This window comes from Pieris rapae, chromosome 11, assembly GCF_905147795.1.
Source record: "Pieris rapae chromosome 11, ilPieRapa1.1, whole genome shotgun sequence".
Taxonomy (NCBI): Eukaryota; Metazoa; Arthropoda; class Insecta; order Lepidoptera; family Pieridae; genus Pieris; species Pieris rapae.
In genome coordinates this window covers 6,149,817-6,293,995 of record NC_059519.1, presented here as the reverse complement: position 1 = coordinate 6,293,995, position 144,179 = coordinate 6,149,817, and the positions used below count along the sequence as shown (strand labels likewise).

General features: G+C 31.3%; 2 protein-coding genes across 3 annotated transcripts; one reads left to right on the top strand and one right to left on the bottom strand.

Moving 5' to 3' along the window:
• Window positions 1-32,632: 32,632 nt before the first annotated feature.
• On the bottom strand, window positions 32,633-130,519 carry LOC110994151 (octopamine receptor beta-2R). Of its 2 annotated transcripts, XM_022260661.2 has the most exons (7): window positions 130,394-130,519; window positions 90,471-90,512; window positions 58,158-58,176; window positions 37,720-37,900; window positions 36,053-36,232; window positions 35,277-35,535; window positions 32,633-33,928 (listed from the first exon to the last, which is right to left on the bottom strand). In XM_022260661.2, exons 5-7 carry the CDS (start codon window positions 36,220-36,222, stop codon window positions 33,194-33,196), a joined length of 1,164 nt encoding a protein of 387 aa, XP_022116353.1. In that variant the 5' UTR covers window positions 36,223-36,232; window positions 37,720-37,900; window positions 58,158-58,176; window positions 90,471-90,512; window positions 130,394-130,519; the 3' UTR covers window positions 32,633-33,193. The 2 variants fall into 2 exon arrangements, with proteins under 2 accessions (XP_022116353.1, XP_022116354.1); XM_022260662.2 differs by lacking the exon at window positions 58,158-58,176 and having other exon boundaries at window positions 130,394-130,513.
• Window positions 121,159-122,118, top strand: LOC123689540. Its single transcript, XM_045629970.1, has one exon. It carries the CDS (start codon window positions 121,159-121,161, stop codon window positions 122,116-122,118), a length of 960 nt encoding a protein of 319 aa, XP_045485926.1.
• Window positions 130,520-144,179: the final 13,660 nt, after the last annotated feature.

Sequence of the window (144,179 nt, the reverse complement as noted above, 5' to 3'; positions counted from 1 at the left end):
CTTATATCATTTTAAGTGTTTAAATGTACTTGTTTACAAAGTCGAAGCGAATGAAACGTTGAGAAATTCCAAAATAACGATATTTACAAGTTTTCCCCTGATGGAAAAGTTTTTCCGTCTGTCGCATACGAATACATAACAGTTCTGAAGCTTACAGAGTTTTTCATAACTTTTACTCATTCAAAACATGACTTCGTAAAAGTTATTTAGATACACTTTAGAACTTATAAACTTATTAAGGGAATTTCTTTTCTTTTTAATAATAAAAAAATGTAATTTTGGAACAACACAATAGCGCCCGATACATGAACAATTTCCCAATAATTGAAAAGCAGATTCCGCCGACTTCACCCAAACTTAATTTTTTCACACTTTTACTTTTGGATTGGTAGACTGCTATCCCATGGGTATTCGAACATGTATAGGTCATCTCTCACACACTGATGTCCTATTCTCTGAAGTCCGGCAATCTTCAACTTTGGCTTCACACATACAGACATACTGCAATGAAGATACTTTTTATAAAAAAAAATTAAAACTTATGTGAGATTATAATTAAACTTACAATCTATTTATATTTTTATGTGCATTATCTGTTCATTAAAAATGATACAATATATTTTTGTTTCTTTTAATAACATGACGAAAGCATACAGACCGCATATAATGATTTCAGGGCGCCAAAAGTCTTTACATAATTAATAGAAACTGTCTTATTCATAGACATGATCAAAGCCTAACAAAATATAATTCTCCCAAAGAAGGAAATGCTGAAACTACTATTAAAATATAGCCTATGCACGTTTTTGCAAGGTCATTATAGATTAATTCTAATATGGAAAGTCCTTTGCGACTTTGTAAGATAAATATCAGTGCCTGAAAAATCGTTCCATTTCACGTCCAATCCACTCAAATACAGTTACAAAACAGCGTTACAAAAACTCAGACGATTTTATATATTAAAGTTATTTTAAAACTTTCCGTACAGCGCTTTGCAACTTTAAATTGAGCATGACTTGTTTGAATAAAATATTACTGTTCTGCGATACAAGACATTTTAAACAAGTAATCCTTTTCATACGTCTCTTGGGGCTTATAGTCGAAATATTTAAAGAAACAGTATTTCATTAAAATCCGTAACGAAACTAAAAAAAAGTTTTTATAAAAATTAATCCTCGTAATGCTTCGGCTGCAAGTCGCAAGAAAGAAATGATAAAAAAGTAAGAAAATATACTTCCAGTAGAGGTTTCTTTTCTTCATGTTACTTATGCTTTTCGTTGATGTAGTCAGGACCAGAAGTTTCTATAAATATTATATATAACCAAGTATTAAACCAAAATATTAAAATAAGCGCGTTAAAGTTACATTACTTAATACGCTTGTGTACGCTTTATGCGTATTCTTTACGTTTTACGTCTGGAAGAAACTGCTTTTAGCATTAAGACCGCTAATTCATCCTTTGTTCTCAGCTAAGTGTTTTTTTATAATTAAATAAAATAAATCAGTGGCGCTACAACCTCTTTAGGTCTTTGCCTCAGATTTGTTTTTCTGTTTCATAATCATTTATAAATCTAATAGGCAAGTAGGTGATCAGCCTCCAGTGCCTGACACACGTCGTCGACTTTTTGGGTCTAAGACATGTTGGTTTCCTCACGATTTTTTTCTTCACCGTTCGAGCAAATGTTTAATCAACATAACATAAAAATAAATGATTTTTATAATTACCAAATGTTTACATATTTTCATTGTCTAATAGTTTTATATGACTTTTCTTAATAATATAAGTACAATAATTAGTTAATTACATGACTGTACTTCACAATCTACCGGGCATTGTACCATGAAACATCGTTTAGTCCCCAAACTTCATATTTACTTACGCGTTGCCGCGCTCCACACACCATTGTCACGGAATTATCACCATTTGGTAGAAATAATAAGGCTCAATCTTCCCTGAATTAATGATAACATTGAATTGTAGCAACAGTCAATACTGAAGGGTTGAGTTATCTTGACCCTTTTAACCGCGGGATTTTATTTAATTAATCAAATTATTATGTTTACAAAGAAGATCTTTAATTGCAATCCCCACTTGTAAATACAACATTTTTATTTATTTTCGTAGCGATTTAAAGCAGAAATTAATAAAGGGTTTAATTACATAAATCTAAATGTACTTACGATTTATTTTTCCGTTCAAAGCTTTTGTTTAAGCATACTTGTTTATATACTCGTGCCGATGTGTTTTAACGGATTTGATTCCTCAATTTGCTTTATGTATTACATAAAGTTTTATTTACCGTGTAATTCATTCATTTCGTGCTATATCAAACATAGGGGTAGAAGAGTCTTTGGGGCATCGTGTAGAGTTCAGATATATACTTATTAGTAAGACATTCTATCAGCTAGTTATAAAAGCTATTATTATTCTATCTTTGTGTAGTTTTTTTATTAAAATTTCAACGGCTGCAATTGTCTTATAGTTAATATCGACTTAAGGACATGATTGTGTCATTTTAACAAAGAACTTCACAGTTCAGAAGGGCATTTATACATTGCGCGTTGTGTTGGGCCAATGTTGTACATTTTCACGATAGTGTTGTTTAAATTTATGAGAAGTTGAACGCTTAATGAGTTTGCTTTAACCATTACATCCTTTGATCCTCAAAGTATTTGCTTGTAATCAATGTTTAGTTTTGGGGTTCTTTGAAACGGTTTCATGTATACATATGCGATGCTCGAAAGGGTGTCACTTTATATGCGCAGTTTTATTTATTATTTATTAACGAATTTGCAAAGGAAGACGTGGTCTGCTATCTGTACCTTTGGGTAACAGATAATACTATATCCAAAATTAATATAAATAGAAAAATAAGTATTACATTTCTAAAAAAGTATGTACTGGAAAATTTTTATAGATGTAGAACACAAGTACAAGCAACAAAAATGTATATACATAAATACACATTTTTGTTACTAATAACATAATACATAAAAATATATGTAATAACTAACCTTAAAATTAATAATTAATTGAAACATATTATTAAAAGGAGTCCCTTTAGGCAAGGTTCCGAAGATACTGACAGCGTTCCCCCTTTGAATAGCTACTTGTACTTGTATATCTATATGTATGTAGTAGCTATCTACTAGAACTAGCTGTGATAAGTAACTGTTCAGAAATCTATTAACTACGTTTATCATGTTTGTAGGGATTACTTATTCATTACTTACAACTTTCTTAAACTCTGTACTAACATCAGAAGCAATATAATTACAACATACCAAAAATTTATAACAGTCAACAATTCATGTAGCATGGTTGAAATATTCAGGGTACAGATAAAGTTACGTGACCCCGATTAAGATGTCTTCTATCGAAAGAAAACTTTGTGCTAACTTCTTTGTGACTCGTGTAAGATTTATGTCCGATCTCTCTAGAGGTGTGAGTTGGCGTTGTAAGTTTGTGTAGCAAGTGTTAAAAACAAAAATTTTGTGTAATATAATTGAAGGACTTGTATCTAGTACTATTGAAAAAAGAACATGTCGGGGTGCATTGTCAGTGCGAGTGCCAGTTATATTCATACATCTTTGCAATATAATTACATAGGTAACAATGCCTACAGGTAATAAAAGCTACCTAAAAATTTAAATAAAGAAATACAGTTTCCAAACAAAAAAAATCCAAACAAAATTCCATAATTCAACGAGAGCTTGAAAATTTAAGTGTGGTCTTGTGATAAGGAAGGCACTATTTATATGAATATTTTTTTTTAAATTTTTTTAAACAATTTGAGGGTTGTTTGTGTGGCGGAGAACTAATTGAACTGATGGTTTGTCTCTGAGTTATAAAAATGTTCCAACACAATATACTATTACAAATCAATGTGAGCCCTCAATGAAGAATCATACCGTAAAGATATAAAATAAAATCTTTAACTAGAGAAACAAAGGTTTACACAGACAAAGTCACGGGTACCAGCCCGTATATAGCAAATTGGAAAGTACCAGGTCGAAAATATAAAAACTAAGAACTAACTAAACATCTGTTTCAGACTTCAATTAATCATTTTACGAAGTTTTTCAACTCATACCAAACTTAAGTGCAGTTTTATTATAATTTCCACCGCATAGTCGGTACGAGTTTTAGTTTCTTATTTAACTAGAAACGTACATAATTATGTATAAAGTTTGTATTTTCAACTTATAACGATGTAATATTTTACAACTGAAAATCGAACGTTCATTTTAATTGGAATGAAAATTTTCGCTAAATTAACCTCACATTTTGCAAAGTACATAGTCGGTAAGCCCCTTAAATACATTATAATTTCATGTATTATGTTCATACATTGAAGTATTTAATTTAACTTTTCAAATAATACCTTGATTTCACCAGAAAAATAACTCTATTCAATACGTAAAAATATTCACGAATTCAAGTTATGTCTTCTCGTGATTTATAAAATACTGCTATACAATGAGGTGCCAATTAACAGGTCTATAGAGTGGAAATGGCTTGGCTATACGCCTCGGAAGGATCCAAGTCCATTTCCAAGCAAGCCCTCGACTGGAATCCTCAAGGTAAGAGGGAAACGTGACCCAAAATAGACCTGGCAACGAAGCCTCTAAGGTGGAGTGAAATTAAGACAGCTGCCTAGCACCAGACTGATGCCCTACGCCCCACTGGGGGGATATAAAATATTAAGTCCTAATGTGCCAATTAATTAGATATGAAATTGTAATAAAATTTTATTTCTTTAAAGCTATAATAATTTTTTTTTATTAATAACAAATATAATGTAATATAAACTTAATCAGTAGGCTCAATTTCAGTAATTAGAGACCTAAAATTATTCTTTTGTATTAATTTAATGTATTTCATTTTGACTACAAATCTGAAGATAGAGATATCTATTGACAACTATGTACATTTTTTACGAAAAAGTTCCGTTCAATCATAGAGATATCGCTAACTTCGTCGTTACATGTTTTTGTCTTAATTTTTTCCGTCTAGCCCTCTTTTGCAACGCGCGATAAGGAACTTCGTTCCAATAATATATATAACAATAACATCTTTAAATATATTTCAAGCCTATTTTACTTATAAGGGATGGTCCTTCCATGTGTGCTCATCATCTCCTTGCGAAGGTTGGCAATCATCTTAGCTAGTTTAATTTTGGAAGCCGCTCTTCTAAGCAATGATTTGGTGCTTTGTCCAAACGATTGTCTTAGGTTTTTCAAAACGTGCGTCTGCGGCCAGGTCTTCTGCCACATAGCACAAATAAGTGGTCATAGTAGTTATAAATTGATTAATCTTGTAATCTAATACAACCCAATTAGTCTAATTACTATTAGATAATGTGTACATTGAATACGGCTTATACAACAAATGAGCTTAATTTGTTTATCTAATACCTACGTAAAATCAATGTTAGGCATCGAAAATCTCAGTTCTCTATAAGTCCGTAGCGGATTATAATAAACATATTATTGTATTGTTAAACATTTCTGAGGCAATTTTGATCCGGTAGGCATCATAAGCTTGCCCATTTCTGTAAAGTACAAAGCCTTTACACAAAGTGGTGCTACGCGGCAAGGGAGCCGTTCAGGTATTGCGTAAGCAATACTGCAATTTATCCCCCCTTCCTCTTGTCAGCAAAAGTAAGCAAAGCTCTCAAAAATAACAGTACATAATCGTATAATTTTTTTAAGGAATCCTAGCAAATGCATTTCTGAAGGCTCAGCTCAAAGGGTAGGTACTTTTTTTCGTTTAGTAATGATTCTAAATTATGATACAATAAAATAATAACAAAAGAAATCAAATCAACCGATTCTAGAAGGAATATCAATAATAATACCAAAAAAAACAACATAAATCAAGGGTCAATTGAATCAATTAGAACATTCCCTGATAATCGGAGTATTTCTGATATAAATATAGATATAGATATATTTTATTAACTTAATCATATATAGTTTTCTACTTGTTTCTATATTTTATTAACTAGCCTCAACATATTATAAAATTATATATAATGTGAGCATAGTATGAATTCTCATATGATACAGATCTGTTGGCTTCAGCGAAGTTTCGATCCCCAGACCTATAGACTATGTAATAATAGGCATATTTTCGGCATAGAAAATTAAAATGTTTTAAAATGACATTTTATTTCCTGTCTACACAAATTAGCTACGTAGCCCTTTGCGATAAAACAATTTATTAAAGTATATTTTTATTGACACTTCACGCAAACTATTAAAATTAACTCATCCTTATGTATGGAAATAGTTTAAAACTTAAATATCAATGTTTAAAACTACTCCGTGTAAATGACAACGTCAACTGTCAAGTTTGGGGAATTTAGAAAATGCGCAGCACAGTAAGCTGCCTGTGTTAGTGAGATGACATTAGGCAAAGCCCAAAGATACTGACGCGGAGTGCAATACAAAGTCACTACGCATTAATAATTCTCAGATGTCTACATCTTAATCTAAATATTGATAAAAGTGTGCCAATAACCAATCGACGGATTGTAATAGCCATCTGTCGATACAAGCTACCCACCGTAGGTCAGATCGTATTGTTGTATGAAAATGTAACGAATATATATATACTGTTTAAACGGAAACGGCACAGTTCAACTGTGCCGTTTCCGTTTATATTCGTTTATTTCCATTTATTTCCGTGCGTTTTCGTTGATTTCCGTTTATTTTCGTTTATTTTCGTCGCCTAAAATGGTCGGTCTTCGTAGCGTTTGGTTATTGGGTTGCAGATAGGAGATCGATCGACTGTCACGGTCTGATCTCAGATTGTTTTCAATCTGAGTTTGTGGATTAATTATTGGGTTCGGGCGTTAGGTAATGCGCAGCACAGTAAGCTGCTTGTGTTAGTGAGATCACATTAGGCAAAGCCCAAAGATACGCTCGCGGAGTGCAATACAAAGTCCCTTAAACACAAAAATTATCATTAAGATGATGATGATACATAAGTGTGCGTTATATTTTTAAAGCCAGAAAATATGTCTGTATCAACGAATAGATTTAAGTTATTTACATAAAATGCAGATCTTCCCAGTTTTGCTAAACTTGATCATGAAATATCTTATAAATGTTTCAATCTTAAGTCCTCCGTTACTTACCTATTCATAAAGTTTAATCACAGTTCAAGCGGGAATTAAATATTCAGATTCTCTTTATTTCTGTTTCTTTTATTATTTTAAATCCAAAGGTATTTTTGTTTCTCCTTAAATTGAGTATATCATATACGTTGCCCTTTCAATTAGGGTAAAAACCTAATGAACCTGGTTAATATTTTCTTAATTAACTTTATTATATTAGCACTTTAGTGTAGATGACATTGTAACAATTTATTAAAGCCTTTGTTACAAGACACCTTAACATTTTGAGAAAGATAAGATTGAGTATTTAGTAAGTGTAATCTTTTTAATAAAAAAATCTCACTTTACTCATCCATTAGTGTGTTAAATACACCCATACCTAGTACATGTAAAGGAGGTTTCGTAAAAACAATTATCCTCGCACGGTTACAACAACTTAGGTAAAGTAAATAAATTAATTTTCCACACGAATGTATTTTGCGGTGAGTTTTATTCACACAACTAAATAATTCATAAGATAAGGCCACTCGTTGGGACCGACATTTCCATTTTTACACCCGAAGGTGTCTGAATTCGTCCCGAGTAGTGCCTCGAATATGGATTTTCACCTGAATAATAAATAATAATATGGAGAGCTAAAGCAAAAATATAGGTTAAAAGTTTTTCGTTTGGCACGACTGGAAAGATAAAAACGCTTTTGAAACCTACTCATATTGACTTCAGTAACTTATAAAAATAGAAAGTTTTTTAAGAGTCAGCAAAACTTGATATCAATGAAAGCTATACTGAATCTTAAGCATCTCTTCGCAGTCTGACCTCTCAAGTGTACTATTCAGACATCTTAATTTAACATTGATTTTCAGACTTAAGGTCAATTGCACCGTTTATGAAATATTGAATGTTATACGGTTTATGTAAGATTCTTTCGGATATTTTAAACTTAAAGAAAACACTTTTTCAACGGATTGAAGAATAATTTGAAATGGTCACGGTGACCACGCACGCTGTAAAGCACGCGACACGTCGGAAAAAATATGTTAAATTATTATAAATTTATAATAATAGAGGAGAGTAACCGAATATGGGCTACCATTATGCTTTCGTCTCAAAAATAAAAAAAATATTAAAATATAAGCCATTTATTGACAAAATAATCACACATACATTTTAAAAGAGTAACAATCATATGTTCTTAATATAATCATAACTTATTAAATTGAGCATTAAACAAAATATCAAAATAGATGTAATACACATAGCATCAATCCGTTGAAAAAATGTTTTCTTTCAATGTGTAAAGGTTATGTTAATACAATACTCTTTTGAACTTATTAAACGATTCCGTTATTTTATCGGACTTCTAAACAATCAAACATATAATGACCATAAATGTATATTGTTTTATGTTTATCTATCGTCTATATACGTAATATTTATACCAATGGCACTGAAACCTTTAAGATCTGGGTGTTTGATTTCTATATCTGCTCCGGGATCATTTCTAATAAGGAAGTAAGTATTCAACCTTATGAGCCTTTTTCTTACGATAATTTTCTTTACAGTACAAGCGAGCGTTAAATGCACACATAGGAAATAAAATGTCATTTTATAACATTTTAATCTTCTTTGCCAAAAATATACCACCAACCAAAATATATTTTTATATGTTAGTTCGACCAAACAAACAAAGTATGTATGTGGTAGAAACGTTGAGGTCGTCGTAATTGGTGTGTGCTTCTAACCTTAGCTTAATGATGCGGTGGCTCAAGGTTGCTGTCGAGACCTCTATAGTTTTAATAGTGAAAAAAATTCAGTCGTCTTTTGTTTTACCTGAACTGTTTTAAGAGTATCGCATGATAAATCGTTTAATAATTGTTTGATATATGGCTTCATGACAATTACTATAACACGTAAACAAAAAATCATTTTAGTAACGAAGTATGATTGTTTCATCACTAAGCAGGTTCTAAACTTGGCATGATTCCAATTCCATATCATATTACACAGCAGATTAATTTTATTGATTGAAGAGAAATAAATTTTTTTATATGATTTGAAACAATGTGTATTAATATTTATGTATCTATAGCGAGCGTGCAATAATAGTAAAATGCAAATCAAGCTACGAGATATCGCGAGTAAAGTTGAGAGTACAATAAGTTATTAAGTTAATAAACCAAAAACTCCATCCAATTACATCATAACGTCATGGTGTGGATAAAAGAGCGCTTTACGTAAAACTGTCCAAAAATTACAAGTCCGACTGACTGACTAAACGACGACTGAAAACAGACTATAAGGGCGATAATACATAAAATATATATATAATAATTGTTTGGAAATGAAACATATCTAACCTACGTAATTTATGAGTAGTTAGATATTTACTCTACTCTAATATTAAATATTCATAATATAATAGGTGGGCAAACGAGTGGGCTTTTAGTGGGTGCTTTGCCGGCTTTTAAGGGAGGACTACACTCGAATTTTGAATTGTCGAAGGTCGTATCTTTCAGTGAAGATCCCCGCGAGTAGTCCATTCCACAGTTCGCTTGTTCGCAAAAGAAAATGCCTTTAGAAACGGACTGTGGAAGTTTTCCAGCCATCACGGTAATTTTGATGAAATTTAGTATTCTCGGCTCGTACGATGCTGAATTTTTTACTGGCACATTACAGGCAAGCGTCAAACATTAACAATCATGTTTCTTTGATATCTCGGTGGTCCTGGGGTGGTTTAAGTTGTATTATACACGAACATTTAAAGTAAATTTGTATTAATCTTGCTTTTTAAGTCTTGCTTCGGAACAATGAAATAATTTGCGTAATAGCATATAAATATGTATTAAATGGCGCGTATACCCACAGCTTGAATAGGAGCCAAAAATCAATAATGCACCTATCTGCCTTTACATAACAATGCCTAGAGTATAAAAAACGTGGCATACTCCGATAATATTGAAAATTCCTCAGTAATACGGAGTTTAAATTGGTTTTTAAATTTTTATTTTCATCTTTCGAGCGTTCGCTTGAATTCTATGAAAAATAAAATGTAAGTAAAAATTATAAATAATTTGCAAGAATATGGTACGGTGGTTCAATCTAAAGTTCGCATTTTCTGGAAGCGAACTTTGGACTTCGCGTCGTCTTGCCAAAATGTCATCTCACTAACTCAAACAGACAACCAATTTATATTAAAAGGTATACTTACAATTTCATTATGAGTCATCTCATTATATTCAATTCTTATATTTTTTCATCGCAAAATTATTAAAATAATTTTGCGATGATGTTGAACGTTATTAAATAAATAGTCATTAAATTAATCATTAATACAATAATATTTTTTTACGTCGATTTTGAAATACTCTATAGGAAGATCTTTGTATGTTTACATAGTGAGAAGAATTTTAAGTTCCTATATATTTTCTGATCCATATGATTGTATAATTAATTTTATAATAATGGGTATTACCATTAAAATATTTATTACAATATCCATGAATATCTAGTATTATATTATATCACAATAATCAAATAAATTTCATAACTCACAAATAGAGAGAATTTCAATATTCTTACCGTACTTATTGTAATAGTAATTATAAATAAAAAAATAAAACAAATTTAAAAAGTACCTTTGCTGTTAGCGTAATTATAATCTAATATAGCATTTGTAAGGTCGCTGATTTCCTTATGTGAGTTAATAGTTGATAATAGGCTTTCAAGATTGTAGCTTGTGTAATATTACCGTTGTAAATATGATGTGATGTATTAAACCTTAGGTTCGTTCCCAATATTAATCCCAAAACAGAGAAGACTTAAAAACTGATTTCTAATTAGATTAAATTCACATAGTAATATAACAATATAGTTACCATAAATTATAAGCTATCCGGGAATAGGATTTAGTTACTCCAGAATATCACGTCATATGTGTTAATTGCTAAGAATAATAATGAAGCAATTAAAACGGTAAACAGTCGTTACATCGGGCAAAGTTCTGTTTAATCAATACTAGTGCCACCTGCTACCGTGCCGTAGAAAATAACCGTGGTTAGGAAAGAAGCGGAAAATAATACGAAAAAGGAGGCCTGTTAAAGATTTAGTTTATTGTAAGTTTAACGGATGAATTCTGTTAACATAACATGACTGACATTATAACATTATGTAGTTAGAATGTTTAGGGGTCCGACGCGAATATGCTTTCCTTGAGAAGATAATGATTTTAATTATAAATAAAGGAATATATATTGGTATATAAGGGTCTATCTCGTACTGGTTCGTTTAGTTTTAATTTGGAAGGTATATAAGGTAAGTTTAGTCAATATTCAGTAGAATACATAAATAAGTAAATATATAAATTAATACAGTAATTGCTTTTAATTGGTGTAATATAATATTTGAGTAATTAAAAGGCAACGTACTCGCGAGCCCTCTATCATCGAGAGTGTCCATGGGCGGCGGTATCACTTAACATCAGGTGAGCCGTCTGCCCGTTTGCCTTCTATTCTATAAAAAAAAAACATGACAATACCCATTATTATAAAATTAATTATATAACAGAAAGTATATGGAAAAGGTTTATTATTATTACAACCATTCTTAGGGTCCTTCAAAAAAGAGCGCACCAATTCTTAAAAAGCCACCATGGTATTGCACTCGCGAGCTGGCATTGAGTGCTCATGGGCGGCGGTATCACTTAACTCTTGTTCTATAACAAAAGTGCGTGCGTACAAAATACACACGTCAGAAGTAAAGATTATTTGTAAGCAATACTAAGGTAAAAGCCCCAATAGATGTTCATGTACCAGTACATAATGATCACTCGATCTATTTGTATATACTTATTTATATTCCCACTGTTTACACACAATTTAATTTGTATTTTTTGACGTTCTCAAGTGTAGGTACATGTTTACCTATTTGAATAAAGATATTTTGAGTTTGAGTTTGATACGATGAATAAATAAAAATCTAAAGTTCTAATATTATGTTACTATTAAACGAATATATCCACCATTAGCGTGTATTTTTTCTCGATATCCCTTTCTCACTCTCTTTCAATCGATCTCAATCACTCTCTCTCCCTTTTCTTCTTCTTCTGTCCGTAAAACACACGTGCGCCGAAAGAAGTTTCACTTAAAAAAAAGTTACCTCCAATCCTTAGCGTTGGCAATCTGTGCTTGTCACCTGAATATTTGTCTAAGTCAAGTCAGTTCCCTCGTAATTTTTCACCGTTCGATAAAATGTAAATGGAAACATTTGAAAATATATACATTAAGATATGTTCCGCAATTATCGGTTTAATGGCCACGGCCACAGCGTTAAAACACTATACGGTTTAATATTATTGAAACATAATCAATGCATTCAATGTTACCACTTAAAATATTTTATTACAATTTATCGGAATTTCATTGTGTTTATATTGTTTGGGTAATACCAAATACGTAGAGGTTAATGACCCCTTTATTTCAATTTACTTTTATAAGTTTATAACGTTTTCTTTTTATCCAATAATTTGTCACATAATATTCATACACGTAGAAGTAACTAACCTTGCTACGACGGTATTTATATGTTACTACTTGCCGCGCATCACCACATTATGAAACTATTTTAGATTTTTCGGCTGCGACAATTCTTTAAATATATCCCATATTTATCCCATAAAAATTATTATTGTGAATACGGTGAAGTAGTCATTCGTTTACCATTTTAGCGTAAAAGCTTCTTTGGAAGTTACTATATCGTCTTTGTATGTAAGCAATGTTCAGGGTTAGATTTTATTAGTAGAGCAGCTGACATATCTATATACATATACTTAAGTGATTTTGTAAATACTTAATATTATTGTTTTTACGTAAACACGATATATTCTTTGCACTTGAAAGTGTCTATCACAGTTATTTAAAGTTACTAGTGACAGAATTTAAGTTAGAGAGTCTTGTTTTGTATTATAATTTTTCGTTGATCGTGACGGCTATGACCATGAAAGTCTATTTTGCCTACATGTTTTCTTCTAATCATATATCAAGTAAGGAAATACACGATATTCGAAAATGCCTTAATTTTGTATGCCTGTTTGAACTATTATAGAAATGTACAGTAATTGCAGGAAATCGCAATCAATTGATTTTCAATTATTTGCGGTACACATGCATTTGAATATTGTATATCCGATTATATCACGCTAATTAAATATGCGCATTTTTATGAATCATTCATTTTAACTGCTATTACTATTCTAATGACCTGTGCATCGACACTAAAAATTATGATAAAAATAACCAGAGAAGCCATTTAAACTAAAAAAGATGACCTTTTTTATGAATCATTCACTACTAATCAAACTCATCAGACTTGACACTTAGTGCTAAGTGTGACTCCCGTTTGTTAAGTTTGTTTTGGATTTTAAATTGACTTTCATAGTTCAATAAATTTAAGCACATATCACCAAATGGGCGTCTCAGTGCGGAATCTGGGTCCACACTACGTACAATAAAATTAATCTTAGACAAACTCCAGTGTCTACGGCTACCATAGACATAGACAATTATGACTTGCAAGTATATTTCTTTTGTCTTTTAAATATGAATATATATTTTAAACGATTTAATAACTCTCTTTAATCCAACTAAATGATAAATTTAAGATTAGATTCACTAATTGAATGGAAAAGCATGTACCAGCCACTGATAAAAATACTTTATAGCTGGTAATTGGTATGGCAATCGATATTTTTGTCTGTAACTACTAGCTTTATAATATTCATGGTAGAGTTGAACGGTGGGAAGAACGGTGAGAAGCCAATACTGACAAAGCATTCGATACGTAGATTACAGATGTTATTAAAAAAACAAAAAAAATATAACTACCATAATATATGCGTAATTTCGGCAGAAACTAAATTTATAAAACCACTACACAATATTCGCGGTTAAACTGATAAAATAATAGCATTATAAGTTAATCTCAGTAACAATTTCAAGTTTATTATTTTAATTATTGGGTTTAATTCGAACCTTTACATAAAAATTGCGCAATACGAATCCACAGCTGTACAAAACCCCTTTTTTGATTTTTCTACTTTGGGGTTGCTATTTATCAAATTCAGACAGCAAAAGATATGTTCCAGTTAGTCTCGTAAACACAAATTAACAAAATATAACAGTGACTACCAATTTTCAAACTGATTTGACACTAATTTACCTAGGAAAATCTATCTATCAGAATTGAGCGTTTTTTAAGGCAGTTTTTGTCGCGCAGCAATACTATGTGGAACCGTTGCCCACTGAAGTATTTCCGAGCCAATTCGAATTATTAAGATAAGAAGTGACACTCGCAGTAGCATCGTGCCCGTTTGTCCCCCATTTAATAAAAGAAGTTTATGTGAGTAAAAATTGATATCACATAGGTATATAACATTTAATTTTATTAACGCATTTGTGAAATGTTCTGCGAATTTCTTGTCACAATCCGAGTTCAACAATAAGCTGTTTTATAAAATTAATATCTTACGTTTATTTATTGGGAAATGACGTCGAGAACGTGCAATTAAGTTGGGTAACGATACAGAAAATTCATTTTAACGGCGTCCTTCGGTAAAATAGGCTGATTGCAGATGTGATGACTTTTCAATACATTTATATTTTTATTAGTATTATTGATGTTTTTTGTAATAAAGTTTATTACTACACAAACATAAATTGTTTTGATACTAAATCAATCTAGAATAAATGTGAAAATGTTACAATACACATTTAAACGTAGAATGTCATATAAAAATTCTATAAATAACTACATAAAATTACAGTTGTGCTTAAACAAAGTTTATACAGTTCCATCGGTGTTGATTAACGTAATTGATTAACGGTGTGCCACCGTGAGATATATTATAAGTAGTCGGGACATTGGGTTGTAGACAATTTGTCTGATAGCGCTGATTTGAAGCGATAAAGAATCAAAGAAGGTATATATATCGCCAGAAGTCAAGTCATCGTGTTAAGCATATGACCAATGGTATCGTAAATGTGTTAATCACAAAAACACGCATATCTTGGCATGTTGGTAGGCTGTTTATTAAACAAAACTAACAAATATACTTATTTCGAATTAATTTAACAGTTTTTCTGTTGACATAAATGTACTTGTTTACCTATATGAATAAAATTTTAAGTTTAATTAAGCAACTAAACCCGAATTCTTACTAACTTTAACTAAATTTCTGTAATACTGAAATAAATAATTTATTATTATAATAATCACTTTTAATAATAAAGTAGTGTAACTCCAACGTAGTTTTAAGTATGTACTAAATAGTAGGAAGTAAAAAAAATAAAACACAAGCGTCAGTCACATTTATATGTTAAATTAGATTATACTTAAAATATTTATTACTCCTTAAAATTATATGTTTAAAGGTATTACGAGTATGTAATTTAAAAATTAAGGTAACAATTGCCTAGTGATTAAACAGCCTAAACCCTTCAACGATCCCTTTATTACATTATGGTATATTTTAATTTTAATTAACAAGTTGCCTCCTGATAATGACAGACAGTACCACATGAGAATCACTTTATTAAATAGGACTCTTGTGGATATTATACATTTCACCGATTTAATAATTAAAATACTCGCAGGACTGTCTTTTGAATATTACATGTCTGTTACCTGCAGCGCTAAGGCCAATATTCGTATGGATGTTTTTGAGTAGATTTAGATATAAAATAACGAGTTCAAAATGTTTAAAAAATATTGTTTTTACCCGTTTTGATAGACTTTCGAGTATTCCCTACTTATATGCTCAGAAACGTTTTAAGGTGCTGGTTATATAGTTATAGGTTAAATGAAACCGCTGAACTGATGCTACGTATAAAAGTATTTCTTTATGACTGGAGTATGATGTGTGAGAGTTTTATGCCCTCACCCGAGACACGAATTGTTTTTTAAAAAACGCAATGTCGTATGTATTACTTTCGTGTTTTCGTATTATTTGCGTACTGATATTTTTATATTTCTCTCAACATAGTAACATATTCACCTGAATCTTCCTCAGTTATCACACTATCTAGCTCAGTAAAAAACTTCACGCTAAATTTATCGCGTTCAAAGACTGACGCGGCAAGGGAATTTAGTTTATAACGACTTTCATTTAAAAGTCTATATTGAAGCACCATACGAATTATATTGAGAGAAAAATATAACACAAACTCATAACTAAATAGGATACGTGAAATTCTAAACTTTGAGTGTCAATTAAGTTACCTCTACTTGAGAGCTACTTAAGACTTGTACCCCACTTAAATGTGTTTTATGAGCTTATGAGCTCCGTGTAATGTCGCCAGTGTTGTCATTTTAAGTCTGTCGTTTATAATTAGTATTATGTACATTTTCTTTGATAGCAGAAAAATTCTACAACAGTTCTGAGTAATTAGGAGTATATAGTATGTAGTAGTGATGGTATTCGCGTATCAATTCCGCATCTTAGATGGAATGCCTCGTGCGTTACAAACTTATTTTTTAAATCATATCCAATCTAATTAATGAAACCTAGTTCAACCATAAGTTAAATATTATCCCCAAATTAAAGTCATGGCAACACTTTATTAAAATTAAAAATTCACAAGACGCTTTCAGAGCTTGAAGTTTCATCTAAACGAAAAATGAGGGCTTGACTATAATTACCTTTTGATTTACCGTTTTTCAGGGATAAATGTAATTTACCCAAATTTTGAGGGATTTTCGGGTTCATTATAACAGTTATTGGTATAGAATTTTTTGTTCAAGCTGCAATGATTTAAAAAAAAAATGTGTGCGTGTACTAGTGTACACACGTAAGAATTGAAACTAGTGGATTGTCAGTGTGTATATTATTTAATAAATAAATAATCTTTCAACAATTACATTGAGTTTTTACAGAATTTCATTAATTGTAATAGAGTTATTACTTTCATTGTTATCGTTATTATATATTTTTGTTATTAATGGCTTCGAATCTCTTCGAATCGACCGTGATAGGGACATGAAAAATTTGGCGCGTAATTTCTTTTCCAACGCCGATAAAGAAGTTTCACTTCAATAAAACATATTATTTTGATATAACAAAAAATCAAACGGTTTGATGTTAAGTGAACACTCAATTCCAGAGGGCTCGAGAGTGCGTTGCCGGCCCATTAGGAATTGGCACGCTTCATGAAGGAACCTTAGTCGAGTCGACTGGCTCTTGATATAATACTTAATTATTTCCAAGTTGTAAACTGTGTACTACATGAATTTAAGAATTAATTGTAATATTAAGCATTATTTCTTAAACGGATGGCCAAGTAATTTAGCCAATAGGTTAACTCACTCAGGTCTTGCGTTCAATTCCTGGCATTTGACCAAATATTTTTTTATTATTTGTGCGCTATACTATATGCTGACAGTAAGACAGAATGTTATACTTACTTGTATAAGTAAAAAATGAGGGATAGAACTGATAGTAAGTGATATGATCTTGTGGCGCCACTGAATTTCTATTAGCTAACTTACGGAACTAAAATATATGTACATTGATGCAAAACAATGCAAAGGATGTAAATTAACCTTTTCAATTTTCTTTCCAAATAATTAGTTTTAGTAATATTTTAGCTAGGAACGCTAAAAGTTACTAAATCACAATTGAAGTATGAAAATCTGTACGATCTTTGGGTCAGCCAAATCTAAAGGCATAAGTAAATTTTTTCGTAAGGCGTTATATTTTATTACTATTCCCAGGGGAAATCTGCGCGGATAGTAAGTTTCCAAGCATTTACGATTCGTACGAATGTCGTTCTGATCATAGAAAATGTTTATTCTTGTATATTTATTTTCCCTTACCATTTGATAGAGACATAATCTTATCGATTGGGTATCCCACAAAAGTTATAAAGAGTAGGATTGAATATATAAAATCTCCTGAATAATTGTAAAAATAACACAAAATATATGTTTTAAGTGCTTTTTAGGAATCGAGCCACAGTCCTTCACTGACCATGCAAATATCCGTTGAGGATAAAAATTGTATTATTAAAAATACTATAGTAGTGAATACTGTAATTTTCGCGTAAATTAAATATAAAATTAGCAAGATCATCAGATAACATTTCAAATTCTTAATTTAATTATATTTTTTGAAGTAATATCATATTTCTTTTTATTGTATTTTTTTCTGAATTTTGTAGGCTTTATAAGCCGCGCGCTTTATAATGCGGTTTCAATTTATATTTCTGTATGTTATTTATATATGAAGAATTAAAATTAGATAAGAGAATTGGACATATATCTTATCCTAATGGCTCACATGCCATCTTTGTCTGACAGATGTCCTAGGGTTAAAAACCCCGTTTTCCTTACAATAAATATCGTTCCTTCTTCATCCTTCACTGTACAAGTGTTGATTGGGCATTTAGAAGAGAAATGATGAAGCCGGGATATGAACGCGGACCGTCAGGGTTGCCAGTCGCACACCGCAAGTCACTAAGCTGCTCTCACTAGTGATAGAATGATAAAAAAATTTATTTAAATATATTCACGAATGGGTCTGCTATGTAACACTAATAATACATGAAGACTAAGTCTCACTTACACAGACCTTTACATATTATATTTATTTACTTTCTTAGTACAAGTAGTATTTGTTATACAAACATTTTATCAATCTACTCCCGATGCTTTGGCTTTGAGAAACACGTTTAAATACCTAACATTGATGAGATAACGAATTATACATAATGTGTGTTTTATATATTTAACTCTAATATTATTCATTATTGAAAAAAATACACATTGCGTAAATTAAATAATTTAGAAAAATACGAACGAATATATCAATGTAAAATGGCGTGACCCTAGTATAGCCAAGAATAGTTTGCGACTGATGTATCCTGCTATTATAATATTATATTGTATTGAAATGATCTCATGTTTAGTCACGTGGTCATTTCTATACAAATTCTATTAGCCAGTGGGGTCACGCCTCACGCAAAGTATTATTAGCTAAAGCGCTCATTGAAGTCCCATCATTTAACGAACGTTTTATTTACTTACACATTAATCTTATTTCGAAAGCGAATATAAAACGAATTTTATTATTATTGCCTTATTGTTAAGCGGTCTTAATAAAACAATTATAAAACTGTAATGGAAATGAAAAAAAAATTAGTACAAACTCAATACCAATAAAGACTATGAAATCGTAATACCATAGCCAGAACTTTTTTCCTAAAATGAAAAATTTAAAAAATCGAAGGTAAAAAGAATATAAAATATTGTGGGATGTCTTTCGTAAAAACTATAGTAAAAATCTATATATCTATTAAAGTAATTAATTAGTAAATTTAAATTTATTTTCAAATCTGTATTTCTTACTACAATGAAATTACAATGACATTTTTCAATGTCAAATCTTTTTTGTATTATCATTTGTTTTGTCAGTGGTCGGATTCGTCCAAATATATAAATACTGAATTATAACCTTAAATTTTATCAAATTACGACTAATTATTACAAGTTTTAAGTATTAATGTTAGTTTAGGTATTAAATTAAATAATTATACGTCCTTTAGAGTCTCCAAAATGTATCTGTCAAAATATTAAACAGACGCATTGTCCAGAAACGTGAACCATACAGCTCTCACAGTTCTCAAAGTAAAGATTATCTATACGTACATTTGTGGAATCGGATCTCGAATGTTCGAAATGGAGATGGCATTCAGCTTATCTCACAGTAATTTACAGGCAAGCGCGTCTTATCTTATTGAATGGTTTGTGGGACTTAGCGGCTTGTACGTGAGGTGTGGTACACATAAGGGTTTCTATTGATTCCACATTTGTTTTTTAGAAGGTTGATGTTAAAACTAAACCACTGTCGATTTATTAACATCTTTAAACTGTAACAGAAATATATAATTAATTAGGTTTTAGGAGACCGAAGATATTACGACGAAAGTTTTACGTAACTATAGTTTTTTTATTTATTCCTTACAAATGAAAGCGAGAATCTTATTACATCTTATCTTCATTATATTCATGTCATTAATTTTTGATTTATTGTTAAATTATTGATATAATATCTAATTTTAATATTAAAGTTAAATTCTTGCTTTTTATCGCAAATGTGCAGTTAGAAAATTAATTATAAAATACTAGCGGACCTGACAGACATTGTCCTGTCTACACGTCTTTAATTTGAAAATTTCAAACTTTTTTTAATAAGCTAAAACATTCTGGACCATTTTGATGAAAATTATAATTCAAATGTTATGACAATATCTAACGATCCAGCCCATGGTCTACAATAACACAATGATAACAAAACTTTTTTTTAATTTGATCGCAGCGCTAACTGTCGGGACAGACTAAAATTCGAATATTATTTAAAATTTGACACTGCGATGGTAGCGCCGTCTGTCGGATCCAATGTAAAACATTCCAAAATCAACAACTACTAATAAATTAAAAATTAATTAAAAAACCATTGTCCAGCGGACAAAATTGTGAATCTAAACCATTCCCAGATCCCCTTGAACACACACAAAAAATTTCGTCAAAATCGGTCCAGTCGTTTAGGAGGAGTTCAGTCACATACACACGCACACAAGAAATATATATATTAAGATAGTTCTTTCAAAATCACCATAAAGTCATTACAGATATGTATCAAGTTGAATAATAGAAATCACAAAGGCAAAATTAATTAATAATGCGATTCAAGGGATTCTTCCCAACCTTTAATAAGATTATGAAGGAATAGTTCAGCAGTTGGGTATTAACAGGCTTTTAAATCCTCTTTACATACGGCAGATAAGTCAAAATAAGGATGGTACTTCTCTTCATCTGACCTAATGCAGCATTCTTGATCAGTCTTATCACTGACTGGACAACCCAAAGGCTCCTGTTTAAGGTCGAGAAGTTATATATATGTAGGAATAAAATTAGATGAAATTTAATTAAATATGAAATTGACATTTTATCTTACTGGCCACTTTGACTTCAGCGTAGACACGGTTCGAAAGAGATGGTCATGGTGGCGGTGCCGCAAAAGAAAACAGAATATGATTGGTTCCAACAAAATCCTTTTCTGCCGGAATAACTTCTTGCGCGTTTCAGAGTGTGTTGTCATCACAGTGATTGATGCCATAATAAAAAATCCTACTACTACAGAAATTTTGTAATTTCTAGCATAGCAATGACCCAAGCCCGCGTCTGCATGAGTAACTTTGAAAAATTATTTGAGAAATTATTTGATCCCAAAATTAAATTCTTATCTTATATAAATAGTATCTTTTGAAATATTCAGTAGCTCCTAGGCTATAATAGCACATTAGACATTAAATCTATTCCCACAGGTGTACTTATTCTACCATAGAGGTTTCCTCAGAAATATGAAATCTTACTTGGCAGGGCTGTTCCAAATATATTGAAAAAAAGGCACGTCATTGAAAATCTTTCGATTTCATGATAAGTATACGCAAGTGATTACGTCATAACTAAAGATTTATGCAAACCATTACATTTACCTTCATTACGAACATTCTAGAAAATTGATTCGGTTACTAATATTTATGTGACGGTTAATGTGTCATAAGTTAGTGTAACACGTACTTAATTAAACTTGTGTGTGTAAACGAAAACAGTCATTTGTTTTCTATTTAATTTTAATTAGATTTTTAGCAATTCAATGTGGACAACTCCTCTTGACCGCATTCGGCTATCAAATAAGACCAAATCCCACCGCTCTGTTTAAGCAATAATATTATGCATAAGGTCCACAAAAAGGCTTCATCGGACTTAAGGGACATTCTGATTTTCATTTCAAAACATTTTAACATAAATGACCGTACTCCGAAACGAAATTACTTGGACTTTTGTTAACCAAGTTTAATTGGCTCATTTAGCGTTTCATATTATGTACGTGTTGGGTTTAATAATAAATATTGTTTAAATATATATAATACTAGCAGACTCGGCCAAGCGTTTCTGTGGATAAGGTTTTTTGTAATATAACATAGTAGTAAACTATTAAAGGGAAACGGTAGGAGAACTCATGTGAAAGGTTAGTACTTTTAATACAGCGGCATCTGTAAGAATTGTATCAAATAATAAACAAATATTTGCAATAAAATAATAAGTATTTCGTGTATAAATTGTGACACGCTATGCTATCTTTTAAGTTAGATCCTATAGATAGTTTATTTCCTTCTACAATAGTATTTCATTTGTAAAAATCGCTATTAACGCAAAAAAGGTAAATATTAAGTTTTAATGTACACGTTTATTTTAGAATGCAATAAATGAGCATAAAGTATTTCCATATCAATTCGGCTTATGGTCTTTCTAGAAAAGAGCGTAACTATTCTTAAAAGGCCGGCAACACACTCGCGAGCCCTCTGGCATTGAGAGTATCCATGGGCGGCGGTATCACTTAGCATCAGGTGAGCCTCTTGCCCGTTTGCCCCCTGTTATATAAAAAAAGCATGCAAGAACATGAAACAGTAATATATTAAATATATATTTTATGGATGAAGAAACATGATCGAGAAATAGAATCGCTTAGTAATTTGTTATCAAGGCAAATTAGTAATGAATTTCTTGGACAATGTCCAATGTCTACATGACTAGGTATGTAAATATTATATATGGAATATAATCGTCATATACCTTGTTCGATAAATCGGGTACGAGATGTTTGCTTCACAGGTTTAGATGTTCTAAGAATTTAATTTGCTCATAGTGCTAAGAAACATATGCTTTTATACCTTCGGATCTCATGCGGATCGGTGTTTCCTATTTATGTTAGTATAATTTATGTAGATAGATCGTCATCGATTGTAGAAGATTGTTCTTGTCTAGAAAAAATTCCATATGAAACTACCTTTTGGAAGGGGCAACTAGAGTATTTTTTTAAATATCTTAACATTAAATTTTGACTTTTAATAGGGTTTTAAAAGGCCTAATTGAAATAAATAATTTGACTTGACTTGTGACTTACAACCATTATCTACCGAAATCAAATCATAAACGTAATACGTATTGAAAACCAAAAAGTAGTGCTAGGAGGCAGATCGGTTTGTATTGATAGTTAAGTTTCAGCACTAGTAGAACCGCCCGCCACTCGCCTCTTCCAGGGTTTCGTGGGAGACGTAAAATAGTGAGTGGTGGAGACTTGATCTTATTTAAATTTTACGATTATTTTTAGATGTTATTTTTGAATTAAGAATATAATAAGCTATTCTTATATTGTAGATATGTTAATTAAGGGGCAGTGTTCAAGTTTCCTCAGCCAAGAGTAAAAATTTAAAAAAATATTTTCTTAATTTACTTGTTACTAATAATGTAAATTTGTCAGATAAATAGTGTTTATTGTAGTTAATGCAAAATCTATCCTGTTTAATATTAGAAACACATTTTATCCCATAAATACTAGACTAATATACATAGGCATTTAAACTATAATTTAACACGAAAGTTTAACTCAGAAGGGACTTCTTGACCTGCCATAATCCTATTTTCCGAGATGATTTGCGATACTAACTTAAATTGTTTCATGACCCAAAGGAATAAAGTCAACGCCTTGATAATTGTAGTTACTGCAGCTCTAACATTACTTTTACAAATACATAACACTGGATATAATAAAACATAATAATGATTTACTTGAATTGTGCTAAGTATATCACTTTTGCAATCTTTGTAGTAAATCTATTTCAAAGGAGCGAAGAAAAAACATAATAGAAATAAATGTATATTAAAAATAGAAATTGCACTTGAAAGACATTAGGATCCCCTTTGTAGTGCAGGGCAGGTATTTTCTTCTATCTACATATTGATGATATATAATTAAATTTTGAACTTGCTGAGTTTCTTGCCCGTTCTTCTCAGAACAAGGCCGAGTAGACTTATGAACAGTTAGCGTAAACTTGATTTACATCAGTGTACATACACAAATGTACCTAATTACCTAAATGAATACATAACTTTTGAATTTTTAAATATTTTAGGTACTTGATTTAATGTGAATGTATGAAGTTTTGAATATTTTATCAATGGAAATTGAGAGACTAATTTATCGTTACCCTCATTTGGTAATAAGAACAATTAATGTTTTCCACGTTCGTATTTTTTTATAGAACAAGAGACTCACCCGATGTTAGTGATACCGCTGTGATACTTTTCATAAGAGGCAAGCACAAAGGCTGGCGCCGAGAAGGCGGAAAAAAACAAACGGCTCAAATATATGAGTCTTTCCTCCTACTTTCTTAGTTTCCCTTGGAGTTGAGACTCAGTAGTGGGGTTCAACTGCACAGGCGTTTATTAAAGATTTAAGTTAGCTCCTGGTAGGTATCGGTGATACCAAAGATTTGTTCAACAAATAAGTATCGCAATACAGCCAATGATGCAAGCAATAAAGGTAGTGCAACTTTTATTGCCACAGGGGTCAAACTTGTAAAATTTGTTTTAGTATTTGATTTATCAATTTTTTATTATTATTATTACTATACAGGGTAAGAATATTGTAAATACATATCTTTAACTAATGTATTGTCTCTCCAAAAATGTCTGTTTGAAAAAATGAGAGTGAGTGAAGCAGAGACAGAAAGTTACTCTTAGATTTATGAAAATATATGTTTTATATTATAAGACTTTCAGCTGAAGAATTTAGAGTGAAATTCAAAAATATTTTAATGGCTGAAAACACATTAGGAGCATATATTACTCAAGCTACATAAAACAAAGTGAATTTTTATATCATTAATCACTTGTCATGTGAGAAAACATAAATTTAAAGGGTTTTACGGTGACAATAGACTGAAAATATCTTGAATTTCTAAATAAAAATAAGAGTTATACAATAATGGTATATTAACACGATAAAAAAATATTGTATTAAAAGGTATTGTTATATCCCTTAAAAATATATGAAAATGTTTATAACCTTTATATACATATCAATGACTATAATTTTACGTGGGTAACTCTGAAAATGATTACAACTGGCCAGTTAGAAACATTGCTAATGAAAACTTTTTTAATTTAATTTGTTTTTGTGAATTGGCGGCAAATCTAAAACTCTTATTACACGTGAAATTTTCGGTCAATGATTTATTATGACTTTCGTTGCGGGCTTACTCAACGACAAAGCTATGACAGACTGCGGTTAGCGTTTCTTAATGAAGCCCCATCCACCTGCCACTATTAACAATAGGTTTCGCATTGACTGGTGTCGCCAACTGTTATCTAAGTTCAACGGCCGTAACTCAAATGCTGTATTTCACATCATCACAGGTGATGAAAGCTGGATATATTGCTACGAACCCGAAACCAAAAGACAATCAGCTCAGTGGGTGTTTCAAGGAAAAGAAAGGACGAAGTCAAAAAAAAAGATGATGCCTCATTCTTTGGTCGGAAAAGTCATTTCGAGACAGTTGTGCGAGAAGATGGAAGGACAGTTACTGTAGGCTGGTATATCAATCGCTGTTTGCCTGTTGTCTAGGAAAACATTCGACAGCGGCACCCTCGAAGCAAAAGTATTGGAAACTTTCTACATTAAGCCGTATTTTTATTTTCAGTGTTACCTAGGTGTCATTGTCCTATCATATTGTTATTTCGGGAATTATTAAAGGTTTTTGGTACAGTTAAAAAATATAATTGTAGAATGCTCTATGATTTTATATTTTTCATAAAAGTACACCCTCATTGGCTCAAATAGGCCTTCGGTAGATCAGAGACAGCTTTTATCTTGACACATTTAACAACTAACTCTGAGCTTCTGTAAGTGATTCGCACGTAATTAAATAGATAAAATTAATTTACTTCAGATGAAACTTTCCGTTTTATTAAGCAAAATGTTCAACCACAATCTGTAACTAGGGTGAAGTAAGGCACAAGTTAGCTCTTTGTTTTAATACCATAAAGCGCTCGCAATTAATTTAACTAAGAGATTTGATAACTAAGTTAAATATGATGAAGTGGCTAACACAAATGAGTCTTCACGTTGCACAAAAATATGTATATATATAGAATATTAGACCAGTGTTAACGTAGGATGAAGCGCGTTATTTGAACCGTGACGTCGAAGGTTCTAAAGACGAGCAATAAAAGGCTTTTTGGTATCCTTTAAAATTTAAAACAATGTAAGGAATCGAAACAAATACCAAAAATCGTGTATCAAAGCACATTTGCTTGAATATCTTGAATATCTTAATAGTTTATTTGCAAAATATATGGGGTTCTTAAAGTTAATAAAAAAGAACCATTTATGACACACACACTTTCTTTAGTTTATAGACAAGTCCGCGATTCCACATTTTATCAAATGCCGGAAGACTATGGATCTTCTCCTTTTGTAATTCTATGAACATGTTCTATAGTTGAATGATTTCTCTAAAACGGTCATTGGTAATTCGGTATGAGCTGCTTTTGGTCGATAATCGACTTGAGACGTTTGTGAAACAGATTCTCATTTAATTTTGCCCTAATCGGTAACAGTGAAATCGGCCTGTAAGGCGTATTGAACTGGAGTATTGAAACAATCGGTCGATTTATAATAACAATCTAAGTTTTCTTTTAAATGGTGGATGTAGCTTACAGTATGGATTCAAGGGTAGGTAATGAGGATTTATTTTTAAGGATGATCTTATATATGATCTTATATATGAATATGACCGCTCACTTTGTGATAAAAAGCCTTTCTGTTTTAACATACATGTGTGTATAATTATAATTAATAAAACAACGCCTTATTTACGAAACAATGTTTATTCTGCAAAAAGCATTTTGTATACACGCACATTATATACTAAAATTGAGTTTACATAAACCTATTACATGATAATGTCATAATTTTTTATGTAACAGCTGGCTATAAAAATAATTTAAAAGGTATGGACTATGTTTAAGAAACAAAATTCAGAAGCTGAGAAGGAAAATAGATTTTGATAAGGTGAAATGAAAAAAAAAATCACTTTATTTGTTTTAATTTATTTGTTTTAAATTATTAAATCGATTCAATGTGTGATACGAGTTCTTTAATACAAAATTAAATATTTGTTTTACGTTCTAATCCACGTTTATTGCATGATACAATTATAAAACAATGTTTCAAATATAGTAAATAAAATGTTCAAGAACTTACAGGTAGACTAGTTATCTACTTAAGTCAGTTTGAAGGTCAGAGAGCGTTAACGATGTTTTTTGTAAAGAAACTAATAACCTTATAAATACATACATAATAGATCAATAATCACGGAATAGATAAATAAAATCAGGTAGTTCGCGGTAGTTCTTGCGACATTATTTGGATAGAAAATTTATAATTTGAAGTTTTTCTTTATTTTTTTTGTAATTTTATGAAATTAAATGTAAAAGGCCTCGAGCCACTTCATGGAAAGAAGTGAATTAAATAAATAATGTTTGCTACTGCAATAGACCTGACACTTTAGGTATTTCATAATAATGCAAAATTAATCTAAACTATTACCATAAAAATATATGACATATATAAACTTCTTGTAAAGATTAAATAAATTTTACAGCTTTGAAAACGAACAATTAATAAAATTTACCAAAACGTAACGTTTCATTACGCCAAAAGAATTAAAAATTAATAATACTACAAATAAGTTTATTGGTAATATTAATATTACAAATAAACTCTCGAGAAAACACAATTAAATATTAGTTTGTTAATTAAGTTAGAAATAATGTTTCAAGTATCACAGTCAAGGTAAGGTGAACATATATTTACAAATTATAATGGCGCAAGTGAGTTAATGATAATTTTGATGCACAAATTTTCAATATTGCTTTAATATTCGTTATGTCTCTTTTCAACACAGCGTAATCGCAATTTGAGAGAAAGAATGAAAATACTCAATCAGATAAAAGAGTGCGACATAGCTGTATAAATGTTAGAATACTTCAAAGTGGCACTCAGATTTAAATATAGCAACTAACGAAAAAAGTAACTAGGTTTTTCTGTTGGTGTTTTAATGTGTCAACAAATCAATTTAATTTGCTGGTCCAATATTAACGTTGACGTAGAAAACATAAGTTTTATACAAATTACTTTGTAATCAAGCATACATATTTTCCTGAATGTCCAATCATAGTTTATATATTTAATAATAATCTATAAATGCATCAAAATTATCGCATCCACTTTTCAACTTGCACCGAAAAGTTGAAAGTTTCATTCGAGAACTTTTAACTGCAGTGTTTACATACGCCCAAGAAAATTTATTTTCAGTATTACCTACAACAATTCAAAATCTATATATTGAAATAAAAGCTTTATCACTATAAGATGTAGAAATAATTATGAGATTGCAAATTACTTGACACAGGAGTGTGTCGTTATTTCAGACGGCTATATGTAATAAATGGCTTCCTACAAAGCCCTGGCAAGATGCCTAACATCGTGAATCCTGTTAAGATCCTAGACATTGTATGTGTACCTCTATCGCCAATAGTTTTAATTCCGGGAAATATTAGAAATTAATTAAAGTTGTCTGGGTTGGAATCAGTTTTGTTAATTATGTGGTTATTCTTTGTGTAATTCATAGTATTTTGAGGTAAAATTGAGGATGTCTCTCGTTTGTTAACTACTCGTACATACGGAAGATTTTCTATATATAAGTTGACAAATTATAAGTGTAAATTACATAATACTGCTTTTTAGATTACTTTTGTTTAGTTAAAAACTGTAGCACGAAATATAGAACGCCAAATATAATCAAATTGACATTTGATTATGTATTGTTGAACTAAGCTTATTTCTTATGAAAAAGTTTATATTCTGTATGTTTGAAATACGTCAACCACTATGTATGGGTTTCTTATTTTTTTCAACAGCACCGCAAGTACTTAATATGGATATCAAAAGCTCTCGAATCAAACTTGGATAATGTACTTAAAACCATATTTAACGGCAAAGCTCACTACATGCTATACATCATACTACTTACACCGACCTATTAAAAATTACATATTGCTGTGATTTTATTACTAGTACATAATAGATTTAAAATCTTAATCCAATTCTAAATTTGAATATTTACAAGGAAATGTATTGCAAATGACGCTGTTTTAGCTTTTATTATTTGGTAATTTTTAGGCCCACGTTCACAAAGGATATGATTCAGATAATGATACGCTCCTATGCCCTCTGTTCTATAAATTTCAAGGATATCTAATTCAACATTTAGCGATGCTATATGTTAATTAAACATGTTATTTGGCTTATGTCTTATTACATTACATTACATATATTTCACAAATTGTTTCGCGATTAAAACATAATGTCTTGAGAATCTCATCTATAAAACAACGTCTTTGCGTCGGCAGATATTTTTTTGGCATATCTTTGATTACGTAGATTAATTAATAAATAATTTATTAAGTTCTATATCTTCAATTATTTTTATGAATGTTAATCAAAAATGAAATCAGCACTTTAATATTCCCGACTTGATTAGTGAAATTAAACTAAACACAATTAATTGGACGGACTCAAACGAAAATTACATAATTTACACATTAATTATACATCAGTTTATGTATCAACGTAAATTATTAAAATATTGGGGAAAAATTTTTAATAGCTAAATAAAGTTTCGTTCTAATTTAGGATTTCTCTATATCGTCATTGTTCTCAAAAATCTGTCGATTGAGGCAAGATTTGTGTGTGATAAATTCTATACTAGTTCTTATCTACGATTACTCACTTTCGGACATGATTGTCTATAACTATTCTAACATTATTTTATGATTATTTATGTCCTGAGAATGGGAAACATCTATGTCTAATATTGAAATAGATTTATGTACAAATGAAATAAAAAATGTCAGTGTTTCAACTTTAAAATAAGCCAGATCAAAATTTAACTTTATCAGTTAGTTTTAACACCATAGCAACATAATAACATAGTTAAAAGAGGAAATTCAACGATAAAGTATATAATGACTTAGTATAGAAGTCACAACCATTTATTATTACTATTAATACATTGACTATAGTTTAAAATATAGCTCAATTTTTTTCTCTGTGAGTTTATCTCGCCTAACAGTTTCCGGTGTATTGACTGTTCATTAAAAGTCAGCTATATTTTAAAGTTTTTGGCTACAATATAGACACATAGGATACCAATTCGTTACATCATTTATAATCTTTTTTTGCTAGTAATTTGAGCCTTAATTACAAAGGAAGACATTGAATTTACAAAAATTAGTTAAACTATGACTGCTACCAAAATGGTTAATGAAATCGTTTAGTTTGGTTTGATTTCCTAAGTCGAGAAGGCGAATACTATAATATAATAAAATTTTAAGTTTAGTTAAGAATACTTTCCCTTATTTGTTAGTATTCCCCTTGATTTTATATACATTTTTATTCATTTTATAGCAGTCACAGGCTCACCCATTTTGAAAAGGTAAAGCGAAGTATGTACGGACATTGACAGACAGATTTTATGAGATTTACAAGACGGTTATTATTTATCGATAGTGATCTTATTTGATATGAAAACTTCGTCAACCTTTTTATTTTTGAAAATTAATTGTAACATATATTTACTTTCTTATATGTTTATGAAATTCATAGCTTTTCTTTCCAATACGAAGGCTTCACGGGTTATCATGCTATAAATATGATGTATTGTAATTAGTCCCGCCTTTCCTGCGGTCTGAGGTCTGCTTCTTAAGGACTCTCAGGCATGTTAGAAGACTTTGGCAGAGATACGTGAAACTGCCAATGCTGAGCCTACTGCCTCATGTTATATATCTGCCTAGCCTAGGATTAAATAGAGAACTGTTTATACACCTTTTATAATGACGTTTATTGCTTAGCAGAATGCGTCAAAAGTTAGATTGATAGTTCAGACTATATCAAGCTTTCAGTAAGTTCACTATCGATAAACATTGTTAGCAAGAATAATAATTACTTGACACAACACCAAACATCAATCTAATGAATTGTTAGTTATAGGGTCTTTTATATATAATACTTTTTCTCACCTCAACAATGCAATAACGTCTACCAAACGATGCATTTTATCAGGTGAAAATAGTATTTTATGTAAGTGACCGCATTAATAAATGACAATACTTATTAGCACATCAATTATCAAAAACCTTTTCTATTGAAGCGTTATTTGTCCCCATTATAGTATCTTCCTTAAATAAATTATAAGTTTTTTATTCATGGTCAACTCCCTTACAATGAATACTGGAATTACGTCAGACGTGTCTCATTTATAAAACGAACTATAAACGCAAACTGTTACTGGTACGTTTTTGTGATTTCAATAAACAATAACGAGTAATTATTTATATGAGATTTATAGTAAGAATATTCCACTACCAATACGATATATTTTTTTTATGTAACAGGAGGCAGATGAGCAGGAGGCTCACCTGATGTTAAGTGACACCGCCGCCCATGGACACTTGCACTACCAGAAGGCTCGCAAGCGCGCTGCCGGCCTTTTAAGAATCGGTACGCTCTGTTCTTGAAGGACCCTAAATTGAATTGGTTCGGAAATACTTCAGTGGGCAGCTGAATAAGATATTTTATCGACTAATTTGTCCTTGACATCCGATGCTTGCATCTATTTTATTAGTATTTTCTCTTTATAAGTTCGTAGATAATTAGTAAAATTGCCTCCAAGACTTGCCTTTTTCTCGCGATATTTCATCACCGCATGTAAAAGACAGCTAAAGCAGCATCTCAAAGACAAGCTGTCTCTGTAACTTTCAATAGCGTAAGAAATATGTTTTTATGAAATTTGTAGCTGTTAATGCCATCTTGCATGGTACTTATTGTTCAACATTGGAGAACCTAATCGCAATCAGATTTTAAAAATCATACCTTTTCAGCAGTGCAAGATCAATTAGGCTAGTGTACCTACTACTATACGGATGCCGTGATTAGGGGCAAAAAAATTTACGATTAGCTGTTAATACCGTCCATTTTTTGGTTTGTAGATTTGAATTTTTTATATATACACACACAGGCTATATCAGGACACAAATTATTGATGTAACCAATATAATATTTTCATGTTTTTATATTAGTTTAGCTCAGAATCGGCGCACTGTTACACATGGGCTTATACCTAGTAAGAGACGAGTTTAAGCTAATTTATTTATGCATTAATTTGCATTGGTGCTGTATATATTACAGGTTTGGAATTGTAATGGTAATTTCGGAAAAACCTATTACATTAAAAATACCCTATAGTTCGTTTAGGAACCGTATAAAATATATTGTAAAGAGCGATTGACCACGAATAAAAATCTTTTTCTTAAAATATTTACAATATAATATTTACAAAGCATTTCTAAAGACTAGCTGGTTTAATGTTTTACAACTTGTCGAACAAAACATTACGCTAATATTGAGAAATAAAGGATTCATTCTATTACGAACAAATGTTATTTTCGCTTGAATTAAAATAAAAACGATACTTTCTTTTTTAACCCGTTTTGGGATTGAAACTCGTTTAGATTAAGAATTTAATTTTTTATGAGTCTAAGTATTTAAAAATCCATATTTATATTCAGTTTTTTTAATGTTTTAAACTCATCAGTTTTCTGATTCGTATTTTTAAACGAACTAAAAGTATTCATATTAAAATCGCAAGTAAATTCTGCCTAAATCTCCTCAATTAGTTTAGTCTCGAACGTTCTGTACACAATCGCCTAATTAACAGAAAATTTCAAGTCTTTCAACAGTAATTAGATCTATTACGATAACTAGATTTTAGCTACTTATTGCTTATTTTCTTTTCTAAATTAAATTACAGCTATAAAATTTATATTACTAATAATACAAATCTCAATTTGGCAATCGCCCTTACTAACTTTTATTACGTATTTACAGACACTAAAATAAACTCGCATACTTACATCTAACAACTTATCTACCACAAAATAAATTATCTTTAAACAAAGGAACTTGTATTTCACTAAAATTTACACTAAGTACAGTAATATTCGTTGATTCACTAGGCCCGTCAAACGGTAGTCACTTCAAAATTGGGTGACACTCAAAGGGATGCTAGATCCGATTGTCTTCTTGAGGAGATTGGCACTCTTAGTTGTTGAGTCGAACTACGCCTGTCAAGCCTCTCTAACGCATCAGAGTCCATCGAATTACGACGACAGTAACTACAGAACGCACAAGCTAAGGTATTCTTGAATGCATTTCGGAAATCCCTATTGAAATAAGCGTAGATTATGGGATTCAACGCGGAGTTGAAGTAACCAGTCCAAAACATGATTACAGTCAAAACTTCTGGATATTCACAAGTATCACATAACGAGGTGGACAAGTAAAATAGGAAGAAAGGCAGCCAGCATAGAATAAAAGCTCCCATGATGATGCCCAAGGTCCTGGCTGCTTTATGCTCCCTTTTCATTTTAAGGATATTTCTATCTTTGGTTGGAGTGGTGGCATTGATGTGAAGTGCACCATTCTTATCACCAACTTCTCTTGAATGTCGATGCATTAGCATGGCATTGCCTGCCCGTGCATGTAAAGCTTTTTCTTGGCGGTTTGCTTCTTTGAATATCGCCAAGTAGGTGAATATCATGATAGTACAAGGAATCCAGAAAGAAATGGAGCTTGATATGACTGCATATGGCTTGTTAACTTTAAACTCGCATTGGTTTTGCTCTCTTGTTCTGATGTATTCACTGGTGGTGTACCAACCCATGAAGATAGGAGCATATGATATTGTTATAGGACTCAGCCATGTTGCAGCTAACATAACGAACGCCATCTGAAAAATGTTTACGTGTTATAAAGTTGTTTATTATTAAAACTTGTATGGGTTTTGGCAATATGAAATAAGATATTTATTATATTCATATTTCTTCAATTAATTTATAATTTCATAGCCATAAGTTATTAGTTTTCTACCTAACACATGTCGTCGATATTTTGTGTATGGGACATGCAGGTTTCCTCACGATGTTATCCTTCACCGTACGGGCGAGGGTTAGATGAGAGCTAGACTATTTATGAACGACCGGGGATCGAACCTTCGACCTTGAGTCATGAGAGACGCTGAAACCACGACGATAACACTGCTGACGCTTATTATAAAGTACATGAATAAAATTTCTATGTTTAAAAATTTAATACAAATCAGTACTCCAGCATTAATATACTAGTATTATTATTAAGAATAATTATAAGTACATAGCAACCACTCATTCATTATCCTACTCTCTTTGTAAAGAAAACTTAAGATTGTTTTTATGTAATACTTTTTAAGAAGGTTCTATTTGAAGGGTTTACACAGTTTATAGAAGCCACTGAAGTACAAGATAATAAGTGTTAAACTTTGTCCGTTTTGCGGCTTAAATGTATTAATTATCATGACTTAAAAGCTTAATACTGTTTTCTTTACCCGACTTAGATTTCTTTGACAGTGTTTACAGTACGATGAAAATTAACTTTGGAATTAAATTTATGTAAATATTAAAGCAAGCTACTGAGATAATATTATGGTTATAACGAGTGGTAAGAAGCTTTTGAAAAGATATAAGCTTTGATACATAAGCTATCCTTTTTTAACATTTTGTGTCAAATGTCTAAGACTCTCACTTTAGATGGATATATCACAGGTTTCTAGCTATGATATGAAATAAAACAGGAAAAAAGAAGCTTGCCATGTACTTGTTGTTTTTATATAATACTAGCAGACTCGGCCAAGCGTTGCTGTGGCTAAGGTTTTTGTTATATTACATAATAGTAAACTATTCAAGGGAAACGGTAGGATAACTTATATGAAATGTTGGTACTTTTAACACAGCGCCATCTGTTGGAGTTGTGTCAAATTATAAACAAATAATTTGCAATAAAATAAAATTGCGATTATAATTAAAGATCTAAGTTATGTTATGCTCACGGTGTGCCAATTTAATTTTAAATCGGTTAAGTAGTTTAGGAGTCCATCGCGGACAAACATCGTGACAGGAGATTTATATATATTAAGATTATTATAAAATATAAATTTCTTAAATGTTTAGATATATTCAAGGTGTGAAGGATATTTTAAAGTCTTTTAATTATCTACCCATCGTTATTAAGAAAATGAAAAAGAAAATATTAAGAAAACCAACCTTTTTAGTCATCTTGATGGGATACTTCAAAGGTTTCACGATTGCGTAATATCTATCCACCGATATGCAGCACAGATGCAATATAGACGTAGACGTGAAGTAGACGTCTGATGAATTCCACAGGTCGCAAATTACAGTGCCGAAGATCCATTCGTTGTAGAATTGCACGCTGAAGTTGAATGGCATCACGACCATTGCTACCAGAATATCAGCGAATGCAAGGGATACCACGAAATAGTTGGTGATTACGCGCAGTTTTCTATAAATAAAGTGATTAGTTTTAGTTCTACGACAAAAAAAATGACTTCGTATCTAAGTGGTTTTGTATGCGGAGAAGTTGGATTTGATAGCATGCTTGTTTCTGGCCAGACGTAAAAAATGTCTATACAAAGCTCTTTAACCAACCCCATTACGAGACTTGAAACTGATGCATGTAGTGATACTAATGGCACATAACTATAACTAATTAATCACGTAGTTCTTGATAATAATAGCTAAAAGAGTAAATAATATTTTTTTACATATATGTAGCTCTAGGTACTACACTTTTAGTTTATGCCCACGCTTAGGGTAAGAAACCGTTTGAGTTCTCCAATAGTATCAAAGCATCTGTTTCCTATAGATGTGATCAAATAATTCCTCTTGCATATACTCGTATTATTACATTATAAGGACTAATAATAGCAACCACTCATTCATTATTCTGCTCTGTTTGTAAAGAAAACTTAGGTTTGTTTAAATGTAATACTTTTTAAGAAGGTTCTATTAACTAATACCTGTGTCTCATAACACTGACGATGACCAGCATGTTGCCAAGCACAGCCATGATGACAATCAGCAGTAGTATGGCGGTCCGAATCTTGAATGCCACCGAGTCCGTCCATTCTTCATCTTTGCCGCCTGTCGCGTTGTTTGTTGCGTTCACTGTCACGTTTACTTGATCCATAAGGCCTAGCCTAGAATGGAAATATTTTAATATAAATATTTAACTCCCTCCACCACTAGTAAACTGGTGCCCAAGGTGCAGCAAATGGAAAAGAGGGAGACCACTTAGAAGGTGGATAGAACACAGAAAGAAATAGCAGATGGTACAAGGCAGATAGTGGCACAGTGTAGAGAGAAATGGAGGGATTTGGAGGAGGTCTTTGCCGAAAAAGGGCACTCAAATACACAAGGAGAAGTCTAAATTGGAAATAGGTTTAAATGTAAATGACAAATGTGTCTGAATAAAGGCTATTATTATTATTTAACTCCCAGATAAACTGTTCTAGTTGCCTTTCTTACTTGTTCTGTTTTGCTTCGGAAACAAAAGGTAATCACTAATACGGTATTGTACTATAGTGACTTTATTTTTTGGTTAAAATCTACCTACATAACAAGCAAGGCTGAATTTATAAGAAATAATAAACTTTGAAAACAAATTATTGTACTGACTTGTACTGTGTCAACAAACCGGATTAACATTTGCGAAATATTTACTGGAAACTATTGCTTTTAGAACATTAATATATTGAAAGTATTCAATTTCGCCAACATGTAAATGCATAAGCTTATTTGTACATCACTATAATTATTTGATAATTAACTCGTAACATATTAAATAAGTTAAACGCTGTAGGCATATTCAAACGAACGCGTTACACATATAATCTGAAAATTAGCGTGGTAAACTGTGTCTATGCATGCATATTGTTCTAAATTTAAATTTGAATAAAACCAATGAAATTGCGATTTTTTACATTTACTCATATACTCTGTAGCATCCTTTATTTTTGCCTTTTTCATGTTTTTGAAAATATTTGGGCTTTGATTGTTGCAGTGCAACCACGCCTTGGTTAAGACTTAAGTTTGATTCTTTTATTTTATATAAGTAAGAAAAAAAAATATTAGTTCTAAAACAGGTTCTAAAACAGATTCTAAACGAATACGTCAATCTCAACTGACACATATTAACTTTTAAGATTTTTAAAAAGTAATGTAGTGTATTTTTCTAAATGTAAGATTGAATAACTAGTCTTGTTATTCATAATTATTACTTGTCTACGGCATCTCTTACATAATTTATAAGTGTGTCATAATGAATAAAACCAACGAATAAACAAAGGTAGACAATAAGAACATGAACAGAAGTACATACATGTCTGAAAGGATAATAAATGTATTTATGTAAATAAATTAATAAATAAATAAAGAGAATATGTTCTATTATGTCTATGACTATCTTTAATTTTTCATCCCCACTATAGTCATACCTCCTTCCATTCCCGGAAAAGTTGCACGGAATAAAGCCTTTTTATTATAATTTTTTTTATTATTATCATACACACTATATAATACGAAACTTGACAATTGAATTTTGTTCGTCTATCAGCAAAAAAGTGAATTAAACCGACCCTAGCAGGATAGGGATGTTCAAAGCGTCGCTTAAATGTAATTATAGTACCTTTATCTTTCCCACTTCACTTTCACGGTGACCTCAACACCACAGATTTTGTCTATTGGCACCATTGTTGCTCTCTCATTCGGTCATCCTTTTCTTTTTCACTCTTTCGGTTTTTGTTTCAACAAGTGTAGTACACATTGTTTTCTATGTCCTCTTCATTCTTACACTTCGCTTACGTTATCTGAAACAATTGATTGTAAGGATTACCAAGTACAACAAAGTTTTTCGTTAATACATTATATGTGACAGTTTGACAGAATAAAGTATATACTCATTACTCATAAACGTAAAGAAAAATAAACGTTAGTAAATATAAAAGGATATATTTTAGTCCTAACCAAATAAACGCATTTTAAAAATGGAACGTTTACTCCGAGAAGGGCCCATTTTGCATTTTAAGCCATGGATTAATTTTTTATTCGGTTAGCGAAAATTTTATTTCGTATTTTTAAGTAAATTACCTCATAAGCGCGGTTTATTTAGGTTTAGGCTAAAATTGCATTTACATAATGTGGTCCTTACACCGTGTTTTCAATACAAAAATATTTTCTCCGGTATGAAACATATTGCAGGAAATTTAAATAGATTTCTGTAAAGACTGAAGCCTGTGATGAATAACGCATATTATTACATAGTTATTATGGCTGATTTACGGATTTATGGTTAAATCTTTATATATACGTATTTCTTAATTTAGTTTTTTTTTTAATAATATGTATTGACACTGTTGGAAGTTTCCATATTTACTTTAGTAAGGCAACGGTTTCGGTTGCTGTGCTTATATATAATAAATTATAGTAATAAGACGTACTCTGGAGTGGGAAGTGGAATAGGGCAGGGAGCGCAGGAAGATTCTACTTTCGGAGGTAAGATACAATGTAGGTTGCACAGCGTAATGAGTAAGAAATATACTGTTAAAAAAAGGGTATATAAAATATATATAGAGTTTTAGTAAAATTTTAGTACCTAGTCAATGTTGGGTGTGGGAAAGTATAATAAATGCCGATGAAATAAGAGCGTTTAGAAGTAACTTTGCGAGATAAGAACAATAGTGAGGTATCACATACGAGGTGTATTAAAGAGGAAGTAGTGAGAAGGGTACTTAGGTGGTATAGAAGATGTAGTGTAGTAAATGTAGAATGAGAAGCGGCTAACGAGTATGATATACGAGTATAAGGCAATCGTGGACGTGGACGGAACAAAACAGACGGAACCTGGAACAAATTCCAGAAGTACCCGTAACCGACGATACATAGTCAAATGAAAGTGAATTAAGAGAGAGAGAGATATATAATTTTATATGCATTGTGATTTTTATTCCAACGATTTTCTGCTGCACCATAGACTAAGCAATAATAACAATAAAAACGAATGTCTGTGTACGCTTAGACATTTTATCTCGTTTTAAAACAAACCGGGACGTTGCGGACAGGAAAATCCTATTTAAACTTATACAACTGTCCTCCGGTGTTTACAGATACAAAGATTATATACTAGATGATCCACGTGGCTTAGTTAGCGCTGGGAAACAAGGAATTACTGAGAGGGACACGTGATAAATCTTATTATTATGAACTATCCGGCTTTGTACATTGTTGTGAAAATGACAAATGTTTTGAAGTTACCTTAGTCATTTAACTGTACCAACACACAATATTGATAGCATTAAACTTTATTTTTAACTATTATTTTTAAAATTACGTACACAAGTTTATGCGTTGTTCTTCATAGTAAGCATACCAGGCTAGGGCCTCCTATATATATAGGAGAATACCGATATAGGCGCAGCAGTTTTACTTGGAATGCAAATGATGAGTATAATAAAACAAACTAATCTCGATAGTATGTTTAGTTAAATTTTGCATTTATTGTTACAAACAGATCGAAAATATTACAATGTGGGATTTTGACAACAAAATGAACGTTTTATTAAAATTAATCCTGAACATTTCCTTTCAAAAATAATGTTATTGATGCCTTTGCATTTGTCGTTGTTTCTTCGTAATTGCAAATGATAATATTAAATAGGTCAGTGACAATGTAATAAGAGAACGTGATGTCATTTGTTTTATTATAACGACGATTGCATAATATTTCGTTACTTCTACGAGTATAAAAAGGTTGTGGCGCATCCAGCATCGCTAATTCTCACCCAGTACCCAGTACCCAGCTGCCGGATGCAGCCTAATATGCAATTTCCTCTCAAAATTGCGTCCAATCAAAACTTTTCGAATCAAAACAATTGATTTTTGATAGCCACTAGAGTTCTAGCTAATGAGCACGAAAATGACGCAATTCCTTTTATTTAGTACAGCGTAGATTTTTATAAAAATACTAGCTGACCCGGCAGACTTCGTACTGCCTCATCGATAAATAAAAGACCTAATCTTTTGTATAAAATGATTTTAAAACAAACAAAATAATTATTAATGAAAAAGCATTTATTGAATAAAGCATGAAGTTTTATTATTATTTTCGATACATCATGTTGCTTACTTAGAAATCAGAGTTTTCCTGAAATACTGGCTATTTATAAGGTTTAAATTTGATATTCACAGACACACACTGTGAAAATACAGTCTGTTAATTAATTTAAAGCTTTCTCATAAACTATATTTTTTGTTTTGTTTTGTGGTGCGTAAATAAACAAAGAAGACGGTTTTCCGACGCGCGAACACGCGACGTATAATTGTCCATGCGCGAAACAGGGAAACTCCAAGTTGATTCCACAAACTTCTAAAGACTGTCCTTGCGATTTATTTATGGTCATCGCAAAGGCCAGACGTACTGGAAATTGTAAGCGTTTAAAATCGAATGGTAAGTCCGTTGGAATCATCGGTATCCGCGGGATCAAGACATCCTCTCCTTTGTATTTTCCTTTTATGATTGTCGCCTCAATGACGTTATTCATCAGTCTTTTCACAGCCAGTCTTGTTCCATTGCATAGTCGAGGTTGATTAATGTTACGCAGCATGCTGACAACTGATCCTACTTTTAACTGCAAATTGTGAGGTGGTAATCCAGGCAATTCCAGTGAATTTAAAAACTCAGTGGGATAGTTGATTACGTCATCCTGGTTCATTACGGTGTCGACTGATTTGAAGGAAACCATAATTTAATTTATCTTTATTATTATTGATTTATCTTTAGATTTCTATATAGTCTTATTAAAAAATAATCGGACAGAGTTACAACTGAAGTTAGCTAAAATTGTGTTTATTTATGTACTATGTATTTTGAGACTATGCAATTTTGTCGCGTTCGCGATTCACTTTCACTTTTGTTGAGTTTCAGAACGCGATATTAGGTCCTCCAACGCGCACGCGAATTTGAACTTTATGCAGCGGTAATAAATTACAAATTGACTCTCCATTTTATTTAGAAAACGTTTGTATGGGAAATAGAAAAATGCTGTTTTGAGGATTTTCCCGGCAATTATTCGAATTTTTCTCACTTTTTAAACCTTCCCTAGACCTCCACGAATAATTCAAGACCAAGATAAGATAAATCCGTTCAGCCGTTCTCGAGTTTTAGCGAGACTAACGAACAGCAATTGATTTTTATATATATAGATTGACGTCAGATTTGAGTTCTCGTAACGCGTGGCATAATTCGGTATTTAAATTTATTGACAATTTTCAAACGTATATTAATTCTGTTCATCAATACAATTTAATTTAGGACATACAAATTCTTTTAGCATTTACAAGTCATTATGTAATACCTGATTACAAAATCTGATTTAAACCACTTCAATAGTCGTTATCTAAAAAAAAAATTTTCTATATGCTTAAGCTGGTGTATCATATTCACGAGTAAAACAGTAAATATAGCCGAAATGCAATAAAGAAACTCTGCTAAATCCACTGAGAGGAAATGGAGAGAATAACTAAAATAGAAGTCCGTAATACTAAGTCTATTAAGATCACATATTTTCCAAGTTTTCATGAACGAACTCTACGTAATAAATATAATAATTTATCGCTACCATAAATTGGCTAAATTGTTCGGTATTTCTGTAACTGATCCAACTTGTTAATGGCAATCGTGTCTTATACGTTTCATATATTATTTCATTGTTTACATTGTTTTCGTGTTCTGCTAACGTCTAAGCTCTACTAGATTTTAATGATTAATCGTAGTTTATAAATATAAATTTAGTGCGGAAAAAAACTACAAATGTCCATTTTTTTTATTTTCTCTGCGGTAATTTGCAATCAGCCAGCTATGAGCGAATTTGTTATGTGGTGCTGTCATTTGGAGTGACTTCCCATTGGAAGCATCTACTCATCTACTGCTTAGAGCTACTGCCGGTCTTATAGCTCTAGAATATGGTGACGTTTTTAGTCGACTCACATACTGTCTAATAGTGAATTGGCGAGCAAGTTCGTTCGGATGAAAGCTTATTTTTAAGAAAAGTAACTGATCAGCGTGTGCTGTGAACTAAAGGAACCATTCAATGGCAAAAAAGGCAACAATATTAATTAATAGTCCTTTGGCGCTCAGTAACTGTCAGCCCAAATAGTATACGAGATACAAGTATGCTTTTAGTAATAAAATTTAATATTATTACACATATTTACACATAATTTAATGCTTAAATACTAGAATAGTCACAATAATTATAAAACTAAGAGAGCTTATCTAAGTAATAATTTAATTAGGCTACATGTTGAAAATATATGTTTTTAATAAGCAAAAATATACCGTACTATCATAAGTATCTTTTTATAGTAACTTAAACAATATGAAATAAATATTCTTTATTGTATTGACCATTAAAAGACTGATGAAGTGTTGACATATACCTTAATATATATGTTAAATAAACGTTTTATTCCAGACTGTACTGCCATAACCGGCATAGCTAGCAAATTGTGTCGCGCGCCGAGCATAGCAATGAAGGAAATTCCGTCAATAAGTCTCCATCCAGGAGTTAGACCATGATATATAGATGCTATGTATTATGTCACTTGGCATATAATATATCAAACCAAGTTTAGGTAATATCTTCTGTATATTTTCGTAGTTGATAAAAGTTATCGAGTATTGAGAATGTTTCTGAAGTTGTATTTATTTTTGCTCGCTTAGCCAGAATTGAATTCTATAATAAAATAACTTAATTACTATATTTATTAGCAATTAGAATATTATTTATTTGATTAAATATTAACGGTATTTTTTAGGAATCTAAATATATAAAGCGAATATAATGAGAGCCATATGAAAATTTGTGATTAGGTGATGCAAAACACGAAATCGTAATAATGACATACACTTAGATTGGCCAATCTGTGTACACTAAAAATTTCAGGAAAAATGTAACTTTACGTTAAAAACTGTATAACATTAGCAACGTGGATCTAAAAGCTTTAACTTAAAGATTTAACGGCCAAGGTTGTTAATCTTTTTCGTTTACGTTCCTAAGAACGTACCACTATACCAACGGGCCACTATAATTTTTTTCTATGTAAAATTATTTCTAACAGCGTCAAATCATATGTTTTTCAACATTATTTATGTCAACGTCCTAAGAATCAAACGTCTGAATGTCATATTACAAGTTCACAGATCAAGATAACTTTGTATGCATAAATATTAAATTTATGACCTCTAGTCAATTAGCTAATGTATATGAAAACAGCAGTGTTGGTCTAGTGGCTTCAGCAAGTGATTCTCATATCTGAGGTCGTAGGTACGATCCCCGCCTGTGTACCAATGGACTTTTGCTCGAACGGTGAAGGAAAACATGGTGAGGTAACCGACATGTCTTCACAAACACAAAATGTCGACGACGTGTGTCAGGCACTAGAGGCTTATCACCTACTTGCTTATTAGATTTAAAAATGATCATGAGACAGATTCAGAAATCTGAGGTCAAGACCTAAAGAGGTTGTAGCGATTTAAAAAAAATAATTTATAAACTTTCAACCACCGTATTGTTTATTTCTTTATTAATACAATGCCTATATTCCATTCTATATTGGCTTAAAGTAATGTAAGTACTGTTTTCATAGTAAATAAGGATTTTATTTAGTACTAAGCTTTTGTTTGATAATGAATTTATTTGATTGTTATATTTAGACAATATTGCGTATACGTACTGTTGGACTGCCCTGAAACATCTCAAATGTACCTCGTTTTCTTCCATAAAACGTATTATTATATTATTTTGACGTAAAACATAACATTAACATGATATTAATATCCTAAAATTATGCTCAGCAGATGTTTGCCCTCAATTATTCTGGAATACATCCAAATTGTTTAAACTGCAGACAGGATAATTTTTAAGGACCCATTATTTAATTAAAATAATGTCTTTGATAGTAACTTTATGAAGTAACTATATAAAAAGAATTGAACAAAAAATACCATCATAATTACATTATATTAAAACATCTAAATGAGTCGCACTTTTGTTAACTACTTACACTTTACAAAATAAAATCATGCAAAGACTATATTATGTAGTTAAAATTGATTGAAGTATTTGTAACAATTTTAGTGTACAGATAATAAAATACGCATTATGTTTTACGCAGGTAATAAAAAATAAATTATGTTCAATAAAAAACAATTTTTTTAATTTTAATATACACCCGAAAGTACCTACAAAAAAAATACGCAAGATTCAAATTAACAAAAAGGACCCCATTACTTTAAGGCGCAATAATTTAAAAATAAGTAGCTTCTAACCTGACGAATTTTAAAAGGTACGAAGGACCATTATGAGAAGCCCATAACTTAGGGAGGAAGAGAGTAATTAAAACGAGAGGTGTTCAATTCAACAAAAATATATATTTTAATCATTGTCTATGTTATAACTAAGAAAAGTCTATTTTACCTTTAATACTTTACAAACCAAAACGACTAAAGATTTCTTTAAAGGTTAACTATAATATGATATGAATATTTACGCCGTCATTATTTTGCTACCAATTGTTCTTCTTTTTCTCGTCAATCCTTGAACTTAACAATTGAAACACGATATATGGTGTAATTTAGGATAGTATTTATTTATTAAGCTATTGCATAGATTTTATCGCAGGCTTTGAGTGCGAAGACTGAATCAAGAAATTCCGTAACAAAAAAACCTAACACGATGACGTAATACAGGTGCAGCCGGTACGCGTTAGAGTGAGACAGACTATATAGGCGTGTTAGTCTGATAGAGTGGTAGATTGAATTAATATCAAAGAAAAAATACTGCATAAATAAAAAGTAAATAAATGATTATAATTGCATAAGTTGATTGAAAATGCTATGCCGCGGCAGTCTCCGAGTGCCACACGTGTTTTATTTACTAACTTGTAATACAGTATTCATAACTTTGTTACATTACAATATAAAAATTGAACATAATTAAATGAAAAGGAGAGCAACTGACGGCCTTATCGCTTTCAAGCGATTTCTTCCAGGCAACTAGTTTTTTACTTTTCTATTTAATTTTGTGTAGCATACCGTATATTTAACGTTACACATTAAAGTAAGAAACCGCGTGTTGGTAGTAGGAATAAATCATGGCTTCGTAGCGTTATGCTATGGACAGATGCAACTACGGAAGTGTTGGGCATCTATATATACTTATTCTAAAAGATACAGTTCTATCCAAATAGATGACGTCGTTTACTCAGCCTCTAGTTAGGTATTATATTATACTAATTTCAAAAGGAGATAAGAATAATATGTCACCTCAGTATTGTTTTGGAAGTGTAGTGCAGTCTAAATAGTCTTGCATTCCATTGACGAATACTGTATTAACAATAAAGATATCGCCATATCTCAAACGGAGCATTTTTACAGAAGACATGAGTATGCACTAGAGTGTGACACCTACTCCAACTCCGACTGAATATATGTATGACCATGATGCTGATATGTACGAGTATATAAAATATGTTGTATTTTCAATAAATATTAATTATAATAAATAAAAAATAATAATTAAAAAGTCTTTATTTACTTTAAGTAGGTACATACATTTTCTTTTCTAGGTGTAAGATTTGGAAACCCTTTTAAGTAAAAAATACCTGTGTCAGGGTTCCCAGCTCTTCCATAAACAAACTTAATTCTTAATTAGGCTTAAAATAATTACATTATTTAACCTATTATTTGGACAATACTGTTGTCCTTGAAATTACTAAAAGACCTAAAACATAAAATGTAATGTGTAAAATCAGCTAGAACTGAGTTTACATACCAGGCTAACTTAGTTCTCAGAATCAAGTGAAGTAATTTGCGATCTCTGGGTAGAGTTACTCTACAAAGGAAATTTCGTAGACGTTCCTCGGATTTTGAATGCGAAGCGCGTAGAATTTTTGAATAAATGAAAACGTAAAACTTGATTAAATGCAATTCAACTGCTGAAGTTCATATCAGTTTGTAAAGCTACCTTATCTAATAAAAGACTCTTAACAATAGAGGGTTTCGAATCCCCGCTGTGCATCAAATAGTGATGATTCACTACATAGTGTAAAACAATGTTGCTTTCTCTATCTGTATATCCCTATGTATGCTTAAATATTTAAAACTGCACAACGGATTTTGATGCGATTTTAATAGATAGTGCGATTAAAGAGGAAGGTTTATATTATGCATAAAACATCCATTAAGTAATGAAAAGATACTGTTATGTTTCTAATGTGATGTCGTAAATAATTACAGTTTTTACTCTTATTACACACGCAGGCTGAACCCTATGAAATTTATCGAATTAATTTACTTAGTATTGTACACATTAAAAAGGTCTACAGAAAACTCCGTGATGGTATATGTCTATCCTTATATTTTTTGTCTTTTACGTTTTACGGCAAATAATGGCTATTTTTCGAAGCGATTTTAACAGCACTAATCCTTATCCAATGAAATACCTTAAATACATGGTTGATTTAATATAGATTTAAATAAATATTTTCGAAGATATTACAGATTTTGAAATTGCCGGACGTAGGTAGCGTTTGCGGCGGGAGCCTATAAATAACGAACCGGAAGCTGCGGTCCTCCCTCCTTTCAGGCCGAGCTACGCTAGCCAAATCAGCCCGAGACGAGAGCTGTAAAGGCCCTTAAGGCCAACGGCGAGATTCCATTAAAAAAGCGGTTCTCCCTAAAGCAGTTTGAATTTAGAGATCGGACGCGTTTATTATCGGAGCTCTCTGGCGAGGAAAATAATAATACTTAATAAAAATGTGCTTTTCATCAGCATTGCACCCGTGCGAAGCCGGGGCGGGTCGCTAGTATCATATAAAAAAACTGTTTATAATAATTCTATAGGTACTTAGTTAATTTCTGAAACAAAACATGGTTATCATTTACCTTAACAATATAAAGGAACCATAATTTTGCGTGACTCGAATTTATTACTCTCACAATTATTACTATCATAACAATTGATTGGATTTTACTTGGATACCGGAAGTTTAATTAGAGAACCAACGAAACGGGAACGGAATAATAAGATGATTAGTACATTTTTGTCACACCGCAACGAATGTCGTGACAAACAACCATATAGGACTTGTAAATCCGGTGTCGCGTGTCCTGGCTTAAACTGCAGAATACAACAAAAACTTATACCATTATTTTCGTAGCTAATGCTAAATTAATGTCTTGGAAATGGACGTCAGTTACACCGTTTTAAGCTATACTTTAATAAATTTTTATGACTTTTAAGTACTAGAGTTGCTGGTTAACATTTACATCAATACATCAATCATGTTTTAAATCAGGCATAATTGAGTAATAAATATCGATTCGAGGTTTTGGAATTCATTGATTGTACTTATGAGCTTTCTTCTATTGTCTTATTGAAGGAACTATCAAAATTGAGAAATGGAGCAAATACAGAAAATATTATATTCCTAATTTAATATTGAATAAACTTATTGTATAATACTATCTAAACAACAGCTAAAAAGCCTGTCATATATATTTTATTTACATTAGTATAACATAAACCTATTGGAGTAAAAGTAAATGTACGGCTTTAAACGTGTATTTTTTTATAGTGAAAGGACTCTAATACATAATTTCCGAATAATCCGATCATATTTTGTAATAATATGAAAAAAGATTTCTTTGTAGAGAATGTCTCTGTCGACTTAATGCTTTCTTAATATAAAAGTAGGCTGGAGCAGAAAAATATACGTAGGCTTAATGAAAATATCTTGTATCTCGATTGCCTTTTATAATTACACAAGGTAGTCTGTCCTAATTTGTCCTAATCACAAATAATTCATGAATGTGTAATCATTTATTAAATTTTCTTTTACGAAGACAGTCTTTTTTATATAATAGGGAGGCAAACGAGCCTGCTGGACGCCCAAAAAGGGCATTCATCGCAGCCCATAGGTACTCATTGTTAGTGGGTGCGTTGCCAGCCTTTAAGGGAGGAGTACACTCGAATTTTGAATAGTTGGAGATCGTATCTCTCAGGGAAGACCCCCACAGTTCGCTTGTTTACAAAAGAAAATGCCTTGTGAAACGGATTGTGGAATATTTCCAGCCATGAAGGTCTTGATATGTTTATTATTAATTTAATTTTTGTTCTTGGAGTTATTCTTCAATCTATCGTCTATTTATATTTTTATATAATTTTAATGTCCTTCTGTAGAAATAACAATTTAAAACGAAAATTCGTAAATTTAATATATTTTCTATACTCGTACAAAAGCCTTCTTGTTACATTTCCATGTAAATGCAATCCAGCAACGATTGTAGTGCGTGACTTAGAGTAAATGGGAATCACGCTATCGCCGCAAAACAGATTATTTGCTCTGCCATTCAACGGTTTAATACTATTGGTTAGTAATTTACTCAGAAGGCAAAAAATACACTGTAATTTTCTTCCTCAACTTAACCCTCGGAGGGAAACGTTCCAACAAAAATGTAGCGAAGTAAATGCAATAATAGAACATATATAAGAAGATCTATGCTATGGGAAAGAATTAGTAAAGTCCTATTTTTATACCAAAACACTTATACTACGTTTGTAGTGGTGAATTAAAAAAGTTGGTGCTACGAAGAGCTAGATGATTAATTTAAATGTCTCTGTGACTCAGAGGGAAGATAAAAGAGAGCGAGAAAAGCTTAGAAAATATAATCTAGCGAAGGTGAGAGAAAAATTAAATAATTTGGAGAAAGCCATCACACCGTCGTGGTGCACTAATATAAAATACTAGCTGAGCTGGCGAACGTCGTTTTGCCATGTATATAATTTATAATAAAATAATAAGGGTTGATGGTATAGGGTTGAAAATTATATTGGGTTGTATGTATTTTTTAATGCTGTTGCTACAGTTGATAAAATAATTAAAAATTATCTAAAAATTAAAAAAAGTATTTAGGGGACTACCCTTAACATTTAGGGGTATGAGAGATGTTGTCCGATTCTCAGATATACCCAATATGCTGACAAAATTTAATGAGAATCGGTCAAGCCGTTTCGGAGGAGTTTAACCACAAACACCGCGACACGAGAATTTTATATATAAGATAATAAACTAAATGTATATTACTCGAATACAGGCTACTTTATTTGTAATTATTTATAAAAAAACACTATTGAGCTGATTAAGATTTCTAAATTCATATTATGTTTTAAATATTGAAAGCAATAAAAAATGGAACAATCTCAAATATTTTGTGTCACGAAAAGCTGATGGATGGCTGAGGGATACATTGATTTGTATTAGTGATTTTTTTCTACAATCAAAAGTGACAAATATAAATGAAATAAATATGAGAAGTGTTTTGTATTTAAAATATTAAAATCAGGTATATAATCGAATAGACACGTTTCGGTGCCTACTCATTGTCTTTTGTGCCTTTTATGTCGTAATTGTTTTTCGTTCCAGGTATTACTAGGAATGTTGGGTTAAATTGCATATAGCCTTGAAGGAGAAAAATATTTCGTATAATAATCGCAATGTTTATCCACAAATGTACCGTTACGAAAATAAACTCGAAATGGAATCAGCAAAAATACATTTTCATACGTAAATAAGGCAATAACGCGAGTCATAAAGATGATTATATGCGCAGAAATGAGAATAAATCGTCCCATAATATATTGTACACACAAATAGTGTTTTATAGATTTATATATTTTCTTTAAGTACAAAGCTTTTTAAATTAAAAGGTTACTCAAGGAATGATGGTGATAGTTTAATTTGAATAAAGGATCTTGAATTAATGTATAAGCCAACATTTCTAATTATTTCATTCTAGTTTACAATTTAATATAACTTTGAAATTAATATACATTTTTTTATTTGTGTCACAAAATCCGTAATTTCATTAGAAAAAATACTCAGACGAAGTGGTTAGATGGATTTTGATGCTTTTATAAATAAAGTAAGTCTAAAAAAGCGCTCCAAAGCCATATCTTCTTCTTATAGTGCCATCTCTTTGCAAATGTCAAAAGTCAAAAATAATTTATTCATATAGGTAACATAATGTACACTTATGAACGTCTGAAAAAGAAAAGAAATATAAAATGATTCTAATTTTACATTTACTGCCAGTTCTCAAATCAAGGGCGTAGAACGGAAGAGATGTTGGCGATCATCATCGGCTAGTTTAATTATGGATGCCGCGACAATGACTTGGTGCTTTGACCAAATCACTGTCTAAGGATTTTCAACCAAGACGTGCGTCTGCTTTCGTTTCTATTAAAATTATATTAATTTTATATCAAGAAAAACCTTTCGCTGATCTGAAGTTCTATCAACATGTCACCCGTTTATTGATTCAAAGTATAGTCATAAATTTCTCTTACATAGCAATCACCTAACGAGAGATGAAAAACAAAGCATTTTCCAGCCGAATTCGCCCAAAGAGAAGTAAATCCAGCACCTAAAATATGGAGTCACCTTGATACTTAAACTACGAACATGGCATAGAGCGAAGCGATTATTTAAATTATATTTAATATTGAGTTAATACATAATTAGCCGACGAAACACGGTAGTTATAAATTAACAAGTCCCTTCACATTGAAATTAAAATTAAGGTAATTTAGTCAAAGCCATCATTTCTCAACAATTTGTATGTCCTAGAAAAAGAAAAAAGTTAAGTGAAACAGTCTTGCGACCACGTCACTATAAACTTATAATAATATATACATAGCTATTTTTAACGAATCTCTGAACTTATATGTAGTTTGTATTTTTGTTTAACAGACTGCGACTCCCTTTTAAACAAACTCGACCCCCCAAGGGTTGCGCCCCCCGCTTGAGAAACGACGATCTAAGCTATTTTGTATACGCAAAACATACCTCTGGCTACGAATGTATTATTCGCGACAAAATTCCAAACAGCACAGTCATTCATTAAAATATGACATTTACAGTTTTCTAATATGACTGCTTACCTCCTAGAGCTTCTATAAAAGGACATTAGATTTTGACCTTATTAAAACTTAAGGTAGACAAGTTTCTTTGTCTTTTGGTTGAAAAAAGGATGCGTAACTGAACTAACAAACTCGCTCTCCGCTCATCGCTACCTCTAACCCTTAGCAAACTAGAATGGACATGTATACACACGCCCTGTAGTCATTGACCTAGAAAGCGTTATTGCATAGCAAGCGAGGCTTTTAAATCTTTTGCAATTTTCGCATCACTATTTCTTGCTCAGCCATCCCGAGTTATGTATTATGAATCGTGTTATATTAAGGCCGATATTCAACAACTTGTCAGCGGTGCATAAATATTACTTAGGGTATCTAAATCTTATTGATGCTATACGTTTATTTTAACGCTTTCGCTATTAAATTAAAAAAAAAAAAACAAATTTCGAATCATTTTTTTATTAAAAATTTTAGATTCATAATAACATAGAAACACAAAGTGTAAACACCAAATATCACTTGTAGCCGTTAATTATCATCGTGATCGGCGAGCAATTAATGTCAAGTTACAGCTTGACCTAGCTGAGTGCCAAGCACTACACTTAATGGCCTAACCTTCAGTGCATTTTCTGAAATTTTGGAACTATTTTAAACCCGCATTATATTTAGTATCTGTTTACTGTAAGTTTTTGTGTCTGTCCAGATATCTTGCTTCCAACTATGTATTTCCATACAAATCTTACTTTAGTAAATAAGTAGAATATCTAAGCAGTGTTGGCGTACATATGGCTTTGCTATATTTTGTGTGTAGTGCAATTAATATTATTCCAACGGTGGAGGCAAACATCGTGAGGATACCGGCATGGCTCAAAACCAAAAATTGACATATGTCAGGTACAGAACGCAATACAAAATAAAAATGTACAAGGTATGTTACAATTTGACGCCATATAGGGTTGTAGCACTGGATTATGTTTATATACGTACTTTAAAATATAGTTTAAACTGAAACTTGACTTGAAAAACTTATGCAACGTATACGTTTTTGTATTTACAATGATCGTTAAATATTTTATTACCAATAAACGTCTAGTCTATACATAGTCTATATAATAACGATAAAATGAAGTTTATTTCGCAAATCTTTTAAGCATTTTCGTGCTTTTTCTTTCTTGACGTTATAACTTAAGTCTTTTATATGTAATGAAGTGAACGACTTAATTAATATAAACTCATTACTGAAGATGTGGATGCTCTGTGGTTTTCAAAGCTTTTATGTTTTGTATTTTGGGACAATAATAATAATATAATTATAATATACGCACATCGTTCGAAAATTCTATGGCACATACTTTGTTATGAATAAATAGTTACATACGTAAGAACTGATAGGCGTAATATTTGGCATTAAATAAAATTATTCAAACCTTATTCCGTGAATCTTAAATATAATATATTATATTTAAAAACAAAAAATAATATTGAGAAGAGAGCTAGTTGGTAGGGACGTTGTCCCTAAAAAAAATATTTGACTCTCACATAGGTCAGATTTTTTTTTTAGAACAGAGGGAAAACGGGCAAGAGGCTCACCTGTTGTTAAGTGATACCCGCCGCCCATGAACACTCTCAATGCCAGAGGGCTCGCAAGTGGGTTGCCGGCCTTTTAAGAATTGGTACGCTCTTTTCGTGACTGTAAACTCCCGCATACACAGGTAATATACATTCTTCTTATCTAAAATTAAAAATTCTATTTTACATTGTGAGAGCGCTAAGCAAAAAAATTAAAAAGCAAAATTACAGTGGTTGTAACATTCTATAGAAATGCAAACACTGCTACGTTTTAACCTGATTTAAGTCTATCTAGTGCAGGTCGAGATTTTTTCGTATTCACTGGTGTATTAGTGTTTAACGAATTTCTATGAATAGAAGAACGACGTACGTTTTTGCAAAAGAACAGCAATGGCTTGTAGTACTAAGGGTAAAATGGAGTACAAAATATTTCTATTTTACAAAAAGATTTGATGCTTTCTTCAAAGCTAACAAATTGGGCTTGCCAAAATACAATCCCAGTTTTAATTTACATATTTCATTGAATATCAGCATTTCTTCATCGGACTTCGATGTTATAGAGATGAAAACGTGTGTATCTAACAAGAAATTAATAACAACAAGAAAATATCCGTTCAACAGTAAACTTTTTTTTTCAAGGTCTGGAGACTTCCGTTAAAGGTACACTGCCATAGGGACCAATTTTTCCAAATTTTCAATTTCTCTTATTATAACTATGTAGGAAACAAAAATTGTAAATACACGGTTATGTTTAGGTTTTATTTCATTAAAAAAAGTAAGATTTTTTTTGTGATGGGATTTGTAATATAATGTTGTCATTTAGCCATAAAGGTTTCAATGAGCAATTCTATTAATAATTTAAGGTCATATTGTGTCTCTAATACTATAACCATTATTAGCAATCCATAACATTATACACTTTACCATTAATATTAAAGCAAAATAAGAAATATTATTATATAAAAACGTATGTAGATACACATGAGAGCGTATAAGCTTCATAATTTTATGAAACTATGATAATAATTTAATAATCATTGATTTGTTGCAGTAACATATTTGTCTTTAATCAGACCTAATTAACGATTGGTATGACGATAACACGTCGGCGATTTCCCGTCGCAATAATAACCTGAGATGCGGGTAAGTTTTTGACAGTTGTTTAATTAACTTTTGTTCTAATTAGAGTGTCAGAAACAGGAATTGGTCCTTTATGTTACCTTGCATGTTTAATATACGCAATCAAAATTTTCTTTCTTACATATTCTTACATCGGAACATTACCTATGACAATAGTTTGTTTTTAGTAACCAAATTATTTCTATAAAATTATTTGTTATCGAATGTATCAACATTTAATTTCAGTGAATTGGGTAAAATAGGAGAAACCATATCGTTAAGCAACTTGGAACGTTGGCGTACGAATAGATCTTAAATAAACGCGGGTGAAACTAAAGGGAACCTAGTTATTATGTAAGCAAGTTACAGTAGTCACACTTTGATCGAAGAATGTTAACTGCTAGATATTTCATTGATTAATTTTGCTTTAATCAGCGCTTTCGAAACAGGAGTTCATTGTTCAGTCTAGTTTAAATTGCTTCTCAATAACCATGTTCCCGGGTATCGGTCAAAACTTTTTTAATCTACCCTTCGCTTATTGACCTGAAATTTTCTCTTTAATCTCCACTAGGCTCTGTTATAAATCTTGCTTGTTTTTATATCCTAAGTTAATCACAATAGGTGAATCGATTTTGATAGTTTTAGATCCTAAATGCATGAAAATTTAAATATACTATAAAAATGTATATAAATGTCACAGTTCATTTTAATTTCACTGTTTAGTTTTAGTTAGGTTAGTAAATATGTAATACATACTTATAAACAATAAAAAAATCGAGCGTATTTGTCGTCGTGTAATATTATACAATAGTTTTCAAATGTAATTCGAAAAAAAATGAAATTTCAAATCATTATTCTATGAAAAAAAAATCTACTAATTCCAGATCCCAACACCAATAAAAAAAATTCTTACAAATTATTTTTCTTGATAACTTCAATTTGATTAACGTTCATAAAATGGCTGTTAAAGTTGATGGATCGTAAATTCCTAAGTGAAGTAATAAACTGGACAAGCGCCAAGTGTGTTTATGCCCTAAGGGTTTTAATAAATAATTATGTCTCTTTATGACGATAAAATTATAGCTGAAACGTTTTAGAAACTTTTAAAGTTTTATCTTTTAACGTTTGGTTGTTTTGGCTAGCTCAAAAGGCGTTTAATTTTGAAGAGGCGATTGGATAATAATAATGCCTTGGATAAGCGCTGAACTGGTGTTTGTCTGATTGCAGTCACTGGTAGAAGAGGTATTCTAAGGTTAGGACATATTATTGTCAGTTACAAAGTATAATTATTAAATGACAATTATTATCGGACAGTGGTTTTCTCACAAGAACTACTTATCCAATTTTGTTGAAACTCAGACTGGTTTCAACTGATTTTTATCAAAGAATCTTCCCGATATAAAATATTAAATTTGGTGTTAAATATTTATTTAAACTAATTGACATATAGACTACATCTAAACCTCCTTTTGTCACCTTCCACTACTTACACAATAAGTACTGTATTTAAACAGTGCTAGAATGATTGTATTGGTGGGACAGTAAAAACGCGATTTCTCTAAAAACACTTTCGTAAGAAAATAATCGTTAACGACACTTTTTACTGTTTTTAATTAATCTATAATAGTTTTCGTCGTTATATGTTTGTATCGATAAAAGTTGGGACGAAATAATAAGACATTAAGTCCACGACATCCGTAGAAATTGGTTTCACCTTGCGGTTCGCAAATCGATATTGATTTTTAAAGTATAACTTTACCGAGAATTTTCAGTTACAGAGTACAGATAAAAATTAAATATTTAATTAAATAATTTAATAAGGACTAGTATCAGTGAGCCCAGAAAAAAAAACAATGGCCTTTCTGTATTTGTTTTGTTATGTTTTTTTTTAATAGATGACTATATAGACTTCTGTGCCTGATGCCCTATCCTTTTGAGTCTGAGGCATGCCTGCTTCCTATCCTTGACCGTAAGAGCGACTGTTAAATGCGCAGATATTCCATTGGTCCCAAGGTGAGGTTCGAACCTCTTTGAGAGTCGCACGCTGATGGCACGAGGCCAACACTGCCACATATCCAACGTCTGTTCAGAGAATGCTTTTATTGCAGAGTGATTCTTATCATCGGTCTCAGCGAGTGAATACTGTAAGCAAAATGGATTCACAAATTCAAATAACAGGTCACGAAAGGTAAAGTTTTTTTATGGCAATAGTTTTAACTTTATGCCAGGTTCAAGTAAAATTAGGTGAGGTTTAGTGCAGTGTTAAATTTTTTTTTATTGTATAGTACATCAACAGTAGTAGAGGCAGTAGAATAAATTAAAATTCCAACTAGTAAAAAACTTTTCTTTTGATATATGTATTATTTATTATATGTTTGTTAAACACTAAAATAATCTACTTGGTTTCACTACAAAATTTGAATAACTCCACTGAATATTTTTTAAATTTTTATTTAGAAAATAATTTGCGGCCACCACTCCTTTTCTTGCAATCTTATATTTGTCTTTAAGTAATAATAAAAATGAAATATTAACATTATTATTTGTATACAATTGATTGGCTATCAAATCGAGGAATTCCACTCAAAACATTGTGTGTACAGTAATGTTATGATGGATCCGATAAACCAGACATCCAATTTTGTTTCAAATTGCTAAGATATAAGGAAAATGAAAATTTTATGGTTTACACAAAAAGTCAGCAATTGTTACAACACACTGTAATCAAGAGTTTGAACTCATGTTTCGATAAAAATATAAGCTTTTTATTCTGATTTAGATTAATCTTCATACCACGAAATTGCTTTGTGTATTTTCCTATTTGCGTTGTTTAATGATTGTTTATGATTGAAATTTAAACAACGGATGGTATTTATTTTATAGCGATAAATTTAAGCTCCCAAAGATGATACCAGTTCTAAAGGGAGAATATTAAACAATATCTATGTAAATAAGTCGTTTTTCGCATACATTTATCATCAAGCTCGTATCGGTGTGACAAGCAGCCCCAAACGCTGTTCACAGGCGATAAAGGGCATTATGACTAATAAACCCAAACGGTTGACGTTATATCGTAAACAAGTAGTTAAAATCGGATACCGAAATATCGGTACGACCTATGAATCGCTGTCATTAATAAAAGTCTCAATTAGAATTATTGTCTGACCGGTATTTTAAAATGACAGTTAAACATATTATGTTAAAAAAATGACAAGACCATATGAACTAGTAAATTAGGGTTAGTATAAAGTGCTACACAGTGTGTAAAAAAAATAGAACACAAGAACAGAGTGTCTTCCTCTTAATAAAAACTGTAAGTAATATTACTGGACACTTTATTTTGTTAAAATCCTTTTTAGTAAACTAGGTTAGACTTTAATTATGATGTCTAATGTTCCATCATGTTTCTGTATGACAAAAACAAGTATATGTTAATGTTAATTTTATATAAGTAACCGTATACGTAGACGTAACCATGGTAACAAACGCGGTATATGTAGTCCACGATTTACAACACAGCTGAAATAGTTTGAGACGATAGAAATAGTTGTTATTCATTGTACTTGTAACTAGGTTCGAATGTAGATTTTACGCTAATTTAGGAGATATTAAAACTATGGCTTATCATTCATGGGAAAACCTCTTTTTTATAGAACATATATATATATATATATATATAGGGGGCAAACGGGCAGGAGGCTGACCTGATGTTAAGTGATACAGCCGCCCATGTACACTCTCAAAACCAGAGGGCTTGCGAGTGCGTTGCCGGCTTTATTATTTTGTACTTGTAATGAGAGGATTACTGGTAATAAATAATTGAAATGCAAATTCTATTACCGTGATATCAAACGCGGTTTTCACATTTTACGATACGGCTGGGATAGCTTTAGATTGTCGATATGCTGTCAAAACGTTGTTTAAATTTACACATTCATTTACACATGTTCAAGGTTTGATTTTAGATCATTAAACTATAAACCATTATTGAATACCAGATCATATCAGCTTACAGCAAAATACGTCACTCACTGCAACAAAAGCGTAGGGGCGGAATCGAGATACGGCGGGGTGGGTAGGCGAGTGGGGGGGGGCTGTGTTTTATTTATATATATATATATATATTTAATATTATTGGAGGAGTGGCTACGCCAGTCTTCTCGGGGCTTTTCTTTACAATAGATAACTAGATAAGTAGCCAAAATGCGGTATATATAACTGGTAGTTGAAATTCAAAATAATGTATTTTTTATTTGATTATTTTGTTTATTTACACATTATTGCTTATAAGTAAACATTCCAACACACACAGGTATAGTAAAATCTGATTTTATTATATAGATCGCAGAGTGGCAACACTGAGAAGTGCAAAAACGGAATTATTCTACCTTTTAATACTTACCATTCGTATCTCCGAATACCTGCAAAGAAATGTTTCAAATTTAATACATGTCTAATCGTCATTTTTTAAAATATATTGAAACATATAGTTATAATGAAAATAACACAATACATAATAGGTAACCTCCTTTTTAAACGCAAACATCAAACGAATTTTTTATTAAAAATATCATTTTATTGAAATATAGTCAAACACAGTTGCATTACAACCTATGAGGCTAGGGCCTTAGATATCTGAATTAGTTGCGTGATTATTTATTTTTCCAAATAGGCAACTAGGTGATACCATCTTCATGACATACGTCAACATTTTGGGTCTAAGATATGCAAGTTTATAGGTGATATTTTCCTACATCGTAGGATTGAGTGTTAATACGGACATAGACATATCATTGGTGCAAAGAAGCCGATCAAACCTCTCCAAGCTACTAGTCTATTACTGCCCAGACAAAGAAACAATTTAATTATAAACTGTTAAAGTATAAAAGACAATGCTTTGTTGATTATAAATGAGCATGTTTTGGTCTCAGACGAGCAATGAAAAATAGATGAGTACTGTCTGAGATCAAACTAACCAAAGACAATGGCACGCTTAACCACTACTGTCTTTAACAATATTTAATTTTTATAAGAATCTCTTGGGTTAATATTTTTTCCTTAATTAATAATTATTTTATGATTAAAAATTTATATTTTATTAAGTATTTGTTAAAAAAAGTGTGGCTCATTCCTGAGGTCATGCGTTAAAATCGGCTGTGGCCAATGGAATTTTCTAAGAACGCTATTACGGTGAAGCCAAACATAGAGGCAAACTTTCAGGAGGCTTCCCTGATGTGAATTGACACTGCCGCCCATGTACATTCATATTTCCAGGAGGCTCGCTATTGCGTTGCCAGCCTTTTAAGAACTGGTACACTTTTTTCTGAAAGGACCCTAAGTCGTCGAACATAAGTCTTAAACACAAAAATCGACGACGTGTCTCACAGTAGGCTAATCAGCAACTTGTCTATAAAATAAAAGTAATGGAAGAAACGATGCTATCCAATGTCAAGCCCGTAGATTATTAATATACTACTAAGGCTACATTATATGAACTTGCCCTTTTCTCATCAAAAAACATTGCAATTCTACAAAGTCACTTATACGCAACATAGGAACAAAAGCTTTCAAAGCAAAATTTAAAAATTTTAAACTCTGAAACAGTTTTCACAGCTTTCATATATCGTTACATACTTCGTTAAGTTTCACATTTTAACTGGAATAGGGTTCTCTTTGGAATTTAGTGTTGCCATAAATATCGATTGCGATATTTCTATCATAGATAAAAATATGTAGACAATAAGTTAACACTATCTTTGTTTGCGATAAATCTTACTGCTTTTTATTGTATAAGAAATTTAATAAAACTGTTATTGAATTAATACATTATAGTAATGTTAGTATATTTTGTTCAACACAAAGTTTCCTATAGAAAATATTTTTCTGAGAACAAAGCCTCTAATATTGCAACGTAAAGCGATTTATAAGTGCATTTCTCCTGTGTATTAAATCATCTTTACAGTTTCCGATTTAGGCCTGATCCGATTTACGCGTTTTTTTATAATATTCTTATTAATACAGTGATATGATTTCATAAATGTATATATTTAAATGCTGCTATTTGTGTAGACCTCAGCTTTTAAAGCTCAGTCTTTAAAGTCATTAATATTAATAATAATAATAATGGAGTAGCTATACGGAACTATTGTTTAAAAGTTACGGAATAACAACTAGTCAACGAGATATGGAACGCAGTGTACTTTTAAAAGTAAAGGACGAGATGAGAAGTTCAGAAATAAGAGACAAAACAAAAATTATTGACATTCTCTCTAATAACAATTAATGAAAATGGTAAAAAATATAGCAAACTTTGTATGAAAGTAGGTATGTGTGTAAGGTAAATAGTATATTATCAATTAATTCTTATTATTCTTCTGTATATAACAGTATTACAAAACAAAACCTCAGTACAATGCCACCGTTACCTTGTTTAACACATCGTGTCGTATAGCATAAAAGTACATTTTAGCTTCCAGTTTTTCCATTAACACAGTTATGGAGCTGTCGTTTGTGGATTATAAGTGAGAGCAGTTTCATTTAACGTTCACTCTAAAATAATGGTTTACTATAAGTTTTAATTAAACAATTTGTCCAGTAAATTAAAAATGTCGTGTTATATAAACGGTAGTGTAATAACGCAACGCTCAATTCTATGAAATTGATAGTGTAGTAATTGAAAGATTATTAAGATAAAAATATGATAAGGACATATAAGTTTTGCTAACGGATTTATTACGATATACAAAATATATATTTGAAAAAAAAACCATGATTTTTTAAACGATCTCTCGTATATGCCAGTTTTATAATCAATCACTTGTTATGATTAATTGTCTATGACTTCCAAGCAATATAATATAAGTATAATCCATAATAAAATTAAAACCTATAACCACAAATAGATGTGTTTTTTTATGCAACATGAGGCAAACGAGCTAGAACGCCTACCTGATGATACCACCGCCCATAGACACTCATATAACCAGAAGGCACTCAAGTGCGTTGCCGTCCTTTCAAGAGTTGGTACGCTCTTATACAGAAGTACCTACCCCAAGTCAAATTGGTGCGGAAATACTTCAGTGGGCAGCTTAATCCACATAGCAGTTCCACAAAACTGCCTTGAAAAACGCAGAGTTGTGGAATGACGGACGTCGTGATGATACGGATGGTATTTTCTTTTCTGCTTTGACGTCCGACAATGAAACTCAGCTGCAGGCATTGGACCGAACTACTCCTCTGAACAATATCCATGGTAAATGCGGTAGAATATGCAGAGAGACCCCACATCTCTTCGCAACGGCAAGGAATTAAGCCGCACGGAAAGTGACTGATCGTTGACCATTCCATTTTTCACCCGTTTCGGGGATTCTTTTTATGTACATGTAGAGTTTTGTGTCTATGGCATGCCGGTTTCGTCATGATGTATGCGTGCACTGAAGAAAGTGCGTACATCAAAATATGATACATTGGTGTACAGTTGTGATTTGATCATTCGACCTCTGAGTTGAGAGCGACTAGACTCTGGCTCTATCCAAATATCTTTAGTTAATTTAATAAAAAAATCTTAAAATTTTCATAACCCTTCGGAATTCCTTTAGAAATAATTTTGTAATCCTTTAAATAAGCTTCAATATTTTTGCTATCAAATCATTATATATACGGCAAACTTCAAAATTTGAATAGTTGAGAGTACTTGATTTAAATTGATTAGACTTTCAAATGCCCGACCGCACCGAAGTTTGCTAAAATTATAAAGTATTGAATATTAATCGGAAATTTAGCTAGCCACAAGCCGGATGCCTATAACTAATTGCAGAGAATACACAGAGAACTCGTATTTGGTATCTTTTTTCATAACAGCTTTAAACATCGGTTGAAAGCAACATAGATGTGAGAAACCTAAAGACTAAAATATTTTTTAATTGCAAACATTGTTACTATTATAATGTTTTTCGAATGGCATTCCACAAAACAGCTTCACAGAAAGGGGTTATATGCCGCGCACAATCTTTTTTGAACCACCTGCTAGCCAGAGGTATTTCCAATTTATTAAGAGTCTTCAAAAATGAGCATACCATCAAACATTGGCCACACACACCCAAGCGCTCGTCGTTGCAGGTGTTCATGGGCGGCAGTTCCTGTGTCTCTTGCCCATAGAGAAATTTCTTTACAGCAATAGCCAAAAAATAATCATATATGAAAAGTTACTTTTAGTAGGAACCTTGACTAAAGGGACTCATTTTAATAATATATTTTAGTTATTTATTAAGGGTAGTTATTCTATTAGAATTATTTATAAAATAAATATATACGTAGAAACTAAAAGTGTCTTTTAACTAAACTGGAAATTCTCTTTTATTTGCATTGAAATTAATATCGCATAGCATATATTATATGTTAGTGTGACGGGCAAATTGAATCATCAAAATATTAGGAATTATTGTATTTTATGATTAATATTAAATCGTTTTAATCTAAATATTTCTTTATTTTTTAATTATATATGACTGTCTAGTTTAACGAAATAGTTGTTCGTATTTACAATTTAATTTATAAAACTACTAATTTAAAATATATTTTGTTTACTTGGCTACTAGTGAACTATTTTAAAACAAAAATATATAGCTCGATTGCAGATACTAACTAAAGAAGTTGATTAAAACCCAGAAAGTTGAGCAACATGAAAAACAGTGAAAAAGAAACAAGAATGAATCTGTTTTAACAAAACCATCAAACAGGCCGTAAAATAAATTTAGACAATCGTTTAATAAAATTATGAGTTGGCGCAAGCCTTCTGCGGTCACATTACGGCCCAATATAGTATGTTAAATGGGTCACGAATTAAACGTTAATTTAATACGCGCTGTACATATTAATAAAATGTCTCTGCTATATAATATATTGAATCAGTAGAAACGTGTCGGTAGATTTGGTAAATATATATGTGTATATGAAGGACTACATTTCTTAAGGATATACGGCACAACCATGGCTGAAGATTTCATGCATTATTAACTACACAATTTTTAATTTATAAATATTGTTATTATTACATATTAATCATGAAATAAGCTTTAGAATTTATTACTAAGCGTTATTAAAATCTGAGTCAACTAAGCATTTTCTATTGAATTTTATTCATACTCAGCCGTTTAATATCTCCGAAGAAGGTTATTCGCATTCCATACGACTTGCATTCAAGAATATAAGGCCAAGTCAACAATTAATATGAGTTATGATGTCAAAGGGAAGAAATGCTGAAATGGGTCCTATTACTATGTGTTATCAAGGGCAGGACCGTTGATAACCATTACCACGTATATAGATTCCTATATTTTATTTACCCCAAATTCAGGAAATATTTACTCAAACTAATAAACTATAATCCAAAATATTTCATATTTGGTAATCAGAAATCATGCATTAATTATTTGTACTAATAAGTACAAATAAGGAATTATAAATAACTATTTAACTGTGTATCTACGACATAAATATATAAAAGTCTTTTCATTCGAATCGATGGCTGTTTTTAAACACTAGAAATTAAATGTGCATCACGATTTTTTACTGAACTGATAAAGATGCATCACTTAAATTCAGTAAATAACAAATACAAAATAATTTATCTATGCCATTTGTCATAGTGTTTATCCCGTACAAAATGGCGTCGCGCTGTTTCCCGCCAAAATAATTAAACGTTTCAATCTCTGCTTCACAAACGCGGGGTTATTATAATTTTATGCACCATAAATAACTGAGAATGTATATTTTTGAATGTAATTAATCAAATTGTTTTAAAGTGCATTGTTTTATTAAAGTAAAGGAAATGTTAAAGTATATGATTACTTACCCAGTTAGATAGGATTTACATAATAATTTATATAAATTCAACACTTTATACCCAATAGAAAACAAAATTGTCTTTTGCTTATTTTGTCAAAAAAGTGTGTATTTATTTTATTATTGCTAAAATGCAGTTAATATAAATTTCTACTATTAAAGATAATTTAAAAAGAGTTATCATAATCCAAAAAAGATTTTACAATTCCCAATTCCCTAATTATGCTGGCCACTTAACTTTAAAAAAAAAAGAAGTAATGAAGATTTTTTCATTCTTTATTTAATTGTATATTTTTATTGACATGTCTTTTTTGTTTTCCAGGTGTACTACAAAGCACTAAGTAATACTCGGAAGAAAACGCGAAAACAAGCAACTGAGGTTCCTTAATGTACTACTCGTATGTATTATTTTTGCTCAAGTATCGTTCGAACAAAGCTCGTTCCTATATGACCCTGATAAAGTCCTGTGTAAGGTGTGAAGCACGAGTGTAAATAATTGTCCTCCTTTACCTGACATCCCTAGAGTTTTGGGTCTAAGCATATATATTCGCTATGTTTTCCTGCAACGTACAAGCAAGTTAACCATTAGTGTATGGCCGGTCAAACTCAATTTGTGTTAAGCAACGCTACGAGCGTGTTGGATAACAATTATTTTGAATTAAAATCAGTTTAATTAATGTCCTGTGTACTCTCATTAACATTATGAGATTACCAATATTCTGTGCAACCAATCCTGGTCACGCAATCGCAAAATGTTATTATGGGAAAACATGCAAACTCAGCGAAAATGCCTAATCTCCTTTAATCATGAAAGTTCTGTATACAAATATTATGCTTATATCTGTGATTGCAATGGTTACGTTGTTGCATGGAACAGTCACATCTGTTCTTGCTTATGTCAAATTATGACACACGTAAGTCATACTTACCCTTGGCCTTGTTGAATCTTAACTATTTATCAATTATGTTTCTGGTTTTAGCTATTGAATACTTAAAATAAAAACCAGTGGCGCTACAACCTCCTAAGATTTCTGAATTGGTTTCATGATCATTTTAAATCTAATAGGCAGTGGGTGATCTGACTCCAGTGCCTGACACACGTCTTCGACTTTTTGGGTCTAAGACATGTCGGTTTGCTCACGATGTTTTCCTTCACCGTTCGAGCAAATGTCAAATGCGCACATAGAAAGAAAGTCCATTGCTGCACAGCCCGGGATCGCACCTACGACCTTAGGCATGAGAGTCGCACGCTGAAGCCACTAGGCCAACACTGTTCCTATTGAATACTTACTAACTGTTAAAATCTATATCGTAACCTCTAAATTATGACTAGTATGTAAGCAATATTTATAGAAGTTACTATTATAAGACGAGGGCCGAAACAAAGAATGAAGCAATTGTCTGACCCTTTCAGCTGGAATGTTAAATGTCTTGTGAAAAAAGATTAGACAGCGATTCAGCAACTAGTTAATATTTCTGCTTGATTGACTTTACTACATCTTACCTAATCTTGAAGGATGTTTACGACATCCCGGCAAGAAATAGGGTGAGTTTGTGTTTATGGTTGTGGCGTTGTGGCTCCGGAAAATCAATTTATTTTTTTCTCTGTCACAGCAAACAATTTTTGGGAATCTGGATGTTGGCTTTAAGGCCCTATCCCACGAATTGCTGTGTCAGTGTCTCGGGGTGGACTGCGGTACGAAGTGGAGCACGGGACGCGCCAGCCGGTAATAACAATTACTTGTATAAAACATGAAATGTAATTTTGTCAATTTTTTTGAATAGATTACTATTAAATATATTGCGTTAATTTCAAACTCATGTTCTATATAAATTTTCTTCATAAAATGAATTCAAAATGTAAAAAATTCGCTATATTTGGATTTCTTTTCTATCGAGCGAAGTTATTTATCGTGTGTATCGATCTTTGAAAATGGACACATAAACTACTCAACTCCACCATATATTTTTTTACATTTACTTAAGTCCGTACTTTTTTGGAGTTTGGCGACTGGATAGGTTATTAAGGGCTTTTACAGCTCGGCACAGCCCGGTATTGAAAAATTCATTCATAGTTTTTAGTAGTTTTCTTTATCTATTATTTATGTTTATATCTTTCCTTACTTCCTAACACAAATATTTCAAGATCCTAATTAGCCAAATCGGTCTAGCAATTCTCGAGTTTTAGCGAGACAAACGAATAACAATCAATTTATATATGGATCATATTTGTAGTTAATGAAGGATCGATTAAAAAGAGGCGATTTAAAAGAGTGGCGGAGAGTTTATTGCCAGTTCTTCTCTTCCGTTCTACGCCCTTGATTTGAGAACTGGCACTAAATGTAAAATTCGAAGCATTCGATGTATATTTCTTTTTTGACGTTCATAAGTCTACATTATGTTACCTACATGAATAAATTATTTTTGAATTTGAATTGAATCAATTGAATATATATTAGAAGTAGTCATCAACACACATATAGAAAAAAAGTTTTATATGTAATATCCCGTAGTATAAAAGTTACGCCCCGAGTGAAGTTTGGTAACAGTTGTTGTAGGCATGTTCTAAATTCTAATGTATGTTAAATGAATCCTTTTGTTTGAAGCTGCGTGTCAACTGGCTTTAATTGTTTACAACATGAGTTTATTACTAACATGGGCGGAGGTATCACTTAACATCAGGTGAGCCTCCTGCCCGTTTGCCCCCAGTTCAACAAAAAAAATACTTAATATTAGGGAAAGGGATAGTGGGATTGCGACACTGGATTAACAAAAAACTAACTTGACTTATTTAAAGGTTATGTTACCTAATAACACTTATGTTATCTATTTGAATGGGAATGTTATATTACAATTTATGAGTATGGGTAGTAATAAGCAGCTCATCGCATTTTAGGTTTAAATGTGCGATGTACCGAATATTTGGTTTGGGCTTCTAATTATTGACTAAAATATAATAATGTTAAATTACATAACGCCAGCCTGTTTTTTTTACTCCAAAAGAGTAAAAAATCCACAGGAAAATCCTAGTTCCATAGATTTGCATCTCTCGTTTAAAGTAAGTATTATGATACGATACAAGTAATTGTACATTCGATTTGCTTGGATATTAGTTTCCCTGTTTCACTCAAAAATCACAAGCGAAGCTGCAACTAAACCACGCGAGAAATCATTGTTCCATTTGTCCAATCCATTAAACTAATGGAGGCATTGTTTTAAATAAAGCCTACTCGTGCGATAGTGTTTATTTATTAACATTCTATTTAAAACTAGAGCCAGTTCTTGCTCATCTCGGTAATTTAATCTACCCGCGTAGCTCCCGTTAATATTTATAATGCTCATTAACTTAAAAATCCTCCTACTCAATATATTGCTAAGGACTTGTATATTACAGTTTTTAGTCCTCTTCTACTGTATATATTTCGATCAAAAACATTCTCCGCAAAAATACTGAAGACATTTTGACATTTCTAATGGTTCAATGGTTTTTAGCCTATCCACCTTAAAGGGTCGATTACAAGAAAAAAAGATCAATTTAGTACCTTTTTTTTCTATGATTTTGGTAGCTTAGAACCTTGCAAAGTTTTTGTACTTAGCCAGAAGCTGTGGAAAGTTCTTTGTGTATTTTTAAATTGAAGTCGGATGTTTGGAAAAATCCAGCTAAAAACTACACTTCTAACTTTAAAACGGTAGAGGTATGGAAATATAGTACATAGTACCCACCAGTGTAACACTGAGGCATCAGAATATTCGAAAGAGATAAGATTAACGATCAAAGTAGATGACAAAAAATTTTAAAAATATGAGGCGATTGAAATGGCGCTTGACCGACATGACAAAAATTGGTGGTTGAAATGAAAAAAAAATTACAGACTGGGAACTACGACATGGAAAAAGAAAAAGAAGAAGATGGTAAAAAATAGGCGTCATACAAAGCGTTGCATCTCGACTCTGAAAAAGCTACAATCCACCAAGGATCTTGGTGTGATTTATCTGTTTTGTGTTTCTATTTTATCTTAAGACTAAACCGGGCTGACCTTGCCTATTAAGGAAACAATATCACGAACAGATATTTGAGAAGTTCTAAAAGGTAGTGCCAATGTGTTGTTAATAAAATAACAACTCTTTATTTTATCATCTATTATAAATTCACAAATGAAATGATACAAAAATTGGTATAAGTATATAGCTATAAATAATCAAGAGTATTTATAATGTCACGCGACACTATAGTCCACCGTCTGGCCGCGTTCCAAAACACAAATATACTCAGAAAATATGATATTCGCTGATAAATAAATGTCGTTTTTTGTCATTTTAATTCTATAATTTTATTAAAATTTATATACAGTTACCTCATAAAACGTTGCTATGAACTGTTTAAATGATCTGTAATGAAGCTACCCTAAAATTATTACTATTTTCAACTAATTGATTGGCTGGTTTTGGCACATCATAACAAAAAATTTGATGACGCCAAACCCATTATCGATATAATACATTAGCCCATTAAGACGTTAGTCGCTTCTCTAATATGTCATGTAGAATCGCTACTTCCATAGTTTTCCTTGTACTCTGCATTTTCTCCCTAATAGTAACGTGTAATAGCTAGTAACACTTATTACAAAATTATTATTACGTATTTCGCTGTGTTTTCTATGCAATAAAGGAATTTGTTTCGACTATTTATTTCATGTTCATCATTCTATGTATTTAAAATAAGCACAAGACTAATCCGTTACGACTACAGTTTTATACGTAAAGCAAACATTTTAAATTCATTCACTACTAAAAATTTATAACAATGTAGGTAATACAATAAATTCCCATCAACGTAACAATCAGAAATACAAAATGTAATAACATTTCAATGAGTTTTCGGGCACAGCTTTCCATTTAGGGCTTTTTGATACAAACTTAAAAAAAACGCCAAACTTTTGTTAAGTTTTATTTTATAAGAATTAAATTGATTTGAAAGTTTAGGCACGCCATCAGGGACATCTGTGGCGGAAAAACTAAGCAGGTAAGCTAACGCCCAAACCCAATAACCTATCTAAATCCATTTTTAAACATCCGAGATAGACATCTTAATCCAAATATTGATAAAAGTGTGCCAATACCCAATCGACTGATTGTAATAGCCACCAGTAGATACAATCTATCCATGGTAGGTTGGATCTGTGTATGTGGATACACCTTTGTATGAAAATGACAGTTCAGCTATGCGAATATACTATCTTAAGAGTTTAACTTACACCGGTTACATGTTTTAAACATAGACTTGTATATTTTAATATTGGTTGTATGGTTTTATTTATTTTAATTGGTTTATACTGATTGTCAAACATACGTGTTATGAGCGAAGGATTGCATTATATCCGTCGCCAAAAATGGTTTTGTCATAATAATGTTTTCGATCGACTGTTACGATTGAAAACATTATGAGATTGTGGATTAGTTATTGGGTTCGGGCGAAAACCTCCCTAAGAAAGTGACTATCTAGAAAGTGAATTTATTAACATAAGCTAGGTCTGGTCGTTTCACGCCGGGACAAATGCTCAGAGAATATCCTCATGGTCTCTAAAAGGTATTAGAATACACGTAGTCTATTACGTTCTTAGTTTTAATTAAGACATAAATTAGTAATAGACTACAGAGTTGGCAAGCTTTTGTTCATTAAAAATATACCTTAAACCAAAAATTATAAAGAATAATATTAATGTACAAAATATAAACATGCTTTGTATATCTCAATTCATGTGTCGTGTAACACTATATTTCGTATCATGAGAGCGCGCAGAATATGACAGCCCGCGTATATATATCCTAAAATATTGGCGTAAAATCAAGTAAATCTATGCATGAAAAGAAACACTTGAACGTCAATTTGACAAGTATTATTTCTGACGGGTAATTTGACAGGCGTGAAATTAGTTGCCAGTTACAAGTACAAGTGATGTCGATGTTTTTGGGGTATTTGAAATACTTCGTATTGAATTACCACGTCAAGATCAAAAAAAAATTAACATCCTCCAACTTCTTCGCTCCTTACTTTGAAACAATGAGCGTAGCTTTACTTTGCTTTAAGCAAAAAGGCAAAAATATAAATTGTTGTTCCGAACCTTAAAAATATCGATGGAAGATAGATTCGACGTGTAAATAAAAAAATCGTTATACAAAGTACATATGATATATTTTGTCTGAGCTTAAAATTTCACAACCGGTATGACTGAAGCAATCAACACAGCAAATTCATTCAGATACCTCAATGAAAAAGCTATTTTTTATTAATGAAATCACAATGGTGGCACCAACTGATTACATGAAACAAAAGCTAGAGCATCTAGTTCTAAATACTCCATAGAAACATAATGTATAAAAATAAATATAAAGTCGCCTGATTTTATTTTCATAATATTCTATTAATCCCGTCGTGATATGACATCATATTTCTGTGTAACCGTAGGATGAGGATATAATAAATTTCCAATAAATTGTCAATTAAGAAAAAGTTACATCAAACATAAACGGTCGATTTAAATCTTATTTATTGTTATTATTATTTAAGTAGTCCAACGAAATTGACGTTATTTAATATATGGCTTAGTTATATTATTTTCTAGTTCGAGGAATTATTCAATGGGGTATTTCTTGCCAAATGATAGGAGCTGACGTCAATAAAAGTGCAATGTAATCCCCCTAATCTGTTTTTGAACTCAGTGAAACATTTATTTAAAAATTGTTGGTTTTAATTAGAATTATTTTTCTCAAATTTTATTTTAGAATAATTTGGAACATCTCTTAGGCATATCTATGATAGATAGATAGATAGATATTTCAAGTCTTTGATTGCAAAAATTGAAGTGACGTCAGCCTTTTTATACGGTATGAATTAGCCAGATGTCTTTTTTTACAAGTTCAATGTACTTACTTTACAATTAATTTCATTTGTTTGTGTTAAAAGCATTTATTTATTATTAGCAGTAAATATTTAATATATCGACGACAACCTAGATGGAATGTTTATACAATGTACCAGGAGCGCAAAGATTTGAGAAGATGGTATAAGCTGACGTTTGTAGACTGTAGTAACTCGTACGAAAGTTTCTGAAAAGTGTGGATCTGTGCCAATTCCGTAATCCTAATATATTATGTTTATTTCTGTTTAACATTTAAAAGTAACTATCAAGGGTTCGTCACATTGTGACAGTTTTGTAACATGTTTCAAAGGTGGAACCTACAAAGTTGCATGTACAATTTATGAGGCAGACATAACCAAATTCTGTTTAATTGGTATTATTTTTAATCTGCCTTATCGAATCGATCGAAATCCTCGATCATTCTCCAGGTACTCGCTGCGGCCGCGCAGTACGCTACCAAGCTACTCGATCAAAATGAAAACAAATTAACCGATTCTAAATTGTTTTTTTAATCTGTTATGATAGGGGGCAAACGAACTTACAGGACGCCCAACGGGATAGTCATCACATCCCATGGACATCCGTTTTAGTAGATGTGTTACCAGCGTTGGACGGAAGAATATGGTCCTTTTAAATAATTTAAGGTTTTATCTAGGCTACTGGGAGTCAGTTCCACAGTTCGCTAGTTCGCAAATGAACATGCCTTGTAAAGAAGAAGCAAACAGTGGAGAACTTCCAGCGATCAAGGTGATGCGGATGAAATCATGCATTTAGTCCATCTCTAAGTTAATTCATAGATTATTTTTAACTGCTAATAAATTTGTTTTTAAATTTAATGATAATTCCATTTTAACAAAAATGCATTTTTTCAACTGAACTAAAATTAAGTAGAAGTTTAATGTTTATGTTAGTTTTTTAAGACAAGGAAGAGTCTCATCTGTTCAGTAAATATACCCATAGACACATGGACATAGAACTCTAAAGTTTTATTTAAAAATAGTATCCTGCATTTAATATGAAAATATGTTATCAGTTTTCAGTGAATGATATTATACGATTAATATGAACTTAAAAAATATTTTTTCTTCGTTCGCGAAAGTTCAAATAACGACCTCAGGCTTAAAATTCGCTAGAGGATAAAACTGTTAATATGTATACATTAAAGTTATTCATGAATAATAATTCCGATCATAATTGAATTGAAACACAATCACTCCAACGATCGCTCAGTCTTCGCCATCGAATTAATGTTATTTACATCTAAATTGTTGTTTTAATACAATTAAAGTATATTAAAGTATATACAAATTTCTTTAACCCTTTTTTAAATTGTAATTTAAATCCATGGTTCCAAATTTGATCAGTCTATATTTCGTGTAAAAACCGTGGTTATATTGTGTCAAAAGTTTGAGTTGGTCAAGATCAGTCTATTTATACAAAGTGGAGAAATGGTACACTTTTTGTAAATATGCAACAATATTTACAAAAAGTAATTTTTGTAAATATGCACTTTTTGTAAATAACAAACCCATTCAAACGGGGTATAAGTAAATAACATTTTTCACTAATCTTAGTACCAAAACAAAATGTAATTTTAAATTTTCATGACATGGGTTTGAAGCATGGGCATCACAACTATTGATATTAAGTTGGCGGATATTCTTTTCTGTTATGATCACCTTTGCATTTTTTTATCCCAAATTGCTTTAATTATCTCAAAAATAATCATGACTAAGTTATAAATTTGCAATATGAAGTTAATAAGGAGGTTAATGAATGAAGTTAATTTACCCATGACACGTATAAAGTTCCTTAAATAATGTTTAAATCATTTAAGAGATATTTATAACTAATTAGTATTTTTTCTGCAAAAAAGTTATGTTCAAAGGTTTTTTTTTATAGAAGAGGATGAAAACAGGTAGGAGGCTCAATACCAGAGATTCTGAATGCTCGCGAGTGCGTAGCCGACCTTTTAAGAATTGGTACGCTATAATCTTGAAGGACCCTAAGTCAAAAAGTTGTTTGTTGTTTCATGGTTTTATTAATAAAAAAAACAATTAGTCGTATTCCTAGACCTTCCTTAGGTTTAGCTTGACATGTTGAGATAAATCATATCATTTCAATCTGTCAAATACTATTCAGGCTACTTGTACCTGACAGTTTAGCGGAAACATGCTCTCCAATCTGAATGTACCTCGCAAACTCCAGCAATCACCGATTCTACGAAAGGCGTTAGTATTATAGGGCTGGTAGGTACTCTATTCTAAGAGTGATAGTTATTGCGATTCCGACGTATATTGCAATTACGATATTCGTTCATTGTTGGTACTGCTGTGCGATGCGATCTTGCAGTACAAAATAATTGAAGTCAAGTTTACCATTCTCTAATTATCGCTGTTAGATATATTATCGGTGTAGTTTAGTATATTTGCAACAGGGTCTTGAAAATCTTTGGCTATAAATATATAAATACAACGAATATTTTCATTTATAAACCCGCAATTTTCAATTTCTCCCTTAAAGTTATGTCGACATTCACAGAATGTTTCTAGGCCATTCTATACACCCACACCGGCTTAAAAGAAAAAATAACGGCTGACCTGATTTCATGCTTATGCTAAATATATAGGTCTATGTAGAAAAACTTACATAGGGTTTCATTAATTTTGTTATACATTATCTTAAGCATAATATTTTTAACGCAATTTGCTAGTACAATGAACTTTGAAGCTTAGTAACAAAATACTTGATAAAAGCCTCCATTTGCCGTTGCAGTATAAAGCAATTTAAACAAGATTTTCTCTCATACTAGTATTACGATACAAGCAAAGAAGCCATGAGTAAATCAGTCAGTCAACGTCCTAAGAATCAGACGTCTGAATGTCATATCACAAGTTCACAGTTCAAGATAACTTTGTATGCTTAAATATTAAATTTATAACCTCTATTTAATTAGATAATGTATATGTAGACAGTAGTGTTGGCCTAGTGGCTTTAGCAAGTGATTCTCATACCTGAGGTCGTAGGTTTGTTCCCTGGCTACACGCTGGCATGGCGACTTAAAACAACACGGAATTACCGGCAATCCAAATATCAACGACATGTGCCAGACAGATGGCTTATCACCTGCTTGGCTGTAAAATATATAGATTAAAAAAACGTATACCTTCACACAATAACACAAATTACCAGCAAATAGATATATTTAATGTGACTAAAAATGCTCCAAAAAATATATATAAAAATCTGGTATATTTAATAATAGCTTTGTTTTTCTTCCTTATATTAAATATTTATTATAATGAATCATACAACTTATAATTTAGAATTTAGTATGGATTTATACTTTCTTATACTTTTTGTATAAATAGGTAAAACTGTGCTTTATAATATGCTTTATTCAAACATAAACATGTTTGAACGCGTATTCCGTTTTTCGCTTTTATGTACAATGTAATTGTTTGAATATTGTTTAATGAGAAGCTGTAGGAATACTTTAATAAAATAAAAACGGATATACTAAAACTTTATTATGTCATTAAACAATGATAAAACCAAATATGAAACAGCTATTTAAGCTTAAACATAAAAATTACAATACAAAATATCTAAGCTAAAATGTTCTAAAATTTGTCTTAAATCTAGATTAAGACTATATTTGGTAGTTCGTGACTTTAGTATGCTTGACTCAGAATACTTCAGCCACTCATTCTCAGTTTTATCTGACGTCAACGTAGGCGGAGTCCGTATTATTTTTATCCACCTTAGTTTCAACTAGACGCAGGTTTCTAAAGCCGTATATAGTTTAAAACGCCAGCCTCACAGGCGTTAGGGCGTATTTACACGTATCACTAGGTGATCCCCAGATCAGTCATTCTTAAATGGTTATATTGTAATTACGACAGACGGGTTACAGAAAAAGGATGACTTATATAACTGTCTATTTAAATCATACTTAATATTGGTGATCGGGATTCTTATTTAATTAATACCAAATTAATCTTTAATATTACATACGAAATAACATATTTGTTATTGATAAATATTGATTAATTAGTGGTTAAAAACAAAATGAAGGTAGTATGTATGTATATTATTTGTATAATTTATTCGTATATTTTAATGATATAGCAAAGCAATAAAAGTATGAAATTAAAAAAATTAAGGAAAAAATTAATGGAATTTTTCCTAAATGGATAAAAAAAAGATGAAGCTAAGAAATTCCATCAATTTTTAAAGTGTTAAGAATGCCTAGCGATCTAAATCTTAAGTTACTTGAATTATTATATAGCTTATCGGAAAAATCTTGTTTTATTTGAGCGTTTGAATTTCCTATACTACAAATATATGTGCTTGCGGAAATAAACTTCCTAGGACACTAGAGTAGGGTAACTACAGAAAGGAGGTATCACACTTATGTCGCTTCTAGCTATTAAAGGAAAAAGAAAATTATTTTATTTCAAAGTTTTTTATGTATGAAACTTTAAAATGTGTATTCAGTATTAGTGGTATTTAAACAAATAGAAAACTACCATATTTGTGCTACAATAATTGAGCTATTCTTATTATGATTTCTTTTTTAATATTGAAATATGGTGCAAAGTAATATAATATTGCTATGAACCTTCTCTGCCATGGATACAGATTATAAGTATTTAACTGAATAAAATTACTATAAAATTGAGTAGCATTGTGCCAAACATCAAAAGAATAAAAATAAATTTTATCTCGATTCTACAAATGGGGTCAACATTCCGAAGGGATTGAAAAACTCTTGCATTGCCAAAGATCGGGGACGATTCATCAAACGGCTTATATATTTGGGGAATGATAATAGTATATATTGGCCATCAGCCACGGATATAAAGTGGGGACAGGTTATTTTAGGAGCATTAGTTGTTACAGTGTTTGAAATTTTAAGTTGTGAAACGTAATATTTATGCGTCTCGTTTTTGAAGACGAAATATCATACTTGAATGCTCACATGGTTGGTTAAAAAAATAATGATTATTGAAACCGGCAAAACGATGAAAATTTTCTATTGAAAGAAAAACACTTTTTTACGGATTATAGTTATGTATTATTGTATTTAAACTTATAATTATTTAGACATAATTTTAAATTTAAACCGACGTTTCGCGTGCTTTACAGCGTGCGTGGTCACGGTGACTGAAGACAAAGGTGTTAAATGTCAAAAAGTATTACAGCTGTAGAAAATGTTGTGTTATCTGTATTTATAAATAATTATAAGTTTAAATACAATAATACATAACTATAATCCGTAAAAAAGTGTTTTTCTTTAAATGTGTAAAAGTTATGTTAATTTTCTATTGCCTATGTATACGTATACACTTATTAAGATAAACTTTATTCATTTTTACATCATATCATCTTTCTGACAGACTGGCCTATATGACTACTGGACTCTCGTCACCAGCCTCTCATCACGAAGTAACACGAGAAACGAGACGAGTTTTTATAGCATATGGGGGTATAAAATGTATACCCAAAAAGGCAGTCATCGCTAGCCCTTGAAGATCCATTTGAGTGCATGCGTTGCGGGCTTTTGAGGGAGGAGTATGCTATTTTTTTTAAAAGTTGGAGTTCGTACCTTCGAGGGAAACCCCTAACGGGAGTCGATTCCACAATTCATTTGTTCATAATATTCACGCGTCGTTCCTAGCTTAACAGTTATTAATATTCTGCTAAATTGTCAATTTATTAAATGTATAATAATAAAACTGTATACGATTGCTATTGTTACAAATTAAATCATAAATAAATAAATGAGCTTAAAATTAAATAATGTTTCATTGCAATACTGATATCCAGAACGATCACGTTTGTGTTTTTCAACACTGTTTAATATGTTAACTGTTGCGGGTTGACAGAAAACGCAAGGTTGAATTCAGGGCCAGTTTTAGTTTCCATCGGACATTGCACCTGTTATGTAGATGACTCAACATAATCATTGATCTAATTCTGTATTACTGAAACAGCGATTTTAGTATTAACCTCTTTAATAATAACATGCACCTAATCAACGCAGTCTATAATTCAAATTCAAAAATCATTTATTCATGTAGGTAACATAATCTATACTTATGAACGTCAAACAAGAAATATACATGGAAAGCTTCTAATTTTACATTTCCAGCCAATAATCAAAGGGCGTATAACAGAAGAGAAGAACCAGCAATAAACTCTTTTCTTTTACAAAACATACTATAATAAATTAAAAACAAAGATTTGTCCAATTAAAAAGATATTAGTACAAGTAATTGCGTTTTATTTTGAATAAAAGGTCTTTGCTTTCTCTTTTATTATTATCACTTATTTGAATGTGTGATTTAGTTTAACTATTAGTTTATTTCATACTAAATTAATTTATTTAAACATATAACTGCAAATCTAATGCAATGTATTTGAAAGTGCAGTATTACTGTGTCAGTCTATTAGTATCAGCGTGCCGCTTCATTCCTGAGGTCGTAGGTTAGATCCCCGGCAATCAACGATTTGCATGACGCTCGAATGACGAATGTGTCAGACACGCCCTTGGGGCTGCCCTGATTGCTACTAGATTGACAAATCCTCATGAAACCAATACAGAAATATGAAAAAAAAACATAAAAAGGTTGTAGCGGTTTATGTGTTTTTTTTTTATAATAAATTAGCTATACATTACATATTGACATAATCAATACTGCCATTAAACTAAGTAAGTACACGTCCACTCCATTAGTTAGAAAGTTACTGATACTCTAACTTGAAACACCTAAAGTTTGTATATGAAGTACCTGTTACAACTTTCAACTGATCGACTTTAAAGACACTGCCACACTACGCTTTATTATAAAGCTACTGGAAATAACGCTTTTGCATTTAAATAAACAGAGTTTAATATCAGTAACCATATAACAAAAATATATCTTATCTATTACAGTGGAAAGAGAAAATTCTTTGACAAAGTCTTGAGAGCTAAAAGTATCCTGACATGTGGTGAATCATAGTGTATACAAGTTAGACTTATGGGACACTAGATTAAGTTCAATTTGAATTGAATTCTTCCTTTCTTCGACTCTAGATAAGTTTAAATCAAAATTTCTCTCATTTGTATTGTTCTATTTAACAAATAATTAAACAATAAAGCTAAAACTAAGGACTTTAATATAGTTTTTTTTATTAAAGCGGTTTACTTTGCATAGATAATAGGTACGATATTAAAACTTATATTATGTATTTTCATTTTCCAGCGTTCTTCAAGTTCATTTGACTTCAGGAACTAAATATACCTTATTTAGCATTCGTTTTAGTATTGTGAGAAAGGAAAAGCTATATGAATTTTCTATTAAAAACTTTCAGTTGCCGTGTCTTCTTCGCAATTTAGAACTAACTCACTTACTCGCTGCCCATTACTAAGGTAATTCAGTCACAAATTTAATTTGTGGAGCACTGTTCTCTCAGTGATTTTCACTTCAGATGTTCAGGTACGCTGTCTTGAAATGATTTTTTATTATACCAAAGACAATAAAGAAATAGTTGTCAGTGCGCGATAAAAGTAACATATATTCATTAAATATTTATTTATTCTTATGTATATGTTAATGATAAAATATTTTAATATTAAAAAGGATAGTGTTCACCTAGTGGTTTAAGTGAACGACTCTCAACCCTGTCAGGCGTTCGCATCAGGCTGAACCAATGGATATTTCTTTCTATGTGCGCACTTAACGCTTGCTCCTATGGTAAAGGCAAAGGATAGCCGCGTGTTTAGACACAAAAATCTACAACATCAGGCACAGAAGGTTGATACACCTACTTGTCTATAAAAAAAGTCTAAGAAACGAATGCATCTGGCCCAAGACTAAGACGACCAAGAAATATAATGGTAGCGTCACGAGAATTTATTTATTTATTGTATTTATTATTATTATATAATATTAATAACATTTGTATATATATTTGAATTGACATAATGCTTATATAAATGATAATAAATTTATATTTTATAACGCAATGCCCTATATTTTGCTCAGGCAGGATTTCATAGTTTTATAAGTGTGGTGATTAATTGTTGGAGTTACACCAAGAGCCAGGTATAACCAGCCTCTGCCTGTCTCTCTCAGCTTGTTTCAAGCAAAGAATAGCGTTTCGTTTACCATAAAATAAATTAGCATTCTGTACGTACTACGTACGTGAGTAATTAGTATAGAGATAAAATAATCTCCTCTTTTATTTAAAGCATCCCATTGACCCTTTGATCCGTAGATTATTAAGTACATACGTACATTTTGATCCTTCGAGCCGGAACTCGATCCATAATAAGCCGGATATCACAGATTCATATTAATTAAATTGTATACCAAGGTAATATAATTAATTGAAATTATAACACAACATATACATTGAAGGCAACTAGATTTTCTTTTTATATGTCAAACGGCGCATCGCAATTTTCAATTGTGGGCAGATAATGTCAAGGCAGCCCCCTCAGGGCATAGTACATAATATTTGCTACAACATAATTTGCTAAACAATAAAAGAGTTTGTTACCAATAACAGTAACATTTTTTTACTATAAGCGCGAGTTATAAAAATAATGTGGTCATTCATAAATTTGTGGTATTTGTTTAATCGTCTACTTTTTTTAGGTATATAAGGGATGTGCCGTGCCAACAAATATATGTCGGGAATAGAACGTACAACTTATGCATGCCTTGAACTAATATTTGGGGAGACAAGCTTCGAATTTGGGAGTTACTTGAGTGCATCAGAAGGGGGGAGGGGTATAAACCTTGAAACCCGGGAAACTATAAGCCATAAAGGCGGTTTCTATTAACCAAGTACATAATGTACTCATCGCTCTTAGCAAACCTCAAATAGTGCAGTCCCAATGGGCACATAAATTTGCGAGCAGTATCGACTAGTTAGTGCAGCTAATTATCTCAACAGGGAATAGCTGGGAACCACAACTGTCTAAATAACAGAGAATTAGTAATTTTGTTTGCGGAAAGTTAAGTATTGTGAATTTAGAATTGTTTATTCAAAGTTTTATAATTACTCTGTCGGGTATTTACATGGCTATGAGATTAATGCTTCGGTAATAAATCGGCTCATGGTTTTTTTATAATAAGGGGACAAACAGGATCGGCCAACATCATCAGCAGTCATTGGCCATCGAAACCCATTTTTAATGGGTGCATTGCCGGCCTTTGGTGCGTTGCGGCTGGTACGGTGTTGTAACAGGGCAGTAGGCATCAACCCAAACAATTCTCAGAACATTTATCATAGTACACTTTGCACATAAAGTAAAAAGACGAAATGTCCCTGCATAGAGATAGAGAGAATTGAGCCAATCAGTAATACGTTGGAGATTGACAATTCGACAAGCTCTTCGCTAAATTTGGTTAAACAGAAGAAACTGGTACAGTCCAGAGATGTGTACAATTTTTTTCACTATATATGCTATTTCTTTACATCTACTAACTTGAGAACGGCAGAACGATTTTATTGATTTTTGCGTTTTGCTTTATCTAATTGAAACGTAAACCAAACTATAGACAACAAAAGGCCACGTGACATTTGCTTCAACATTTTCCCTTCTTATAAGTCAAGAAATACTTTATAAATATCTCAGACAATTTTTATTTTGTAAATAAAAATGAATCGCCGAAATTTATTAGGCATAACTTTCGAACGACTACCAAATTGGATCATTCTTTTTAATTTGTCCTCGTTATTGTGAGTAATCTCATCTCATTCATCATGTTATATTTTTAAAAAAATCGTTCAATTCTATCATAAAAGGTTTTATTATAGAATTATACAATTTTGGTTTTTTAATTGCGTAATATGATGAATGATATAGAATTTTGCTCATCTATATATTGATATAAACACTGTATAAGAATACAAGTATACGTACAAAATTAAAAGTGCAGGGCACAGTTAAGGACTTTATCTGTGATTTAAGGGAAGACATAGAGAATACAAAATATTTTCAGTAAACAAATGTGAAAAAAAAATATTTAGACTAAATTTAATTATGTTTTGATATAATATTTTTATGTATTACATTGTTTAAAATCAAGTTTTATAATCCTCCTGTATTTGTATAATTACTGTTTAAATTTAATATCAATACCGATTTATGTATTCGTAATTTTGATACCCAATAGTTTGTAACAATGATCCGTTAAATAAGAATGGTATAAATTTAGATCAGTAGTAGTATTTGCGAATAACTGAGATTAATTGAAAGTGGCAGACTATACATCACCAGAGGAGGGCAGTGAGTGCCCGTGCAGATTACAATAGTATTAATAAAATCATGTATTTATTTGAACTTATAAGAACTATAAATAGTAAGTTGATTTTTTTTATAGAACAGGGGGCAAACGGGCAGGAGGCTCACCTGATGTTTAGTGATACCGCGGCCCATGGACACTCGAGGGCCAGAGCGCTCGCGAGTGCGTTGCCGGCCTTTTAAGAAATTAAAATTTAGATTTTTTTTGATGTACTGTATACACATGTGTTTTCATTACAATAATTATAAAAAAACAAAAAGTCTACCTCTCTATCTCTTCAAACACACAATTTTTTTTTATTAATTTATGTAGCCGTTTAATTGTTTAAATTTTAATTACAAAGTTACAGAAGAGATATTCAGTCAAAATCGACTAACGACATCAAAGGGACTTCTCCTATTCTGTCATAAAAACTGAGAGTGATAACAGGCGATGACGTTGTTATTAAGTACCTAATACGAGTAGAATTTAACAGGGACCTTTGATTTTGGTCAATTATACCTAACCGTTATGTTGTTTTAAACGATGTAGTCATGAACGGTTTTCATTGTATATATAAAAGTGCTTAATAATTGGCTAAGTCTATCAATAACTAGACTAGATTTTAAAGTCTGTAAACGTGGTATAACAACAACAATTTTATTGATCAGTAAAGTGCACCCTGGTAAAGCTGTCTTGGACATAAAATGCATTTTGAAAAAGGTTTTCCGTCAACAATGGCCAAGGATTTTAACCCTGCATTTCCCTCCAAGATTTAGTAGGAAATACGAGGTTTTCTTTGTATTTCGTCTCAGAATGCAATATAATTGGCTGTTCCCTCTTTGGCTTCGCGGTCAACAATGAATTTCAACCACCATTATACAAATCAAAGAAAATGTTTAGAGACGCCAGTATATATTTAATATAATATGGTAATATATGTAGCTTTTTAGAAAAAATAATACAATATGACTTTACAAAACAAGACATTTACCAAAATTATAAGACCATTTCGATCTTATAATTTTTTTTACGAAACTAATAAAATAATATATATATATTGCCCCTAAGTTTTAAGATTTTCAAGTTTTATATAAAAACTAATTATCCCAAAATAACGTTATTATTAAAATCACTTTGGTGATCGTGAATAAAAAAGTATATATCATATGACATTCGTTTCTATATATTTATTCACCTTATCTCTACAACATTCGCAAATAGCTTTTGAATTACGATAAAATACAGCTAAAGTGCAATACAGAATGCACCCGTATGGGATATCTTCAATGGATTCAAAGCGACCGGAAACTGACTATCTCGTTAGTGGTACAATCGAGGCAGTGACTCACCTAAGTGTGGTCAATTTATTCTACGTTAAATTTTATAAACGAACTGGCTGTTTGGGTTTGGATGGTATCAAAAAACATTTGAATAAACCGATTGATTCTCCTCTCAAAGATGCTTTCATAATACTACTAATACAATAATTCACTATGTTTATTCAAACGCATATAAATTAGTAAGTACTCAGTATATAACAATTGTAAAGTACAACAGAAGACGAGAGACAATATTTTTAATAGTTACACAACACAAAAAAGAAAACTAGATAAAAGATAACAAAAAACAACATCTTATAATAAATACAAGTAATTTAACAAATAAGACATTAATCTATGATTTATTTTCAGTCATAAAGCACGCCAAATTTCTCTTAATGACAGGTTAAACTTAAAACAAAACGTATTATTATATTATACAAATAATATAGATATTTTTTTTATTTAATTAGAACTATAGAACAAGATACGCACTATATACATATGATATTTTGTGTCGTATTTAAAATATATTTTTAACAATTTATATAAATTGAGTTTTATTTGTTTTCTTCAATTGTTTAAAAAAGTAGACTTAATAAGTGTATAAGATTGAAATATTCACATCGTTGAGTTAGATGTTATGTACGTTCTCATGACTGTATAGTACCGTAGTAGGCCATAGAATGCTCAATTGATTGATGAAACACATCTATTATAGCATTAGCGTACCCGCAGACTACACACTTTTTATCGGCCGATAGTTTAGTCGAGTTGGCCTGTTCGTGCGCACACTGTACCAACAAAACAGTTCGGTTGGTCGCGAGTGCGCAGACTAGGCAACAAATGGTTTGGCCGATTGATTAATTTACTAGAGTTGGTGAAGAGACCAGTCGAAAAAAATATTATAATTGCCTTATACTTGACACAAATGAGAAAAAAAATGAAGAAGCGGAATCGAGAGTATTAGGTACATCCCATCAACAATAACAGATTATTTTAAGGGAAGTTTTACACAATTCATTCTAAATTACTAGACTTCCCGGAAAAGTTTTTCTCCTTTTATCGAATGAGCATAACCAGTTTCAATGAATTCGTTAAATTAATTGGACCTTCAATATCAAAGCAGTCGAGTCGGCCGATGAAACAATCGGCAAGTATGCGGGCGGGGAAGAGCGTCATACTGATCAAGCGGTCGGGCGATGTTTAGGCGATAGTTCGCCGATGGTTTAGTTTGAAGGCAGTCGTGAAGCCCATCAAACTTTTTTATTGGCCGATACTGAATCACTGTAATGTGCGCAACTGCATACATATTCATACTGATTAAGAAGCCGACCAAACTATCGGCCGATAAAAAGTCTGTAGTCTGCGGGGACTCTTATAGTCTATACCATAAAATAGTAAAAAGTATAGTTTTTCACAATATTAAAATAATTCAATTTAAATAAAAATTCGGAATTCCTATTTAAAAATATTTTTAACATTCTTATGAAAAACTGAACTAGGAATGCAGATAAAATTACGTTATCAATATTCCAATAGGCAAGTTTTATTCTGCGAAACTAAATGAATATATTTCCAACGAAATTGATCCTGAATATCTGGGATGTCTGCATTTTATATATAAAACATATACAGTCATTTAATTACTTTTACGTCAGTAGGTATGATCATATTTTATTACATTTATTTTTTACCCTTCCGCTATTATAACGCTATATTATATCTAAGGATAGGATTTATATTATGTTTGCATTTGTTGTCTTAGAAAGGCACAAAGCTCCTTTTTGCTTATTAATGTTTGATAAAAAAATTAAATATAATGTTGTTATTTAAATAATTTTAGACCTAAGATCTACAAATATACAAGCATAATTTCTTAAATCCGTTGCGATCACGATTAGTTTAGAAAAAAACTGCTTGTGAAATTTTAATTTTGGATCCACAAATATCTACGTCAGATTTTTTTAATACGAGTTTGGCGCGTAGAAACATATTTGCAATTCATATTTCTCGACCAATATGTGCCAATCTAATGATCCACAGTAAAGGACTTCTCCATGTGATAACGAATTTTTAACGATAACCAAAATATCTACTTAACAATGTATTTGTCGATGTATATATTCTCTATTATAGACGAAGCCATTATTAAAGCGGAGCATAACGTAAGGATAGCGCAGCACAATCGGAGTACAATAGGCATTATTTAGGTCGGAATGTTCTGGAGTTGTTAATACTTTAATTAAAACGGTTTACGATATAGTTACAGCCTATACAGGCTTTAGGATTTTAATATAATATAAGTGTAATATAAGTGTGGTATAAAAAAGTGTGGCGCAACAGCCCCTTTTGGTCTGGCCTGTGTTTTCTGTGTCTGTTTCGCAATCATTTGTTTTTTCCAATAGGCCGTTGCATGACACATGCCGACCAGTTATGGAGTCTATGGTCTTTTTCAACGTACGAGCGAGTTTTAAACGCACACAGTCCTTATATATATGAGGTATGTTGAAACGACCAGGTCAACACTGCTACATGCTATGCAAAGGGAATATTTTAATATTCTATATTGCTCCTAAAATTTTTATGCGGTTGGATTGAATGAAAAGGTCTGAATAGCAAAGGTCCGGTACCGAGTAAATTTCATACATATCTATTGTGATTTGTCATTCGGATATACATATGAACACAGAATATATTTTAAAAATAATATTAAAAATATATCGAATAGAACTTTTTTAAGGCTTACTTTTATAATTCTTATAGTACTTTTGTTTAAAGTTCTGATAGAGTTCAGGGATGGAAATTCTAGTAATTTAAATTAACAATAACACAACTGACAAATAATTTAAAATTATTTAGGTCGGATTTTATAGAGCACATAAGCACATTGTTTGTAACAGTAAAATTAAAATCAGTCGCGCTACAACTTTTTTAGGTTAATCTAATAGGTAAGTAGGTGATCAGCCTCCTATGCTTGATACACGGACGGTTTCCTCACGATATGAGAAATATCATAAGAAGAAAGTCCATTGACCTACGATCTCAAGGTTGAGAGTCGCACGCTCCAACACTGCTCATTAACACTACTACAAACAATACACCGTTATTCATAATATTGTATAGTTTAGAGCAATATGGCTTCAGAGGACTCTCATTCGAGATTTCGAACCCTGCCTGTGAAAGCAACCATCCGGCCTGCCTGAGATCTAAAACGTCATCAGCGTATGTCAGGTACGCTGATGATAACTTGCCTATTAAGGCCATAAGACGCCGAGACTTGAAAATTTGTAACGTTACTGTTTACTGGTTTTTATTAAGTTCGTGCAAACGAAAGCTTCAAAGAATTATGACTATTATTAGGTTTCAAGATCTGCTCTATATACCAAAAATTCTGAAGAAGTGATTTTATTTTATTGTGTGTTTGTCTCATATTGTATATGTTTTTAATTGTATTTTTTTTAATTCCTATTTTTTGCAAAACTTATGTTTACATATTTTCTATCTATCTTATCTTTCTTATTATACAAAATAGTATAGATATAAAATTGTTAAGTAAAATTAATTAAGCAATACAGTTAAGATGTGAAAAGGAAGAGAGTGGCTGGCCACAACACAGGGAATCCTAGTGTGGGGGCCAGTGCACTCTACTTTATAGAAACATTCATGTATATTGTGTCTAATAAAGTTCTTTATTTCTTTCTTTCTTTCTTTCTATATATTGTCGTAAATTTTAGATAAAAGATTTTATAAAATTATCAGTAGATTTCGTAATATGTATGATGTTGTAGACTTAATATATAAATAAAGACTTTATTTCCTCAAAAATGGCAAAAATGCCACCTACATGAGAATAATATTTCAGGTAAACATAACATTGTAGTCGTTCTCAAATTATCACAAATCGTATATGCAACAAACCTAAAAGTAAGGGTAACTAAAGATACACGAATAAAAACTAATTATAAGAAAATTAAATTAAAAGTAATTTTGTTTGATATATTCACCCATTTTGTATATTTGTGCGTAGTTTATTATACCTACAGCTGTGCGCCTTTTTAAGTAAACATTTCCGTAGTTCGTACGTATTTTAGGTAGATTATTACGATTTTTCTTCGATTACTTGAAAAACAGTATTTGTATCATAGGTTGCATCGCCTCTAGATATTCCTTTAATAGCTTAAACTGTGGGCTGTGTCGAAACGCATAACGATTTGCATAATATGTGTTTCCAAGTCAAATCCTAAATACTAGAATCATTAGTATGGAAATGAATAGTGGATACAAAAACTATTATATGTCATTTCTAGCACGAAATATAAATTGTTGTTAATTAACAAGTACAGTAATTCAAACAAAATCATATACCTAAATTCATTTCTGGATTTCTCCTCCATATTTAATGACTAAAGAGAACTGAATATAAATGGCTATAAAAATTTCGTAGGCTAACATAGAAAACATTTTTTTGATAGAATTTGATTTGATTATTCATGTGCCTTCGAAAGTGATTCAATGAATAAGATGAGCGGTCATACAATTTTTCGATACCATTTTTATTTACCCTCAAAATAGGCTGCGGCGATGCCGTACAGCGAGCATGGTCTTGAGGTCTTAAACCAAGGAAAGTCGCTGGGGGTAAATCTGGAAAATACGGTGGATAGTATTGTCTTTTATTTACATAACTTTTACACATTTAAAGAAAAACACTTTTTTAACGGATTATAGTTATGTATTTGTATTTAAACTTATAATTATTTGTACATAATTTTAAATTTAAACCGACGTTTCGCGTGCTTTACAGCACGCAACGAACAACGCAACGCAACGTCGGTTTAAATTTAAAATTATGTACAAATAATTATAAGTTTAAATACAAATACATAACTATAATCCGTTAAAAAAGTGTTTTTCTTTAAATACGGTGGATTTATTGGAGTTATATTTCATGGGATTATTATTTTTTTCATCAAATAATGCTTCTAAGTTTTGTTTCGATATTTAAAATCCTTAAAATGTTTATTTAAATTAGCCAACAGTTTATTATGAAGATATCATTAGATATTATGCGTTAAATATCCACTTAAGTACATAGTAAGATGATAATGGAATTATTAGACGAGCGGTATTGGGCCTGAACTAAAGGGATCTTTTCGGCAACTATTGGTTAATTACACAATAGTTTCCAATTAAGGTAATCATTCGCTTCGCTTGACTACGTATTTAATTTACATCTATTTAATTAAACGTCAGATATCAAGTTTACCCTTATTCGGAAATCCTTCGAAATATTAGTTATCTATACTAATATTATAAAGAGGAAAGGTTTGATTTTTTGTTTGTTTGTTTGTATGAATTGAATAGGCTCCGAAACTACTTGGCAGATTTGAAAAATTCTTTCACTGTTGGAAAGCTACATCATTCCTGAGTGACATAGGCTATATTTCATTTTCAAAAAAATAGGCATCCTTACTAAAATTACGATAACATTAACATTTGTTTATTATTTGATACAATTCTAACAGATGGCGCTGAGTTAAAGGTAGTAGTTTGGCAAGACGACGTTTGCCAGGTCAGCTAGTGTAAAATAAAGATATAAATATATATATTTAGATGTTAAGTATCTTTTTTTTTCATAAGGTGAAAATGCGCATACGCAGGCCCGCGCCAAAGTAGTCGATCTTAACGCGGGGACTGTGAGGCTGTGTCTTCACTCAAATCCCTCTGCTATTGAGAGAGGCTGCAAGACCCCACCCACTAAAAACACCTCAGCCCTTCACACGTCCATGAGATGGGCCCTTGGGGTTCGCCAGGCATTCCAGCCACGGGGGCCTTCTCTTGTACTAAAGTTTAACAAACGCTCGTACGGTGAAGGAAAACATCGTGAGACCTGAGACTGTTTCAGGAACAGAAGGCCTACTACGATCACCTACTTGCCTAAAGAATCAAATGATCAGGCATCATATACAAAACGATTTGTGCCCAGACCCAGACGTAAAAGGTTGTGGTGCACGTGAAACAAATATACCAATATGGCACTGGTACTTATTCTCATGTAATCAATCGTGAATATTCAATACTATTATAAAATAAAATAAATAAATAAATAAAAATATTGTCTTACAACGATTACAGTTTAGTCTGTCGCTATTTATTCTATCAAGGGCCTCAGGTCTAAGTCATAGAGGTCGTTGGTCCTTCGGGTCCGAGTAGGGAAAAATTGTTGTGGTTGTGAGATAAAGGTATCCATACTTTAAATTAGGGTGTATAGGTAAAGAATTTCCGGAACTTATATAATATACAACTTAATGATCGCTTAATGATTTTTATTACTGTTTACATTTAAATTGTCTCTGAATCGTCTTTATTTCCTTTGGTTTTTTGCTAATGCTGGCCAGTAACAAAAATAATAAATAAACATTTTAAATCAATTATTTTATCGTTCGGGATTCAAAATTCTATGTCGTGTTAATATCAGATAAATTAATGACATATTAAAAAGTTACGTATAAGCCTTAAAACTCAAATATACATCTCAAGAAACCCGGGAACATAAAGTATACTTTTGCGACTTCAGTAAGGCCTATTGCTAGCGAACGGTCGCAGTATCGATTTTGCCAACCAGTTTGTGGCACGATTCGAAATTCAGAGCACTCTGGTCTTTAAAACTACACTTACGTAATTTGAAGTCCTATATTTTACTGCGGTAAAGAACAGAGAGCGAATATGCTTGTTCGGTTTCGATAGTATAATTTTAACTTTACTTTTGGTATCTATATATATCTATCTACACAATACATAATGTATATTATAGACAAAAAATAATATTCACCGTTTAACGTGTGTCTTAAAAATAAGATAAAGTATTTCAAACATTTGAATTTGTTTTATTAAACTTGCAAACAGCAATATCGCTTTCGGAGTACAAACATATTACCTTCAAAGACGTTATCTGTGCACTACGTCTATAACCACAATATATGGCACTTTTGCACCAGTTATATTAGAGAACGCCTTTCGTCTTTTTTAAGGAGAATATTTGAAATTGGAATTCCCAGAGGCGAGGAATATTAATGTAGGAGTTACAACTAGGTCGACAAAAGCTTACTGCAAGTAATAGAACACAGTTTATGCACCAATGGCCCTTTTATGTCTACTGTCTATTTAATCTGTGCTTTATAGGGTTGTTAATTTAAACGTTATATTTTATCGCTACAAAGGACAGTGAGGTGTATTGAGGTTCTTGTTTGTCTCGTTTAAATTTTACTAAGAATCCAGACCTCCTTTGTTTTTGTGTATTGCGAAGCATAGTTTTGTATTATTTATATCTAAATAGCGTTCAAGAGTTTCGCATAGATATTAATTTTATTAAACGTATGCCTATTTTATAAAACTGAAGTACATTTGGTCTATTTTCAATGTTTCCGCAGTGTACATAGCGTATCGCATAGGGATATTTATGGGACTTTTTCACAACTTTGTATAAATTGTTTTTTAATTATTCTATAGTCTATGTTAACCAGAATCCTAATTGTGAAAGAATTTATAAATCGGTTATGTTTTGGTGCCTATTATAAAGGAAATTAAAATATAAACTTGTATTACAATACTTATTTTACTAATAGTTTATTTAGATAATTCAGCTATAGTACTAATAACTCAAATACATATCACACACTATGTATAATGCTAGGTCTCATTACTCACATGTACTGTCTTGCTGTGATCTATTATTATTATTACACAAAGATGTGCGTGCGTACAAAGTACAGATGTCAGAAGTGAAACTTCTTTGTAAATATATTATTACTAAGGTGAAAGCCCCAATATTACAATATACAAATATACAATCATGTACCAGTATATGATCACTCCATGTATTTGTATGTATATTCACATTGTTTACACATTGCATACGTACGAATGATAACATAAATCATAAAAAATCTGCGTTTACTACACAAGACGTTTTGCGACAGAATTGCCGTCTATAGTTCTAATATAATATAACTACTAAACGAATACATCAACCAATAACGTGTATTTTTTCTCTATCTCCCTTTCTCAGTCTCTCTCAATCGGTCTCGATCGCTCTCTCCCTTTTCTTTGATAAAAACACTGCACATCTTCGTGACGTCATCTTTCATCCGTTGTTAATTAAAAATGTTACCCTCATGCGCCTAAAGAAGTTTCACTTCAAAATATAATAATTTTATAATTGCAAACTATTCCAAGTTCCAGTTATAATATTTTTTTTTGTATGATAAAACTTAAACTAGAAAGGTTTAAAGGTAATTTGAAGGGGTATCTCCAGAAACTAATATATTATTTAGGTCGAACTCACCATAAATCTTCACGACTCAATAGCTCGATACAAGCTCGTTTCCTGAAAAGAAATAGGTTTTTATACTTATGTTACTATTGCTTTACTAATGGTTTCTGATATATACTTAAAAAATACAGTAGATACGTAAAAAAAGGAAAGTTTGTTGTAATTAAAACTAAGCTGTATATTCTCTTATAAAATAATTAAACTAATATAGATACTAACACTGGATTTCATAGTTAGATATAATTATGTCTTGACTAAATATTTAAAGCTCTAAAACGTATGAGTACAGAATTTTTGCGTAAAAAATGTCAACTGTCACACTTGTGGTGGTCTTAAAACCAACGAGGCGAGAGCTTATGTCATTCCCATACAATTACTTCAGAACAAGAGCTTTTGTATTACAGGAAAATTCGCGTGAAGTACGTCTTGAAAAGATCTCTAGCAAACGTGTAAGGAAACTACATATAATAGAATAATTGTAATTTGTAATAAAATATTACAAAACTACTGCACGCTTGGTAGAGACGCTAAATCTATTATTAGATAGCAACCCTACATTCTTAGTACATTTTGATTAATATTGGCCGTCAGACGCCATAATCTGGATTAGCGCCAATTAAGTAGATCGAAGTTCAGAAGCAATCGTAAAATAACAGCGGGATATGCCCTCGTTCGTTAATGGATATATCATTGAGGAACACGACTCTATCATATAGAGTTTGCACTGAACCAAGACTAGATTTCTGAGAAAACAGAAAAACAATTGTCGATAGACTACATGTTAATAAATTATTTACCAAATATTAACAAAAGAGATGTCAAGTCAGGTCAGTCTGTCAAGGTTTGGTCAAGTGGGGCGTGAAATGGCAGAAAAGTCTGGAGAAGGAAGGTCTTTGTACGGATTAGCAAACGGAAGATTTTTTTTATATACTGTGTGTAAGAAAAATTATTAATTTATATAATTCCACTTCATAGTCGCAAACTAGGAATTCCATAGTAGGTACCAATATTCAGGATCATTATGGTAATCCTTTTAGAATTAACTGGACTCATTAGAATGCAGATCAATGTCTCTACTGTGTTTTCTTGTGAAGTTACAAATTTACTAAAATCTCTGTCAACAGATTTAAAAGGAAACTGTGTTATGGGTTATCCATAACGCATTTTATTTGTTTTACACAAAGTGGTTCATAAGTTCGGCTTTCTAAATTTAGAAACATTATACTTAGAGACATCAACTACTAGAGTATTATTTTGGGACATAATTGCATTAAAAACAATAAACAGAGCGCAATGTAAACGAATTAATTACAATTAAAGCTTTTTAGGGAATTATCAAAGTTAGTCGACATCACAGGAGAACGAAGAGCTGGCAGCTACCTCGCACAAAGAATTAGTCTAGCTATTCAAAGGGGGAACGCTGCTAGTGTCTTCGGAACCTTGCCTAAAGGGACTCCTTTTAATAATATTTTTTAATAATTAAATTTTAAGGTTAGTTATTTGTATTATGTTATTTCTGTATTAAATATGAATTTAATTAAAACATATATATTTGAAAAAAAAAAGTATAAAAATGTTAAAAAAAAAATACAATTTATGTGAAACGAAAAGACGGCACTAATTACGTGTCTATCATTGGACTAGAAATGCTACACTATCAAAACAATTGAAACGAATATTACATACAGAGGAAAAATAAACAAGTGATGGTGTTCCTTGATAGATGCTGATTCATTTGTTTTTTATATATAACATTGTTAGATAATAGTTTTTTCTTGAACGACCCTAGAATTCGATTGTAAATACTTTAAAAGGGAGCTTGTTCCAAATGGCGGTGGTACGTGGCAAAAAGTGTCCTCCGAAACGCTCAGTTTTGGAACGACGGATGTCCAGGTGATACCTGGAACATATAATAATTCCAACTAGTAAGAACTTTATCAATAGACTTTTATGATTAATATGCGCTTTTCTAAAGATACACAATACACATTGTTTAAAGTTATAAAATATTAAGGTCTATCCGCCGAATCAAATTAAAGTAAAACCTAGAAACAAAAGCAATTCATCAAAACATCGTGGTTTTAATATTTATGTATCAGAGTCGCCGGCTGCACTTTATTAGTTTAATTTTGAAGTTAGATATCCGCGTTGTTGATCAATTGGAAAATACAACAGACGGGAAATGTCTACAACTCGTAATAATTTATTCGTTCCTTTTTTAATACGATATTAAAATTATATAGAAAATAATATTATATAACTATTAACTATTAAGCAATTATTTTATAGCTATGAACAAGATAAGTACTATGTTTCAACAGTAGACGAAATTTGTTATCCCTTTGACAGGGCTAAATATATTGCTGTATAAAAGAGGTAGTTTTATAGTACATCGTCGTAGTTTGCGGGTTTAATACAAGTTGGTCTCTTCACCATGTTTTCCTTCGCCATATGATTCTAGTTCTAATTGATTATATCGAATAAAAAATCCATTGGTTGAAGTTGAAATCCACGAAATTCAAGCTTACCTCTAAAACTACTATAATATGGTATATAAAGATCAATTAATTATTAAAAAACGCACGATTTGCCAGATACTAACCAGGTATGCAAATGTCAAATAAATAGGGTCCGTCAAAAAAAGAGCGTACCGATTCTTAAAAGGCCGGCAGCACGCTTGCGAGCCTTCTGGATGTGCGAGTGTCCATGGGCGGCGGTGTCACTTAACATCAGGTGAGCCTGCTGCCCATCTGCCTCCTGTAACATAAAAAAGGAGTCCTTTAAAGCGTGGTTCCGAAGATGCTGGCAGCGTTTCCCCTTTGAACAGCTAGCCTTAATCTTTGTCCGAGGTAGCTGCCAGCCCTTCTATCTCCTGTGATGTCGACTAACCTTTTTGCTATTTCCTATAAAATTGGTCATCAATATCCTAATACCATATTATTATATCCCTTACAAAACAAGTTTAAGAAAAATATTAAATCAAGACGTTCTTCAAACTGTCCGAAGTGATCTCGCCATAACATCTCAGATTACTAAGTAAGGAAGTTAGTCTAAATATCTCATTTCAAAACGGTTCTAAGACAAAGTTTCAAGAAGCAATCTTCATAATATATTTTCATTTTACAGTATTCTATCATGTTGTCTCAGTTTAATCAAATTCTGTTTTTGCAGTGGTATTGCTATCTGAGAAAATAGCTTCTGAATTCAATCATAGCAAAATTGCTAGCATTTGTTTATAATATACTTCAATGTTTGAAGTTCCTTAACACTAATATTGTAAAGGACGTCTTGAGTGATTTTCCTTACAGTTTCTCAGACTATCTACATAAGAGAGATAAAATAAAATACACATATTTTAAATATCGCTTGTCAAAGTATAAAATTTTCTCCGGGGAACAAAATTATGCTCGTTAAATTATTACGTATCATTTCACAGTTATGGAAGCGAATAATATTGATGTGCGGTTTTTATAAGAATTATTGTAAACTAGCCTGGCCCACGGCTTTTGTTTTATATTAAATTGTATATAAGCCATTTTACCTTGAAAAAGAATTAGTCTAGCTATTCAGAGCTATAAAATAATTGCTTTATAGTTCTTAGTTATATAATAATATAATTGTCTATATAATTTTAATACCGTAATAAAAAAGGCACGAATATATTATTACGAATTGTGGACATTTCCCGTCTGTTGTATTTTCTCTGATTATAACAGTGACACAGAAAATCCTAACTCGTATACCATAAAAAATCATTTACCTGAGTTGTTTATATATAGCTTATGAGACAGATAACGTGGCTGTCTAATAGTATTTTTTTAAAATAAAATAAAGATTTTTTATAATAGGATAAGTTTCTTAATTTACCTCTTATCTAACCTAATATTATTAAAAAAGATTTGTGTGTAAGTATGTTAGCAACGAATTGGCTCAGAAAGTACTGGAACTATTTAAAAAAAATCATCATTTAAATGCTATATCATCACTGATTACTATTTTTAAACAAGGTATCCTTCTAAAACTACAATAATGTTACCATGCTCTGCAAAAGCTATTTATAATAGACCAAAATAATGTTCCACAATATTAAGGAAAATAATATCAAACAAATATTAGGAAAAAGTCCACCCGTGTGGAGCCTGGACGTGCCGCTAGTAATATTAAATAGACAACGTTTATTGCAAAATTTTGAGACAGGTCTGCGGTACTAGAAGTGGGAGGGGTCAGTCAATACAGGGAAAATTTATTGGCTAACTTGAACATCCTTGGAATTGGAGTTAGAAGCTAGGACGATCTTACGAAAGGGTTCTTAAGCTTAAGGTTAAATTGGAAAACGAGAAGAAAATCAAGGAATTCAAAAGTTTCTGTTTGAGCGTAAAAGGGGTCCAACAAGCTGTCTGAAAATTTTCTATTACCTACCTAGTATATGGATAAAAAATTTATAATCATCAATCCTTTTCAGATAAGTTCCGAAACGATTAGACTCATATGTTTAAAATTTATCACACATCTAATTTATTACATGTAAAAGGCAGATCAAATAAGATCCCTATATAGTAACTATTATTCTCAAAGCGAACCCTTTAATGAACTCAATTCCTACTAATGAACGCTTTAGTCACTAACAGCATTAGTTTACGACTTAAGCTATTCTTGCTATTTCTTGACACTGATGAAGTGCGACTTTCTTTATTTTATTATTTAATAATAAAAATACTCCTGCCCTAACAGGTGACTCTAAATTGACAAGAGTGAACAATAAGTAAATAAAATTTACCAAAACAAACATATGAAATTAATTAGGAAAAAGAAAATTACATAATTCAAGAAATTACTAACTACTATAGGCACTAACAACTGATAGAACTTTTGCCAGTTCACTCATGTAACCATATGAAATACAAAATACATATATTTCGTTAGCTAAATTAATACACCGAATCATAATATGTTGTCATCGTTTCTTGTTCCGATACAGTTGCTATCCTTCTGGTTTTCTTTCCTTACAGATTCTGTATGTTGATAGACAGTTCCTCTAACCTAATGTAAAACTCGAGCAGCATTACCATTGGTGTGTCCATGGGCGGCGGTATCACTTAACATCAGGTGAGCCTCCTGCCCGTTTGCCCCCTGTTCTATAAAAAAAACACCATTACACCACTGGCCAAAGTGGCCTAAGGCCGAGATGTTAAATATATACTTTAGCAGCTGGAATAACTTCTATATGTTCAGAGTACGATTTCATCGTAGTGATTATTGTGAGTGATAGTGACATAATACAACAAGTAAATTAATTTATATTATTAAATAGTATGTACAATTACCGTAATAGCTCTATCTATTGCCACTTTGTATTTGAAATGTTTGGCTTGATTTTTGCATTAAATACTAATATACTAATTTCATTTATAAATAATAAGGTACACTTGTTTTTCAGTAGTTCAAATAGTTATTTGTCAACTTGATGTGTACTGACCACAATTTATTGAAACGTCAATTTATATAAATATTAGCAGACTCGGTCAAGCGTTGCTGTGGCTAAGGTTCTTGTTATATTACATAGTTGTAAAGTATTCAAGGGAAACGTAGTAGGAGTAGAACTTATGTGAAACGTTGGTACTTGTGACACAGCGCCATTTATTACAGGTTTAAATTGAGATGTAAGCTACCCTATAATTTAAGTTAGATCAAACTGCATACATACGGACAAACAACGTGACACATGATTGATATATAATCTCAATTAAATTTTCTATTAAAACTGTCATATATTTTATTTTATTTTTAATTTTTTTTGTACTCCTACAGCAAACACAAAATACATATAATATCAAACAAATACACCGAGAACATAGCCACAGATGGAATACATGATATTTTATAACTAAAAAGATTTACAAAAAGGAACAAACAAACAAAGTATTCAATACAATTAACTAACTGATTAAATTTAATTTATTATTAATATTTTTTATTAAAAATGTATTTCTCATATAATTAAGCCGTGGGTTTCAAGTGCACAGATTTAAGTTGTCGCCGAGTAGTACCGGTGAGCCCAAAGCTGGTGCTTTCGTCGAACAAATAAGTATAGCAATATAGCGAGGAAACCCTGCCAGCATTAGAGGTACACTGCTACAGAGACTAAATTAAATTTATTTTTAGTTTTCTCTTAATGCATTTTTAATTATTATTACTATTTCGGTTCAGAATATTTTATATAGAAAATCATATTCATCATATTTATGCGTTATTATATAAATAATATTTATAATGATTTCTTTTAACACAGCTCTTAAATCCGATTGGGAGTTTCTTATAAGTAGTAGAGCAGATTATTTAATCACTAAATTTAAAATGGATACGAATCAATTATAAGAACGAATAATTTATTCAAAATAGGGTAAATATTTAATAACTATTTATATACAGTAAGTGTACATACACTTAGTGTACATACACTAAGTGTATATGTATCTATAATCTTAAATTTATTATTTCAACTAAATATCCAGAGAAAAATAATTAAATTTATGAATAAATTTATGTTACACGTGCAATACCAAGTAAGTTACCTTTAATCTTAATATAAAATGTATCGTAATACTATTTCCCTTAAAGAAGCAAGTAAAGAACTGAAATCTTAGTGTTTAAGGCGCTTTTGCGGACAAAAGTGGGTACTTTTGATGTTATTATCTAGGGAGCTTTTAGCTTTGCGAGATTACTGTAGAACTCTTTGGGTTTCGGTAGTTTTATTGCTGCATGAAAGGCTTTACGAAAATGACGAGCTTAAAGCAAAGATATAAGTATTTTTATTATTAATAATTATCAGCCTACAAACCAGTTATTATTTTGTTGCAACAGTATACTAAATTGTGAAACAATTCATATCAAAGGAATTACTTTGTTCTCGAGTGTCACATTATATTCATAAAATTGTATTAAAATATTTTCTCAATAACACCATTTTGTAATAGCATTGATAACGTCTACACTTATTTTATATTCTATTAATCTTGCATCAGTATAATGCTGACAAAAGTTCAAAAATAGAATTGCTAAATTTACATGTTTTAAAGGAATATACATATTTATATGAAGTGATCCATAAGATTAAAAAATGTGTCTCCAGCATGCCTCCGGAGGAATCTTTAAATCGCACCGTAAACATCTTTTAAGTTCGGTTCAGCAGTACTTAATAGGAATCATGTCCACATTGAGTTGGGTTTACAGACGGATCACTTGTACGCATTGACTTTGGGACTTCTTGTCACAGACTATTCAAATACAGACAGTAAATTAATCAATACTTTATGTAACTTGTAAGAAATTGCAACTCAATTCAATAAAATAAATAGTCTTATATAAACTTTGTTTTGTTGTGAAACATTCATACATTGATTATTTATACAATCCTATTATGAAAATATTCTAGTAAAAGAAGTATATTTAAGTTGGAAAATGGCTTTCTGCAAAAGCCTTTAGGAGTTTAAAGGAATAGTCAGTTATTTTAATTAATATATAATTATTACATTATTTACTTAACTTATTTAAAATACAGCAGCCGACCGACAAAAGGTCATATCCCTGGTAAAGCATAATGTAACTAATACGCGATTAAGAAATTTTTTTTTATACAAAACGTAAACCAAAGATTAACTACTCAAGTATTATCCAAAATAATGCCACCAATTAATCGATTTGACAAAATTATTATAATATTGTTGGCGTGAACCACATCTCAAATTGCGTTTAATATATTGTATTATTATTGTGTGTGTGTGTTTTAAGCTTTATATTAGTGAAACACAATACTATATTGGTTGACCACAAACCACTCACTAACCAATATGACAATCACTTCAATGAAGGTGTCATAAACATTATTACTTCCACGTAAAATAAACATGCAATTCTAGCTATTGCATGACATTTTAATAAAATAACCTTTATATGTAACTTAATATACACTAAGCAAATTTATGTAAAAAACAGTTTATACTTGTATTAATACTCCTTAATGTAATCCATATACGTGTCTAACAAATTTAATATTTTTTAAATCTAAGGTAAAAAAGTGTTCCAAGTTGCAATACTTAGTATTTCATTGATGTATTTTTTATCATTTTATAACACTATGAATCTCTAAAGTGAATGTATTAAATCTTCGCTGCTCTACAACCACAATTTACGCAACATAATGCAAATCCTTAAGAGTTTTCTGTATCTAACCGTGATTATAGTTTCACCAGAAAATGAAGTCAACACCAGCTTTAAGTGTTAACGACCAAAGGCAATTAACAAAAGCGTTTCATGGCGCAGGTATCGTTCTATCCTACAGAGTTGTTACGAAGTTACGTATCCCAATCATTCTAGCCGTCTTAAGGATATATATCAATTAATTGTCTCTATATCACGTCTGCTCTGTACAATATTAACTTCATCCAATTTCAGTACTCGGAAATGCCATTCACATGTCCTAATCCGTAACTTCAGATGCGATTAAGTAGTTTCGCTTTGAATTTATTACTTAGCGTTACTCGAGTTTCCGGCGTCTTGCTAAGTATAAACTAAAGTCATTAATAATCGCTTACTACCTAATATAAGGTTCCAATCGGTAAAACAATGATTGTTTGGGACTCACATTTACAACAACAATAACATTTACAACAATAAAAAAGATCACAGTGGTGACGGTATTGGGAGACTGGTTTCCAAACTTGGTAAGAACCTGTGATATGGATAACCAGGCTTCCATTCCATAGCAAAGTCATAATGAGTAGTAACAAAAAGTACATACATAAAATGGGGTAGACAAACAAATTTAACGTTTTAATGAGGAAAGAAACAAAAAAAAGCAGTCAACTAGTTAGAAGTTAGTAGAAATAAATTTGTATGGTTGTTTGTGTGTGTGATAGTGGGAGAGGCATACGTACTATGCGTGGGTTAGTGAGTGTTACAAGGGTGTGTATGGATATGTGTCAGGCATATGCCTGGGAACATAAGTGACATGAACATGAACATAAACAAACAACGCAAAGCAAAAGTAAAGCATTTGAAGAACCGTGAACTACCTCAGCCTCATTAGAGTGCTTAAAACAAAAATATTTATAAACTTAGATATAACTCTACTCTTTATACTTATCTCATAGAGAAGAAAAAGAATATAGCTTTAGGGATAAAGGATTTTAATAACGAAAACAATCGAATTCAGTCTAGTAGTTTTAAGTCTATTCGTAATACAAACATACAAATGCAAATTTTCTCCCTTTTTATTGTATATAAATCCTATAATATTGTATTTTATAATATCCTAAACTAAAATAAATGTTTAAAAAATCCGTAAGCTAAAAAATAAACAAGAATTTCTCTAAGAAAATACACATACTCAACTGTTTAATTTATTCGTTTGTTAATTGAAAAACAAATATAACTCCGACTCAAACGTGAGACAATGTAATTACACAAAAGGTGACGACATTACAAAAAAATATTTTATAAAAATGTCTGATGGTGTAAGTTACAAGCGATTTTATGGACTACACGTAAAATGCATACAAAAGCAGTGGAGCAGACCAGAACCCATAGAGAGCACAACTGCATGTTGTTCTCTCTACGGGTCCGTAGTTGTATTATCAGAACATAATTAAAAGTATGAAATGTGCCTTATTCTAGGCGGCCGGCATGGGGAAATTACTACTTTGAAAGAAAAGTATTTAAACGTACTATGTGGACCACCCATTGATGTTGATGTGACGAAACAATTTTACTTAGGCTCCTTCAAGAAAAGTTTGTACCAATTCTTAAAAGGCCGACAACGCACTCATGAGCCCTCTGTCATTATGTGCCCATGGACTCGTGATGATAGAACATTATTGAGTCCATGGGCACATAATGACAGAGGGCTCATGAGTGCGAAACACACTCATGTCATGAGTTTGTTTCTCATTAATGTTTGTTCTATAAAATATCTGCCACCTTTTTAGCCTATTTATTGTATTTTAACCTGACACTAGCTATTTAATATGTATGTAGGTCCTATGACTCTGTAATAGGGCCTACATCCCATGAAGATTGTTACTTTAACAACTGCCGCTAAATAAATAAATTGCTCGCTTAAATTCATAACTTAAGGTAGCGGTAAAAAATATTTTCCTTACAGCTCTTAAGCACTTTATTACACCGTTTATCTTTATAACTCCCTAATGTTCTTCTATAACGGCTTCTACCTGATAAACTGAGTAATCTTATATGACTGAATTTAGGACAAAAATCTATTTAACGTGATAATACGAATATCATTTTTATAATAACTTCTACAAGATTTATTGCGGCAGCGAGCCGTTGCTGTTATAGTGATTTGACACCTCAGTGAACTGGTAAGAGATTTAAAGAGCACAAAAAAAAATGTTGTTAATTTATTTGACAACATTATAATATGTAAGATTTGGGAACTCTTTTAAGTAAAAAAATAATTAATATATCAAGGGTTCCCAGCTCTTCAATGACATTATTTATATATTTATTTAAGTACAAATGTCTGAACATAAGTATAATATAATATAATTTAAGTAATTTAATAATGACATTTATGTTTGGAAGCGAATGAGTGAGTGAGTGAGTGAATGAAATATGTAACTACATTTTTGGTCTCAGAAGCATCTCCAACACCACATCATCAAGAGAACGGGGTTTTTTAATAAATAAGAAAGTAATTGTATTATTGTGATAAAGTAACTTTTTACAACTTAGTTTAATTTCTTCTCACAATAAGATAATATGTATTATTATTAACTATGTTAGGAACAACTACCTACCCTTATTATAAATAAATATGTAGTTAGCAACATTAAAAACTATAATATACATTATAAACTATGATTCACGACCAGTTGTCAATATAATAGCCTTCTGTAACTGATACATGCCATCGACTGTTTGGGTCTAAAGCCGATGTCCTCGCGATCTTTTTCCTCAACGTTCCAGCTTGTGTTAAAAACGCACAGCCGTCGATCGTAGCTACGACCTCAGGGACGAAAGTGGCACGCTACTGTCACTAGGACAACTGCTCTGAATTTTATTTTTATTCATTCAATTACCCTGGAAAAGTAATTTTTCCGTTTTACTACTTAATTTGAAAAATTGTGTCGATGCAGAAAACCTCTTGTGATGTACATACAATTTAAAAACGCTTTTCTAGTTGCGGACTTTAAACGCTTTATCTTATGAATGGGTACACAGTATAACATATTATTCAACACGGCTGTCACGGGTGGCTGTCAACTGGATACTGTCGTTTTGTTTAAAACGATTGTCAAGACACCAGTAGTCTGCACTTTGTCATTGTTATGTTAGTATAGACATGTGTTTTATCTTTAAAATACTTAAAATGTATATGGACTCGTGTAGGTAAATACTTAACATAACTGAATTAATATTGTTTTGTAATGTTTAATAATATTGTGTTATATATGTCTGTCTACTATATGCATCAGATAACAGTACAAGACTTAATCATTGTAACTATTAGTATTGTCCTTATCACGTCATTATTACTAGCCATCCAGCAACGCAATACTGCAATAGATCCTCCAATATTATTTGTATAAAATATTATAAAACAAAACACTTAGACAATACAAAAAGCCAAAAGATTACATAGATAAACGATGTATTATATGAAACAGAAAACATTAATAGACAAAATAGAAATGTATATAAAAGAAACTAAAGAAAACTAAAATGTAATGTTTGAAACAACAAATAATACTTAATATTTCAAATTACTGCTTAAACAATCTTAAGTGAGGTATAAAATATCGATGTCCTCATAATTGGTGTCATAGTTAGGATAAAACCCGAAACATTGGCGAATTATGCAGGTATAAGATGTATGGATTTTAAGAGAAATTAATGATAGCCAATAGGGTCTGTCCCATTAAGAATAGCGTGTAAAAATAGCAAGTCTTGCTGACTCTGCCGACATTCTAATGAGTCTCAATTAAAATTGCAAGAACCTGCAAAACTATCGAAACATTGTAATTTTTCAAAACGAAGGATTTTATATGTATTGATAGTATAATGTTATGGTTAGCTTTGTTTACCTTTTTAAAAATTTGAAATTATTTAATAATAATATTAATTAGTATTCTCCACCGCTTCTTAGGTTCCGAAACAATAATTAAATAGGGCTCATAGACACGTCCTTTAAATAAATAAATCAAAAGCAGATGTGGCAAACACAGCGATAAAATTCAAAGTTGTAAGTCGTAGAAGGTCACTAGGCAAGCCTACCTAAGCCCGCCCTAGACCTGCTGGCGCTAATCGCGACCTAGTTTCCGCTAAAAAATTGTCTCGGGCCATCACACCTAAGTCATATTTTCAGTTAAGACGGATTGTATTGACGTTTGTTTGACTCTTAACGCTTTGATAAAAAAATATTCCTTGCGGTTTCGCTTCAGTCTACATCTGCGGAGTATAGCGTAAGAGATGACAGGTATGCTAAAATTGTATTTAATAATGGTTTCTAGAAAAGAAAATCATAATTAATTTTAGACACAAACAGTTTTAGAAACCAGTACAAATAAAATATGAAGCACGATATAAAAATATAAGTCTCAATTTATATACAATTTATGAAATTTCTTTAATCATAGTCATAGATTTTCAAAGAAAATCTTTAACTTTGAAAAGACAAAAATCTGTTTATTCCATAAAATGAAAATAAATGTTATATGAAAGTGATAATAATCCACTAAGTGAGACTCGGGCATTTGAGAAAGCCTTGGTCAGATAACAAAAATCAAGGGTAAAAACCTTATTCACTAAATATTATATGTATATAACAATTATTGGAGTTAAATTGTCTAGAACATGCCACCATAATAAGGCTGGAACAAAATAATACGGAAACGTTTCCCGTAGACATCGCATGCATAGTTGGAGGTTTTCTGGTATGGATGTAAATACTTTTACTACATATTACTCTGTTAGCCTCAAACTAAATTCCTGTAATCTATTTTTATTATATATCAACTATATGAATAAATTGTATAATATTTCGCTATTAGTTTCATTTATGTTGTATAGTTCTGCATTTTAGCTTTACGAGATATAATTTCATTAAAGGATCGATAATCCTTTAAGAAAAATAATCAACTGTGAAGAGAAGCTCCGACAGTTAGATGTAATATCTATCAAATCTTCCAATAAAATAAATAACCTTGATAAATAGCTAACTTGCTCAGCTAAATAAATCAAGGGTAGAAAAATCTTACAACGATTGTTACTCTTAAACTGACCTCGCTATTTTTATTATAATCATATAATACGATTACGAATACGATTACAAAAAAATAAAACTATCTAACAGTTAAATCCCATTTCCAATTGCTTGTGTACTATGGTGTAATCTAAGTACCTATTGTGTTCATACTATTCAGTGCATCATTGTCGTGAGAATAGACATGCTCTGTGGGACAGCTGAACGTCCCTCAATATGTATTAATGTTGTATAATATTCACTTAGTTTATGAAATACGATGTTCTAAATCCATGTTATTAACAGGGACGATAGCATCCTGGTTTAAGTTTCACGGAAAATTTAAGCATTATCTACTTGAGCATAGGAAACAGATACAGGACCATCTCCTGCACGGACAATTAAGGTACAAGATATGCTATTAAATACAATATTGCAGCTTTGATTTATTCACGAAAATGCTAATGATGATACTTTAACCTTAAATACCCTATGTTTTAATTTTTTTAATACTTATTAAGTACTAACTCTTGGTTGAAAAGTCAAAAAAAGTAATAAGTTCAGGTTTTGCATTATATAATACACAGATTATAAAAGTCAATAGTTACAAGTATGGTGTACAGACTAACATTATAACATCGCATTCGACAAATGTTTTCTGATGAGCTGGCATAATGTAATGATTGACAAATTCGATTGTGTGAGTTTAGTCATCAATCAAGGTTTAAATTGTACATGGAGGAAGGGGATGCTCTCCATCCGACCTCAATCCGATCCTCGCCCAATCTAGTATTAGCTCGTTTAAGGCTAGGATGTCATCGCAGGATTGTAGCCGTAGATTGTAGGTGTCGCTACCTGAGTATCCTATCTGATCATTAAAATAAGCAGCACTTCTTTTACCCCGATATGATATTTCAATATGTGGAATAAGACGCTTAGTCTTTTTAAATATATTTTTTGCTAGTTTTTATGTATTTATTAGTATACGAACCTATAATGACTCATTTAATTAATGTGAAAAATACGTTTCACTGAGCCACCGAATGATTATAAAAACAGTGTACGATTACTACACAACTATATCAACATTACGAGCAGAAAACAAGAAGAAATACTCTTCACGAACTTTTCGCACTGCAAACTCGTGTGTCGTAAAGTGAAATAGGATTCTGTGACACAGTTGGAATTTACTTTTATAACTCCTTCGGGTGTGATACAGAGTAGGAAAAACTATGTAAGATGGTGATTGGTACATTCAAAACTATTTGGTGAAACCGCCATATCCTACAGCAAGACTAGCCACAGGACAAACCACCCTTTACGTTGTATTTGACATGACTGGAACAAATACATTTTTTTGAAAATGCAATGAAAGGTAACCGAACACATTAATATAACAAATCCTAAATGTGCTACACTCATCAAATAGATATTAAATTTTGGTTAACAAGTCTCGTATCGTTTGTATTGTAGTTAAATTGATTTGACATTATTTTACTGATTGCAAAAAACCGTACATTTTAAGACTGCTTTTTTTAAATAGAGAAATACATCGCGTCTTAGAGATTACGCTTACGATTACGAGATAATGAAGGTTTAAGAATGTTTATAGATTGTATACCTTTGTAGTTTTTTTATAAGTACCAAAATTATGTTGCAATACCAAACCATTTCTTATTGTATATACCATATAATATGGCATTATTATTATTAAAACAAGTTTATAATGTATAGGCAGTATGTATTCTTATTTTTTTGTAAAACAAATAATTATGGTAAACTCACATCCATAGTTATGCAGATAATCGAGTCAACCATAGCAAAAGAAGTGAGCACTTAATTTTAGTATTGAAATTTCCGACGGGAAAATTCACGCCAAATTAACACCTATTATTCATATCCAAGAGTCAAATTTGCGTGAATTTAAATTAGTTTTTATAACGTTATTGTATTAAAATTCGTTTAGTATCGCTTTATGTAAATTACGAAATAACTGACGTTCGACATTTTGGTAAATGTGTACGTGATTTGTTTAGAAGTTTTCCTTTTGAAGTTGCTTTGTTTAACAAATTTTCTCATTAAAATTTGCCTGTTAACAAATTAGGTTTCAGCTGTAGACAGTTAAAGAGGTATAAAGAAAATACGATAAAAGGGAACAAATAAAAATTAAAGGATACAGTTTTTTGTTGTTTTTTTTACTTTTTCAAGCTGATTTATTTTACATTTCATTTTACCACTTTTATTTTAACACCATTTCATCACGTTGAGTTTAATTTCCGACAGTTAATTCAGGTCGGTTACAAATAGGTTATATATAGGATATAAAAGATTTAGGGCAACATTTAGTCGGATATCTGAAAAACAATTTACTATATTAATGCAAGAGAAATTGAAAATTTAACTGATTTTATAATAAGATATATACGCTAGGAAGCCATATTGAAAACAGCGAGAATATATACATTATGTTCTAACACTCGAGTAAATATTTTACTCCGATCACAGAGCGATTTATTAATGGTAATTTACGATGCAATTTATGCCGTGGTTACAAATACCTATTGTCGGTCAATTAATTATTATGATTTAGGTTCCATTCGTATTGAATTACATTGTAGGGTTGTCTCTGAGAAAATATCATAAAATCCTCTAGAAATTTTTCCTCAATTTTTGCGTTCCTTTCAAGCAAGATTTTTGATATAAATTACAGCATTATTATTTCATGTAAAGATGCAGTTTAATACGTGTTCTCAAACGTCACATATGTTAAACTGAATCATAACTTATAACATGATCGATAAAACAATTGAATAAAAATGAAAATAGGTTAGGAAAACGATGTCAACGTGTTTAAATGACAAGAGAAGTTATGAAGTCGCAGCGCTAATATGCGCATAGCCCTGCAAGGATTTACCATGCAATTGCCTTACAATCAAGTGATTCGCTATATCGAAGCAGACAACTCCCGCAGGAACTTTTTGTTTGAACAAGTAGTATGGGCCAAGCGTCTGCGAATATAAAATTTAATACCTAATACACAACTATATCTGAATAAATACTATAAAGTTATAAACTTCATTTTAATGAGCAAGGTTGAAGTACTTATGTCGCATACATTAGCATTGTAATTATTAAATTATGATTTATATTTCTACTCATAGAAAAAACTGGAAAGTCATACGAGTGAGGTTTCGCTACATGTATAATTTAATGTATTGATTGATTATACAATAATTTAATTCGTAAAATTTCAGTTTTATCAATTAGTGTTGAAATATATGTAAGTCTATTAATTAGTGTGAAGTTATAGCTTTTTACTAGGGTTCATCTGGGTTATGAGACAAAGCCGGCAGCTATTTCCAGTTTCATTTTAAACCTTAATAAAAATAGATCTCAAAGTTGGTCCCCTACGGCATTGTACTGATAATACTGGCAGTATTTCCTCGCTGAATTGCAATATTCATTCGTTGTGCGAAGTTGCCATCTCTAGTTCATATGTCTACTATACATTCATATTGTACATTATTCTAAAAGCCATTGTAATGTGCTGAATAAAATTTCTAGTATAAAATATTTTTTTTATATTATATCCTGTACTTTATTTTTACGAATAATCACAATTAAAAAACTACTATGTGATATCTTCCCACGTTTACCATGCAAAATTATAGGTACTCAATAAAAAATAGGATGTATCAACACTATTATTCGATACATCTGACAAACCTTGCCAAAAACAGTCTGATTTTAAAAATATATCTCGCCGTACGATCGCGTACACAGATAAATAAACAAAAAGCAAAGAAGCTTTATCTAATAGTCAGTTCCAAGCAACTTTATTTGTGTAGAACTTTTTAATTGGTAACTACATATTATACGCATAACAATATATAAGAGAAATACACAAAGTATTATTTATTTATTTATTTATTAACACTTCGTTGCATTACATAAAAGGTAAAAAAAATATATTAAACATAAATTAATGAAAAGCAACTGGCGGCCTTATCGCTTTAGAGCGATTTCTTCCAGACAACTACTGTGAGTAAAGGAAAAAACCACTGAGAGTATATTAAATAAGTATTGATGCCTCATCTTTAGAGACCTTAAGTGAATGGTGGCGAAGCTTGTGGGTTAGCCTAGCCGAGGACACTTTCACGGAATTATAAATGATGACACAACTGAAGGAAGTGAACTCAAGAGTTGAAGACTTGTATTGGAGAATTAAAATTTTACTGTTTACCTAATAGGATAAGCACCCACCACCAACATAGTTCTTGTTCTTTGAAAACTATGTAATGTTGCGTGTATATACATTTTTGTAATTATATACAATAATTTCACCATTAGTGAATTACCAATATAACATATTTATTCATTGAGGTATTTTAAATGTAATTTAATTTATAAACGAATACCTTTCATTTAATGTTTTTGCAACCACTGATCTACGAGTACAATATAGATCGTGCTATCTAGAATTATCATGTCACATAGTAAATTTTTATATTATAATTATAAAATACAATCAATGATTAAATGGTAGTACAACTTTTTCTTATGGTGTATAGATATTGTATCACCTATAAATACTGTAGCTAATTAAATAATAAATCTATTTTTGATATCAATTGACTTAATGCTTGTATACATAAGCTAAGGTAGCTTGGATCTCCACGTAATTTCGCTTTCATCAAATATAAATTCATATACAGTAAAAACATCCAATGATCCGATATTATAATTACAATGTTCGAGTAAATTCGTGGGCCACTCAAACTTTCTTAATAAAATAAAATTATTTGCGAGACGCCGTTATCCCTTTGATCCGTTTTATCCGGGGATATTTTTGAATTTACCGAAGTAGATTAAGGTTTTATGGATTAGATTAGCGTTCCTTATTTTCCTTTATCTTTTTCTGTTTATAGAGTTGTGGATTTGAAATTCCAATCATTATTATGAAGGAGAAATTTCATGGTTCGTTGCGGCGTTCTTGATGCATAACTAGAACATACATATTGCTTGAGAGTGTTACTAGTTGTAGTAGAAGTAGCAGAGTAGTAGAAGGAGTAGTAGTAGAATGTTAATTACGGACGTAAGGACGTAAGGACGTACAAGAATTTCATTATTATTTAAATATAACAGCTTTATACGTAGCTCTATTTAGTTCCGTAACAAGTTACAATTAATGTGTGTCATAAGTTTGTGAGTGACGTTAACTTTTATAATAATGCGGGCGTATGTTATACTAGGAATACGCTACTATGAATGCAACAAAAATTAGTTGTATTATAGAAAATCACATTTTCCAGATTATTATTAAGAATACAATTTGAGGTGCAAGGTTTTTGTTGTTCCAAAAGGCCCGTGTTATCTAGATAACTTAATTACAGTCACTCATATATTTGTTTAAACAAGTTTCTGACCATAACACGATGCTAATGTACTGTGTACTCAGTACTTAATATTCTAGTATACGATTGTGTATCGACGGCCACCGAACCACCGTTCTTTGTGGTGCACCCTGGAAGAAAATAATCTATAATTTTTATTCTTAATGAAAAGATTTAGTGAAGTTCCCAGCGTCTTAATGGTCCCGAATCCCTTGCGGCAGATGGCACTACAGCCATTAGAATTAGCGACTTCTTAAAATTTTCAAATTTGGCGTAATTTCAAACGTGGATATACCCTTTTCATCTCTGGAAGGTTGTGGCACTTATAGCATATATCTGGAGTCAGCTATTTCCATAACACTTCAGTACCCATCTGAAAATTATACACGATTTATGTACTTTCAAACATTTTCAACATTTGCGTATGAACTAACAAAAGATGAATGTTACATTTTGTGGTTTTTGTTTATAAACATTAAGGTTATTGCTCTTTTGAACTCTGGCATCTTTAGTAATTTCAAATGTTATAACTTTTATATATACTTCATTTACTTTTGAAATTTTTGGTCAATCTTATACTTTTAATGTAATCGTCGTTAATGCTTCGTGTTAAGGTGCATTTATAGATGTACAATAATTGTAGTAATATTATTAATAATAATAATAAAAGCCCTTTATTCGCTGATCATTTTAGCTTAATTCTTATCAAACATTATTCTTAATCTAATTATATAGCGAAAATATTAATTTATTCTCAACCTCTTTGGTCAGGTTTTCTGTCGACATAGGCCTGGCTAGGTTGTAGTCATATTATTGTTGCTTCAATTGACCAGAAGAATGCTCAATATGTCGGACGAACTTTGTCCTATATGTTATATATATTATTATGTATTTATACAGAGGTATATATAGTGGTAAGGGCACCTCGAATATGTTTTGAAAAGATTTTAGACATATTTTGTCCTAGTTTTTTTACCAATGTCAGTATTTCCATTTCAAAAACAAATTGTTTAATAAAACACACGAAATATTTTGCGTTTTTCATTCTTTTTTATTATTATTATATATATAGTATTAGGATAATATTACATTGAATTAAAAAATTATGATGCTGAAAGAACCGAATGTCATCTGAGGTAAAAAAAGCTATATACATAGGGTAGTACGCTACCCGATTACTATCATATGTTTGTCACTTAACATATATTTCCGTGTTAAGTGTATCTAAGTAGTCTCTCAGGGATTCTACCCGCATCCTAATTCTAGTACTAGAAATCCATCAGTGTTGTAATTGTGACATCAGATGCGAGTGAATAATTAATTACCTAAGCTGAGCTGAGATATCAGTTAATCTAGGGTCTTGACGCGTTAGGTATATAGGATGTTGACCTTTACAATTTGTATGTGTTCTGCGCTATATTGGCTCGCAATTGACTATCCAACACAAAAATATTTAATATGAACCAGGAAATTCTGAGCTAAGCGCGTTTAGACAAACTTCTCAGATTATAGCATATTTAAAATAAAAAACAGCCGCTCAAACCTTTTTAGATTTAGACCTTACATTTTTGTTTAGGTCATTTGTCAATCTAAAAGGCAGGTAGTTGATCAGCCAGCCTAACACGCACCGTCGAAATTAAGGGCCTAAGGCAAGCCAACTTCCATGTTCCTTCATCATTAGAAATAATGTTATAGACAGAAAATTCATTGGTGCACGGCCGGGGATCGAACCTACGACCTCAGGGATGAGAGTCGCACGCTTAAGCCATTTATACATTTGTATAAATGTCGTAAACTTGGAATTGATGAACTTGTTGAGAGCAGGAATTGTAAAATGATCTAAAATTGCTTTTATATACGTATCGCGTAATTGGTTAAAAGTCGAAAACATTTAGGTGGCCTGATCGCTTTAATTAAAACATTAAAACTGTTCATTAAACACGAAAACAGCTTCAAATGAGTTGACTGTAAATAATAAGTGGGAGTTTTAATCAAGAATAATTAATTGGCGTCAATTTTGTTGATTGCTGAAATTCTGCCTAGGTATTCCCTACTCTGTAATCAGGCTAATTTTGACTTGTTTCATTATTGAAGTCCGAATAAAATATATTTAACTACTAATTCGTCATTTATATATTGTAAATAGCTTTGGTTTGTGGTTATATTTATATTTGTTGAGAGATTTTTATACAATCCCTAAAAACGGATCAACTAAAGATTATAAACACATAAATATAGTATTAACTAGAAGGTGACGCTAAACTTATTAGCTGTCCCCTTGTTTATAAATCAGATGTTTTATATTTATTTATTTTACAGAATTACACAATCTAAATCATAGTTCGTATTTTAATGTTTTGGTGGAGACTCAGGAGCGTGACAAATGCATATGAAGATAATTATTTATTTATTATTTAAGTTATCACTGACGCCTCATATTTAATATATTAAAACCTACTGCTAAAAATCGTTAGTTTTGCATCAGAACAATGGGCCAAAAATCTGAGGGTAAATTATTATTTAGAAGTTTGTGCTAAGTAGAACACGTATTGTTTTAATTTATCAGCAATATTATTCAATAACTTTACACTTTACGTTAGTAGTGAAAGCGTGACATACCCTTTTGCAACTTAAATATTAAACTCGGACCGTCAAATAGATTGGATAGGAAAGTATATATATTTCTTTCTGAAATGGATCTAAAAATAATATAATCTCAACAGGTTGTAGCGAAAGCTCACCTGAAGGTTTGAAAGGGTATAAGTGCGGACACATCAGTGAATTGGTTAATGTAAATGATCGGATAAGTAGGTGGCTTTTAAGAGTTTTTTGGGGTTTAATAAATTAGGTTTCCTTTTATATAAAAGCCTTTGAAATCTCTAGAGAGACAAGACGGGCTGTATAAGTGAATTATCGAAGAAACGTTTTGTGTCTTTTTATTTATAGAGTGGGCGATAGGGCTTATAATCCGACAACCTTTAATCAGCTCATCGATACAGAAAGTTAAGCAGCACTAGGTGCTGTAAGAATCTTGATGACTAATCGTAAAGACATAAATAAAATATATATTAATGATATATTATATGTAAAAATAAAAAAAAATAAGAAAATATAAATATGATGTGAAATTTTCTTTTGAACAATGCATCCATTCCATCAGTATTTTATAATGACGTTCTCACATTCAACTATCGCAGTAAAGCGACTTTACAGAGATCCGATTTTTTTTAATTTTGCTTAATGTAAAAAATTACGTAACACCACTTTAACATTTATTTATTATCTATTTAACTTCCTGCCCTTTTGTGTTTAAACAGCTACTGCAAGATTACAACAATAAAATTAGCGATTTATTGATTTACTTGAATTGATAAACACAAAATCTCGTGAACATTTGATTGGCATTATCAAAGTACCCCAATGACGACGAAACACAAATTATTTAGCGGAACTCATTATTGAATAGAGATCGCGACTGGAATATGATTGAATTGACAATTGACATAGTAAACCCACTGGGCTGGTGGTGTACGTTGCTTATTATATACATACGCTGCAACGGAATAAATAAATTGGTTCGCTCTCTCTTGAATTTTTTAATTAATATAGATTTCGTATTCTTATGGAGCAAATATTTATTTTTTGGACAAAAGACAAGAGAACTGTAAGCGACTTTAATATTAAGCAGATATATCCCATTCATAATGAAGTAGCAACAAAGTGACATTATTATATATTCCAAGAACTCAAATACACAATGCACTCATAAACACTAAAGTAAAAAAATAATACACTTGACTATAATTCTCTTCCTGGAAAATTTATCGTTTGACATCCCCTTAAAATCTTTTAAAACTAAATCCAATAAAAACTTTGACATTTCTACTTTTGCTCGATTATCTTTGTTATGTATTTGTAAGCAACTAATTGCTTCGTATGATACATTTCAAAATAAAACCAGCACTCTCACCGGTTCTCTATCCAAAATATCTCTTTTAATATCTACGTGCCGAATATTTTTTAATTACGGTTGAATTTCTATGATAGACCCGTTGTAATACGACTGGTTCACTACGTAAAAGTGGGGAATTGTATTATACAATAAACAACAGCTCCTCTTGGTCCAAAAAGACAAAGTCGCAACTTCCGGTAGTATTCCACATATGGAAATACTTTTCTCCCTCACGCATATTTGCACAATGTTTGCTAATGGATCCCTTGGCGTGGACAAGTTGGGATATTTCCGGGATAAAATGTATATTACTGTATGAAAGAGGGTACAAGTATTTTATATATTTAAATAATCATTCTACGCGATTGCATAAAAAGTATAATACTATGTTCATTTAAATATTATCTGTTGGGATACTGGACTATGAATTCTTTTTTCAAATTATTGATTTAAACACAAATTCGTTTGAGAAACAAATTAGTTTCAAGTTAGGGTTACCACCATATACACATCACACACAAATTTATATGATACTAGCGGATCCGACAGACGTTGTCCTGTCTATACGTCTTTAATTTGAAAATTTCAAACTTTTTTTAATAAGCTAAAACATTCTGGACCATTTTGATGAAAATTATTATCGCAGCGCTAACTGTCGGGACAGACTAAAATTAAAATTCGAATATTATTTAAAATTTGACAGTGCGATGGTAGCGCCGTCTGTCGGATCCAATGTAAAACATTCCAAAATCAACAACTACTAATTAATTAAAAAAAAACATTGTCCAGCGGACAAAATTGTGAATCTAAACCATTCTCGAATCTCCACGAACACACACAAATAATTTCATCAAAATTGGTCCAGTCGTTTAGTAGGAGTTCAGTCACATACACACGCACACAAGAAATATATGTATATATTAAGATAATTTGACCCAGTGAATTTAGCGTGCAGTCGGGCAGAAAAAACATATGAACACGAAATATACCTGCCCAAACCGAAAACAACGCTACTGTTTTTAACTTTTATTTAGAAAATACCGATTGCAAATATATATATATACATATACAACATTTTTTTAAACTACGTAACATAAATACACTGTTGTAACAGGTGTATTATTACACATTGTTGTAATTGTTCGTATGATGAAGGTTTGTTTACATTAATTGATGACTGGTTTAATAGTTTGAGTATAGCCCCTCAGTTCTGATACGAGTTCGTATCGTACTAAAAATTATCTTCATTGTGATAATGGCCTAGTATCTGTGTTACATTAAATACTATATATAAAAGTAGTCTTAATTTGTTAGAAAACATTATCTATGTAACTTTTACGTCTATAATTTTGTACGGAAAAATTTGGCTATGGGTCCGGGGATCACATGTCGCATATACATATGATAATACAATGATATTATGTTGTCTTGTGTATGTGAAAGTGAGTCTTAAAACCCCGTTAAATTTTGAGTGATTATATACGTATAAACAGAATATAATGGAATTTGTAATATTAAAATCATTGTCAATTGAATTTCGTCTTTATAACACTCGGTTGAGTTATTACACTATATATAAAGTCTAGCGACCAACATGAAAAATCTAAGAAACCAAAGCTACAAACACATTTCTTACACTTAAAAAAGTTTGCAACAGTTAAAGAAAGCATAATATTATATTCAAAACAATTATTTACGCAGTATATCTGTATGGATAAATTACTCTGCTATTGTGACCAGGCTACTTGCGCCAGCAAACACATCCATGCAAGCGCGCCAAAAGGTCAAGTGTGCTTACAAGGCCACAAGCGATTGCTCCTATTTTGTTCTCTAATTCATTACAATCGCTACGTCACGATACACTTGTGCAAATTCTTATTCATTTTAACAAATGGTATTTTTCTTTGAAATTCTAGTAACGGCGTTGTTATTTATTTTTACTTAATATAAGTAATGATTAAAAAGCCTAATAAGAAAAATATTGTTTTTTGAATCGAAAGTTACGTAAAGTATGTATGCAAATTTATTTGCTATTTTGTGCATATTAAGAAGAAAATAAATTAATTAATTTTGGCGTTTAATACCGATACAAAGTAAAATAGATTGTAATATATGATCAGCCTTCTGTGCCTGACACGCGCCATCGACTTTTTGGGTCAAAGGCGGTTTCCCCACATTTTTATCCATTTTTATCACATGTGCGAAGCGTAGGCTCAAGCTAGGCCAGCACTAATGTGCCAAACAATTGTTCTATCAAAGACAAAAAAATTCTGGGACATTCGATATTTAAACGACTGTTTTTGTTTTTATAATATTAAACTAACCTGTAACCAAATTAACTCCATCCAACTAAATAGACGAATATATACATTACCAACTCTTTTTGATCACTTCTTTAAAAATAATACCCAAATCTATCCACGTAAATAAAACAGTCTTGATAAAAAACAAGAAAGAATCGTTCTACCGAAAAACCATATCCAAGATTCTTTTTCATTCCACTTAGTCACAATTTCCACGCATCGGTTTTTCCGCTGGGGGCTTTTATTAGGAGCCAGTGAGGAGGGTCGCCTTTTCCATAGAGATATCGCGTTGGATTACACTGGATTATTCTGTTTACACACTATGCTGCATATTCAACCGTGTTGCATGAAAATGCAAGAAATAATAATATTGACCTAAATTATGCAGCTTCTTGATAGTAGTCATGTTAATGGCAGAAGGACCAGCGCTGTAGAACACTCTGCTCCTAAGCATAATGCTGAGCCAGGGCCACACCCACAGCTTACACGCATTACATTCTTAAAACATACCTTGTTTTTAAAAAAAATGCTTTTCTCATTTTTTATTTTTTTTATTTATTATTCCTATTACTTTTTTCTTTGATTATTGTTATTTTGTATGTTTTTGTGTGTGTGTCTTGTTAGTAATAAATGTAATGTCTATATCTGTATCTTTATCTTTATGTAAACATTAAAAAAAATGTATAGTATAATAACGCAGAACTTAATAGGAATTATGCCTATGGAACTGGCATAAAAGCAGCTGCCACAGTCCATTGATCCACAGTGGACTAGTTTGTCTTATCAACAAAGATTTGAACCGTAACTTAAGTTAAATAATTCATTCATAAAAATATAGTTTAATCGTAACTTAAATTTTCTATAGTCTTTATTGCTATGTATTAGAGTCTATTTTTCAATACACTAGAATAGAATCGTCAATTTAACTTAAGCAAAATATAACGAGTACAATATATAACAGATATAAAAAATTGTTTTAAATAGTCTAGATCCAAGGTTCGTACAGTGGGTAGACAATGCTTAAAGGCAGTTGTCAAATTCAATTTGGCATTCGGTATTTCTCTGTAGCTGAATGGTTAGGATAAACCCTAAAATTGTTGTCAACATAGAAGTTCATTTCCCTATCTGATAGATAGATTGAATGTTTGTTAAATCTTCATGCAATATTTGATTAAGGTCGAAATAGAATATTTGCGTATATTTATAATAGTGGGGTGATGTTAGTGTAAAACAATTAAAACAACTTTAAAAACCTTATACCTCTATATTTTTCAAGAAATTTTATTTATATTTAGGTGAGCCACAAGGTGCTATTTAGGTGTTCGTTTTTTAAGTTTATATAGTTTCATCGTCGGACGTCTAGACAGAATACAAAATTCCATCCGCGTCATCTCGACGTTCGTCATTCTACAACTGAGAGTTTCTTAGGCAGTTTTTGCCACGCACCACCTAGTGGAAGCACCTGCCCACTAAAGTATTTCCGAACAAATCTGAATTAGGGTCCTCTAATTCTTAAACGGCCGGCAACGCACTTGCGATGGCAATGTAATGTCCAGTGATGCGGCGGTATCCCACAAACATCAGGTGAGCCTTCGAGATCAGGATATAAAAATATTTTAACTTATTAAGTAGGTATATTTAATTTTATTTGAGTGGTAGTAAAACTGGGTGAAATAGTCTGCGTCATGTTATTTAAATAGGATAGGTTCATTCAGAAATATGTATTAAAAATAATAATACTTTTATATTATGTTTGTATTTATTATTTATGATAACTGTTTTTTTTTATTTTTGCTATGTGTATGTATAATATATGGTAATAAAGGATAAATAAATACATATTTTAGCATTATAGTTATCTTAATTGGTGAAATTCAAGTTAAACTAAATAATGTTTAAGATAGGTATCTTAAACTGCCCAAACTGCTTAGATAAGGCTCACAAACGGGCTCTTACATCAATTTAACCCTTCTCTTTAAAATAAACACATAACTCTTAGTCAAACGATTTTACTTTAAACACACCATAATATTACGACTATTTATTTTATACCTTCAATAGAAGAAAGGATTTCACATATTCAATAATACTATCTTTTGTAGTCAAAAAAACATTTGCCAATCGTTAAAATGTCCTCAGAACATTAAATAAAATTACTCAGGCATTTTAAATTGATTAATTAATCCGTTTAGTATCGATCTGGGCTGTTAAAACATGAGTTATTGAGTTAACAAACTTGTAAATTGATTTTCAACTTCGATGAATGTTGAATTTTAAATTGTCTCGATACAATAGTAGTGAAATAAAATTATTTCACTTTGTAAGTTGTTAATCGGTATGAGTCGCTATTGTTCAAACAATATTGTTCATTTTAGTAATTTTTTAAACATTACTGTTTTTCATTGTATCTATTATATATATAAATATATTTATATATCGATAGCTTATATAATATATAATCTGTTTCCCTTGGTTATAGTGAACGGTTGGAAAATATTTGCTTGTTCTTTTTTTATTGTAAGGAGAATCTTATAATATAAGAAATTACAGTTTGATCGAAACAATATAAATCATGAAAAGTATGGAAACGTAACGACAATATTCGTTTTACGTAATTGTCTTTTGTTTGAAATTACTGTCAGCGATTGACATAATTAGGGCCTTTACAATAATAAACACTATCTTTTTAAGTAATATTCATTTTAATTATTTATTCTTATATTAATTCTCAAATTCACAGTTAGGATAGGACAACTTGCATCAGATCACTCAGCAGACAATACTTAATTTCATCATGAGAAGTTTCGGATATAAGAAACGATTTTGTTAAAACATATTCAAATAACGATAATGATATATTGTGAAGTATTTAACTATTGCCCATTACATTTTAATGTCCCTTTCCAAAGGGCCTGGGACTAGTGCTGGGCAGGCTACCTCTAATTAATTAATTTGATATATTTCTTTTAAATATTGTTTGATGATTTGCTTTTTTTTACGCCGGCTTTTTCTTTCGGCCTACACCCTCTGTCTTCTTTGCCGATGAGTAGAGATGCGCACAGGTTCGAATTGATTGACGTGAAATAAGTGATACCTAGATGATCTTATGTTCCAAAATAAACGTATTTTTTTTTTCATTTAGATGAAATGATTATCACTTTTGCCTTAAACGATCAGAATATCAGTATCATCATCATATTTAAAAATGGCTCCAAATGATTTTACTATTGGATAACGTCAAAATTATATTTTGGAGTCTTGGGAAGTACGATTTAAATACAAAATAATAATTTTATTTATTTATTTTGTATTATGTAGCAGCAATGGAATTACTGTCAGCTGCCATTGTCATTATGTTACACGTCAAAGTCAACTCAAATGACACCTAAGGGTTTGCTTAGTTCATATATTTTATTTAAGCATTAAAAATAAACTATTAACCCGTGACTGGTTTTACGGTACGTGAAATGTAGCAAAACTTTTTTGATGATCAAACTCTGTAAAATGCATTTTATTTTTAAGGTTGTGCAATATTTACTTAGACTTCTATTTTTAGAATACGTCATTAAATCGATATTTCTTTGCTGTATTCACTGTAGCAGCGTAATTAACTATTGATAGGTCTGCAAAGGTTTCAAAAACGAATGTGTCATATTGTAGGCTTCCGCATTGCGCCAACGAACTGTATATATTCTTTAATAACGAGTTTTTAACATTGGTTATTGCTACGAGACCTAGCTATCTAAAGCGCATTTTCTCTATTCTACTTATATTTGTAGCAGTTTTGTTCAAGGCGATATTATTGAATGCCTATTAAATCAGAATCAGTGTGTGTACATTGATTTCAAAATATTCAGAGATTTCAGAGAGTGACAAATACTAAACGTGTCGTAAAATATTTGTATCAAAATGTTATGCTTAATTAAATGATGCTTAATTGAATCATGTTTGCAACTATAGTAATAACATTTCTTCTAAGTTTAATTGCAATTTTAAAGTGAAACTTTTTTATAAAGCGGTGTACATGAGAGGTGGGACAGCTAGTCAGAGAGATCATAAATCATAATCTCAATCAAATCTTAAATTATTGCAGAACTCAGAACTTGCAGAGTTGTTAACTAAGCAATTTTAAGTAGTCTATAATACATAAATAAGGGATCGATGTTGGCGATAAGAGGCATGTCGTCTAACGTTTAATTGAATAGGCTGTATAAGTGGAAATGAGGTGTTGTCATGGTAACTGATTATTGACTTAACATAAAACTTCGTGATCTATGTGATACTCTTTAGTTACAGATAAATCTTATAATTTTTTTTATTTTTTAATAACTGGGCTATGCCCACAATTGTGCCGTCCTAGCCCTTTTACTTGCGGGAAAGAATTATATCAATGTTCCACGTATTTATACGTTTTAGGGTGTCACCTTTATTTGAAACAAAAACTTTTTTTACGTTGTTGACTTTTATCATTCAATATGTGTTTTTTTTGACTTCTTGAATCAGATAATATGTCTAGGTGAAAGCGTAGATACGCGGACTGTTCAAGGTATTCGAAAAATAGACCAAATGTTTTTTTTAATTTAGTTTATAAAAACCCAGAGAATAAAAATATTTATTTAAAAAAATTAAAAAACCTTCATGCTGCGCAGAAACTACAAACAATTGTCGACAGCGGATAAAAATATGCGAATAAATACAATCTAAATAACGATGAGCGAAAAATGGCTGAACTCTATTTGAACAAAACGTAAGCGTTGTTTTTCAATTATTTTAAACTATATTTTTATATAAAAGTTGTATCGACGGTCGAAACATGTATTCTGTTATCGTTGATAATATAAAAAGTTTTGAGGGTACTTTAGTTGATTCGTTTTTCACATACCCCCATAATTATTGATGTACCTAATTATATATCATGTTTTTACCCTGTCGTTATCATGTCACACAGCAATTAAATTGATGAAACATTAACGCCTCGAGGTTACCTTCATGTATAAAACCGGAAATACTTTAGAGGGAACATTATTAGAAACTTCGAATATAACCACCAAATCACCAGGAAAATAAATAATTTCCTTCAATACATTTGACATGCATATAATTTAGTCGAGATCCGTCCTCAGGCGAATTTTTGAAGTCGTTTAAAAAGCAGAAGGTAATTTGTCCTTTCACAGACACGTTATTACAATGAATGTTTCTCGCACAATGCTCAAAACCCATTAAACAATAGTAAAACTATGTTTACGACTGTAGTTGTTTGTATGTAGTACTTTAGCGTCTATAAATACGATACTGTCGTCCGTTGGTCAAAAATAAATTGATGACATCAAGGGTTACTAAATTAGATTGTCATGCGTGCGGTGTTTTACCACTGATCTTATGTTCTGATTAAATATTTATATAAAAATTGTTAATGCTGTTTATAAGTAGATGTACACCCACGTCCAAAAGGTAAGGAAGAAAGGTTTTCGTATTTCATCTTCGAACTTTCTTTTTACCACAGGGTCAAATGTAAAAAAAATTGTATGGAAAAGAAAATCTTATATTATATATTTTCTTATAATGAAAAACAAAATAAATAAGTTGATATATAATAATCAGTTTACTGCGGAACGCCTTACGCATAGGACGTATCCTTGTGTACAAAAAATCGTATCGCGAAATTAATTATCTATAAGGAACTGTTATTAACCTACGTTAAAAGTAATACTTGGATATTATTAAATTTTAGTGTTTTTTTTTTGTGAGTTTTATTCTGGACGTTGTCTTTAATAACAAATACAACAGGACAGCTATGACGAAATGTGGGGAATGCAATGAAGGCCTCCTTGATGGGGCAGTTTGCTCATTATGTAAACAGACGTTCCACTACAATTGTATAGGAATTACAGAGGGAGGATATCGAAAACTTGGTGACAGAAAATCTACTTGGCGTTGCCCTAAGTGTAAATCAGGGGGACTATGTCTACAAGTGAATACACCGACACTTTCTCCAACGCATGAACCTTCCAGTAAGATCTTAGAAGAGATAAGAACCCTGTCCTCCAGAATGACAGCCTTTGAAGAGCTTGTAGGCCAGATAAAGTTAATGAGAGATGAGTTCTCTGAGCTGAAATCCTCAGTAGTCGAAGCTAGCACAATAATTAAAGACTTTGGGTTACGACTACAAAATATGGAGGATAGGCTTCTGGAAGTAGAAAAAACCAAAGAACTTATTAATGGTTTACAAAGCAGAGTTGATGTCTTAGAATGTGAAAGGGATGCGGCAGAGCAATGGAATAGAATGAACAACGTTGAGTTAAAGGGAATACCACAGACCGCGAATGAAAACCTGCTGGATTTAATAGTAAGCATAGGATCCAAAGTTAATTTTGCTGTGACGAAACAGCAGTTAAACTTTATAGCCCGCACACCATCAAGAGACTATAATCACCCAAAGCCGATTGTTGCGTGTTTCAACAGCAGGTATGTTAAGGAGAACTTCGTGACAGCTGTGAGATCTTTTAACAGGGAGAGCGCCCTATCTGCCAACCTGTTAGGACTTAGAGGCTCCGCAAAAATATTTGCTAACGATCACCTGACCACCCGGAACAAAGTTCTTTTAAATAAGACAAAGCAGTTAGCCAAGGAAATGGGCTGGCGGTATGTTTGGGTCAAGCACTGCAAGATTCAAGCACGAAGAAGTGACTCGTCACCAGTTTGTGTAATAAAGTCAGACAAGGATCTTCAGAAAATAACGAAAGGAGAAATGTGACTTTGTTCTCGCACGGTATTTTATCCAGCTCAGTTTTTTATATTATTATCATTACGCTTTATTATTGTTACCATTATTTTGTTACATTTACACATTATTGTTACCAGACCTCTCTATTGTTCGCTCTGGGTTGACCGGTTTGTCACAAGTAATACGATTGCTAAATACAACTCTGCTGCTATAATCATAAGGCTCATATCCTGCTGTGCCTCACTGTTTTCGAAATTAAGCTATTATCGCATGCTGAGGGTACTAAATAATTTGCATGATTTTACCGGGATATATTATTGTCTCACTCACTTTGATATTGATTTAAGACTTTCAGTAATGTACATCGAATTGATATTATATGAAACATATAAGTGTTTTTGCACATACGATACATACCTGAATTATTTTATATTATTTACAGTTGCACTATCTCATCAAGAATTATTTACAAGTCGTATAACTGTTGTATGTTTTTACGGATTCAGTAAAGAAAATAGGCTGCTATCTCAATGTGGACTTAATTATTTTGACGGTAAGCTGGCGATAGATAAAGTAGCAATGCTTGTTAATAATATAACTTGCATCAAAATGCTATCGTCTACTCTTATAGTCGTAGTAAATGACTTAACTTTCGAAAAATCATCGTTACAGCTCAAATTCCATGTAATATATAATGTGTATAGTATTCAGTTCTTTTTATTTTATTTTATTTGTATTGAACAACGTCATTATTTCGTGTTGTGTATGTATGTATTGTTTAAAATTGCATATACATATTACATAGGCATTGGCAATAACTTGATTTCAATTCTTTGAATATATACTACCAAAACCTACGTGGCTTACGTACCAAGTGCAGCAATCTTCTAAGTAGTATTTTGTTAAACTCATATGATATCCTTTCTTTTACGGAAACATGGTTAGTTGATGGTATTTATAATAACGAAATGTTTGACAACAGATACGTGGTCTTCAGACGTGACAGAAATTATGAGAAAACTAGACAGACCAAGGGCGGAGGGGTCCTACTGGCAGTGAATCGCAATTTAAAAGTAAGAGAGCGAGTAGAATGGAGGTCATCTGCTGAAGACATTTGGATTACAATTACGTCTGGAGCTAAAAAACAAAAAAATATTCAAAATCTACACATCTGTACCTTATACCTTTGTGCCGAAAATTGTGGTAACTCCTTTTTAGACCAACTAAGTAACTTTACGCGTAATTTAAACGAATTAATTTTTTCAAACCCACATGACAAATTTTTAATTTTAGGAGATTTTAATCTCAGTCATATTGACTGGTCTACGAGCGACGATGATTACACTTGCCTCCAACCGAAGGGCTACTCCGGATTGCAACAAATCGAGTTAATGGATACATTGATTCTTGGTAATCTTAACCAATATAATCATGTAAGAAATGTATACGGCAGAATATTGGATCTGGTTTTCTCTAATATTGCGGTGAAAGTCAGTGCATGTGACGATCCCTTGTTACCTGAAGACCCACATCACAAATCTTTATGTATCTTAACTGAGTTTTTACTTACCGATACTATTGAGGATAACAGAATAGTAAAATACATGTATAATAAAGGAAGTTATGAAGAAATTAACAATGAGCTAAGAAACTACAATTGGCAGAATACTTTATCGTCGAATGATTTGGAAGATGCTGTATCAACATTTTATGAAATTTTATACACCTTAAGAGATATATATATACCAAAGAAAACTTATAAGTTGTATCATTACCCTAAATGGTACACATTACCTTTAATTAAAATGATCAAGGAAAAATTTAAGTTTCATCGTAAGTTTAAAAAGTACAAGAACCTCTCGGATTATGAATCTTTTTCGCTTCTCAGGTCACGTGTCAAGATTCTTGAGAGACAGTGCTTCAATGAATATATTAGCAGAACTGAAAATTCAATAATAACTAATCCTAAACATTTTTGGTCTTACATTAAAAGTAAAAAACTTAACCACTCCTTTCCGAAAACTATGAATTACTGTAGCGAAACAGCCAGCAAGGGTGAAGATATCGCTAATCTTTTTGTTAAATACTTTAAGTCTACGTATAGAAATGATAATTTCAACAATCCATACACAACCGTAACTACCACATCACAACATGCACAAAACAGTGACTCTAATATATCCGCAATCGAAATACAACCTAAAAAAATATCGGCATTGCTAAAAAAACTAGATCTCTCAAAATCGGGTGGTCCCGATTTTATTCCACCACTATTCTTAAAGAAGTGTGCTGATAATTTGTCAAAACCACTTTCGCACTTATTTAATTTCTCCATACGCAAAGGTCTAGTACCTAACATATGGAAAGCAGCTTTCATTACTCCTGTTCATAAAAAGGGCAATAAATGTGATATTGAAAATTACCGACCAATTTCTAAACTATGTCTCATTGCCAAGATCTTTGAAAAAATTGTATATCAACAGGTGTATGCAGCTGTAAAGCCTCAGCTCACCAGTGAACAACACGGGTTTTTAAGGAATCGATCTACGGTCTCAAACCTTATTATTGCCAATGAATACATATCGAGTGGCATGGATAGGCGAGCGCAGGTCGATGTCATCTACACAGATTACAGCAAATGTTTTGATCGTATTGATCATGACATCTTGCTTACTAAGTTGGCTTCCATGGGTATACACGGCGACCTGTTTCGCTGGTTCAAGTCATACGTTGACAATCGTTCACAAGCGGTCGTTTTACAAGGATATACATCTAATTGGATGTCTATTCCTTCAGGTGTTCCACAGGGCTCCTTATTAGGACCCCTCTTATTTATACTATTTGTTTTATACTAAAATATTACTATATGCGGACGACATGAAAATTATGAAGATAATAACAAACGCGCAGGATGCATTACAACTCCAGGAAGATTTAAATCGATTTGAGGATTATTGTTTTCGAAACAAGCTGGATTTGAATGTCTCGAAATGCTTTTGTATGACATTTACTAGGAAAAGTAATAAAATCAGTATAACATACAAACTTAAAAATTCTGCATTAGAGGCTGTCGATGTTATTAGGGATCTAGGAGTTCTGCATGATAATAAGCTAATATTTGATTTACATGTAGATAGTATTGTACGGAAAGCGACCAAAATGCTTGGCTTTATTTTAAGAACATCATCTAGTTTTACCCAAGTAAAGACATTGAAAATTCTATATTGTGCGTATGTTAGAAGCAACTTAGAGTATGCATCACAAGTTTGGAACCCTCAGTATGCTTTTTACAATAATAGAATTGAAAATATCCAAAAAAAATTTCTTAAGCACTTGCAATTTAAGGCCAAAATTTCGCTGCCTGATTACAGAGCCCGGTGTAAACATTTTCACATGTTACCATTGTCATTACGACGTGATATTGCGGACACTATCTACCTTATGAAAATTGCTACTGGCGAAGTCGATTGTACTGAGCTAGTGAGTAAAATAAGCCTTCGAACATATAACAAAACACTTAGAATTATGAACATATTGCACGTGCCGAGAGTAAACACAAATTATAGAGGGAGGAACTTTATGGTTAGGGCAGCAAACAAATTCAATAACTCAACGGTGGACATTGACATGTTCGCTTGGAGTGTGGAGGCAGCAAGGAGAGCTCTGGTACAAAATTATTTTAACCAGGATGAATGAAGTGTATTGACTTCATTTTCATAGTCAACAAATTAAATTCTGTTTTTCTGTTTATTGTTATTGTTTTGTTTAACACTAAAATTTTTTGAAATGTCTAGGTACCTTCTTGTTATATATATTCATTCAAATTAAACTATTTGTGAAGATTTATAATTGGCCCATGTTGTTATGTATATATTCATCTATTTTTGTATTGTGCTGTGAATCTTCTTATGAATAAATAAATAAATAAATAAATAAATATTTGAATTTGTACAAAATTTGGTACATCATCGCAATTGTCAAATATCTATTGTTGATGAAAACATCTACGTTTGCACTAGGCTACTAATTCACATTTATGCTTTATTATATTAGATGACATAATGGGATAGGATTTAGATAAGAATTAACATTCTTAAGACATGGCCAAAAAATATGTAATGGGATATTATTAATTCTCAAAATCGTTATACAAGTAAACGGCACAATTAATCGTACTCGTGTGCAAAACAATAAGAACATGATACACCAAAAAAAATTGGTATGGCAGACCCTTATATAAATCATAAGCTTACATTAAAATGTAGAAGCTTTTTACAAAACAAGATTATGTAGTCCCTTATGTAGGCTAACCCATATTTATATTTTCTAGTCCACCTTTACTTAGAATTATTTTATTAATATGCATATTTTCTAAATTATGTTACTTTAGATTATTTGTGTGAGACATGGTAATTTATATAAATTTAATTATGTATGATAATTGACTTAATTGATATGAATCTGACTAATAATGTAAAATCTAAACTAAGATAAATTTGCGCGCCACTGTGTGTGGCAGAATATGCGAACGACTGACAATTGTACCACCTTGACATTTTGTACCATATTCGTGCAATGAATAAATTATTATTATTATTAGTACAATTTCCGGGGATATAATAATTATTTCGATGTTGAGTGCACAGACAAAAAATGCTCAATGCGCGCATTATTTCTATTAAGGGAACACAGTTCCAGCAATGCAAATCAAAGAAGCCGCAATAATTTATATAATATAAGGATTATTTGCTTATATGCTTATATACTTTACGAATAAGTAATGCAATCCAGCGAGGAAATGCTGCCAGCAATACAGGTGTTTTGATTTTCTTTTTAATAATTTTCATTATTGTTTTGTAGGTTAGTACTTGATTGTAATCCATAAAACTAATAAATAAATCCTCATAGTCTTTACTGTTTAGTGATAAATTAAAAATAAGGAACAACAATTCTCGCTCTGAACTATTTCTTTTGTTTATGAATCATCTATTATAAAATAATTATATATTCCGAAGAATGGTAACCATTAAATTGTTATTATAATTAGCGAGTACTTTTTGTTATGTAAATAGAACATATAAATACTTACGTGATAGGAAGCTAGATTACGATAAAGCATAATCGACAAGATCCAGCTTAATTGAGTGTAATCCTATCCGCCATTTATCATCATTATGCAACACCATTGTACAATAGAAATGAACTAACCATTTTTCCCACATCACCATGCATCATAGACTTAGTCAGGCTAACATTGTAATTGAGATCTAGACTCGTATACTAAAACGTGAATCAAAGTAAAATATTATCACGAGCTGTCTAATGCGTGACATTTTTAATACAAGACTTATTGAAATTGATTGTTTTATATGGTCTAAGGGATAACGCCTGCATACCGTTGTCTTCCAATGGGAGTTGCCGTTACAAAAATAATCGAAGGAAGCGAAATAATCAGTTTTGTTGGGAATCGAGCCTGGAATACCTTACGTTCGCTAATCTAGAAGCTTCGTTGACAGTTCGGTACGAATAATGTCGGAAAAACTTATAAATTGTTATCGATTATTTTAGGCTTATATCATAAGGCAAAAATCATGTCATGCCTACATTTGAGCAATTTCAAATGTACTAAATTAAAAAAGAGTGTCGGTTCTACTTTTTCAACCACGAAAAGGTCTATAAATAAATTCGAATTTCTCGTTAACAAGGTTTTAATTCAACATACATGTCGTCTTATACAAGCAGCAATAAGTGGGTTTATATGGGTATAGTGGAGAATCTAGGCGCTTAAAGTTCCAAAAGTGGAACGTTGAGAACTATTATTGTACTACCATCGCAACCTCCAGAATACCTTATACTGAAATATTTATTTGTAGAGCAAACTACAGTCAGCAAACTAAAGAGATATTGAAGCTTTTTGAGGCCTATTTCTCGTTTTTAATTTATTTTTCACAAAATATATTTCAAACGTGTTTATACGTCTTACACTAGATTTTATGATACTTACTGACTTTGTCATTTATCCATTGTGTCCTTCGCTTCGGACATATTCATGCTATCGAAACTTTGTAGTATTTACAACTCTTCTTAAATGAAGACCACTTTTGTGTACTGAATTATTATTAACTGCCACAGTCGAAGCCAGAAAACTTGTTTAAAAGTTTTAAAATTATTGTATTGTTGTATAACAATACAATACTTTTACATTCGCAAATGTAAATCATATTACATAGTTTATTTACATTCATGCTATCGAATATAAAGATATATCAGTATAAAGCCCGCATAGAAACACCTCTTTCAATAGAATGAATGTAGTATCTCATTAAAACTACCTTTTAATATGATTCCATACATAAAACTGTGAGAGGATTTTAAACTTTACCGCAAGTACTTTGAACCGCATTCATCAAACTAAACCATAACTTTTTGACTAAGCTTACGCGAGCACTTAGGCTGTATTTTTTTAGCGTAAAACTTTTTTATTTGTGCTTTAACTTTGTATGCGTAATTTTTTTAACGGAATTCGGTATCTTTTGATATAAACGCTTCTTCATTTACGTACTATTTTTTGTAAGCCAAGGTTTCAGTATAAGTAAAAGAGCAAAAAAGATTACATTGTTTTTGATTTCGAGGCCCAAAATGTGTATTTTTATAGATAAATAAAAAATATAGAAAGTTGAAAAAAAGTATGTTAGCTTCTTAGTCGTCTCTCTGAAAAAGGATTAAGCTGGCATTTTCTTAAGTCGTTGCGTTGGCTGTCAGTCAGATGTCAATAGTCAGATTTCTCTAAAACTCTTTAAAGTATGATTAGATATTTCTCTATTAATTTGTTTGTTTTAATTCTTTATAAAATAAATTTTATGATTTTTAACTATGCCTTATTATAATTCATTGTTATACATACATTGTTTTGCATATAAAATTATCTAGCTGACTATACAGAAAACATATAATTGCTATCGGACTTATCCGATACGATCCGACTTGTACGACCAGACCACGTCCATTTTTCGGTCTACGACATACCGGGTTTCCAGTTATCCCTTACAGTGCGATCACGGGTTAATTGGGAGGTAAAAGAAAATTCAGCGTCAGTATTGAGAATCTCCCTAGATTTAACATATCCGTATGACTAGCAATAATTTATTTTTTAATTTTTTAATGGCTTTAATTTGCACCAACTGGGCACAAAGTACTTCGCCAGTATCGTGTAGATGGAGAAGGCACATATTTATTTCCTCGCTGCTATTAAGACTTTAGAGAACGCTATGCTATGATCAATAATGGATATATTATGTTTGGAACACATAATATATATACGAACTATTATTTTCTACTCATCATTATATCTTCTTTACCATGTTTTTTGTTTCATTTATATAAATTGCAAAGGTTATGTTAAAATTGCCATAAACGTTCTTAATTTGAACAATAGTTCGCTACAAAATATGGACAATTCATAGCGGTTAAAATGTTGTTACGAGATGGCCGAGGTTCTTTTGTTCGCCGCTGACATAATTACCGCTGACATAAAAACATCACGGATAGGTAAACTCACAATCATTAACAGTAAAAAATAAATCGTATGTGATTAATAAACCATATTTTGTTGGGTAATGATTGTTCATAATATATCTCATTGTATCATACAAAATAGCCATACTACGCCAGCCTACGAATTTAGTTGAAAGTGACGTTCATAAATATCACTCGTATTAATGAAAAATTTTGACTGGCTGACAATGATGTGGCAATGAATGCTTAAGTTTTCTTAAAATAATATCATATTTCATATATGAATAATTATTATCTGTGTATTTTTGACCGATTTTAACCGATGTAAAAATCAAACGAAGGCCTTATATTTGAGATTATTTTTTATTCTATTAAGTTATGATACCCTTTAGCTATAAGATAAAATATAATCATAGGCTTGTCTAAATATACACGAACTTCGAGGTACTTAACTGTAGATTATAATATTCAAAAATATACCTCACACGACAGGTTACTATCGTCTGGGGATTAATGCTTCTTTAAAATTAAAAAATTAAAAAAAAGACATTTTAAATAATATTTTAACTGAAATAAAATTACAAATGTTTTTATGGATCCAAATAACTAGCACTCTCAGGGAGTTGATCTATGAAAATCGTGCAGAAATGTCACTGTGAAAGAAAAAAAAATAATGAAGAATGAATGAATTTGTTTTTACTCCATTGCTATAATTCTACATGTAAGTAGTATAAGAAAAAATTGAGACAAAATCAAACCCACAGTAGGTAGTTATTGCAAAAATACATACCGCAATCAAAATACTAAAATCACATACACTTTACACACACTGAAACACTGTCACAAATTTATAATCCACAAATCGCGCGGCAGATAATTCACCGAGTGTGACATGTACACTGAGCGACAGTCAGACGTAGACTAGCTCGAGCAGGGCTGACGTGAGAAAACGCGGGAAATGACGGAGATTCGCGCGAATATCTTTTTCATGGCGCCGCTCCGTAGCCTGCTTGACAGCTACGTGTTTTTATCATTTACGCTTTTATCTGTCGTGGTACATTAAATCCACCCTTGTTATTTTATTTATTTTAACCACGCTATTAAAATATTCGGAAATTCGGGACAGAGCTTGCTTTCTAATTCAGCCCTAGTAGGTAAAGGTAATAAATCGTCCTAAGTAAATTGAAGTGCAGAAATACGCTTACTATCACAATCAATTTCCTATGTAATAAAAAAAAAATTGGTTCAAGATAATGCCAAAGTAAGGGATGAGATGATATAGCTTATATAAGTGTGACTTAAAGTATTTCAACCTGGAAGATTTCTGATGCAAGAAACAAAAAGAAATGATTGAGTAACTGGACGAATTTAATATATTTATTAAAAAAAATTGTTCAATCAATAATCCATCACAGTCGCATCACAATCGCATCACATCGCTTAGTTTATATGAATATCGTTTAAAATATTACGTCCCTTTTTTGCTCAAAATTTCTTTTGTTTTACTTTTGAATGTACTTACTATACTTTTATTGAACAGATATTTCCAACATTTAATTATTTAATAACTACAATTGTTACTATAAAAGATGTAGTACTTTATTATTTTATCATTAATTTTCGTATCCCATATGTTACTGAAGTTTTTAGCAATAACTATTACCAGAGGCAGCTTTTTTCGTTTTATAAAAAAGGAGCAACATAATTTGTATGATGAGGCCTTCGCACGAAGGTTTTTCCCGTATTCTGTATAAAAAATGTATAAAAGATTTTGCAAAGGAAATATTAAAAACGAATCAGGGTAAATTAGTGTTTTGGTGTAATAAAGATTTCTATCTGTTATTTATTAAAGGCATATTTTATTATTTTCCTGTTTCGGAGAAAGACTATATTTAGTTGCTGAAAATTAATATTTACTTTGAATTCTAGCTCATTGTATTGTCTTTCTTATGATGTTCAAAGAACTGGCATAAAATTTATTTCACCATTATTATAAGTGGAATAGCCACTATTGTTGAAATTAAAAAAATATTTATATTATACTGTAGTTATGCCTACCAGGTTTAAACCAGTAACAATTTATGTTTCTAGTTTAATATGTAATGAGGAGTGATGTTGTACGACTACTCCTTTAATATTTTTGCGAATACATATTATAGTGTATGTCACACACGTGAAATGTATGTAGGTTTGTTTAAAAAAAATTGTACAACTTGCAGGACGTTGTGAACCTAAACTGGGTTCTGATTCATAGGTATATATGAAGAAAATAATTTGAAGGTAATCTAGAAGTCCTTGCTAATAAATTAAATATACAATGATTCCAACTACATCTGTCTGTTGCGGTGTTTGTAGTTAAGCTCCCCCGAAACGGCTTGACCGATTTTCAAGAAATTTTGTGTGCATATTGGATATGTCTGTCTATATCTGTTTTCCCTAAATGTTAAGAGTAGTCTACCCCTAAATATTTTTTTAAATTTTTAGATAGATTTAATATATTATTTTTTTATGACACAGTATTAAAAAATATACATACAACCCTACATTTTCAACCCTCTACGATCAACCCCTATTTTAATTTGTTAATTAAAAGCTTATGACATGAACTCAAAGAACAATATAAAGAAAAATTCACAGAACAACCTAAAAAGTTTTCATTCCGGAAAACCAAATAGTCTCTGGGATAGTATAGAAAAATATTCCGTATTGGTATGTACTAAAGGCCACTACACTAGGCCTTAAGGAGAAACGTAGTTCGCGGGGGCATGCAGGGGGGGGCATATATTGAAACTGTCTACCAAATTAAAACAAAGCTTTCTGTTGAACCTTTTCGCAGCTGAGGTACAGACCTTTGACTAAAGACATTATGAAGATTAACGTACAGGTTGTATGAACAGTCACAAAACCTATCGGCGATTACCTACTTAATTTATAATTAAACAAAATATAATAATTATTACACAAGTGCACATAAGAAGTTCAAGGCAGTTCAAGTTGCACATTGTTATTACTTGCTTATTTATATTTTAATTACAGTATTATCATAAAACGTGACGTTTAGTTTACGCTTAGAATATAATTCTTGTATATAATGGCCAAACACATAAGCGGATTTCAAGATTTTAAGTATATTTAAATAGTCCTTTATTTACATCGACGTCCGCCGTTCCACAACTGCGCGTTTTTTTGGCAGTTTTTGCCGCACACCACCAATTCGTGGAAACAGCTGCCCTCTGAAGTATTTCCCAACCAACTCGACTTAGGGTCCTTCAAGATAAGAACGTACCAATTCTTAAAAGGCCAGCAACGCACTATCGAGCCCTTTGGCATTGTGAGTATCCATGGGCGGCCGTATCACTTAACATCAGGTGAGCCTCCGTTTGCCCCTGTTCTATAAAAAAAAAATTGTTTCTTTGCGTACACCGCAATTACATTTTTAAGCCCTAGGCAATTTTAACACCCATATAATGTTTGGTATTGCTAGCTATGCGGCAGCCGTTACACAAATATGACAACCTTATATACATATAAACTTTCTTCATGTTACCTATGGTGCGATTAATAGTTATGAATTTAATAGTTCAGGTATATAGATTATAGATCTGTTTTGTAAATATTTTAATCATTGTTTATGATATATTTTTTTAAATACCTTGTGCCGATAATATAAAATATTTGATGAATTACACTAAATAATAAATCAATAAAAAATATTTTTCTACTCAAATGCTGTGATCTTAAGGTATCCTCATAATACAATTACAGGACTTAAAAAAACATTTTATTTTCGAAACGAGGTTATAAATCAATCTATAGACTGCCATTGTTGTGTGACTGGTCTCAGCAATCGTTAAAAAGTTTATGAATTCATGAGTACCCGTTATTGCCATAATCCATCAAATTAAAGTAAATATCTCTTCGCCAACAGGCTTATTAACTTTACTTAAGAATCTACTAAATATCCAATCAATACCTGTCTAACTAACTACACACAAATACTTAGCTTCGTAACGACTAAAATGATGCTGCCGAACATTTAATTGAAACTGTCTGCAGTTGTACAAAGTAGGTAAGATAGACATTCATAATAACAATAGTAAAAACTTTATTTACATGGAGAGCAGTGTTGGCCTAGTGGTATCAGTAGACTGGCCGCATGCCAGGCTACATCTTGGCTCTAAGAAGAATTCTTGTTTGTCAAATCCAATATGTCTACGACACGGGAGTTAGACTTAGCGCTAAGTCTTGACTCTGAATCAGATGCTAAGTCATCATGATGAGATCAGAAAAATAGTTATTAATATGTTATGGTTGAAGTACGAGACTAACACTGCCATTAAATATAAAATATATTTTTATTTTCACTTAATAGATTGGACGTTTTCAGAGATGTCACTGTAAACAATATTTGAATACTCGGGTCACAGATGCCGTTTCAATTTGCTTGGCATTTCCTTTGAGTGTTCACTGCCTTTGTGTTATTAGACATATTTGTATGACGACGATTTGACCTTATATTTTAGATAGATAGTAATACTATTATCTGAATCTATTAATAATTAATACATTCGCATTTAGGACAAAGCATAATTTAAATACTATATTATATTTGTATTTCATCAGATATCAAATGATATAATTATTCAGATAAAATTTGCTACAGCCTATTAATAGAATTTTTAACGATATTTTGAAACTAATATGAAGCAATTCTAAAGTAATATTAATTTATGTTTCAATTTAAAGAATCATAGAAAAATATTTAATGGGTAGAAAGAGCTCGTACAAAACTAGAAAAGCTCTTCAGCGTGTTTTACAAACGAAACCTACAAGAGGATCCCAATACCCAATTAGCACAAACTAACGAATACCAGTAGATATTTCTTTTGCAAATTTCGCAAAGGAAATCGGAATTTTTTCGATGAAACATCAACATTTAACAGTCTTGCTTAGCACTTTTTATACTGATTTTATTCTGCTTAATTTCAATACACAAACATTTATAGAATACAAAGACTTTCAAATGTTACGTTATTATATTGGTTAGGTTTGTGGTATATATGTATCCCTATATTATGGCAGGTTTACAAAATATATATATACAAAACAATCTTTTTGTAAACTTTTTCTTGTAATAAAGGCTTTGATGAAATTTGAAATTGAATATAATGCCAGGTTACTCGTAGGTTTGAAGGTATATGCAAGACTTCAGTTGCAAAACTACTAGATACTGACCACCACTGGATTGACAGGATTCCTTTGAAACTGTCGTCCACTTTAGAGAAGAGCAGATCAAAAATTCTCGGAACTGAAGCGATTGAAATTTCTGTTGAATTATTAATACCGGATTCATTTTAATGAACCTATCGTGTTATATTTGTGATATGCTTTCTACGAATACTCTATTTCTAATTTAGTTTTGTATTTTACAATGGTTTATGGCTGATGGACTCCTAAAAGTCCTGGCTAATTAAGCCAGTCTAACTCCTTCCTGAAGCAAAAAGTCTCCTGAGGATTGCGCATGCTTCACAGAGCACCTCACTGCTGCAAGGATTTCTGAGCGTTGGTTAGCCACAGCCACGCATTTGTTATAACGTAGGTGTTGCTTGACATTTTTTCTATTAAAGATTTTTGTTTTAACAAAATATTACTCAAATTCGTATATGTACGAAATAGCGCCAAAATGGAAAAAGTCTGTTATTGGTCTATCAGCTCGGAACCAGCGCGGTGCGCGCGCAGGCCGCTCTCCACAGATAATATGTACTTAAATTGAGTTGAAACCTCCTTGGTCGGGACTCATTGTACTTTAATAATTAAAACATTATTTTAAAACATTGTTATATTTGGAGAATGCTTTAATTTAATTTTTATATTTTTTTTAAAGAATAAGAGTATGTAAATAAAATATGACAACAAGTCTGTATTTCCTTTCATAATTAGAATATTACCGACTGAGACTATATAAATATAATTAAGAACGTGGTGTCGTATCATTATGTAGAAAGTATGTAGGGAGATAAAAATATAGATACATTTTTATGTCCCTTTAGTAGCACTAACTACTACTTATATATGTGGCCGAAGTTTTGATGATTTGGCAAAGCCTAGGCCCTAATACACACTATAAGTCTAATCTAAGCAACAATTTATTTCTTCAAAATCTCATTTAAAAGTACTAGATTTGTCGGTTTTTAAATTGCAGTTTAAGCAACGCAATTGCGGTAGGATTCCATTTATATAGAAGCCTCAACGGAAAACCTTTCTCTCATAAGGAAAACGTTATTTAAGAGTTGCGTGTAAGCTCCTTACAGTGGAATACATGTTGTATTAAATTGCTTTTGAAATAGCATTACCTAAATGATATATAACAAATATTTAAAATATTTAGATAGAGTTTTATGTGCATATTTTATCTATAAGTTCTTTATCTATCGAGGAAAAACCTTTAGGACAATTAAATGCAATGTCACAATTTACTCATCAGATATAATGTATCGTTTTAAATCTGAACGTACTCAAGCCTAAAAGGCCGACAACGCACTTGTGAGTCTTCTGGCAGTGTGAGTGTCCATGGACGGCGGAATCACTTAATATCTACTATAAAAAAATTTGAAGTCCTTTCAGGAGATTAAGGGATGAAAAAATCTTTAGTTATTATATGTATATAAAACCAGCACGCTGTCCGCGCTTTTCACAGCTGGATATAGTTATTTTTAATTATTTCGGGAATGAATTAAGCTTAACTCAGAAAATTGCCATTCTTATAATAAACTATATAATCACAACAAATTTAGTAGTTTTTAATTTGTTCATACCATAAAATAATATTTAATAAAATTGATTACAATAAAATATAATTTATATTAAAACACGTAAAGAATTGCGAAGTCGCAACCACAAATATCTGTTAAACATACCACCCTCTCAATTACTTACTAAGGTCTGTAACGAGGCACTCATTAGTATTAGAACTTAGTACTCGGCACCTAATAAATTACACTAACAAGACTGATATAAACACATTTATTAAACCTACCAATATTGTTGCTATATCTAAAATACGTTTTGATACAAATTATAGAAAATTACAGGATTCATGAATATGTTTTTTAACATAGAGTTGTTCAGTTCTTTTATTTATAATATATTTGGATTATATTTGCTGTATGTTACCTAGAAAAAAACTAACATTTTAAAAAACATAGTTAAAATCACACTGAGATCTTAATATAAATACGAATCGTTCAAATTCCAGTAAATATTTTTCATCAAAAAATACTTATGTCAGTCATGAATCAAAAAAAGGATTGCTTTATAATTCGCAAATATTTGTGTTTGTGTAAAACTGGGCACTTCTGTATATAATTTTTGTTTCATAAATGCTTTAGCCTAACAATGATTTCTATCTTTGACATATAATATTATTTGGTCAGTTAAACTGTCAAATACGCCTTCATTTATTTACAAAAAAGATTATGATTAAGTTTATATTAAAATTAAATAGGTATTATTAGTTTACCTCAAAATTTCCTAGATATAGCACAAGCACATAGCAGTATAAGACATAGTTATATATAAAACAAAGTTGTATGGCCACTCATAGCTTTGAACACATGAGCAAACTTTCAAAATTGCAGCGACAATGAACTCAATTTAGAAACTTTCGGCATCCATTACTGTCTGTCTAGTCTAATACCCAATATTATATTATATTTCAATGTCTTTGTCAAACGGCTTTTAATATGGGCTAATTATCAAGGTTTCTTCCTGCATTGATGTTTTATTAGCTATTTCCATGCAAACTGTTCCAAAAATCCATACTGTACTGCTTTGGTGAGGATTTTTAACGCCATCTGATTAATATTAATTGTAAAATGTTCCTTCTTTTAAAATCTATTGTTTAATAAAAAAGTTAAAGTGATTTATTTTCTGCTTTACTGATTTGAAATTATGTTTCGATGCCATAAAAGTACATTTGTATCTAACTGCCAAACCAAACAACAGTTTTATTAAAAAAACCGCTTGAGTATAGTTCATCCTTAAGTAAAAGTGTACTTAGACAATGATCCTTGTATGAGAACATAAACTATCTATCAACGAAGTTATCACCCGTACCCAGTGTAATATGATAATTACTATTTACTTAATTCTACATGCTCGCCGGGTTTCACTCCTTGTTTTATAGACGTACTCGTGATAATATATTAGTAAGTCTAACTTCGTTTGTAATGAGAAGTTATCGGTTATAGACAAGATAATGGGGCTCTGGAGTTACAAGCTTATATACCCTTTCTAGCTTCCTTTGTGAAGCAGAGAGGACGTGTATCTTTTTTTTAAATTGTTAACGTGATATTTATTAATTCAAATTCGCTGTGTTAAATGATGCCATTTCTTGATATGTAAACAATACTTCAGCGCAATTGTCAATAGTCAAAAAATTAATTTTAACTTCAATAATTTATAGTTTTTTTTTAATTCAGGACGTGCTCTCTCAGTATTGCGTCTAGTTTTCCATCCCATTCCACATTATCTGGCTTACCCTAATTTCCCAACAATTTTGTTTGACATTCCTTTCGTTTTTCCTCACTCCGTCCGTCGTCTGTATATATATATAGAATTTACATTTTACAATTATAATATGAATATTACTTTTACAAATACGGATGAAAAAAATACTTAGGATATGATTTGAAAGCTTATGTACTAGATGTGGTGTTTGGTCAGCTGAATCAAAGAATTACTAAAGCCAGACTATTATATCCGCAGGCTTCACTTAGCTGATTGCCCTCACAATAGAGCCTTTATCGCTGATTGGCTATCTGATTTTTATTGGGATAAAATATTAACATAGATTATAATGGACACAACATTCAGTCAACGAATGGTTGTATGGCAATGGAAATTAATATTTTCTTTTATTATTTCACGCCAAGTTACCCATGCAATACAATATTTTATGGGAACCGGCTTCAAATTTTTACAGCTTCTATATCTATGTATTCGGTTAATAAGCAAGTTATCGTCATTTACTGGTCTAAGGAGGCGATGTTTTCCTGTCATGAACACCATACAAGCATATTATATTTGCCCACACGTAGAGAAAATTTATTTTTAGAGGTAGTTCGCCGGGGTTCGCAGTACCTTAGGGTTGTGAGTTGATGGCAAGATCAATATAATTAAAAAAATATAAATAGGGATCTATAAGATACTTTTTATTTTTTTGTATCTCATCGATTTTTTTAAATCTAATATTAATTTTTCTACTTCGTTTTGATATAAAATTGTTACTCAGAAAAATTTTTTCGCTGTAGTAAACAGTTTCTTATGTACTTTTAATAGATAAAGACTGTGTAAAAATACTTGGAAACTGCTGTGCCGAGACAGTACAAAAGAAAAGATAAATAGACTCGTTTCTTTTGGTTGTTATTGGTTAGCAGCATCTATAGTTCAATAGATACGTCACACTATCTGTCTTTGCAAATAATAAATACGCGTCATCATATCGTCTTTTGTTTTGTACTCTGAGTCCTCAACCCTTTAGTGAAAATTGTAAGATATTATTGTATATTTAACGGGTCTGGCTATAATAAAACACAATAGTTTTCACTACCACTCCTAAAACATCCAAGTTATAAAGTAAAGTAAAACCAACTATAAGTTCAGCTTAATCTAAACCATGTTGTGTAAAAATAAATAATTTTTAAATATACATAAGCTTTAAAATTAGTGTTATTCTCAAGTGTAATAACGTTAAAGCCCGTCGTAATTTCTAATTAAGCGTGCCTCGTACAAAGATGCCGCATAAGCTATCAACTAAGACTAGCCCTTATTAAGGTATGCCCACAGATGTAGAAGTTCACATACTGGATTAAATAATGTTAATTTTTGCAAGAAAAGATAATTTGTTAATACTTTGATATGTCTTTTGAATGTCTATACTAAGGATATGTTTTATGACTAGTTTTTAAAGACAAGTTTTTTTATTCTGACCTTTTTAATAGATCAGGGGGCAAACGGGTAGGAGGCTCACCTGATGTTAAGTAATACCGCCGCCCATGGACACTCTCAATGCCAGAGGGCTCGCGAGAGCGTTGCCGGTCTTATTACTAATAAGCATTTTTAACACAAGGAAGTGTCTAAGAACAAGTGCACTTATTTTTTCATTAAACGAAGTGACTGGCAGGTGAAAAGATTGTATTTTCAAATATCTATTAAATATTTGATCGTTCCCTCTAATGTAAGTTTAATCAAAATTATACTTGACTAGAAATGCTAATTAAACTAATTTTAACTATATAATAAGAATACCTGAAAACATTCGTAAATAAATTTTATACTAATTATCATGAATATAACAATTAATCAATTATACGAATTTTAAGTTAAATCATTTTGAGGATCATTTTTAGATCAAGAACATATAAACGAGGCTTGTTCAGGATGTGTCACGCATATATAGTTCAATAGTGATAAAATACAAGTAATACAGGAGTAATATACAGCATGTCCCATAAATCAACGTCAAGCCGAAGCTGTGATAGGGCGGGTAGTTAAACCACGGAAATTAATAGGAAAAATCAGTCCCGTATTTTTAATATTACTGCAAGTAAAGAAAAAAAAATTAAAACGTTGAATTTTAAAGATTTAATATTATTTTCTTTTTATTTTTTATTATTACTATGACCAAACTGGTCATAGTCATAACAAAAATATGCGATATTAATAAATAGGTATGTATTTGACTAATATACCAAGTATGTAGAGTAATAAAGTTTACTATATATTTACTTATACTATAAAATCTGGGCACGTGACAATTCAATTCAAAATCATTTATTCATTTAGGTAACTTAATGTTCACTTATGAAGGTCAAAAAAAAGAAATATACATTAAATGCTTCTAATTTTACATTTACTGCCAGTTCTCAAATCAAGGGCGTAGAACGGAAGAGATTGGTGATAAACTCTTCGCCACTCTTTTTAATCGCCATGATTTTTTATATAAAACAATCGCGCATCGTCTTCGTCTGAATTCCAAAGTTGTATTGATCATTATTTTGGGCTTAACGACTAGCTGACCTATGACATGACTTCGGCTCGACACTTTCGATTTATGGGACACATTTGTGCAAATATAGCATGAACGTCCTTCTAGATATATATGTTCACGGTTCACCTAATAAAGATTAGTTCACTCAAGACGACCCTTCATTACTAGGCCGCCTCGAACCTTCTACTTTAAGGTCAAGTAGGGTTATAGATAAGGAACCAATAGTGCAGTGGTGAAAACTTATGTAAAAGATAAAAAAAGTTCACTTAAAAATTTTTCACAATAAACACTTATGACAAAGTTTTTTATGCATAATGTACTTCATGATATCTTTTTTGCAGGGACTAAATTTTTTTATTATTATTATTACCGTAATATTGGGTTATTGTTTGTAGGTTGTTGGTTATTATAAAAACCCTATATTTCTTTTTATTTTTTATTATTACTATGACCAAACTGGTCATAGTCATAACAAAAATATGCGATATTAATAAATAGGTATGTATTTGACTAATATACCAAGTATGTAGAGTAATAAAGTTTACTATATATTTACTTATATTTATTCATTTCAATAAAGCATCAGAAATACTGTTCAGACCCATCAAAAATAATGTAAATAGACAACCGTAAAAAGCATTATTATATCCGACCTTCCCAATAGTTTAGGGTCACCGCAGACAAGCGAAGGGCACATAATTACCATAATCATGCCATTAAGGTTCCCTGGGTCATGAATATTTATTATATAGGAGCTACTTTGAATGAATTGCTAAAGAAAAGTCATTAATGAAAACCGTTGTTTTTAATATCTATCTAAGATGGGAGACAATTTATATGACAATACATAATACACTTGTAAGGTTTATATTATTTTTAAATTATACCTCTTGTTTCATGTATCAGTTTTCGCTTTAATATTTTAAAATTTAGCCTACTAATATTATATAAAATAAATTCCACGAATTCCATAATTAACAACGAAAGTGTCAAAATTTAGTATTTTATAATTATAAATGCGTAATATTTTATATTAATATGACGTTGTAACACGGATTTTTTCAGAAAAAACAATCATAGAATCGTTGATATTTTATAGGTCGAATTTTTAACAATTTTAATCTATTAATTAAGATTATTTAATCACACTTATAACTTGCAACTTGCAGTGCCTCCTTTTTTATTCTATATATCTTCCACCATTATCTTTTTTAACTTTAAAGCTAATAGAGAAGCATTGAGGCGTAGAGGGGTAGGTTACGGCGTAGCATTGCGCTACGACATAAAGAAACAAACTGAGTATTGTGCACTTATTAAAAAGGATTTAGATACCCCGTGTTGTTTCATTAATCAATAGTTAATAGTTTTTTTTAGTCTTTGTCTTAGTGAACGGAAGCCTTGAGCCATTTATTAAAACTAGTAATACGCGACAAAAGCCTATATAAAACAGAGTGTTTGCATACTTTATACCTTTTTTATCTTTTATTCCCAAAGAGGAAAATTAAATAATGAATTGTTGCAAAATATTTTCTCGTAATATTACGTGTTAGAAAATTGTTTATTATTTATTTAGCTTATCTAATCGAGATTCTATCAAAAATCAATTCTATTGTGAGGAAGCCAGATGGAGACAGAGGGCAGATTGAAATTGTCTCTGCCCCATGTCTGGATGGGGCAACTGGACGGACAACGGCCAATAATATATCAGTTTAGTTAACACGTTAAGTAACTATTAATTACTTATATGGAATTTATTTTATCTTTATGTTTCGATTGAAATACCTACTGTGGTTGCGTCCGTATTGGTTTTCTATCAATCTAAAATTCACGTGAAACTGTCAAAAATTTAGTCCACTATCTAGCTTGTCTACTTTTTCAATGGAATAGCAATCATCAATTCTCTTCAATACAGATTGAATGACTGTTATCTGTATAAAATCGGGCGCCATGTTATTGAATGCAGATTTTTTAAACTCATTTTATTTATTATATGACTTTAGAATATTTAAATAAATGTGTTATTTAAGTTTGTCAGAATTTTTAAAATTAAAACACTTAGTTTATATTTAAATTAATAGTAAGAGTAAATTTCATTGCAGTTTTATTATCACAGTGGGTTCGATAATGTGATTAAATAAGTACTTACCAAAGGCAGGTTTTATAAGTCACTCTAAATACCTCTTCTATCTGCCGTTATGTATATAATCTACACTCATAGCAACATAAGACAAAATACACCCTTCAGAACAATAGCCAAGGAAACCAGTGACGCAATGTTCCGTAGTCATTTCCTACAGGCGGAATACTCTGCGGATGTGCGTATACGAACTTAAGAATATTGTTACGTTTATTTTATATTTATAGGGAGGAAAGTTTCTTTTGGTGTCTTTTACCTACGTTCAGATATGATCTTCGGTATTATAATAATATTAAGTTTAATGATCAACTTTAGAACGACAATTACCAATTTTTTTTGTGTCTAAAATACAAATCATTATTTTGTAACTACTAGAATATAGCCTAAATTAATCGTACTGTTACCGAATTGCGATTTCTTTATTTAGATCATATTGTAATATCCTAATAACTATATTTGCTTAAATTAATAATGTTTAGTTTTATATGAAGTATATAATATTTAAAACAAACTATATTGAGGAACCAAAATAAACCACTCAAATAAATTATAGTGATCATTATTTTGAGGTTGTATACGAAAGAATACCTTAAGATGATTATGATCTTCCAATTCATAAAAAAAATATCAAAGCATTTCTTTTCAATTTTCTTATGATTTTAAGTCATTTCACGCCAAACGTCTTAGTTCCCGGCGCAAAATGTCCACAAAGGATGAAAATATTTTCTTTTCAATTTCGTTTTAATTAGACTCATTCAGTTTTAATGTAACGCAATACTTCGGTATAATACAAAATATTAAATTCTAATTCAGGCGATTTTCATCCTTATTAGTTCCTATTACGGTGAATATTAGTATAGAAGGTGGCTTAAAAACGACTTTTTCAAGTATTCCTTATAATGAAGGACTTTTTCATTAATGAGATCTCGAAAGAAAATTGTAATATTTACTAGACTGGAGCAAACTTTGGATTCCAAAATATTTATTTTTATTTTTAATCGTGATAGTATTTGTATCAAAGCAAATAACAAGCCTAGTTTCTACTTTGTCTTTACCTTCTCCATAAAAGGATATAATTTTAACTACAGGACTTGACCCATTAGTCGCTGGCCTAGGGCCGTTAATCAGCCCTGTTTACTAATAGGAAATAAGTATTGTTTGTTCAGCGACCTATTTGCCCATTAGTCATTAAGCCATACAGTCTGTTCTGAACCGGACCTAATACTTAATAATAATCATTATTTTAATAAATGAATTCTAAATTTAAAAAAATTTGACGCGTAGCACAGTTCCTTCAATAACACGAATGACGTAATGATATTATAATAAACGTAGTGTTTCGTAAGATTGTGATTGGCCGAATGGAAAGACGCATCGTGGGATCGTAAA

Bases quoted from the DNA above. Each gene is read 5' to 3' on its own strand.
- LOC110994151 (XM_022260661.2), bottom strand. From the start codon at position 36,222: ATGGATCAAGTAAACGTGACAGTGAACGCAACAAACAACGCGACAGGC. The intron at 35,536-36,052 runs GTATTAGTTAAT...CTTTATTTATAG, and splicing joins GTCAGTGTTATGAGACACAG to AAAACTGCGCGTAATCACCA. The intron at 33,929-35,276 runs GTTGGTTTTCTT...AACATTTTTCAG, and splicing joins CCATCAAGATGACTAAAAAG to ATGGCGTTCGTTATGTTAGC.
- LOC123689540 (XM_045629970.1), top strand. From the start codon at position 121,159: ATGACGAAATGTGGGGAATGCAATGAAGGCCTCCTTGATGGGGCAGTT.